Below are 141,922 nucleotides of genomic sequence, written 5' to 3'. Positions count from 1 at the left end.
TATACCCAAAAAAGAAAGGTAGGCTGGGGGCAGGTAGCAAAAGATTTTTTTAAAATGATAGAAAAGTTTGTTTTTTATCCTAGAAGATGAGAGTCCCAGAACTAGAACTAGAGACTAGGTTGGTTAGACTTGAGCTTTAGGAAGATGATTTTGGCATCTGTGTGGTAGATAGATTAGAAAAGGGAGAGAAGAGAAAGATGGAATTACAACTGGGAGACTTGCAGTAGTCCAGGCAGGTGGTGATGGGCCCTGTACTCATGGGAATAGCTGTGTGAGGGGAGAAAAGGCAATCAATGGAGGACTCTGTAGAGATAGAGGTGAGAGGACTTAGCAACTGACTGGATATAGAAGTCAAAGCTGAAGGAGAAGGCAGGGATGACAAATTCAAACTTCTGTATTTAGAAGGGTCATGGCGGCCCCAGAAATTTGAAGGAGAGATGAGTTGGTGGGGGGCCATGGGGAGGGGAAGAATTTTAGCATCCATGGTAGGATATTGTTGGTAGGAGGACCTTTTGGTGTCCATCCAATCATACACATATGTTCTCCCTTGCGACCTAGCTGGACCTAGGGGAAAGCCTGCAACACAATGTGACCTGCTATATATTGTGCTTTTCCCAAGGTTCTCTAGCCCAAAGCTTCTTAAATTCTGGATTGTGATCTCATAGGAGGTCTTATAAGAGGTTGCAAAATTATGGTTCATTATCAGTAAATCTTTTATTTGTATAGCTATTTTATGTACAACTCAGAGTCACATAAAAGTTTCTCAGGTGAAAAGGGAAAAAGGAAAAAGTTTATGAAGCCCTGATCTACCCTCTGGCCTCAAGGCCTTATCTGATCCCAGCCAGGTATGTGTAGGGTGGGAGAGACTGAGAAATGGCCTCATTATATCTGATGCATTATTGGCTGGAGGCCTCCTCAGCTAGGAAGAGTAGGTCAGGCTTTATGTAGGAGCTGAGCTTTGGAGGAAAGTAGGGTTTCTACGAGGCAGGGTGAGGAGGGAGCCCATTCCAGGTGGGAATTCAGCAAGACAGGACTCCAGGACAGCCTGGAGCTGAGAGAAGTCACCTCACGGGAGGAGCAGTGAGATCAGTTCTGCTGGACTGTGCGGGACAGGGACAGGTTTTCAGAGGGAACTTTAAATGTCAAGTAGGAATAAGTATTTGGTTCTCCAGCACCTGGACAGTCCCAGGAGTTTATTGAGTAAGAGGGAGCAGGAAAATCTTTTGGCAGCTCTGGGGGAAGGGGGAGATTAAAGGCAGGGAGACTGATTAGGAAGCTATTCCAATAATCCAAGGGAGAACTCAGTTTCCTTCTTTGTAAATTGGATTATATGATCCCTCAAGACCCCTTTAGCTCCTACTTTTAATGGCTGCTTCTCCTAAAGCCTCCCTTCCCACTTCTGTTGAGAGCAGTGACACGGGACTGGGGAAGGAGGAAAGGAGGGATTAGGTCAATTCTGTCCCTTGTTTTCTCTTTTTCTCCTGTCCCCTCATACTTTGTCTCCCCAAGTGGGGATCATTCAGAGGAAGGCAATCAGAGTGGTGAAGGGACTGGAATCTGGAGGATAGGAAGAAGAGACTAGGGGATGGAGAGATGGGATAGCTCCCGAGGGCAGGGCTCTCCTCCAGAAGGAGAATTAGCCTTTTTTTTTTTTCTGCCTGGCCTTTCTGGCTAGAACTGAGAGAGAAGCCTTAGTACCTGGAAGCAGCAGGTAGAGGCTTGATATCCATGAAAAAGGAAATCCTAGGGGAAAATGAAAAGACTTTCTACATTCAAAGTTTAGTCTCTGGGACAGGATAAATTGTATCTGTTATAATCATGATCATCATGAGCATGATCATTTTATTATTCTTCTTTTTCTTCATCTTCTTCATTTCCTCTTCTTTCTCCTCTTCTTCTTTTCCTCCTCTTTCCTGTTCTCCTCCTCCTCCTCCTCTTAGGTCTCCAGTGAAGCCATTTGGAGTAAAGCCTCCTGGGAGGCCTTCCGAAGACCGTCCAGCCCCCGGCCTCCCCACGGCCCCATCTCCTTCAGCTTCCTGCCCCCTGCCTCCCTCCCTGGCTGGGTCAGCCTCTGCCCAGCCCCTGAGCTCACAGCTTTCAGTGTGCGGACCTGGGATGGCTGGGATCCCAGTGAGTCACTCCCACAGAATAGCAGCATTGCTTCAGAGAGTTTGGATCTGGGCGCCAGGCAGGGCCCTGTTTGTGTTGGGCTGGTCCCTCTCAAAGGTGCCCTCAGAGGCCGGGCCGGGGCACACACAGGAGCTCTGTGTGAGGGAGGCAGCCTTTGGAGGGAACACAGGATGTCCAGGGTCGGGCTGTGGGCGGGGTGCAGAGGGAGCTCGGTAACGGGCAGCCGGGGACAAACATCTCCTGTGTCTGAGCAAGCAGGAAGCCTCCCAGGGCGGCCAGAAACGGAGCCTCACTAAGTAAATAAGCTTGAGGGCCCAGGAAAGGCAATCTGGGCTCAGGGATGGCGTGATCCTGGGCTGCTACACCCTGTCCCTCCAGTGGAGCCTCCCGACTCTCCCCATCCCTGCCTCCTGGCTGCCATCCTTCCAGGGCAGTCATTACCCCCTTCAGTGCTAAAATATCTTGGATGGGACAAACTTGGCTTCTTTTCTCAGACCCAGAAATGTTTGTTGTTGACTTACTGGCTTCCCCTTCTCTCCCCTCTGCATTTCCTCCTCATCAGCTACCACAGGAGGGTAACAAAGGCAGAGGATGTCCCAGGAAGGGCAGGGAAAGGGTGGCTGTCACCGTGTCCCTCCCAAGGGGAGGAACGAATGACTTCGCAAAGCTGAGTATTGATGCTCATGGCCCCATTCCATTTCGCCATCAATCAGTCGATCACCAAGCTTTGATTTTACAAAGAGGTCTTAGAGTCAGGGACTCAAAACCTGTGTATCTCTTCATCACTTCATAACCCTGCGGAGAAGATGCTGGCAAAGGGTGTCCCCTCACCAGGAGGTCCCATCTCTGAGAGGATTGTACAGTCCAAAAAACCATGCTTGGCCCTGGTTCAGCATAGGGAGCCATTTGTTGCTCCGTCCTCAATCTCTGCCCTTTCCTGCGAGACCTGACCTCTCGGTGCCCATCAGCGTAACTGACCTAAGGCATCTCTTTAGTAAAAATGAGCACACCGCCCAGGAATGTGCTCGAAGACTTGTGATGGTAGCGGTGATGTTATTCATTCTTTCATTCACTCATGCCGTCATTTATTATCTTTTATTTGTTTATGTGCCGGGCAATATGGAAGAAGCTGGGATTGCACAGACAGATAGGGCAGGCCCAGGCTATAAGGAGTTTGCCACATTCTTTTAGGGAGAAGAAAGGCAAGATGGATCCCCCTCAAAAAAAAAAAATGCAAAATTTTTGCAAAGCAGTTTTAAAGAGAGGGGCACAAGGAATCCGAGAGGTCGGTTTAGAGTGGTTGCTAGAAGAAGAACGCATTATTATTTGGCTTTGTCAGTTTGTTCGTCCTGGTCAGTTTAGCATGGCCATTATAAGTCAAACGTGTTTTTGTTTGTCCTGGTTGGTTTAAAATGGCCATTAGAAGTTAAACATGTCATTGTTCATTAGAATGGCCACCAGAAGTCGAATGTGTCATTGTTCATCCTGGTCAGCTTAGAATGGCCACCAGAAGTTGAACGTGTTATTGTTCAATCTGATCAGTTTAGAATGGTCACCAGAAGTTGAACATGTCATGGTTCATCCCAGTCGGTTTAGAATGGTCACTAGAAATTGAACGTGTCATTGTTTGTTCTGATCAGTTTAGAACGGCCATTGGATTATTGTTCTATCTGATCAGTTTAGAATGGCCACCAGAAGTTGAACATGTCATGGTTCATCCTGGTCAGTTTAGAACGGTCACCAGAAGTCGAACGTGTCATCGTTTGTCCTGATCAGTTTAGAATGGCCACTAGAAATAGAACGAGTTATTGTTTGTCCTTTGTTTTTGAAGTGACAAGTTGGGTGATGTCTTGACTTAGATTGAGCTGGATTTAAGAGAGGATGATTTCCGCCATCAGCCTCCCTCTGTCTTCCCGAGTCATCCAAGTCCAGTGGCAGAAGAAAAATCAGAATGGTCAGCGATGGCCCAGGATGCACTGGGTGTCTTCTATATCCAAGCAAGCACCTGTTTCAGCCGCCTTCATGGCTGTTGGAACAAGTTGTTCTCATCCTCCCATTCCATCAGGGGAAGTTTGGGGTAGACATCCCGCTCACTCCCTGCCTGTCAGATAGTCGCCTTGGCCTGCTCTAGGTCAGGGTATGCAGCTCCTTGGAGCCAGGGTGAGAGTTAGCACACAGGTAGAACATGAGCTCTCTCTAAGGCAGAAATGAGAAAGGAAATCTGCTTTCTCCACTTCAGGTAGGTGTGTACTCCTGTGCAAAGGCATGGGGGTGCCTTTATTGTTATATATTTGTTGTTATATATAGGAAAAAACAAACATCCTACTCCTAAAATAGAGTGTTTAAAGGGAAGCAGGTGCAGTCAACCCCAAAGAGGTAGGTTGGGAGCTAGATTTTAAAGGGCTTTACAAACTAAATATGGGTGGTTCTGGAGCATTGTAAAGAAACTCTGGGAAGGCAGGCACCCAGCCTGGACAGGAATGGAGGAAGTGACGCTTTCCCTAGAAATAGGGACATTAGGAAGAAAAGAAAAAATAACGAGTTCCGTTTCAGATGTGAACTTGAGGTGGTTGGTGATGGGAGACTAGAGTTCTGGGAGCTTGGGTCCAGGGCCAGTTATATAGAACAGAGAAGTGGCTGCACGTACAGGGGTAATCGCTGAATCCAGAAGTGATGAGAGGCCTCAGGGCAGAGTCTTAGATGAAGCACAGGACATTGGCGGGGACCTAATGATGTAGACCTTCAGAGGTGGAAGAGACTTTAGGATAGAGTACGTAGGTACTTAAGATGTGCTTACTGACGTGAATCGGAACTTCCCGGTCATCTTCCTCTGGGCTATTTATTGTTCAGTCATTTTTCAGTCATGGCTGACTTCTCATGAGTCCATCTGGAATGTTCATGGCAAAGATGCTGGAATGGTTTGCCATTTTTTTCTCTAGCTTATTTTACAGGTGAGGAAACTGAGGCAAACAGGATTAAATGATTTGCCTGGACTGACTCCAGGTCAGCTGATCACCATTCCTCTGTGTACTCTCCAGCCTTTCCTAAAAAGGTCCGCTCAGGGCAGATTACAGGAGGATTCTCACCTTCTTATTCCTGGATGTTGTCTCTCATCATCATGTCGCTTTGATTGGTGATCATGTCACACAGCTGGTCCAAAATGAGCTAGTGCCCTAAAAATCTTAGGGCTAGTTAGCTGCCATCTTGTACTTGTGAAGTTGATTTTTCAAATCCAAAGGTAAGACTTCATCTCTCTTTTGCATTTAATCTAATTAGATTCAGACCCTGTTCCAACTTGTCCTGATTTTTTAAGATTCTTATTCCCTCATCCAAGGAGTTGGCCATCCCTCCCAGTCTGGTGCCTTTGGTGCATTTAATCAGCATGCCGTCTGTGCTTTATCCAAGCCACAGAGAAATATGTTAAATAGCATAGTACCAAGCAGAAGTTCCTGAGGTACCATATAGGAGACTTCCTTCTTAGTCCGTTCATTCATTCATTCATCACCTATGATGGGCCAACCTCTTGGAATACAAAGACAGGAATGAAAACCGTGTTTGTGTTTGGCTGGGGGTGGGGCAATGTAAAAAATAACAAAATCCAAAGTAATTTCAATGTGTTGAGGAGAGTGCCAAAAACAGTCAGAGTGAGTCAGGAAAGGCAGTATTAGGAGCTGACACCCGAGTTGTGCCTTGAAAGAAGGATCAGAGAGAAGGAGGGAGAGCAGGCCGGCATGGGGTTAGCTGTCGAGGTGAGAGGTTGGAGTTCATGCACAGGGAACAGCAAATAGACCACTTTAGTTGGAATGTTTTTCACATAAGGGGAATGTTAATGTGAAATAAACCTGGAAAGTGGACTGGTTTTTGATTGTGGGGGGATTTAGGTGCCAAACAAAAAAATGTATTTTTTTCTTAGGGATAATAGGGAACCACTGAAGATTCTTGAGAAGGGGAATGATATGTGTGTGGTTGGACATATACCCTAGGAAACCTTGTATGGAAGTTGGAGTTGAGAGGGGAGGGAATGGAAGCAGGAAGACAAATAAGGCAAGACAGGACTGAATGAGTGGACCAGAGGGATCAGAATTGAGAGATATAAAGGCAGGGACATGTATATTAAACCTTCAAAGACTATTCTCTGCGTCTGACCCTTTCTCCAGTTCCATATTTACTTATTTATCCTATTGCTGAGCCCACATCTTTTCATGTTTTCCATGAGAAGTACATGAGAGACTTTCAAACACCGTGCTGAAATCCAGGTGAATGAGCTTTCTCCTGAAAGGTGGTTGTTGTTTAGTCTTTCATTCACAACTGGCCCTTTGTGTCCCCTTGGACCATAGCATGTCAATACTATCCAAGGGTTTTTGTTGGCAAAGATATTGGAGTGGCTTGCCATTTCCTTCTCCAATGCATTAAAATAAACCAAGATTAAATGACTTGTTCAGGGTCTCCTGGCTAGCAAGTATCTGAAACCGGATTTGAACTCAGTGCTTTCTAACTCCAGATCTCTCCACTGAACCATCTAGGCGCCCCTTCCCCTGACCTACCAGTCTCTTAATTCTCTCAAAAAAGGCAGTGAGTTTAGGCTCCCATAATCTATTACTTTAAAATTTAAAAACAGCAACCACGTTATTTCCAGGTACCAAATATTTATTTTCTTTCCTGTTCCGTTCTTCCTCCATGAGTTGGTCTTGACAATGCCATGCCGGATACTTAGGTTCTCGAGCATTGCTTCCCTTTTTGCATTTTCACTAACCATCCCTTTGATGTTACACTCGATCTGTTTTTCAGGAGTAAGAAGTCCAAATCACTGATCTATACTTTCTTCCTTTTTTGCAAAATCTTAGAAAATCTACAACTGGGAGGAACCTTATCCAATTTAGTGTCTCTATTTTACAAATGAGGAAACGAGCTCAGGGAAATTAAGTCATTCACTCATAAGCTCTTAGGGCTAAGGCTAGAAGGGACCCCAGAGGCTATCTAATTTAATGTCCCTCTTTTACAGAAGGGGGAATTAGGTCATTTTTGCGTCACACAGATGTGAGATTTCAGTCCAGTTCTGACTGGCACTGGAGCTCTTGCTGCCTCATTCAGGACCCCGTGACCTTTCTTCAGGGCTGCAACCTTAAAGTCCCATAATCTTTCAGAGATCACCTGGGCTAGATAGGAGCAGGTGTACTGCTCCCTTCTGGAGGGAGTCTTATCGCCCATCCCCTCATCAGTGGGCCCTGATTGGGCTGGAGAAATTTAGTGAGTCTGGCTCCTAGAGGAAGGGACCAGAGCTCCGGCATCCTCTCTTCAGGGACCTTTGGGCTCCAGGCTTGTCAGAACTTGTCCCTGATTTAAGGAGCTTTTCTCCATCACATCATCAGGAGAGAGGGATTTCGGAAATACTTGCCAACATTAGCATGAGATCCACAAAACCTGAGAGTTCTTTGTTGGGAGACACACTGCTTCTGCTTAGGCCAGAGTGGAGGAGGGGGAAGCAGCAGCATCCATCCCTTACCTTACATTGTGAAGAGCCTGGGACTGACAATAACAGGATCAATAATAATCACTCAACTTTTTCTAATTCCTTAAGGTTTGCAAAGTGCTTTACATAGGTTAGCTCATTTGATAGACCCGAAATGGAGGTTCTGTGATCCTCCTTTTAGAGATGAAGTGTCTGGCCCAGAGGGTAGCTGCAAGGCTCAATGGATAGAGCCATGGGGCTGGAGTCAGGAAGACCTGAGTTCAAATGCAACCTCAGACAGTTACTAACTGGGCACGGCACCTAATCCTGTTGGTCTGTTTTCTCCTCTAGAAAATGATCTGGAGAAGGAAATGGAAAATCCCTGCATCCTCTCACATTTCTGCTGCTCAGAATTAGCTCCCCAGCAGCCACTAGCAGGTGGCTCCCCTAACAAGGTTCCTCGTTCTAGACATGTTCTTCACGTGTTCTACACCAGGGCTTCTTAAACTTTTTTCTACATGTGACCCCTTGAGAAATTTTTACATGACCCTGGGTATATCGGTATATAAAATAGATGTACAAATCAAGCATTGACTGATAATAATCATAATTACATGACACCCACATTCAGTTACAGACTCCATATGGGGTTGAGAACCACAGTTTAAGAAACTTTGTTCTACACCACCAAGCTGCCTGATACTAAAAAGAATAAAGAAGATTATGGTAGGGATGGATAGTTTGCAAAGTAAATTTTACATTCCTGATCTCACTTCAGTCTTACAATTTCTTTGTGAGAGAGTACAAATACTATTATGGCCATTTGATAGATGGGAAGACTGAGGGATCGATGGCCATGTGGATAGAAGTGGCTGAGCCTGGAATGCAGGGACAGTGGGATGAAATGGAAAGAGACTTGAATTTGCTGTCAAAATATGGACTGTGAATCCTGCCTGTCTCTGACTTAATGAATGTCTCTAGGGTAACAGATTCTGAGGTTTCTATAGAATAAAAGGGTTGGACTAGATGGTCTCAAAGGTCCCATGTCGCTTGAAATGGATTTTCCGATGAATTGACCAAGATCACACAGGGATTCTTGATCTTCAAGATTCAATCTTGGATTCTCAATTTAGCCTTCCCTTCATTACACCATGTTGTGTCAAGTTTAGGCATTTATTAAGTGCCTACTGTATGCTAAGGACTGTGCTAAGTTCTAGGATACAAAGAAAAGCAAAAAGCACTTATCAACCGTTGGGCTTTCAAGCTCCAACTAAAGACACCTTTTGCAAAGAAGCCTTTCTTTTAAGGCTGGTTGTACCTAATGGAGATAATAAGGACACACTTCCTAGGTAGGATGATTGTGAGGAACAAATGAGATAATACATTGCAAATCTTAAAACCCTATGTAACATTAGTTATTAATATCAACATTAATATTATAATAATACAGTATAATGCATAATTATATATTATAGTTATATAATACAGTACAATTATACTATGTAATATATAATATAATAGTATGTGACATATACTATTATATTATAGCTATGTAATATTAAAATTATAGTTATATAACATTATATTAAACTTCTATGGATAATAATAATTATTATAGTTGTGACTTGAGGAAGACTTAACCTAAGCTGAGAAACAGAACCCTCTCCCTCTCTATCTCCAAAGACTTACCAGATGTTTGAGCCAGGATGGTTACAGCGGAAAAGCAGTCAGAGCTTCGCCAATAATTGTGCAGACTTGAGTGAACCATGTTACTTTCCTCCCTCAGTTTCCTCATTTGTAAAGTGAGTGGATGACCTTGAAGTTCCTTCTGGCTAGAAAGGTGTAGGACTCCCCAGCTCTGGGGTGAGGTGGAAAATGGAACAAATGATGTTATAAGTAGCCTTGAGGCTGGGGATCTCTCTTCCCTGATCCTGGTTTGCTCTCACAGGGACTGGTTAGGCTGGTTTCTGGATCTGGGGCGTAAGGAGACTTGGTGACCTGAGCTAGCAAGGAGTGGGATGGAACTACAGTCAGTCAAGGAAGTCAACAATCAGAGGAGTTGTTGGAAAAGTCAAAGACTCTTCCATGTGATCCCCAAAGGGGACTCCTTGGATCCCTCCCCATCTATTCTATCTCATCTCAGGACTCACAGTGACATAAACAGGAAGATGAGTCTTAACCTATTCCAAGCCAAGGAAATTGAGACTTAGGACAGCTGCAAGGGGGTGGGGTGGATAGTGCCTAGAGTGCTGGACTAGGAGTTAGGGAGACTCATCTTCCTGTGTTCAAATCCAGCTTCAGATGTTAGTTACCAGCTGTGTGACCCTGAGCAAGTCACATCACCGTGTTTGCCTCAGTTTCCCCATCTGTAAAATGGGCTGGAGAAGGAAATGACAAATCCCTCCATATCTTGCCAGAAAAACCCCACATGGGGTCACCAGAAGTCAGCCATGAGTGAAACAACCCCAATAACAACAAATTGAGACAGAGAGATTGAGTTTTGGTAAACACTATCGATTAAACTTCATAACATCCTTATGAGGTAGGAATTGTATCTCCATTTTACAGATGAAATTGTTGGGGCTCAGAGAATGACTTGCTTGTGAGCATGCAATCAGACTGATTATAGATATTATCCAGTCATTACTCCAACTCCTTCATTTTATGGATGAGAAAATGGCCCAAGAAAGAAAGAACTGCTGGTTCACAATGTTTATTGTGATCGGTGGGTAGCGGGATGGTCTTCCATGACTTCATCTGGAAAATGGCCCAAGAAAATGGATTGGGCTGGGAAGAAAAATTTCAGATGTGACTTAGAAAGATCTCCTAGAACTGGACGGGGAATGCTGGAGGGAGGTTCTAATGTCTACACTTTCTGCTGCATTAGCCTAGAACCAAGGGACTCTTATAAGAAGAATACTGTCCTTGACCCAACTATCCATCTAGATTGAGAACCCATCCTTCTAGATCTAGGAAGGGAAACATTTTTCTAGGTGCTAGGTTCATGTGAGCATGGTGAAAAATCACTTAATCACCTAGGTACGTTCCTTAGCAGAACGAGAGTGATAGATGACTAAATTGTTGGGAAGCTGTGTTATATCCCCAGCTAACAGTGAAAGACAGAGTTTGAACCCAGGTTCTTATTCTGAGAGTTTGTGTTCTATCCCTTCTAGCTCTGAGGTTCTGTAATAATGTCCCTTCTCCTTGTTAACTGCTGGATTCTCTGCCCACGTGTAAACACAAACATCCAGTTATTACACACACACACACACACACACACACTCACACGCACACCCATGCTAAGCTGTCATTTGACTCCAGCATAGAATGTCAAATTACATGGTTGGAAGGCTGGTTTGAACAAGAAATAAGCTGGTAGCCCATCACAGCTGACAGGGCTCCATTTGTAAGAGAAGGATCGTTTCAATGTACGATGAATGAGTCTCTTTCTTTACTGGTTTCCGCATCTATCAATCAATTCATGAATAGTGATTAAGCTCCTACTGTGTGCTGGGTACTGCCCTAAGTTCTGATGAGTCCTTTCCAAGACCAGTCAGTGCTAACAGTCCCCTGGATTTGACTCACCCAGCTCTCTTGGTGAATGGTGCAGATGGCACCAATGGGTGCCCTGGGTGCCAGCCAGCCACCACGGGGAGAGACAGCAATTTCTTTTTTTTTTAAAAATAATTGTTACTTTTTTCATGGTTATACATATAAATTAATTTTTTAAATATACATTTTTTATGAATCATGTTGGGAGAGAAAAATCAAAACAAAAGGGAAAAACCTCAGAAGAAAAGGAAAAAAAGTGAATGTAGCACGTGTTGATTTACATTCAATCTTCAGGTTCTTTTTCTGGATACTGGTGTTTTCTATCTAAAGTCAATTGGGATTACTTTGGATCATTGAACGACTGAGAAAAATCAAGTCTTTCGCAGTTGATCATCGCACAGTCTTATACAATGTATTCCTGGTTCTGCTTGTTTTGCTCAGTATCGATTCATGTAAATCTTAACAGGCCTTTCTAAAATCAGCCCGTTCATCATTTTTGTAGAACAATAATATTCCATTACTTTCATATACGACAACTTGTTCAGCCATTCCCCAGTTGATGGACATCTACTCATTTTCCAATTTAAAGAGCTGCTACAAACATTTTTGTCCACGTGGGTCCTTTTCCCTCCTTTGTGATTTCCTTGTGATTTCCTTGGGACACAGGCCCAGTAGAGACACTGCTGGGTCTGAGGGTGTGCACAGTTTGGTTGCCCTTTGGGCACAGTTCCAAACTGCTCTCCAGAAGGGTCGGAGGGACAGCAATTTCTCATCCTGGTGCCATTGTTACCCTCTGACTTGGACCAGTTGAATGCTTGTGGCATGAGTGTGGTTTTTCCCATCAGTCTTGGAAATAACAGGGGGAAGTGGGCAGAGTGATAGACTTGAAGATAGAAAAGAGCTGAGTTCCAACCTAACCTCCTATACTCACCAGTTATAATTGCTAGCATTTATAAAGCACCTACTATGCATCAGATACTGTGCTAAGCGCTTTACAAATATTATCTCATTTAATCCTCACATCGACTCTGAGAGGTAGACGCTGTTATTATTCCCATTTTACACTTGAGGAAACTGTGGCAGAAATTAAATGACTTGCTGAAGAGCACACATCTAGTCAGTATCTGAGTAAGATTTGACAAAACTCCAGGCCCAGTGCTCTGTCCACTATCCTGGCTGATAACCCCATAAGAAAGTCACTTATTCTGAGCCTCAGTTTCTACATCTGTAAGAGTGTGGCAAGATAGCTTTAGACCAGACTTCCCAGCCAGAAAGTTCTGTTTTTGCCTGTAACACATTTTGGCCCATGTGTTGCTGGGAAAGATCACATTGCCTGATTCTTGACCTTTGACTGAAGTTCGATGGTGCCTTTGCAGCCCTTCTCAGGATAATGCTTTTAGATGCTTAAAATAAAACACACAGGATTGTAAAGGCTGCTACTTCTATTGAGTTGCTTTTATCAAATTATTAAAAAACTGAGCCCATTTTATCAACCCCTGCTCTAAGACTAATTGTAGAGAAGGTGCTGACCTGCACTAGTGAAGGGAGGTCCCTCCCTGAGGAGATCCCCAAACCAATGAAATGGCTGGCTTTTCTTCTCTATTATAATATCTACAATATAGGGTGGCTGTGAGAATCGAATAAGAAAATCAACCAGACATTCTCTGGAAACATGAAATTATTATATACATTTTTGTTATTCAATCACGTTCAATTCTTTGTGACTCTATTTGGGGTTTTCTTAGCAAAGATTCCTGAGGGGTTTCCTTCTCCAACTCATTTTACGGATGAGTAAACTGAGGCAAGCAGGATGAATTGACTTGCCCAGATTCACAGTTAGTAAAAGTCAAGTGTCTGAGCTCACATTTGAACTCGGATCCTCCCGATTCCAGGGCCAGTGTTCTATCCACTATAGCGCCACCTAGCTGCCCTATATTAATTTCTTGAAGCACCATTATAGTCCATCTATTCGTGGATCACAACTTGTTTAGCCATTCCCCAATCAAGGAATACCTGCTGGTTTCCAATTGCCACACAAAAAACTGCTTTCCCAAATACTTTGGCGTAGACTTACCCCCTCTTTTTATCAATCAATTTATCCTTGTTCTCCTTAGAGTGCGTGTTTAGTCATATATTCTCTGGCTCTCAGGACCTGCACATTTTAGTCGCTTTCTGTGTAATTCAAGTTTGTTTTCCAGAGTGGGTGGAGGAGTCCACGGCTCCCCCAACCGTGCATTATGCATGATGGATTTTTATTATTGTTGGTTTTTTTTTCTTTATTTTTGTTTATTGTGAATTTCTGGGTGGCTACTATTTTTCCTTCGTTTTCCATGGCACCGACTGCGGCCTTCTTTCCTTGGATGGTGTGTCAACAATTTTCTTTACTTCTTTCTCAGTTTCAACTTCATTTGTTTAGCTTGGCTGAGCCAGGAGGATACGTTTATGAAAGCTCTTTTTAGGTGTAATTGAGTCTTAGCCAGAAGCTGATCGTCATTCCTATACTTTTAATCAGTGGAGACCTAAATCTTTTTCTGAAACAGCAGTTCTTTTTTTTTTTTTTTTAATGCTACCCCATATAAAATTTTTAATGCTTGTTTTTGAAATTTTGCGTTCCAAATTCTGCTCTTCCTTCCTTCCCTGAGATGGTAAGCAATTTGACACAGGTTGTACCTATGTAAACATATAAAATGCATTTCCATATTAGTCATTTTGTGGAAGAAAATTCAAACCAAAAAATAAAATAAAATGAAGAAAATGAAAAATAGTATGTTTTAGTCTGCATTCAGATTTATCAGTTCTTTCTTTGGAGGTAGATAGCAATTTTTATCATGAGTCCTTGAGTATTATCTTGGAGTATTTATGAGCCTGGAATATAAAGGGTAGTCATTGTGATCCAGGGGAAAGAGCATTGGTCCTGGTTTCAAATCTCACCCCTGCTCCTTATAATTACTTTTTTTGGACTCAGTTTCCCCATCTGTATAATGAGTTAGATGGACTCGTTGCCCTCCTCCCAAATCAGATCTAGGATTTGTGAACATAGATTTATAGCACAGGGATGAATTTGGTGTGTAAACCGGACAGTGAAGATGCCGTTTTGTTTGAAGCACACAGTTGGTATTTCACAGATTTGTGGGTAGATGGAGACCGACTGTGGCCATCGTGGAGAAGGCCTTAGGGACTAGTGTTTGAAGGACTTTAGATTCTAGGACAGATGTTAAAGAGGAGAACTAGGATTAGTAGGTAGAAATTGCAAGAAGGTCAAGGAAAGCTCCTGAGAGCTATCTCCCAGACTGCCTCAGGAGGGGGTGAGATATCTCCCTCACAGGAGATCTTCAGGTGAACCCTGTAGATGGACCTCCTTGTCCTACCGGATAGTTTCTGAGGTCTGTCCACCTCTCACATTCTGTGATTCTAGCCTGGCCAAATTACTGAGCCAAGACCCCACGTTTTCTGATGTCAGGTCCAATGGACTTTGTGTTCTGGCTGAGGACTTGGATCGTTACTCTCATAGAGGAGTCACCAGGGCCTTGGAGGTGTATCAGGACAGAAAGAGTAAAAACAAGAATTTTGGTCCCTGGATCGGAAGCAGTCAGAATGGCCAAGAGCTCATTCTTGGCTCGAGAATCAAATCAATCCAGATGTCTATTAAGTGACTATGTGATGGGTACTATCTTAGGTTCTGGGAAATACCAAGACAAGAATTAAATAGCACCTCCTCTCAAGAAGCTTCTGTCAAGGAGCTGATCAAGCAAGCCATCAATAAGTAAGAATTAATTAATTGCCATCTATGTACCAGGCATTTTGCTGAGAACTGGAAAACAAAATTAAAAAGAATTTAGTCCCTGCCCTCAAGAAGCTTACTTTCTATCAAGAATCTGATCAAGCAAGCCACCGATTAATTGCCACTTATGTACCAGTTACTGTGCTGAGAACTGGGACTCAAAATAAAACCAAAATTAGTCCCTGCCTATAACGAGTTTACATTTTATAAAGCATCAGTCAAGTGATCCATTAGTCAATAAGCATTTATCAACTACTCTTTAGGTACCAGACATTTTGCTAAACATGGGGTCACAAATAAAAAGCAAAATTGGCACTGCCCTCAAGAAGCTTACATTATTTTCTTTTTAAATAAATTTTTTTATTTTCAAAATATATGCAAAGATCGTTTTTAATATTCATCCTTCCAAAATCTTATGTTCCATATTTTTCTCCCTCCCCTTCCTTCACCCCCTCCCCAGACAGTAAGTCATCCAATTTAAATAAAATAAATCTGTGCAATTTAAGAAGCTAACATTCTAATGACATGTCCATAACTAGGGCTTTGCAAGATATGTACAGAGTAGACCCAAGGTATCATTGATAGGGAAGAGTTTCATGGCATGGATTATTAATACAATGATCATTATTGTTTTATAGCTTTTTATTTACAAAACATATGCATGGGTTATTTTTCAACATTGACACTTCCGTTCCAAATTTTCCCCTCCTTCCCCCCACCCCGTCCCCTAGATGGCAGGCAGTCCAATGCATGTTAAATATGTTGAAGTGTATGTTAAATATAATATTGAATATTGAAGTTTTTCCTGGTGAATGAGGGGCCCTGAGGACTTGGGCTTATATCTAGGGGGAAGGGTCGCACCCAGGAGTGGAGCCTTGCCCTGACTCAGAGCTCGGATATCTAAATTATACCGCTGGGGCAGTCTCTATATTAAACATCTCACTGCCCCTCTGGGCTTTCCTTGGCTGGCCAGGAAATGAAGAGACATGTAATTAGTATGTTATTCCTACTAATGACATGATTGACATCCCCATTTGCTTTTCCTGAAGGAGGAGGGTTGTGTATCAGAGAAGAACTGGCTTGTCCATTCCCAGAATGACTGGCCACCAGGTCTAGCGGTTCCTGGCCTGCTATTCTGGTGGCTGGGTGGTCCAGTGGGAGGCAAGATTCAAGAAGAACTGAATTCAGATCCAACCTCAGATACTTATTAGCTATGTGACCCTGGACAAATTTAACTATTTGCCTCAGTTTCCTCATCTGTAAAATGGGAATAATAATAATACCTATATCACAGGCTTGTTATGAAGATCAAATGATAATATTAGTAAAGCACTGAGCTCAGTACCTGGCACATAGTAGGTGCTTGATAAACGCTTGTTCTTTCCCCCCTTCCCTTTGTCTTTTTGTGGAAAAGTGCTTCCAGGTGAGGGAACATATTCTGATTTCCTCTCTAAAGGACTCCCGCCCTGACTCGGTCCTGGATGATTTTTCCTCTCTACTTCTGACCTGTAGGGTGAATATTGACTTTCTCCGACCCAGGGGCTCTGAGCAAGTTTTTGCCCTTGGCCGTCCACAGGGCAAACATGTCAAATTATTGATTTAAGACCGTGTGTATGTGTGTATATTTTTTTGGTGGGGAAGAGAGCGACACGGGGAATGCGTTTGTGCTGATGAAGAAAAACAAGCAAAGAATTTTCAAACGACCCAAGCAAGAGTGGGATGGTTCAAAGCTCCAGGAAATTTGCACCCAGCGCCAAGCTGCCTAGCCACGAGGAGGCCTTCTTTCCACAGAGGGCTGCTTGCCCTGACCTTGGCTTGGGCCCCCACAGGTGGGCCACGAGGGTGGCACTAATGGTCCAGGAAGGATGTGGGCAGGCCCATAGGATTGTGGGCTGGCCAGGTCCTTTGAAGTAATCCAGTCAAACGCTTCATTTCATTTCACAGAGGCCCACAGAAGTCAAGATTTGTCCAAGATTTTGTCGTCGGATTTCTGGGGGGTCTGGACCTGTGAATTTATTGGGGAGAGGGGAAGAGGATAGACTCCCAGTATGGAAATTCCCTTCCTTGGTGCAGATCAGCCATTCCACTGTAACTTGTAGTTCTAGAGACTGGTCCAGAGAACTGAGGGATCCAATGATTCACCAATGGCTGCACAAGCAAAATCTATCAGAAGAATTACTTGAACCCCCTCTGTGACCCAGAGGCTGGCCCTCTAAACCTCCTTTAAATCCATAATAAAAAAAAATCCATCAATAGCACTTTACACATTACCAGCATTCTACAAAGTATCACCTTTGATCCTTGTGACAACTCTATGACACAGGGACAACTGGCATTTATGACCCCCATTTTTCAGATATGGAAACTGAGGCTCAGGTGAAATGACTTGGATCAGAGATCGAGCACTGGAAGAAAACTCAGAAGTCATCTAGTTTCATGTTTTTATTTTAAAACACCCCCCCCAAAAAAAAACCCTTCATTTTTTCCAATTATATAGAAAATAATTAATATTCTTTTAGAAAAAATTTGAGTTCTAAATTCTTTCTTTCCATCCCTCCCTTCCTTCTTCCCCTTTCCTTTCCTTGAAAAGGCAAACAATTAGATATAGATTATACATGTGCAGAATGTACATGTTGTGAAAGATGATAGAGACTGAAACTCCCCCCATCCCCCCCACATAAGTGAAAAACGGTAGGCTGTGGTCTGTGTTCAGAACTGTTGGCTCTTTCCCTGGGTGTGGATACCATTTTCCATCGTGAGTCCTTTGGCCATGTCTTAGATTGTTGCCTTGCTGAGAATGACTGACATCATACATCATACAATGTTGCCGTTACTGGGTATAATGTTCTCCTCGCTTCACTTTGCAACAGTTCGTGTAAGTCTTCCCAGGTTTTTCTGAAACCATCCTGCTCATCATTTCTTAGAACTGTGTTCTATTTATTTATTTATTTTTATTAATATAACTTTTTATTTACGAAGCATATGCATGGGTAATTTTTCAAAAAGCATTGACCCTTGCAAAACCTTCTGTTCCAACTTTTCCCCTCCTTCCCCCATCCCCTCCCCCTGATGGTAGGTGGTCCCATACATGTTAAATATGTTAAAGTATATGTTAGATCCAACATATGTATACATATTCATACAGTTATCTTGTTGCACAAGAAAAATCAGATTTAGAAAGAAGATAAAAAATAACCTGAGAAGAAAAAACAAAAATGCAAGCAAACAGTAACAGAAAGAGTAGAAATGTTATTTTGTGGTCCACACTCATTTCCCAGAGTTCTCTCTCTGGGTGTAGCTGGTTCTGTTCATCATTGATCAACTGGAGCTGCTTTGGTTCATCTCATTGTTGAAGAGGGCCACGTCCATCAGAATTGATCATCATATAGTATTGTTGAAGTATCTAGTGATCTCCTGGCCCTGCTCATTTCACTCAGCATCGGTTCCTGTCAGTCTCTCCAGGCCCTTCTGAAATCCTCCTGCTGGTCGTTTCTTACCGAACAATAAAATTCATAAACCACAATTTACCCAGCTGTTCCCCAACTGATAGGCAGTCACTCAGTTTCCAGTTTCTGAGCTATGTTCTATTTAAAAAAAAAAAAAATCAACCCTCTCATTTTTACTGAGGAGTGAACAGATACCCAGGAAGATTTGGCCAGTCTCTCAGGTCGTAGGCAGCAGAGTCAGGATTTGAATCCAGGGCTTCTGACCCCAAATTAAGCTCTCAATATTGTCCTAGAAAGGATAGGAATGGGTGAGATAAGGCAATGGGTGAGTGTGGCTGGGGATCATGGGTGAGTGTGGCTGCAGTTTCCATACTGGAGTCTGTTTCCTTCCTCTTCCCCTCATCCCAATAAATTCACAGATCCAGATCCCCCCAAAAACCCCAAATCTTGGAACTTCTCTATGTCTCTTGTTTCTTCATCTGTGAAATGAAGAGTTTGGGTTATTTCAAAGGATCTGGCCAGTCCTAGATCCCATAGACCTGCCCCACTCACTCACTGGATTGTTTCCCCCATTCCTATACACTCTGACGCAGTCTCTCAGCTTCTGAGGGCTCAGGGTTTTTTTTTCCCCCCTGAGGCAATTGGAGTTAAGTGACTTGCCCAAGGTCACACAGCCAGGAAGTGTTAAGTGTCTGGTCCTCCTGACTTCAGGGCTGGGCTCTATCCACTGCCCCACCTAGCCGCCCCTGTTTTTTAAGACAAAATTCAAAGAATGTAAATAAGCATTTATTTAACACATGATATGTCGGCAGTGATACAATATTGCATCATGATAGGAGAGACAGATATTTCATTTGATCACGACAGCTTTAGGAAATAAATGCAATTTTTATCCCAGTTTTATAATTGAGGAAACTGAGGCAGAAAGTGGTTAAGTGACATGTCCAGGGCCACATGTCTTCCTGATTTGACCATAGGTCTTCCTGATTCCAGATCAAGCATTCTATTACTACATCACTTAGATACCTCCATTTCTCCCAAACCAGTTCGATGGATCCTTCTTCATTCTCTGAGGCTCAGTTTGAGGACCTGTCAGGAGACAAACTTCCTAGATTCATTGATTTAAATAATCCATCCTCTTGTTTTTACAGAGGGGGAAACTGAGGACCATAGAGGTTCACCCCAGGAAGTAACTTAGAGATGGAAAAGAGTACCTTGTCTAAACCCCCTCCCCCATCTTACAGATAGGAAAACTGAGGCTCAGAGAGCAAAGTGACTGTGACAGAGTTGGAATCTGGGTCTTCCCATTTCCAAGTTCAGCCCTCTGTGTTCTATGTCAAGATACCCCTCATGTAGTTTATCTACAACTGGGGAAACTGAGATTCGGAGAAATTTTAATTCGCCTCGGATTGGTTAGTAAAAATCAGTCTCTGAACCTGGACCGGGGGCGTGTTCCAGGGGCTTACCTGGGTTTTTTGACCCCAGATTTGACCCAGGTCTTCCCCATTTTGCCCACCCGTGCCCCGGCTGCCAGGTTTGTCCCCTCTCCCTTAGAGGCACTCTGCCCTCTTCTTGCCAAGTGTCCCTGTCTGGGGGCTTCAGTGGGCGCTGGGTGGGGCTCCAGCTCCTCCTCTAAATGCTGATGTTCCCTCGGTGGCTCCCGGGCTCCCTTCCCTGGTCCCTCGGTATTTATAGGCCCCGTGAAAGAGGGGCCTGTTCTGGGCCACTGGCCCTCGCAGGGCTGGGCCGGCACAACCACATCTGGAGAGGCCGCCCGCCCGTGGCTGGAGTCCCCTCTAATTACAAGGGCTCCTTTGAGACAACGGCAGGCCCCGGTCCCAGAGTCTGCAGACATGGGCCTCCTCCTGGGCAGAGGTCCGTTAGCTCAGGCTCCCTCTCTGGGGGGGGCTGGGTGGTCCCAGGCCCTGGCAGCCAGAGCCCTGGGTGGTCTTCGGTCTGGCCCTCCCTCAGCAGGAAAATCCGCCCCCACCCTCTGCCCCCCACCCCCACCTCCTCTCACCTTGCCTCTTTTTTCTTTTAGTGAGCCATCGGTGGGGAGAGAGTGGGTGCCAGACATGACGGACACTGAAGACCCCCCCAGAGCCAGCCCCGGGGAGGCGGGCGAGCCCCCCGGGGAGGAGAGCGGGCCTCCCGCGGAGACGTTCCCCCTCTCCTCCTTGGCCAACCTGTTTGAAGGGGAGGATGGCTCGCCCTCGGCAGGAGGAGAGCCGAGCCGCAGTCCCCCGGGCCAGGGGGACGCCCGGCAGAACCTGCGCATGAAGTTCCACGGGGCGTTCCGCAAGGGTATGCCCAACCCCATGGACCTGCTGGAGTCCACCATTTACGAGTCCTCCGTCGTGCCCGGCCCCAAGAAGGCCCCCATGGACTCCCTCTTTGACTACGGCACCTACCGGCACCACCCCAGTGACAACAACAAGCGGCGCCGCAAGAAGATCACGGAGTGAGTGTCCTCCTGCCCCAGGGCCTTCTGGGGGCTCCCTGCGGCCCCACTGCCCCGGCTTCAATGCCTTCCCTTGGATGATGAGGGACTTTGGCAAGACGGCCTCTGACCTCTGCAGTTTTAGATCGAGGCCATTTCCTGTGAGCCCCGGGGCCTTCGTTTCCCCTTTTGTCAAAGGAAAGGTCCCGACTCAGTCCCTGAGGTCCCTTCCAGAGCTAGATTTCTGAGCCTGGGATTTGGTGAGAGAGTAATGGTCTCCATAATTGCCCCCATGGGAGGGAGTCAGGGAGGGCAGGATCCTGGGCAGGGGGAGGGGCTCTGCTGCTGCTCTGTCTCCTGAGTGAAAATGCTGAGGGGCCATGTTGCATCCAGTGGGTGGTTCGACTGGGGATTACCACAATTCAGAACTGGAAAGTTCTTAGAGCTGATTGAGTCCAGCCATCTTCATTTGACAAAGAGGGATACCGAGGCCCAGAGAGAACAAATTTGGAATTTGCACTCAGGTCCTCCTGACTCCAAGCCTAACACTATCCCCTCCCGTCTTCCTTTCTTCCTTCCCCCCCTCCTTCCCCCTCTCTCTCCTTCCTTTCTTCCTTCCCTTCCTTCCTTCCTTCCTTCCTTCCTTCCTTCCTTCCTTCCTTCCTTCCTTCCTTCCTTCCTTCCTACTTACCTACAGTACTTGAGCTTGGTTGGTCTCTTTGTCTCAAGTCTTTCCTCACTGTCCTCACTCCCATCTTCTACTCAGCTACAAAGTGGTTTTCCTAAAGCTCAGATCTATCCACATCATCTCCTCCCACTCCCCTATTAAAGAAACTTCAGTAGCTCCCTATCTATTGCCTCCAGGATCAAATAGAAAAGCTCTGGTTTAGAGCTCCAAATCCTCCATAAACTCTCATACCAACTCCCATCCATATACACACCTTCTTGGGCTCTTCCCCAAGCCCCTCCCTCCTGGGGCTCCTCCCCCAAGCCCTATACTCCCCCATCTCTCCTGGGCCTTTTGCTCCACATCCCTCCCACCTGGACCACTTGCTTCCCCACCTCTGCCTGACTTCCTCCTTCTGCAGGAAGCTTTCCCAGCCCTCTTACTTCTAGCACCTCCTCTCTGTGAATTACCCTCCATCAATTGAGCCCCTGAGCCCAGGTAACTGGATTTTACCTCTCTTCTGTCCCTAGCACTTAGCATGCTGCCTGGCACACAGAAGGCGCTTAATAAGTAAATGTCTGGTGACTGTCTGTAAAGCAGTTTGTGTCCTTTAAAGAGCTCCCGGGCTGGTGGAGGTGACAAGGTTTCTGCATAGAAACAGATGGGAGACAGTCTTTGAGTCAACAAGCATTTATTAAGGGCCTGCTGTATACCAAGCTTTGTGCTAAATCTCACGTATACAAAGAGCTGCCTCAGGAAGGAGGCAACAAATAATAGGAGACATAAGGTGTACGCAGAGGCAGTTTGAGATGGGGTGGGCTTGGGCATCTGGAGACACTGGGGAAAGGCCGTGAAACGTTCTCAGGATTTCCCAAATGTCCTTTGGCTGGGGATTCCCTGACCTGGGGGACGGCCCAGCTGGTGACTCGAGGCAGGCATGCGTCCTTGCGGGATCAGGCCATGGCTCTCTGGGGGCCGAGCTTGGGAAGGAGCTGCTAGTGGGCTGAGGGGAAGCTGGGAGGTCAACTCCGGGGGAGGGGGCCGGAGCGTGTCCATGGGATGGGGCAGGGTGGGCTCGTTCTCTTGCCTCTCCCTGCCCCATGCCCCCTGACCACTGCCGTGTGGCTTTCGAGGTATGGTCCTCCCAGGGCCGAGAACAGACGGGGCTTTGTGAGCTCCCCTGGCACCTCTGGGAGGTGCCCACCCTGCCCAGGTCTGGCTCCAGCCTGAATGAGACCTGTGTGCTCCTGGGCCTGGAAGAGGCCCAACGGGTCCCAGCCTCCGCTCCTCTCTGAGGCTGGCAGCTTGCCAAAGGCTTCTGGGCCTGCAGAGCCAGAGGGGCCTTTAGGACATAGAATGGGGAGTATCAGGGTTGGGAGGGGGCTTAGAACAGGGGATGTCACGGCTGGGAGAGGCTTAGAACAGGGGGTATCAGGGCTGGGAGGGGCCTTAGAATAGGGGATGTGAGGGCTGGGAGGGGACTTAGAACAGGGGATGTCAGGGCTGGGAGGGGCCTTAGAACAGGGGGTGTCAGGGCTGGGAGGGGCCTTAGAACAGGGGATGTCAGGGCTGGGAGGGGCTTAGAACAGGGGGTGTCAGGGCTGGGAGGGGGCTTAGAACAGGGGGTGTCAGGGCTGGGAGGGGCCTTAGAACAGGGGGTGTCAGGGCTGGGAGGGGCCTTAGAATAGGGGATGTCAGGGCTGGGAAAGACTTCAGATCAGGTAAGTTTTAACTAAAGGAGTAAATCAGTGTGGACTTGTATTAGTCTAATCCTTTTATTTTAGAAATTAAAAATTTAAAAATGTGCAAGAAAAAACCTAAACTGAAAAGCTTAGTCTTGGAGAGGGGGCCTTGACCAAGGTTAAGTTGCAGGGCAGTCACAAAGCTGGCTCAGAGTCCAGGGGTCCTGACTCCCCAGTCTGGGATCTCTCCATCCCATGAGACTCATTTATGTTGACACAGAAATAATTGATGCAGTTCGGGGGCCCCACATTCTGCATGTATTTGCATACGGTTTGCATGTCATTTACATGGAGGCTTGCATGGCGCTTTGCATCCTGGGACCCTTCTCTCCCTCAGTGTCCTGGCTTCTCCTCCTTGGTAGGCTGGGGGCCGACTCGGTGCAGAAGGGCCGGCTTAGTGCTTAGGCTACCCCCCTTCCCCCCCTCCCACACACACACACTCAGGAGCTTGCTTCGCTGCTCTCCAGGAATGCTCCCTGGGCTAGGGGCCACTGGCTTCAGGCTGGGGGGGCCCCCGGGGAGGGGAGAAGTGGGGGCGGGGCAGACACTGGCTCCCGCTACTCTGGGGGTTGGGGAAGGAGGCAGCAAAGGGCTGCCTCTTAAAATGACCTCAGGACCCCAAGTCTGAGGTTTGGGGGCTGGGAGCAGGCCCGGCCTTCGCCACTGGGTCGGCAGCTGGGGGACACTTTGGGGAGTCAAGTTTCTCATTTGGAAGATGGGGAAACTGAGGCCCAGAGAGCCAGGTGGGAGTGAAGCTGAAGCTCGAGCCCCTCTCTTCTGGCTCCTAACGCGCTGGTCTTTGCTCCGGGGTCCAGTGGCCAGGCCAGCCTTGTGTCAGTTTGGGGCCGGCTCTGCCTGACCTCGTTCTGGGAACCAACCCCAGGTGGCTCAGGGCTGGTCCTGCTAGTTCCACTCTCAGCTTCAGTGGGGCGTGGGCTGGGGAGCGGGCGAGGGGCTGCATATGGGGGGGTCCCGTGTGGGAGAAGGACACCCCGTCTTCCCACTTGGGACCAGCTGCTGTTCCTCATTCTGGGAGGGTCTGTATGTGCGTATTGCTGAGTACAGACATGTTTTATGTATGTATGTGTGTTTACATGTATGTGGATATTCGCTTTGTAGAGATGCACTTATGTGTGCTTTCATGTGTGTGTGTTTACATGCATTGTCTTTATGTATTTATGTGTGCATTTGTATATATGTATCAATATGCATTATATGCATGTAGATTATCTGTGTTTGTATGTTTCTGTGCATGTGTGTAAGCATGTGGGTATGTGTGTCTCTGTGTGTAGGAGTAATGTCGGGCCCCCACAGCCAGCCTCGCTTGCTTTGTCCCTGAGGAGGCTGGGTAGTCATGGATGACTGCGCCTAGCCTTGGATCTAACATCTCTTCCTTCCTGGGCATTTCCTCACCTGTAAAAATGGAGGCAATAATGCTTGCAGCCTCTAACAGATCCAACCAAGCAATAAGCACTTATTAAGCACCTACTGCATATTGGCATGGTGAGACACAGAGACAAAAAGGAGGTCATCTCTGCCCTCACAGAGCTTACATTTTACCAAATGAGAAAATGGGCCATTTTTGCCATTATAACATAAAGTGTTATATACACTTCCATCATTATAACAATTATCTCTAGCTCTATTTCCCCTCTCTGTCCTCTGTTCTTTCTTACTGCAGGAACCAAGTTTTTTCCCTTCCTTCCTTTCTTCCTCCCTCCCTCCTTCTTTCCTTCCTTTCTTCCCTCTTTCCTTCCCACCCTCCCTCCTTCCTTCCCTCCTTCCTTTCCTTCCTCTCTCCCTCCTTCCTTCCTTCCTTCCTTCCTTCCTTCCTTCCTTCCTTCCTTCCCTCCCTCATTCCTTCCCTCCCTTCCCTCCCTCCTTCCTTCCCTTCTTCTTTCCCAGTTCTTAGTCTAGGTCTTCCTGTCTGATTCTCTTTTCTCTATCTTGTGCTTTCTATAAGATAATCATAATCCTACATTGGGAAGAGACTTCAGCAGACAATTAGTCCAAGAAAGAAGCTGAAGTGCAAAAAGGAAAGTGATTTGTCCAGGGTTCCACAGAGCTGGGATTTCTGAACTCAAACCTTGTGCCAGGTTCCCTGACTGTGTCTCCCTTCTTCCTTCCTTTCAGTGATACTGATCCTGGCTTGTGATAGTATGTGTATTTCTTTCCACTTTACAGATAAAGAAACTGAGGCTTAGAGAGGTACACTGCGTTGTCCCTGCTGCCACAGTTAACAAATAGTGGAAAAATCTGGGTTTCCTAACTCCATATGATGGCTGCTGACTTCCTTAGGTCTGTCTCTCTAGCTCTCTATCTCCTGTCTTTCAGTGCTGTTTCTTTCTCTCCCCCTCCCTCCTTCTCCCTCTTTTTCTCCCTCTCCCTTTCTCTTTTTCTTTTTATCTATCAGCCTTGGTCCATCTCTCCCTGCCTCCATCTTTGTCTCTCTCACCCCGCCCTGCCTTTCTCCCCCTTTCGATCTCCTGTTTTTCTCTCCTTCCCCGTTGTGTCTCCCATTCCTTCCCCTCTGGCTGTTCCCTTAGTCCATCCTGCACAGACCTCTTGATGTGGAAGCCAAAAACAGTGGAGTCTCTGTGTGTGGGAGCCGTGAGACCCGGCTGACGTCCTCCACGCGGCTCAGGAAATCCTCCATTTTTCCTTTGTAGGAAGGAGCCCCAGAACCCCAAAGCCCCAGCTCCTGATCCACCCCCCATCCTCAAAGTCTTCAACCGGCCCATTCTTTTTGACATCGTGTCCCGAGGCTCCACTGCCGACCTGGACGGACTTCTCTCCTTCCTGCTCACCCACAAGAAGCGCCTGACAGATGAGGAGTTTCGTGGTGAGCTGTGGGAAGGGGCTTCATGACGAGGACGGGGGTGATGCACCCGCAGCTCCGGGCTGCTGGTGCTCTTCCTTCTGTGATGCTAGCTGGGCTTTCCTGCTTTCCCAGGTTGCACCTTCACTTCTCTCTTCCCCTCTCTAACCTTTTTTTTTGGGGGGGGCTCCCTGTCCCCCACTTCCCCCAGTCTAATAATAACTGAGATTGCCCACACTCCTTAGAAACTGAGACTCAGCTTGACCCCCTGAGAGCAGAGCCAGGAACAACCAGTGAGTGCCATTGCAAAAAGGCAGATTTGGGTTTGCTGTCAGGACTCTGTGTGTATGTGTGTGTGTGTGTGTGTGTGTGTGTGTGTATGTGTATGACACACATACACACACATGTACACACACACAATCACACACACACACACATACATTCCCAGAATGAGTTGCCCCAAAGTAGACTGGGATGTCCCAGAAAGTGGTGGAGCTCCCTAGAGCTCTTATGCTGAAGTTGGATTTCCAATAGGATTTCTTATTTAGGTTGGGATTGTGGAGATCTCTTTGTATCGGTGAACTAGATCTCAGGGATCTCAACTTCCCAATTGGAGCTCTTTCCATGGCTCCCTGCTGATTAATACCCTGTATTTGCAAAACACGCGGCACCCCTTGATGAGGTTGCCTGGATGAGGCTCAGAGAGCTGGATTGTCCTGCTGAAGGACCTACAGCCGATGAGGGACAGAGCTAGACTCCGATTCCAGGTGCTCCCCCCTTTTCCCCTCCCCTTCCTCAGCAGGGTTTATTTTGTTCTACCACGCTGCTCCTCTCCCCGCTGGCTCTGGAACCTCCGGACACCGGCTCACGGCTTGCCTCGGTCCCGTCTGCCTTTGTAGAACCTTCCACGGGAAAGACGTGTCTGCCGAAGGCCCTGCTGAACCTGAGCGGTGGACGCAATGACACCATCCCGGTGCTCCTGGACATCGCAGAGCGCACCGGGAACATGAGGGAGTTCATTAACTCGCCCTTCCGAGACGTCTACTATCGAGGTAGGGAGCCTTGGGCCGGATAGGGAGGGAGGGCCCGGGACCAGCCCTCCACTTCTCTTGATCGTTTATCACCCCAGATTTTCTGGGCCACCGTGAAACTAAGCTCTCTGCCCTTAGTGGATTCCAAAGGAGGAGAAAGGAATAGGTTGAAAGAGCAGAGAAAGTGAATCCAATTCAAAGAGGCAGCAAGGATTTGTAGGAATGAATGAGGGCATGAATGCATGAATTAATTAAAAACATTAAAAATTCTTTAGTTAAGAAATTAAATACTTTGTGCCAAGTAGGATGCTAAGTGATGAAGACACAAATAGAAAAGCAGAGACAGAGCTTATCTCTGAGAAGGTTATATTTCAATAGCGGGAGACCATTTAGATATAAGGGAGTAGTGGTCCCTGGCCAGGGTGAATCCCAGGGTACTCGGGTCTAGAAAGTTACAGGTGTGTTTTGTGATCCAAAGGCCTTTGTTTCAATCCTGGATCAGCTGCTTACTCACCTTGGGGACTCGGTTTCCACATCTGTTAGCTGAGGGGTCTAGATGAGGAATACCTACTTCTAAGGTCCCATCTAGACCCAAATCTCTGCTGCTACAATGTGGGTGAAGGGAACTCATCCGGTACCACAGCCACTGGGCTGTCTTCAGGGCTTGTGCCTCGGGACCTTATGCCGAAGAGGTAGAGGCCAGGACCCTTCCCCAGCCTGCTCGTGGGATCCCCTTGCATCACATTAACCTGTAGGACCATGTTTCCAAGTGGTAAGAGTAGGGGATCTGGAAGAGAATGGGAAATATAGACCTCCCAGTACCCAGGACAGCGCCTGATGCATACTTAATGCTTGCTAGTGCTCAAATGAATAGGTGGATTAATGGTGCAGACAGGCAGACTGCAGTCCTATATATCGGACTTATTAAAAATGGCTGGTTTTTTGTCTATTATGTTATTATTTTTTTGCGTATATTTTCCACTCCTTTTCTTAATGAATCATACATTATAATAAAGACTGAAAAAAAAAGGGAAGAAGTGGTTCAGCAAAATTAACCAGTATGTTTAACCAGTATATACCTTATGCATGTATATATACACACCTGTAGACATACATACATACATACACATGTATGTATGTAGATAGATAGGTAGGTAGGTAGATAATTGGATGGATGGATGGATGGATAGAAACAGTCGGAGGTTTTTCAGAGTAATGAGTTTCCCATGAGCGGAGGGGTTCAGGCAAGGCTGGATGGCCACGTGCCACTGGGTTACTCTATTTTCCACTCCTTTTCCCAATGAATCATACAAGAACAGAGACTGAAAAAAAGGGGAAGAAGTAGTTCAGCAAAATTAACCAGTATGTTTATGGAGTCATATACCCACATACATACACAATGCATACACACACACACACACACACACACACACACACACACACACACACGTGAGTATAGATAGATAGATATAGATAAAACCAGTTGGAAGGTATTCAGGTTTCCCATGAGCGGAGGGATTCCGGCCAGGTCTGGGTGGCCATGTGCCCCTGGGTTACCCTGCGGAGGATTCCTGCATTGGGCGGGAGATTGAACTTGACCCATAGGGTCACTCCTGGGGTCTGTGGCCTCCTGCTGTGGGGGTGGGGACCGAGGGGAAGAAGAGAGGCTGCTGAATCTCAGGCTCTCAGTGACATCCCCCTTGCCCCCAGGTCAGACCGCCCTGCACATCGCCATTGAACGCCGCTGCAAACACTATGTGGAACTCCTGGTGGCCCAGGGGGCCGACGTCCACGCCCAAGCTCGTGGGCGCTTTTTCCAGCCCAAAGACGAGGGGGGCTACTTCTACTTTGGTAAGGCAGGGGTGCGGTTGGGGAAGAGTCGGGAGAGTGGAAGCGCAGGAGGGAAGCTCAGCCCTCCTCACACACACAAACCAGAGCGTCCCCCCACCCCCAGGTGAGCTGCCTTTGTCCCTGGCTGCCTGCACCAACCAGCCCCACATCGTGAACTACCTGACCGAGAACCCTCACAAGAAGGCGGACATGAGGCGCCAGGACTCTCGGGGCAACACGGTGCTGCATGCCCTGGTGGCCATCGCCGACAACACCCGGGAGAACACCAAGTTCGTCACCAAGATGTACGACCTCTTACTCATTAAGTGCGCCAAGCTCTTCTCCGAGAGCAACCTGGAGGCTGTGGCCAATAACGACGGCCTTTCGCCCCTGATGATGGCCGCCAAGACGGGCAAGATCGGGGTGAGTGGGCGCGGGGGCAGCTGCGGAAGGCTCTGAAGTTTGCAGAAGGGCTTACGGGCGTTGGCCCGGGGCCCCCTGCACAGTCACCCCCACATGTTCCCGACTTTCTTGGGTCGGCACCCACACAAACCCGGGGCAGAAGCCCTCCCCAGCACGCGGCTTTGACTCGCCGCTCAGAGCGCAGAGTAGGGCCAATTAAATGACAGTAATTTGTGCACATGGTACATATCTCGTCTGCAGGAATAGGGAGATACACATATACACACATGCATGTGTGCTCATATATGCAGTACAGATGTATATGTACATGTTCTTAGTCCTTGTCACAGAGGACGGCTCGTGGGTAAGGGGGGGAGGAAAACTCAGAAATGAGAGAGATGTGAGCATAAGATATAGAGAACCCAAAAGACCAGGTCACATAGTTGCTGGCTGGTGCAGTGGGGAGAGGACTGAGCCAGAAGTCAAGAAGACCTGAGTCCAAATGACATCCCCTGTTCTCAGCCCCCTCCCAGTCCTGACATCCCCTGTTCTCAGCCCCCTCCCTCTGACATCCTCTGTTCTAAGCCCCCTCCCAGCTCTGAAAATTCATGTGCTCCCCTCTCTCTGTAACTGAGTCTTACCCCAACTCTTTCAGCAGTTCATATGTGATGATACATTTATCTCTAGAATTAGCTTTATGTAGAATTATACTACTGTGTCTGTTCGATGCTGCCACCTGCTGGCTCTTCCTGGCATTCTGAGTTGTTCCCAAAAGTCAACCTGATGAACTTTACAAAAGGATGTAAATCTTTTCCCTTAAACTGCCAGCAATGGATGGAAGAGTGAATGAATGAATGAATGAATGAATGAAGCATTTATCACACACGACGTGTCCAACACTGCTAAATGTTGAGGATATAACACAAAAGTGAGACGAGTCCCTCCCCTTGGGGAACTTACTTTCTGATAGTGGAAAACAACACGTATGAGGGTGTGACGGCCAGGGAGGGGAATTTTAGCTTGGGAAATCACAGGGGTGTCCTATAGGATTGTAGGGTTAGAGCTGGAAGGGACTTCGAGGCCATTTTTACAGATAAGGAAACTGAGGCTCATAGTGAGGAAGTGAGCTGCTCATAAACCAGGAATCCCATCAGCCTCAGAGTTAGAATGTAGGGTCCATGAAATCTCAGTGGGAAGGTATATGTGTGCTGAGATCTTTTCTCCATCTGACATTTTATATATGTCTGTGTTCTGAGCCCCCTCCCAGCTCTGACATCCCCTGTTCTAAGACCCCTCCAAGTTCTGACATTCCATGATAATATTGGTATTATTTGAAGTATTTAAATGCTCTACCACTTTAAGCTAATATCAATAACACCAGGAGGCTCTGACAGCATTGAAATAACCTTGCCATAATAAGAACTAGAAGTGGTGCATGTGGGTGTCTTGTGTGGGGGATTGTGGGGGATCCGGTGACCCGTGGTAGCTGCACAATCCACCCAGCTCGTGCCCACACAGATGGCAGCATCTCCCCCCCCCCCTCCGTCCCCTCCCAGATTTTCCAGCACATCATCCGCCGGGAGGTGACGGACGAGGATGCGCGACATCTCTCCCGCAAGTTCAAGGACTGGGCGTACGGACCTGTATACTCATCTCTCTACGACCTGTCCTCGCTGGATACCTGTGGGGAGGAGTCGTCGGTTCTGGAGATCCTCGTATACAACAGCAAGATTGAGGTGAGGCTCTGCTGGCCCCGGGGGCTGAGGCTGGGGATGGAGGGCTATGGGGATCCAAGGTTCAAAGCCTGACCTAGCTCTGAGACATTAAGTCCTTTCTCCTGCCCATCCTCACACTGTAGCATAAGATGAGGGGTGAGAGAGTCCCTAAATTCTGAGGCCCAAACCCCCAGAAGGGCCCTCTGGCCTTCAGCTCTGATACCTGAAGCAAGGATCAGAAAGTGTCTTAGGCAGGACTTGGCTCGTTAGAAAGTAAACCCCTTTCCATAGCAATCCCAATAGACTTTGGATAGCAAATGCCATCTGCATCCAGGAAAAAATCTAGGGAAATTGAATGTAAATCAACACATGCTATGTTCACCTCTTTTTTTCTTCTCCCATGATTTTTTCCCTTTTGTTCTGATTTTTCTTTCCTAACATGATTCATAAAGCAATATGTGTTAAAAATAAACAAACAAATAAATAAAAAAAGGAGTAATTGTGTGGGGAGGAAATAGTAAACCCTTTGAAGGTAGAGATTGTTTTGCTTTTCCTTGTATCTCTAGCACTGAGAACAACATCTGGCATATAGGAGGAGCTTAATAGATGCTTCTTGATTAATTGAGGGAGGAGGTATTTCTGACTCATGGAAAAAGGGGAACTTTAGTTTGGTCTGGAAAGTATCAAGAGAGGGAAAAGAGAAGGAAAGTAGTGGATATTACAGAGTTGGGGGTTAGATTAGCACAGGAATGGAGATGGGAAGATCTGAAGTAGTGTAGTGTGCCATTGAGAAGACCAGTTTGGCTGGAGTGTCTGGTACGTGTAGGAGAGAGGACTCAAAGACCATTGAAGTGGGGCCTTGAAGGCCGGATGAGAGAGTGTAGAATTTTTTCTTGTCCCAAACTAGATCTCTGGAGAACTTTAGGGAAGGGGTCAGAAGAGCAGAAAGGGCCTATCAGGTCGGGAAGGTCCCTGGGTCTCAAGAAGCCCAAGAATGTTATACCCAGCCTCATTCCCATTCTGGGAAATGGGGATGGCTCAGGGCCTCAGCCTTTCCCTGATTCTCTTTCCATCCTCATCTCCCCAGAACCGCCACGAGATGCTGGCTGTGGAACCAATCAACGAGCTGCTTCGGGACAAATGGCGAAAGTTTGGAGCCGTTTCCTTCTACATCAGTGTTGTCTCTTATCTGTGTGCCATGATTATCTTTACCCTCACTGCTTACCATCAGCCCCTGGAGGGCACTGTGAGTTCAGAGGCTACCCCAGGGTAGGGCTGGGAACCTGTTGGCCAGCCAAGTCTTGTTGGCCAACCAAGTCCTATTGGCCAACTAGTCCTGTTAGTGAACCAAGTCCTATGGCCAACCAGTCCTGTTGATCAACCAGTCCTATTGGCCAACCAGTTCTGTTGGTCAACTAGTCCTGCTGACCAACTAGTCCTGTTAGATGCCATTGATATTGGAAGAGGCCACTGTCATTTGGATTAAACCTCTGGTCTTTTAAAACTAGCCTCGGTCCTGCCCAAAAAACCAGCCTGGGGTAGCCCAAACTATTAAGTAGCAAGGGAACAAGCAAAGGAGAATTGGAATAATGGAAGGAACTTCAGAGGCCATGGGAACATCAATACTTCTAGGGAAGGCTAGACTGCTGGGGCAGCTGTCTGATGATAGGTCTGCCTTTCTCCTGTTCTCCCCAGCCCCCATATCCATACCATACAACTGGGGACCACCTGCGGCTTGCCGGAGAGATCATCACCCTTTCCACCGGAGTCATATTCTTTCTCTCAAGTGTGAGTACAAAGTTCACTCTCCTCCTTCATCTTCTCTCCTCAACTCCTCCTTTCTCCATATTTCTTCTCCTCCTTTCATCTTCTCCCTATCCTGTTCCTTGTCCTCTTTCTCATCCTCCTTTATATTTTCTCTTTCATCTCCCACACTCCCTTTCCCTCTCCTTTCCTTTTCTTCTTTCTCTTTCCCTCCTCCTCCCCTTCTTTTCCTCTCTCCCTTCTATCCATTTCTTTTTTCTCCTATTTTCCTTCTTCTTTTCCTCATTCTTCTTTTTCTTAAGGGAGTAAGACTGTCACATTGAAGAAGGGCCAGCTTTGCTCTGCTTGACCCAAGAGCTAGTGAAAAGGCATATCTAGGCTGGATATAGGGAGAGTTGACTACTAACAAGAACTGTATGGAAGAATTGTCTGTCTCCAGAAATATAAGACCCCTTTAGAGGTCTTCTGACAAAAGCTAGATGATCTTTTGTTGGAATATTTTAGGGAGGAGGGACTATTTTTCAGGTATGGGTTAACCGTGAAGTTCTGTCCATTATGAGATTTTGCAAAATATAATGGGTTTCCCAACTATAAGTGGTCGACCAGTTGTCCAGAATGTTGCAGAGGAAATATTCAGGTATAGCGTGGACTAGATGGCCCTGAGATCCCTTCAGGTTCTGAAATTCTGTCATTTTCCTCTTTTCCAACTCTTTTACTTTTTCTTCTACCTTTTCCCCATCTATTATTGAACATGGTATAATTGATAAAACATTGGATTTACATTCAGAAAGATCTGGCTTCTAGTCCCACCTTAAATCCTCACTATGTGACTCTGGGAATCTCAACTGCTCTTAATCTTGGTGGGTTTCACTTATCTCATCTAAAAAAATGAGGAGGTTGGACTTTGTGGACCTGGAAGTTTCTTCTAAGACCCTGGCACTTAGCACAATGCCTGACACATTTGTTATTGTTCAATTATGTCTGACTCTTCATTACCCCATTTGGGCTTTTCTTGATGAAAGTACTGGAGTGGTTTGCCATTTCCTTCTCTGCATTTTACAGATGAGGAGACTGGGGCAAACAGGGTTAAGGGACTTACCCAAGGTCATACAACTAGTAAGTGTTTGTCACATGTTAATAAATCTTGTTATTGACTAACTGACTTTGATTCCCTTCCACAGATCAAAGACCTCTTCATGAAGAAGTGTCCAGGGGTGAATTCTTTATTCATTGATGGTTCCTTCCAGTTGCTCTAGTAAGTTTCAGGATGGACATCCTTGGGAGTATAATGATCTCTATTTTCCAACACAGATGGGGAACACTGCTTAATCCAATATTCTGGTTGGCAGAGAATCACCATGTCCAATTTCCAAAGAATTAGGATGAAGTACAGATAAAATACATTGTCCTCTGATCCAATTCAATCCAAATAATGCTACTTTTTGCAGGGAATCGGGGATATCAAGACAAAAAGAAACAGAAGCACAGAGGATGCTTTGTGTTGGATCTTGCAGGATCCTGAGACTCTCCTTCTGACTATCGGTTCCCCATACAGTGGTTATATTGACTTGTTGCCTCCACCAATAGAATGTAGAACTTTTGAGGGTCAGTTCTTTATTCACTATGGTACCACCTAGCTGCTCCCATAGGAATAGCAGCTGTTATGACTTCTGTAAAGTCATGGATGCCTCCTATTCAGGCTACCCTACTGTCTTCTGATTTCACGAGAAATTGGAAGCTAGATTTGCATTCTGGTGAACAAGAAGGGAACATTTGGGAGTATGGCTAATCCCTTAAAGGGAAGAAAGGAGCTGTAATCAGAGTTTCACTTGAGTTATAACTTGATCCTCCATTGCCCAGATAGCCACAGATATATATAGGTTGGTACCTTAGACTTGGGCAAAGGAGCTGAGTGCAAACTCCACCTTTGCCATTGGCTAGCTCTGCGACTCTAGGCAAGTAAATTCCCTTCTCTGAGCCTCAGTTTCCCCATAAGAGGAGTGATCTATTTCTTTGAATCGGAACATGTCCCAGGGACAAGCTCACAGTGGTCTTCATCCAGGTCCTTCTTATAATCCCCTTCCCTTCAATTTCCCCCCAGCTTTATTTATTCGGTGCTGGTGATTGTCTCCGCTGCATTGTACCTGGCAGGCATTGAAGCCTACCTGGCAGTGATGGTCTTCGCCCTGGTCCTGGGTTGGATGAATGCCCTCTACTTCACTCGGGGGTTGAAACTGACAGGGACCTATAGCATCATGATCCAGAAGGTGAGCTGGGACCTAGAGTAGCCATGTGGAGGTGATAATGGCAGATTAAAATATGAAGTAGATTCGGGAGAGCACGATTGTGAAAGAATATTATAAAAATAGTAACATAGAGTAATGAATGGTTCAATTCGATTTGAAGCAAGTTACAAGTTATAAAGGTTTGCTATTTAATACATGAAATATTCATGGACTTAAGTAAATATGACCAAGAGAAGCATATAAGCACAGTGGTTAAGCCACTTGCTTTTGAGAGGGAATGACTTTTAAAATCTCAGGGGAGGGATTTGGGGAATAAGGGGAGGAACCAGGGAAGAGTTTAATTATCTAAAGATATGCTAATCCAGACAGTCTCAGAGATTGGAGAACTCACTTTGGGGAATGATTGAGATCTCCAGCTCCACATCTTTCCATTTTAACTAGACAGACTAGGAAAACTGACCTGATTGTTAGTGATTATGAGAACTGGATGGGTTTGTTTTTAGCAATTCCTGAGAACAAGCTAGTTGAGAGTTCACAAACTCATTTAGAATTCACATCGATGGAGGAGAGGGGGAGTGCCTAGAACATTCATTGGGGAGCTTGGAAAGTGTGGGTTTGAATCCTTCCTCAGATAATCCATTCTCCTCCTATCTATGAGGCCCTGAACACATTAGCTTGCATGAGCCTCAGTTTCCCCAATCCTCAAGTGAGGCTGATAATAAGAAGTGTAGTTCTTATTAGCCATCACTGGTTAACTCATTGAATGGGGCAGTGTGAGAGAGAGCACAAGTGGGGGAGAGGGAGACAAATTTTAAGGCTTCTTTTTTTCTCTTCATATCCCGGCTCCAGATCCTGTTCAAAGACCTTTTCCGTTTCCTGCTGGTCTATCTCCTCTTCATGATTGGCTATGCTTCAGGTAAGGTCTGGGTTGCCAGCTGTGATTTGGAGGATGGGAACCACATGGAGTCCAAGGGAATTCTTTGTGGACTGGCTCATCTGCCAGTTGGTGTGGTGAATTTGGCGCTAAATTTAGAATCAGAGGACCTGTTTTCAAATCCTGGCTTTGCCCGTTTACTGTCTGTGTGACCCTGGGCAAATCATTTAACTCTGCTATGACTCAGTTTCCCCATCTGTAGAATGATTTTTAATCTGTAATCTGGATGTCATGGTATCATAAATTTAGAGATAAGGGACCTTGAGCCTTAATTTCTTCATTTTATTGATGGGGAAACTGAAATTCAGTGACTTGCTAAGATCACACGGCAAATGTCTCAGACTTCTTGATTCCAAGCCCTTTGTGCAATAATGTTGGGACTGAATGAAATGAACTCTAAGGGCCGTTCCAGTTCTAAATCTGTGCCCTTTAAGTCAGTGCTATCCAGTTATATGGGCTACCCAGTGAAATTATTCTCTTGACTGGCTCGAGAATTTTAGTTAGGAGCCCAGGGCTGAGGTCTCTCCATTCCCTTCTTGGGAATTGTGGGTATTTGGGAGCTCCAGAGACCCTTGGGAATGATCCAGAAGCTCTGATGGAGCCTTAGTCACTGATTCTTGCTCATTGTTCCCTCAGCTCTGGTCTCACTGCTGAATCCGTGCCCCAGCAGTGCCATCTGTGACGAGGCACAATCCAACTGCACGGTCCTCAGCTACCCGTCCTGCCGGGACAGTCACACCTTCAGCACCTTCCTCCTGGACCTCTTCAAGCTGACCATTGGCATGGGGGATCTGGAGATGCTGAGCAGCGCCAAGTACCCCGTGGTCTTCATCATCCTGCTGGTCACTTATATCATCCTTACCTTTGTGTTACTGCTGAACATGTTGATTGCGCTCATGGGGGAGACAGTGGGCCAGGTGTCCAAGGAGAGCAAGCACATCTGGAAGCTCCAGGTGGGGAGAACTAGTGGAGCTCAAGTCTTGGGATTTGGGGGGGTCAGGGGATTGGGGCCTGAAGAGTCTGAAGTTCTGGGCTTGAGGAGATCTGGAACCTGGGAGTTAGGAAAGATGGATCCTAAAAGTTTTGGGAGACAGGTTTTGGGTTATCTGAAGATCTGGATCTGGGGAGTGCCTGGGACACTGCCCTGAGCCCAGGAAAGGAAAGAGAGAAATATGATTTAGAGGTGGAAAGGATGTCTCTAAGGGGATGTTTCAGGGGAACCTAGGGTTCTGGAGAACTGGGCTCTGGAACCATCTCAGCCATTAAGGAGTTTTTAAGAGCTCTCTTATTCTGTGGTCTTTGTTTTAAGGAGTCTACAACTCTCATTCTCCATTCTATGTTTTAAGGAGTCTTCAGCTCTCTCACTTTCTGGTCTATATTCTAAGAAGTCTAAAACTCTCTCATTCTCTGTTCTGTTCTAAAGAGTCTTCACTCTCCCATTCTCTGGTGTATGTTCTAAGGAGGTTTCAGCTCTCCCATTCTCTGGTTTATATTGTAAGTCTTCTAGCTTTCCCATTTTATGGTTTACGTTCTAAGTAGTTTTCAGCTCTCCCATTCTCTGGTTTATGTTTTAAGGAATCTTTAACTAACATTTGGTGAGTCTTTAACTTTCCCATTCTCTGGTCAATGTTCTTTAGAACATTTCACCTCTCCCATTCTCTGGCCTATGTTCTATGGAAAGATCTTCCTCAGCTAGAAGCACTGTGGAAGATGGAAGTGTGGATTGTGATAGCTGTCATATCTTTTGCTCCCAGACAACCATCCTTCCCTCAATACTCTCTGCAAGTATCCTCTTCCAAACTGATCAGCTGGCCCAGTGTATTTAGGTGTTTCTCCTGTTAGATTAGGAACCCCTAACTCTTGACAAAACCCAATACCATTCTGTGAGTTCTAATGACTTCCATCCTGATGCTGTGGAAAGAGGCCTCTTATTTGAAGGCAGAAGACCTCACTGGGGTGACTCAATTTTCTCTAGGCTTCATTTTCCTAGTTTGTAAAATGAGAAGTTTGGACCAAATGGTCTCCAAGGTCTTTTTCAATTCTGACATCCTATCCTATGTTCTGAAGCCTTTTCTAGATCTGACTTATGTTCTAGGATCCCTTTCAGTTCTAACATTCAGTATCTGTAATCTAGGCCATCTGCTATTCTGTGTTTTAGAGTCTCTTTAAGCTCTAACTTTCTAAGCTCTTTATGCTAAGGTTCCCTCCAGCTCTTGCATTCTACATTCTATGTCCTAACGTTCTTTCCAAATGTATATTTCTGTGTTCTAAGGGCTTCACTGTTCTGTTTTCTGAGGCTCCTTCTAGCTCTGACATTCTGGTTCTGTACTAAAGGTCTTCTGAGGTCACCATTCTCTTGGTTAAAGGCTCATATAGCCATAAATCTTATGGTTCTTGCTCATTGGGACCAACCAGCGTGTGTGGATGGCTTATGGGACCTCACTTTCATTTCTTTCTGGCCTTGATTTGTTTCTTCCAAGTGGAGCTGACGGATGGAGGGCTGGTTTAACTACACATATTAAAGCCAGGACAATAAGGATGCTCCCATCCAGCAATGACCTGATGGTTCCTTTTGTTTCTTCTCCTTCCTCTTCACTTCAAAGTGGGCCACCACCATCTTGGACATTGAGCGTTCTTTCCCGGTGTTTGTGAGGAAGGCCTTCCGCTCTGGGGAGATGGTCACTGTGGGCAAGAGCTCGGATGGCACACCAGACCGGAGGTGGTGTTTCAGGTAACTGCTCTACTCCTCTGCTGCCAGGGCAGCCTAGGGGGAGCCTGGGAAAATCTGCATTGCACATCCGTGGGCTGAGTCACCATGATGCTCTGCCGTGATGCTTTCTATCCATTTCTGCTTCCTACTGGAGAGAAGAGTGAGCTTGCTCTCCTTCCTGCCCCTCTATCCCCAAGGATCTACCTTCCCTACAGCATAAAAAGTCTACATAACGGATGGAGTCCTTTCTTGTCAACCCAGCTAGTCTCCAAAAAAGGTCTGGAACTTCATAAATTTGTCCCTTCTGACTCTCAAAACTCATCCCATGTTAGACTGTGCAGCTCAAGTAACTTCCTCTGAATCAGTCGATGAATGTTTGTTAAGTGCCTACTATGCGCTTGGGCAGCCAGTTGTCTTTGACCCTTTTCTCTTATTCCTCTAGGAGAACATGCATACAGCAGGTACTTACTACATGCTTACTGAATTGTTGGATCTGTTGAATGACATAGGGAGACTTATACTATCTTGAGAATTGAGGGGATTTTTTTTGTTCAGTTGAATTGTATCATCCTTCAGGTATTCCTTTGGAGTTTTCTTGGCAGAGATACCGGTGTGGTTTGCCTTTGCCTTCTCTAGTTCATTTTATGAATGAGGAAACTGAGGCAAACAGAGTGAAATGACTTGTCTGAAGATCACTCAGCTAGTAAATGTTTGTGACTGAGGCTGGATTTGATCTCAGGACTTTCTGAGTCTATCCACTATGGTGCCACCTAGCAGGCCACACCTGATCGTTAGTGTAGTTTATTACAAATTACAACAATGTGTCAGTTATGTTTGACAACGTATGCTCCACTTCAAGAGAAGCCTTTCTTCCTCACTTGTATTTCCCCCTCAATTCCAGTGGCTGCCCTCGGACTGTCCCCAAATTAGCTACCGCATGGATCTGGTTTCCATATAATTGTTTGTATGTGGTCTCTCCCATTCCATTGAGACCTTCTTCAGTCAATCAATAAGCAATCAATAAACCTTCATTATTGGGGGCAGGTTGGTGGTGCAGTGGATAGAATATCCACCTGGAGTCAGAAAGGCCCGGATTCAAATACAGCTGTATAACTCTCAGCAAGTCATTTCACTGTTTGCCTTAGTTTCCTCCTCTGTAAAATGAAGCTGATAATAGCCCACCTTCCCTCCTATTGTGAGGATCAAATGAGATATTTTTTGTAAAGAGCTTTACTCACCTTGAAATGCTGTTTAATAGTGATGAGGTCAGACAAATCTTGACAAATCGAGTGGGACAAATTGACACAGACGTCAAAAGGTCCCTTTATTTAAGAGAAGAGGTTACAGGCAAAATGAAAAGGTAAAATTGGGAGGGATAAATAAGGAACAGATTCGGGAGAGTGATGGATTCGGGAGAGTTTCAGAATTCACTTCAATAGGATCTTTGGAAGAATCGTCGGCATTGGGTATTGGCCCCAGGGAGGGACCAAGTGGCTTTTGGATGGACACGAAGGGTGGGGAGACAAGCAGGTGCCCACTCTTTCATTCTGTTTTGTCCTCCTAGGGTTGATGAAGTGAACTGGTCTCATTGGAACCAAAATCTGGGAATTATTAATGAGGATCCAGGCAAGAATGAGACCTATCAGTACTATGGCTTCTCGCACACCATGGGCCGCCTCCGCCGGGGTGAGGAGAGGGGAATCAGGAGGAGATGGAGGGGAGACGAGGGTGGGGAGGGAGAGAAGGAGATGGGGGGGCTTCTTCTGCCTAAATGTTCTGCTCTCTGCAGTTCTGGTTTTCCCTCTTCCACTGACGAGGGATCAGATCTGGGGTTCTTAACCTGGGGTGCACAGACCTTCACCTGAGTAGTTCACGGATAGGCATTTCATCTCAGATCCATCCTCATTCCATCACCTCCAGTTTCTATTTCCTTTATCCTAGCTCCTCATCCCCATCCCACCCATGTGATCCTCCTTCCCAATCATCCCTACTACTATTATCCCAACCCCTGTATCGCCACCATCATCACCAACATTACCAACATCATAAACTAATATTTATTGAGTACCTGCTCCCATCCAAGTTGGATGGGAAGAAATTTACTGCATTATTTTCCCTGACTAATTCTCTGTAATCTGTTTTATACATTTATATTTTTATACATTTAAAAACATTATGCTGAGAAGAGGGACATAAGCTTCATCAGACTTGGCAAAAGGAGTCTGGGACAAAAATGGGGGGAACCCCCAGGATAGAGGATCACCAGGACCTATCATTCTTACTTCTCAGCTTCCTTCCAGCTCTGACATCTCCTGCTCTAAGGCCCCTCCCAGCCCTGACATTTTTTCACCTTCTCAATTCTAAGCCTTGACATTCTATGTTCTAAGGTACCATGTAGCTCTTATATTCTATGTCATATGCTCTAACACTTCATACTCTGAAGGCTTTTCTAGCTATTCGAACATTCTAAGCTTTAAGATTCCTCTAACTCTGATATTCCAAGTTCAGGATTCTCACATTCTGTGCTCTTAAATTTACATTCGGTGTCCTTCTAACATTCGGTGAGTCTGGGAGCCAATGACTGCTCCCTCTGGCATCTGGTCCAGCTTTTTCCCCCCTTCTTCCCTGATCCCCCAAGGGCAGATCCCTGCATTTTCCTTTTTGGAGAGATCTGTTCTTCTCCCCATTCCAGTGAGCCTTGTCTCTGTGTGTGTTCTTCCTTCAGATCGTTGGTCCACGGTGGTGCCCCGAGTTGTTGAGCTGAACAAGAATGCCCACTCGGAGGATGTGGTGGTGCCATTGGACCATCTGGGCACATCTGCTGCCCCTACTCAGAGACAGAGCTACCCTCATAACTGGAGGTCAGAAGATGCCCCAATCTAGTGGGGTCTGGGAGCCTCGGGGAGGGCCCAGCCAGGAACTCAAGCACTCGCTGTGGCCGGTTGGCATGGAAAGGACAGAGGGCTTCCTTGCCACAAGTCTGACCTGCTGGCTCCTGCCTGGCCCTAGCTCTTCCCTGGGTAATCTGCCTCTCGGCACCCTCTTGGTGCTGGCCCAAGGTTCACCAGCATTTCCAAGGGAATCTTCCACGAGGGCTTCTTAGTTTCCTGGCCCTGACTCCAGAGAGGTCTGGACAAAGAGAGGTCCAGCAATGTCATGCATTAGAGGGCACTGAGAGTGTCGAATGGTATCTCTGGCCGAACCGTGTGGAAGGTCAGACCACGTTGGTCTGGTACGATGGAGAGAGCCGGAACTGGAGAATCTGAGGTTGCCTCCTGGCTCTGGTACTTTCTGTGTGACATTGGCCAAATCACTTCCCATTCTCAGGTTAGAGGTGAACTGGATGATCTTGCAGCTGTTTAAACCCTCTGAGCCCATGACCCTTTCTTGTTCACTTATGAACCCTGACCCATATTCACATTAAGCACAACGGGGAAGGTCAGGCAAGGAAAAGAAGGCAAATGGTTTTCAGCAGAGGTCCCAGCCCCTTTGGCCCTGGAAGAGCCCATCCTCAGCCTCCTCTCACTCCCATGGAGTTCTACTGGTCAGTATGTTGTGGCCAATGGAGAAGGGGCACTCTGTCCCCGAGTCATCTACAGGGAGGCACTTCCCACCCCTGCCCTGACCTTGGTCAGACTCTCAAGTCTATTTATTTGCTCTTTTCTAGCTCAGGAAGGAAGTTTGTGGCTAGAGGGCAAAGGAGCTGTGACCTCCGTGGAGGTCTTGCCAGCTCCAGAGCCCAGCCTGGTCCTACTTTTACCAATCCCATGTCCCAATGTCCACTTGCCAACATGGTACGGACACAGCCGATGGCTTTGCTTAAGAGCCAGGGAACTTCAGGGGGCAAGGACTGTGTCCTCTGTATGTTCTGGTTGGTGGATGGACAATGTGAGCAGGTACTCAATAAATATTAGTTTATGATGTTGGTAATGGTGGTCATGATGGTGGTGATACAGGGGTTGGGGTAATAGTAGTAGGGATGATTGGTAAGGGGGATCATGTGGGTGGGATGGGGATGGGGAGCTAGGATAAAAGAAATGGAAACTGGAGGGGATGGAATGAGGATGGGAACTGAGATTAAAGGCAGAAGATGAGATAAAGTGATGGGGATGAAGATGATAACTGTGATGATGAAATGGAGATGGAAATATGATGGGGAGTAGTCTTGGGATGAGAACTGAGATAATGGGGATTGAAAATGGGATGATGGATGGTAGAAATGGGGATTACAACTGGAATGATTGTAATGGTGGTGATGGGAATAAGAATGGGAGTGGGAACTGGGATATGATGTTGGAGACTGACACGGGAATTTGGATAATGGTGACGTGGATGAGGATGGTAAATGAGACAATGGAAGGGGTGAATGGGAGCTGGCTGGTTGTGGTCCTTCGTTCTCGGAGAGGATCAAAATAATATCACTATGTTATTCGAGTCAAGTTACAGTGTGTCCCACTGGGGATGATCAAGCCAATACGAACTTAGAATGCTCAGGTCAGACCCAAATAGTCTGTGAGCTTTTAGGGTGGATTCTCTACATTTTCACCCTCTGTGTTTCTTTTGAGCTACTTCAGTTCTGCTTTGCTCATAGAACATAACACCTGTGAAGAAGGCACATCATGCTGGATGGTCCTGTGCCAATGTCTCCCATGTCCCATGATGTGGATTCCAGTGTTCTTTACAAAAAATTTTAAAAATTAAATTAAATTTTTTTATTTAATATTTTTCTTTTGTAACATCAAAACAATTTTTTCATTTGTTTTTAAGATTTATGAGTTCTGGGTTCTCTCCCTTATCCCCACCCACAATTAAGAAATTACATGTGGAAGTCACGTAAAATGTTTCCTTAAAAGTCAAGTTGTGAAAGAAAACATAGATCTCCCACCCTAATGAAAATAAAAACCCTCAAGAAAAACTAAGTCAAAAATAAAGAGAAAGATAGAGAAATGGAAAACCCTTTGATCTGTCTTCAAACTCGATCAGTTCCTTCTCTGGGTAGGGATAAGATTTTTCACCATTTAAATCCTTCAGAGTAGTTGTAAATGATTGTACTACTGAGAATAACAAAGTAATTTACGCTGTTCATTGTAGATCATTGGTATTACTTTGTATACAGTATGTTTCACTTTATTCATGGAGAACTTTCCAGGTTTTTCAATTCTAGTGTTTTGAGAGACCTTAAGAGTGTCTTTGTATCCTTGCTGTTACTTTGTATACATTTCATTTTATTCATGGAGAACTTTTCAGGTTTGAAACCTTGAGAGTGTCCTTGTATCATCTTTTTTGACCATCTTGTGAGTGGTTGCCCAGTGTCAGTTCTCTATAAACTCGTCTTTCAGGTAAGTTTACATGAACAACATGGCCAGCCCAGTGGAGTTGTGCTCCCTGCGGTAGTTTGAGTTCTTGGCAGTTTAGTCTGAGAAAGATCTCCATGTCTGGTGTCTTCTCCTGCTGGGTGATGTTCAGAATCTTCCTAAAACAGTTCAAAGGGAAGTCATTCAGTTTCTTGACATGGCACTGGTACACTGTCCAGGTTTCATAGGTATACAATAATGAAGTCCACACGACAGTTCTGTAGACCTTTGGTTTAATCGTCAGTCTATTACCTCTCCTCTCCCACACTTTCCTTTGGAGTCTCCCAAACACTGAGTGAGCTCTGGAAACGTGTCAACCGCATTATCTTGGGAAAGCGTACTGCCAAGGTGAGTGAACTTATCCATAGCATTCAGAACTCCTCCATTTGCCATAACTGATGGTTCCACAGATGCATGGTTGGTTCTAGCTGATGGAGAACCTAGGTTTTCTCAGTGTTAATAATTAGGCCAAAATTGATCCATATTTTGTTGCCTCTCAGCCTCGGAGGTTGCGTTGAGTGCACAATCATCTGCAAACAAAAAACCACTTTAGTTTTGGCTTGTAGCCTTTTCAAGCTGGAGAACTGGTCATTAGTGTGGTAGCTGACCCTGATGCCATGTCCGTCCCCATCAAAGTCATTTGACATGTTGACGAAAGTGTGCTAAAAAGCATGGGAGCGAGCACAGCCTTTGTTCACTCTGTTGGTGAATATCGTCTATGGTCCAGAACCTGGGCAAGCATGCCGTTGTGAAACTGATATGGATGAACTTTCCTGGGCAACGAAATTTTGACATAATTTTCCATAAATTCTCATGACTGACAGCATCAAAGGTCTTGGTCAGATTTACAAACATTGTATACAGACCTCTGTTCTCCTGGAATTTTTCTGGGAGTAGTCGAGCAGCAAACATCATATCTACAATTTCTTGGCCCCTTCTGAAGCCATACTGGCTTTCAGGTAGATGACCATCTTTCAGGTGAGGGATTGACCTATTAAGGAGGAACCTGGCTAGAATCTTGCCAGAAATCAATGAGACATCCCTCCTATGATTATCACGGGACGATCTATTCCCTTTACCTTTATAGAGATGGATAGCAAAGGTGTCCTTGAAATCTTAGGAGATCCTGATTCTTGTCTGGAACATTTCAGTCAGCTTTTATATGAACAACAGACCTCCCCACCTTGTTAGTCTCAGCTGGACTAGAATCAGCACCAGGTGCTTTGCCACAAAAAAGAAGCCTAATGGCATTCAAAATCTCATTGCATTGATTGATGGTCTATTGAGAAAACTATAGAAGTGTTCAGTCCATTTGTCTAGAATCATGTCCTTAACACTATATGATTCTATCAACACTGAGTACTTGAGATGCAGCCTATGTCTTTAACCCATAAATAGCATTCAGGGCATCATAAAAGCACTTTGGATTGTTACTATAAGCATAAAACTGAATCTCATCTGCTTTCTTACTGAGCCACGAATCTTGCATCTCTCTAAGCTTTGCTTATACTTTTCTTTTGATGGATTTTCCCCATCATTTTCATCAGTCTTGATGTTTATGAATGTTCTGGCCCAAATGAACAAATTATGGGACCGCACACTAAATCTCAGAAAGCTTCCCACTCCTCTTCTGCTCCAACTTCTTGCCAACTGTGTGTTGGCTCAACTTTCCCTTTAAGTTTGCAGCAGACTTCCCATTTGGAGAACCTCTATCTGAGGTTCTAACAATTCTTCTGGCAGTCATTTTGCCTTGGGGTTGCTGCTTTTGTTGAATGTGAATCTTTGACTTGGAGAGGATCAGTCTATGATCAGTCCAGCACTCTGCATTTGGAAGGACAAACCACAGAGCTTGTCTATCAGTGCCTGTATTAAGAACTGATAATGATGCAGATGGAGAATAAGCCAGGCTCAATGTAAACAGAAAAAAGATTGTTTGGGGAAGGCTCTAGTTGTTTTAATGACTCTTAGCTCCCCAAAGCCAATTAAGTTGTTGTTATCCTCAGTTTTTATATCACTTTCATTTACAAGTATATCCTGCCTCTGTCCCTTTAGCAAAGAAAACACAAGAAGAAAGAAAATTGGTTTGGTAAAACCCATTAACCAATAAACATTTATTAAGCACTTATTGTGTGCTGGACACTATGCTAATCTCTTGGGATAGAAAGAGGGGCAACCACAGCCCTCAAGAGGCTTCAAGTCTAATGGGAAAGAACATTTAGCTACAAACCACACATGGACATTGGGACAAAACAGAAAGAAGGCACTACATTAAGGGGGACCAGAAAAACCTGAACTGAGTTTGAAGGAAATCAGGAAGAACAATAGTCCAGCATAAGGAATAGCCAGTGAAAATGCCTGGATTTGGGAGGTGAGCGCCTTGTGTCAGGAACAAGAAAATGCCACGGACCATAGATTATGTGGAAGTAATAATGTGGAAGGGGAGAAAGGTGTAAAAAGACAGGAAAGGTAGGAAGGGGCTGGATTAGGAGGGGCTTTGAAAGGCTCTTAAAAGAATTACTATCTGAACCTGGAGGTAATGGAGCCAATGGGTTTATTTATTTATTTATTTTAATAGGGAGTGATGGGTGAGTTAAACAAGGAATGATGCTGGGTACTTTCCTCTTCAACATCTGTATATCAAGCCCTAACCTCTCTCCTGAGCACCAGTGATACAAATATCACCAATTGCTTCTTGACACCTCAAAATGGGTTTCCCACTGGTACTTCAAATTCAACATGCCCAATGTTGAACTCATTTTGATTTCCTTAAAACTTTTTCCTCAATTTTCCTATTTCTGTTGAAGGCTCCACCATTCCCTTCCAATTACACAGACTTGGGTATCATCCTTAATTCCTCTCTCTCACACTCTCGCTACCCCTACTCCTCCAGTCTGTTTATTAGCAAATCTTGTTTCTACAGTCATAGCATCTCTCATGGATGGTCCCTTGTCTCCACTCGTGTAGCCACCACCCTAAGGCAGGTCTATTGCAAAATAATCCCTTTGGACTAAATTATCTTTTTTCAGTTGGTCTGTCTGAAACCTCTCACTTCAGGTCATCTTTTCCCTTTCAGCTGCCAAGTTCAAAGTTTGTGTCTGACCGCATCACTCCAAGACTCGGAGAAGGTACATTGATAGAGGGAATTACCTTACCTGGAGTCCCCTAAATTGATGAAACTCTCAATCTTATAACAAAAAACCAAAACCTGGGAAGCGTGATACAACAGAGATGCAGCCATAAAATCAGGAAAACCTGATAAAATCAGGGTTCGGATACTGTCTGTGGTGACATGGAGAGCCATGTCAACTCTCCTCTCTTGCCCCAGGAACTCTCCATTTCTTTTCTGTATTGATAAAGTGAGTTTTCTCTCTGGGACTGCCCTTCAACCAATGAAATCACTGATATGCAGCACTTCCTGCCCCAAACTTGCTGAATCAGTGCTCGGCTCTATCTCTTTACTGAAAAAGGATGGACAACATTGTGCAATGGTGAGAGAGCATTGGCTCAGAGTTCTTGATTCTAACAATTAAGTTCTTGATTCTAACAATTACTCCTTGTTTGACCCTTGACATGTGACACTATCTCTGGGCCTCGTTTGTAAAATAAGTGTGGAGAGTGAGGGGGAGCTCGGATCATATGTCTCTTAGATCATAGGTCTCTCCTGGATCCTCCATCCAGGAAAATCCATCCTTTAAATAAATGTCAGTGCCCATAAGCAAAGCTCCATTGCCCTAACCTTAGTTCCAGCTCTGTCAGTAATTCTGAGCTGGCATCTAGCCAGTGACTCAAATGATTGAAAAGTGATTGCCGGGGGTCTTTGGAGGGGACCTGAGCCTGACCTTTTGGGGGGCGGACAGGTAGGGACCTGCAAAAAAGGAGAAGAAAGACAGTTTCTTTAGAAGGGGGCTGACTACCTCACCTGACACTTCTCCAGTTGAAGGGGGCAAACAGAGAGACTGGCAGCTTCCATTCACAGCCTTCCTGCTTTGATCATACCCTTACCTTGATTTAAACAGATTGTGTGTGTGTGTGTGTGTGTGTGTTTAATAATGATAAAGCTGTCGTGTGTCATATTTGACAGGGGGCCTTTTCTTCCCCTCTCCTTCAACTTTCAAGCACAAGAGGGGAGTAATTAGTGTTCCCCAAGTCAAAAAACAAAAGGAGTGCATCAGAAGAGACAGCCTTAAGAAACTCTCAGATCCTAATTGAACAATTGCCTCTTATGGCCGTGAATAACTCATTATTAGCACTCCTGTTATTATTAGCTGTTATTATTGTTTTAGATGAATGCCTGGAAATTTTTTTTGATCAAAAGCAATTTTAAACCAAGCTGCTAATCTCCCCCAAATGCTTCCCCCCCATTCAGAGAGCCATAATGTCTCTTCTCGTCTGAAAACCATTCTGTGCCTGTTGCCGGGATAATGAGTGGGATTCGAATCGTTTCTGTTGTTCTGTTCTTCGGGTTAAATGCCTCTGGTCTTCTTTCCTCTTTCATTTCATTCTTCTTTCCTGGATTATTATTATGATTATTTTTGACTTCCCGGTGTCACAAATTGCACTAAATAGACAAAATCTGGCTCCTTTCCTCCCCCTTCTTCCCGCCTCCTTAAAAAAAATATATAGCCGAGTCTTTGGGGCAAACAGAGAAAAAAAAAACTCCTTTGTTCAAGCAAGCTCTAAATCAGGGAAGACAAAAGAGGAATGGCAGAGCTGGAGGAGAAGAGGTGGGGTCTTGGGGTAGATGGAGAGCGGGGCTGCTCAGCTGGAAGGCAGTCTAGGAAGCAGAGATCGAATGAGGGGTCAGGGCTGGCAGGAGCCTTAGAACAAGGGATGTTGGGACTGGGAGGGGGCTTAAAACAGGGGATGTTGGGGCTGGGAGGGGGCTTACAACAAGGGATGTTGAGGCTGGGAGGGGGCTTAGAACAGGGGCTGGAAGGGGATTTAGAATAGGGGATGTCAGAGGTGTGAGGGGGCTTAGAACAGGGGATGTTGGGGCTAAGAGGGAGCTTAGAACAGAGAATATCAGGCCTGGACAGAGATTTAGAACAGGGATGTCAGAGTTGGGAGGAGTCTCAAAACAAGGGACGTCAGGGCTGGGAGGGGCCTTAGCATGTAAAATGCCAAAAGCAGGGTCAGTCTTAGAATGGAGGATCTTAGTGCTGGCTAAAACCTTCCAGATTCTCTCGTCGCGAGGTTCTCAATTTTGTCGTGTGTCATGGATCTCTTTGACAAAGGCTGGTGAAGTCCCTGGATCCTTTCTCAAAATAATAGTTTGTTTTTCTTTCACAGGAGAAGGAAATGCAAAATTTCAGTTAGAGATAAAAATAAAGATGTAAAGTTTTGTTTTTTTTTTTTTCTCTTCCAAGTTCATGGACTCCCTGAAATCGATCCACAGGCTCAGATACTTACTGTGGGACTCTGGGCAAGTTCTTTTAACTTTCACAGACTCAGTTTTCTCATCTGTAAAATGGGGATAATAGTATCTCCTTTCTAAGCTTATTGTAAAGATCAATTGGAATAATATTTATAAATCGCTTTGCAAACCTTAAAGCACTATATATGTATGCATATATATGTGCATACATATTTTTATGTTATTTATTATCATTATTATTTACATACACATGCGATTACTGTCACATAGGTAGTTTGGGGGGGGGGGTTGAACATGGGTCCCTTGACTTCAGAGCTAGTGCTCATTTTGCTATAATTTCTCACATTGGACACTTCCGAGACTCACTGACCTCGTGTTGTTCTATGGATAAGTGGATTATACCCATTTGCCAGGTGAAAAACCAGACCCGGAGAGCCTGAGTTCCCAACTCTGGGCTTTTCATGCCAAACCCCGTGGCTCTCTGGGAATTTAGAAAGAAGCCTTTGATCACCATATTAGAGACAATCAGTCCAGAGACCCCTTACTCAAGGATCCGGCCCCGGGGCCTTGGAGTTCAAGAGCAAAAGGCGAGATTCCAGAGACCCGGGAACTTCCCCCAAATTGACACCAGGTGTCGCTGTGGCCACACAAGCTATTGTCCCCAGAATTCAGGAACGATCGTTTTGTCTGGCCCAGTTACTTTACAGACAGGGAAACTGAGTCTCATAATTGCCCTAGGCCACTCAAGATGTTACAGGGCTTGGTCCCAGCGAAGGCCCTTCACAGACATAAGAGGAACCCAGGGAAAGAGGAAGGACAGAAGGCTCCTCTAGCTGAGGTGAGAGGACTTTTGGTCCCCTCCAGCTTTCAGGCTTTGGTCCTGTGACCTCTCTGGGCCTCAGCTTCAGCCTTCCTTTCGTCAGAGATTGTGAGCCAGGAGGGCCCTTGCCCGAGAGACCCAGCCTCGCTTTGGCAGCCCCTTCTTTTCAGGGGAAACTGAGATTTAAAGGCAGAAACCGATTTTCCCGAGATTCCCCAAGTGGAGTCAGAGCTGGAGACGGGACTGAGCACAGAGCCTTGGTCACTCTCTCTATAAAATGGGGGATCCCAGGGGAACGGATCTAAGGGACCTTAAGAAGCTGCAGAACTTCTCGAGGTGGTCCTTGCAGAGCCCCCAGAGGGCCCGGCAGAAATTTCAGGACTGGAGACAAGCGCTATAACCGCTGTAGCAATGGCAGCAGTGATGTTACACCGTCGGGTTTGTGCATCTCATTGGATTTCTTACAGTCGGCGGGCCGGGTGCCCAGGACACAGGCGCACAGTGTTTCCGGGTCAAGCCGGGGGTGCCCTTCAGAGGAATGGTCCCAGAGGCCCAGCAAGTGCCCTTTGGTATTAAGATAGGGATGCTGAAAGTTTCTGAATGCAGCCTGGCTGATGAGGAGGAGGCAAGAGAGCGGCCCGGAGGGACAGCGCAGTGGAAGCAGAGTTGGGGGGGACACTGAGAAGCACCCAGCTGGGAGGGTAGCAACTATCATCCCCATTTTTACATTTGGGGAAACTGAGGCAGGCAGGTGTCTCAGTTGGAAGGCCTGAGTTCCGATTCTGCTGGGGTCCCTTACTACCTGTGTGACCTTGGAAGAGTAACCTCCTCTCTGGGCCTCAGTAGGCTGACCCAGGGTCTCTGGAGCCAGAGGCTGAGGGTAGTTCCGGAGAAGAGGCTCAGTCTGGCAGGGCCTCTTGGCAAGGCCGGCCTGGGGACTTTTATCTAAAGGCAACCTTCTTCTATCCTCCAGCCTGTCTCCCCCTCCAGATCTCTTGTGTCATTTATAGTTAAAAGTAGACTTGTTACCCCCCCACCCTCTGCCATCAGTTGTAAGTTTCCCAAGGGCGGCCCCCTCCTTTTCAGCTTTGTCAACTGACTGATTGATTTGGAAGTGGATGAAACCTCAGAGCAACCCTGTCCTGATTCTACATTTTATAATGACATTATCCAGCCTTTCTATATTGCTTTCACACGGCTTTATAAGCATCTCATTGAATCCTCACAATGAATGGCGATTAGTGCTATTGCTATTAACCCCATTTTACAGAGGGGCAAACTGAGGCAGGCAGTTTAAGAAGTAACTTGCCCAGAATCCCATAGCTGGGAAGCATCTGAAGCTAAATTTGGATCGTCTCTAGTTTCAAGTGCTACATGGATGCTCACAACAATTGGGAGATTAGTGCTATTACTATTACATTTTACAGATGAGGAAACTGAGGCAGACAGCTGAAGTAATTTGCCCAGAATCCCACAGCTGAAGCTGAATTTGGATCGTCTCTAGTTTCGGGGCTGTAGCCACTTCAGCTCCTATTCTGAAGATGAGAAAATCGAGGGCTGGGGCTGGAAAGGGAGAGAGAAGTCTGGTCCAATGTCCCAAAGCAGCCGGCAGATACTAGGGCTAACTGCCACTGCAAAGGGAAGGGGGGAGGGGGCTCTGCTCCCCTAGCCCTCCTCCCTAGCTCCTCCAGGCTGCGATCTGGCAGAGGAGGGAAAGGGAGGGGGCGCCTGGCACGAGAGGGAGCGCCGGGAGAGGAGGAGCATTTATTTTTAGATAAATTTAAAGCCTAATTTGGGAGGCTAAGATCAATCAAAGTGAGCGATGGCGCGGCCTTCCAGCCCCCTCCCCTCCCGGGCCTGCTGCCTCTCGCTCTGGCTCCTCTCTCCCGAGTCTCTTCTCCCTCCGCGGTTCCTCCCTCAGGGCTGGGTGCTTCGCAGGGCCGTTCCCCCCCTCCCCCCCTCACTCCCACTGCCAGGCGCCCCCAGGCCGAAGGCGCTCAGCTCTCGGAATCAGGGGTGCTGCTCGATTTGCCGAACTGAGCCCGGGGCAAAGGGCAGGACACTCACGACTTTCTCAGTCACACTATGTACGAAGGGCTTCTGCAGTTCTCGTCTGGACTGTAACTCAGAGCTTCTGGGGCCTCAGCCTGCTCATCTGTCAAATGGGACCAACAGGATTCCCAGAAGTCATTAGTTACCTGGGGTGCAAAGGACTGGCTTCTTAATTCCCCAAATCCCTGCAGCAGCCGGACCCTCTGCGTTCCCTGATCATCCCGTGGGTCCCTTGGAGAACCAGCTCTTGAGGAAGTTTGTTTCCTCTTCTCACAAATCAGAGACTGGGTGTTTGTGTGAAGGATTGTGTTGCTTAGGGATGGGGAGAAGCCAGGGCTTACCAGGACCCAGTGGGACAGTGGGGGCTTCTAGGGGCAAAGGTGACAGAGGCGGTGCTTGGGAACAGTAACTAGAGAATCCTAGATTTAAATCTGGAAAGGACCTTAGAGACAGATCATTTTATGGAGGAAAAAACAAAAAAAAAGTTGAAAAGAAGTTAAATGACTTGACTAGGGTCACACAAGGAATAAATGGGGTTTAAATTCAGGTCGATCAACCGATAAACGTTTATTAAATGCCTACTATGTGCCAGGCACCGCTAGCACTGAGGATACAAAGAGGCAAAAGACAGCCCCTGCCCTCACAGAGCTTACAGGCTAATGGGGGAGAGGCCGTGCAGACAACCAAGGACAGACAAGTCCAGTACCAGAGAAATAGGAAGGTGCTGTTGTTTTTCCATCCTGGAAGAGGACGTGAAATTCAGGAGGTGTCTCCGTGACATGCAGGAGAGTTGGATTTTAGTGGGGGAGGGCAGGGCAGCACCACCTGCCTCACTTTCCCCTCCAGAGCCAGCTGGACCAGTGGCCAGAGGACCAAAGAGCAGGATGATTGGAAATGGCCCAGGATGCAATGTGGTAAGAGACCTTGGGCTTTTTAAGCTAAGATCTCAGTTTGGAGGGAACGGCCAGATTTAGGGGAAAGGCACGGAAATAAGAAGGGGTGGAAGAGGCTTCCTGAGGAAGGTGGGGTTTAGGTGGGTCTTAGAGGAAGCCAGGGGTCAGTAACTGGAATGGAAGAAGGAGGGTGTCCAGGCACGGGGTGGCCAGAGACAATGCCCAGAGGCAAGCGATAGCCTTGTTGGTGCGACTGTCTGGGGCCAGATCACTGGGAGTGAGGTGCGAGAGGACTGGAAGGCAGGAGGGGCCTTTGTTGTGAGGGACACTGAATGTCAAATAGAGGAGTTTGCGTTTGATCCTAGAAACAATAAGGAGCCATGGGAACTTTGTGAGAAGGGGAGGGACTTTAGGAAAGTCCCTCTGGTGGCTGAATGGAGGATGGATGGAAGGGGAGACAGCTGAGGCAGGTAGAGACCTCTTCCCCCAGCAGCCCTTGCAATAATCCAGAATGAGGACCTGAACTGGGGAGGGAACCTGTTGGAAGAGAGGAGAAGCTTGTGGGAGAGAAGTGACAAAGAGGAGATTATTGGGTGTGGGCGCCATATTGGATCTGCAGGGGGAAGGAGAGGGAGGAGTCCTGGCTGACTCCTAGGGGGCAGCCTGGGGGACCAGGAGCCATTGACAGCCATAGGGAAGAGGGGAGGGGAAGGTACTGAGTTCCATTTTGGACACGTTGAATTTAAGGTTCTGGGACATTTGGTTCGCGATTTCTGAAAGGCAATCCTGGAGGTCAGCAGGAAAGTTAAGGCAAGATCGGTAGATCTGAGAATCATCAGCATAGAGATGGTCATTAAACCCACGGGAGCCAAGGAGATCCCCAAGTTAATTCACAAAAGGGGAGAAGAGGATCCAGGACAAAACTCTCAAGGACATTTGTGATTGGAGGGTGTGATCTGGGGGAGGAGCCAGCAAAGGAGACCCCGAAGCCATCAGAGAGGCAGGAGGAGGAGCAGGAGAGGGGCGTGGTGGGAGCAGCCCGACAACCTCCAGAGAAGACAGTATTGAGCAGGAGAGAGTGATGGGCGTCCAAGGCCACAGGGAGGACAAGAAGAACAAGACAGTCCGGGCCCCACACCCTCCGCTTCTTTTCCGCCCTTCAGAAGGAAGGTTACGTCCTATGGCTGGGATCGTGCAGTATCACCATAGGGGGCTCAACTGAAAACGGGAAGGGACCTCTGAGACCATCTAGTCAATCAATCGATAAATGTTTATTAATCGCTTACTGTATATCAGGCAACCCCCTCCTTTTACAGTTGAAGAAAAAGGTCCAGACGGGTTAAGGGATTTGCCCAGGTACCCACGGGTAATAGATGTCTGGTGTGGGACTTGAACCCACAGAGTTTTTCCTACTGAACCTCAATATCCACTTGACTCCTTCTATTCCCTCGGACCTGCCAAGGAGTGACATTTCCCCACAGAGTGAGATCCTCTTTCCCTGTCCCAGCTCTCCTCCCCAGCTCTGACATTTTCCCCATCTGTAAAATGGGCTCAATAACGTGCCTCACAGGCCGAAATGAAAGAGAGCATTATAGACATCAGCTGGGATCCTCATCATCCGTGGCCGTGACCCACCAGGGATCCTCATCATCCGTGGTCGTGACCCACCAGCGGTCCCCGACCCTGTATCTCCTCCACCCACCATCCCAGATGTGACCGTTCCTGGCTCTTTCCCAGCCTCTTCCCTGCCCCGCCTCCCCGTCTCTCCCAAATGGCATTAACCTCGGTGAAATTTTTCTTTTGTCCTAATTTCTCTTTGTTGGTTTGATTGTCTGTCAGGCAGTAACCGAGTACAGAGACAGAGAGTTATTCTCCCGGCAAGCAATAAATATTCCCAGAAACAGACCGCCTGCAGGTTTTGTTGTTAAGGGTGGGGTGGCTGGGAAGGGGTAGGGGGTGGGGAGAGAGGAAGACAAATGGGCCTGTTGGACTGTGTGAAGAGAACTCTCGTTCCTGGGCCAGCATTGATGACAGAGCCGGAACTGGCATGGGGCGATTAGGGCTTTGCCCCAGGGTGCTGGCTCTTGGAGGGGTGCTTCCTCCTCATGGGTGATTACAGTAAAGGGGCCAACAGCCTCAGATTGATTTGTCTATGGGGGTAGTGTTTTAGGAAGCTGATTTAGGAGCTGAACCACTGCTTTATTACACAACCACAACAGCGAACAGTGCCGCGATCCCGTAGCCGCTGAGGTGTCTGCCAGATTTCTAGCTGTGATTCTCTGATCTCATTCGACTCTTTTGACAAGTTCCAAGGGAGGTGCTTGATTCTTCTCCCCATTTTACAGGAATGGAAAATGACGCTCAAAGCATCTTTTCCCAGGTCACATGGTCGGTACGTGAAATGTATCTGCCCCCGTGGAAGCCCAGAGCCCAGAGGGAGAATCTGAAGTGAAATAAATTACACCCACCCCATCAATCACTCAGCTCCACTTCCCAGGGTGACTTTGCTGGGTCCTTCAAAGGATCCTCCCTAGAACGTTCCGGCTGGGAGGGCTTTCTGAGATCCTCCCGTCCAGTTTCCATTTTATTTTTGAAAATACTTGATAGCTTGTCTTTGCATGGCAGCCACTTCTACACTCCCCACCTCCCTCGGGAGGAAAGGAAGGCTCGGAAAGTCACATGGTTAATGGCACGACTGAGACTGGAAGCCAGGACCCTCACCTTTCACTCTCCTGCCTTTTTTTTTTTTTTAAACTATCCCACTTTTTAAATATCCCTCTCGTTCCAGACCAATTGCAGTGCTTGGTCATGAGGACCTGGGCCAGAGGGAGTTGAGTGGGACAATCAGTGACCTCATTTCAAGGCCAAATATCCATTATTTGGGGATCCTCTCTAGTCCATCCCGGTGTTCTTTCCCTCCCTCCCTGTTCCCTTCAGGACTTTGGATGGATCAATAAAGGGGACCCTGGAAGGTGAATAGAGACCAGCCAGGTCAGCACCAGGATTAGCTCTGAGCAGCCCGGAAGGAGCCGGCCAATTCAATTTCCTGAGGCCTTCTTGGAATATCTTGGGTGTGATTTTCTGATTAAAGTGGGCAGAGGAGGGCTGGTCATCCTTGTCCTACAGATGGGAAATCAGGGGGCTCAGAGAGGGACTTGCTTAAGATCATCGAACAGAGTGCCGGGACCAGGGACGGTGAGAATGGAAGGATTAGATCCTGGGCAGGCAGTGATTTACCCAGAGTCACCTACACTGGAAGGGGCAGGAAGCTGTGTCCACCCTCCCCCGCCGTGCTATGCTACCTGCCCCACACAGGGTGCCTAACAAAGTGCTTGTTAAACCCTAAGTTGTGTAGAAAGGTGCATCAGGAGAGAAGGCCCCAGGTGACCTCTCACCAGTAGGGGGCTGTGCCCAGTGCTGACTCCCTCTCCAGCTGTTTGGAGGCCCGGAGCACTGGGGAAAGGGGAGATTCATAGACAGGAACATAGATGCAGGATTGGAAGGCAGCTCATTTTCAGATGGGAAAATAAGTCCTGGAGGACTTGTCCCGGGAGAAGGGGTTTGGACAATCCTGACCCAAGCCCCCTCCTCGTTTTTCTGCCCCGGAAGGGGGATCTGACAAGGGCCTAGAAGGATTCCCAGTTCTCACTTGAAGGAGGGCAGTGGGCCCACAAGAGCTTTGGCCAAAGAAAGGCCTCTCTGACCTGAGGGAGCTCTCCTTGGCTGTCCTGGCCACAGGCCCAGAATGGGCCAGCTAGCTCTGGGCGGGCACTGGGGACGGGTGCGTGTCCTCCAGAGGCTCCCGGCGGCAGGGCGGCTGGGCCCGGGGGTTAGCGGCTAGTCTCCTTCGGCAGGCTTCAGACGAGGCACTCTCTGAGCTCCCTTGCCCTCATCCCGCAGGTGCCCTTGGATTCCCGCTCCCGGGGCCACGCTGGGAGGGGTAGGCCGTCCATCCATCACCTCTCCCAATCGGGGATGAGTAGCTGCGGCTGCCCCAGCCCTCCACTCGGCAGCCTCCTCCAGACACGGTTTGGTTAAGCCCCCGGCCTCACAATAGTGCGCCATATGGCCGTGGCCCTGGGGAGCGGGCCAGGGCCCCTGAGGAATGCGAGGCCATTATTTGCTGCTCCCTCCCGCCTGGCCCAGCAGCATTGTCAGGGGCCAGGGGGAGCGGGGGCAGCCGGGAACGGGGAGAGGCTTATTCTGGATTAAGGGGCTGGAGACCAAGTGGGGGCAGCCAAGCGAGAGACAGACGCAGAGAAGGAGACAGAAAGGAGAGAGAGGACAGAGGTGGAGACCGAGAAGAAAGGAGAAGGGGAGAAAGGGGGACAGAAAGGGAGAGAGGGAGAGAGAAAGACAGGGAGAGAGAAGAGGGAGGCAACAGAGACAGAGGAGAGGAGGGGGCAGAGAGACAGACAGAGACATAGAGAGACAGACAGACATGCACATACACACACACACAGACAGAGAGACAGAGCCAGAAAGCGAGAGAGGAGAATGAAAGAGAGAGAGGGGCAGAGGGAGAGAGAGAGAGAAAGAGAGAGAGAGGGGGAGGGAGGGAAGTGAGAGACAAAGACAGAAAGAAAGATAATGAGAGAGAAAGGCAGAGGGAGAGAGACAGAGAGAGAAAGAGAATGAGAGGAGGCAGAGAGACAGAGACAGAGAGAAAGAAGGAGAAGGGAGGGAAGAGAGAGGGGGAGGGAGAGGAGAGAGAGAAAAGAGAGAGAGGGAAATGGGGCAGAGATGAGGAGAAAAAAGGGGCTAAATGGGGCATTCATAGAAAGAAGGGGAAGAAAGAAAGGAAAAGAGAAATGCGAGAATGAAAGAGGGGGAAGAGATGGAGAGAAGAGAGGGAAAGAATGAGAGAGGAGATAGAAAACAGGTAGAGAGAAAAGAAGGGGAGAGAAAGAGAGGGGATGAGAGAGAAAAAGGGGAGAAAAAGAGTGGGAAAGAGAAAAGGGAGAGAGAACAGAGACAGACAACAGAAGGTGAGAGAAACAGATGCAGAATCAGTGAGATGGGCGGGAGGCTGGTAGATAGACAGCCTTCCTCCCCTCCCTCACATCGTAGGAGGAGAAAGCCTGGCAGGTGAACCCGGGGGCTCCCTGCTCCCTGGCCTGGTGGTCCGGGCCACAAACTTCTGTCGGAGTGGGAGGGCACCAGGTGCTTCTGGTGTCAGTGGCAGGGAGGGGGGTGCAGTCTCCCAGGCTCCCTGCGTTCCGGCTATCCCAGCCCGGGGCAGGGCTGAGACCTTTCAGGTTTGGTGGAGGGGCGCAGGTGCTCTCCCTCCCAGTCCCGTTTTTGTTGGGACCGTGTCCCTCAGAAGCAGCCTAGAAATGTCCTTGATCTGCCAGCCTTGGAGAAGTGCCCTCCAGGTGGCTCCTCTAGCTGCCACTCAAACCTGCCAGAAGAGCTGATTTCAGACCCCTTTCTCCCTGACCATCCCAGCAGCAGAACCCGGACTCGGGCCTGGCCCTCACTCTCCCCTGTCCCAAATCCCTTGCTTTGCTGAGGTTCAGAGGCCTGGCCCTGGTTCTGGTGCCATATTCCCTTGTGGCGCCTATTACTAAAAAAAAAAAAAAAAACCCTGTATTTGGCAACTCCTGGTGTGCCCTGTACAATGAGGAGTGACTTGGAGACCCAGGACCCCCTTTAGGTGACAGAGAATGAAAGAGCAGCCTGGAAACGTGGGCGCCCCAAACAAACCTCCCGGGCCACACCTGGGCTTCGCCCCCCACTGCTGTACATTTTTAGTCAATCCTCCCAGCTAGAGTCGGAACTAGGGCCAGGCAACTGGAGCATTGATGCAGGCTGTGAAAATTTAGAAGGTGCTGGTAGTACTTATACTCCTTTAATGGGTAGAAACAACTGCATTTAACCTTTAGTTAGCAATAATTAGTACAGGGATAGGACTTCTAATTTCATTTGTATGTGGAACTCTTGGGTGAGAAGACTGCCTTGACTAATGATGGTCAGCATAGTTAGAATAATAGCTTAAAAGAAAGCTGTCCCTCCAGGGGAGCATCACTTTCTCTTCCTCTTTCCCTCCCTCCCTTCTTTCTTCCTTTATCCCTTCTTCTCTTCTTCCATCTTTCCCCTTCTCTATCTCTCTCCGTCCCTTCTTCTTTCCCTCCCTCCCTCCTTTCTCTTGATCTCTTCTTCTCTTTCTCCCTCCCTCCTTCTTTTCCTTCCTTCCTCCTTCTCTCTTCCTTTATCCCTTCTTCTTCCCTCCCTCCTTCTTTCTTCATCCCTCTCTCCCTTCTCTCTGCTCTTTCTTTCTCCTTTCTTCTCTTCCTCCTTCTCTCTCCCTCTCTCCCTCCCTCCCTCCCTCCCTCCTCTTTTCCTTTATCCCTTCTTCTCTTCCTTCTTTCCATCCCTTCCTCCCTCCTTCTCTCCCTCCCTCCCTCCCTCTCTCCCTCCCTCCCAGTTCTAGCCTGCTTTCTTGCAACTATTCACTTGGGCACCAGCCTCCAAAATGCCAAGGGGCAGTTTCCCGGGCCATGAAGTACTTACTGTTCAGATCTTTCTCCTCCAGACCAGCCGCTATTCTCTGTGCCCATCCTCGGGCCAGAATTGCTTCTGGGACTCAGTTTCCAGCCCTCCTTCCTTTCCTCACCCACCTCCTTGCGCGAGTCCGTCTCATCTGGCCCACTTGCTGCCCCCAACCCAGCAGGAGCCTGGGTGCAAAGCCCCATGGGCCTGAGAGATGATGCGAGGCAGAGCTGGCAGAGTGAGGGTGGGACTAAGGTAGATTGCCCAGAGGGGAGAAGGGGGAGCTTGAGGCGGCTCAAAAAGCCCTGATTGTACTTTGGGGGAGGTGGGGGAAGGAAAGAAAATCCAACATCAGAAATACATCCGCATTTTCTTTTTTTTTCCTCTCTTTTTAAAACAATATAGTGCAGACAGCACTTCTCACAGTAGAATATAATGGTCAATTTTAGTACAAAAAAACATTCTCAGAGATTTGTAAATGCACTTAGTGCTTGCACAGGCCTTGCAGAACGCTTTCTGTCTGAGCACGACCGGTGGGCGGGAGGGAAAGAAGAGCTTGGGGCCCGAGGGGAAGGAGGCAAGGGAAGCAGAGGGGCTTTCTAGAACGCAGACCTCCCCCCCACACACACACACACCTCGGGATTCTAAGCTCTTCACTCCACCAACAGACTGGGGAATGGCTGGGGGCGGGGAAGGACTTAGGAGGGGTCCCAAGAAAATATAAAATAAATACCCAAGGACCAGGAAATAAAGCCACTAACTTAGTTGGTGGCTATGGGCGGGGGAGGGGAGTGGGGATGACTCGTAGGGCGCTTTTTTTAATTTCAGAAAAACAAAATCTGAGGATGGAAATAAAGGAGATAATGGGGGGGGGGGGGAAAATCTAATGTTTCTCTAATTCCTACTAGGTTAGGGAAGGAGGGAGGAGAGTGGCCAGTGGGGGTCTGGGCTCCGACCAAAGGCCTTCCGTGACCCTGAAGACCACCTTGGATGGGGGGGGGGAGTGTTTCCTTCGGCCCCACCTGGGATGCCTCAGAAGGGAGACTGGGGGAGGAGGATGTGAATACTGCAGCGGAGCTGGCTTGCCCAGGGGAGAGGGGAGGGGGAGGGCAGGGTCGGGACAGTTGTGGGGCCTTCTCGGGTGGCTTTTACTTCTGGGCTCTTTCATTTCTGCCAAGGGGGCTGGGGGATTAGGGGGCTGCATCCAGAGCGGACCGGTGGGGAGGGGGAGGGATGTCACAGTCTGGCCCCTCCCCCAGCTTTCCTTCCCCCCCCCCCCCCCCCCCCCCCAATCTAGGACTTGATGAAGCCCCATCTCCAGACTAAGGGGGAAGGGCTCGGGCTGGGTAGCAGCCACAGGGAAGCGGGCAGGAGTAGCGAGAGACGGGACGGCAGGGTCTGGTGGTCGTGGACCCTCCCGCCGCCTCCCCTCCTCCAGGCAGCGCCCCCGCCCCCGTCCGCCAGAGGCAGCACTGAGCGATGCCCCCCCAGCCCCCACCCCCCCGCTTCGGATGCTCAGGAGGCCGAGCTGTCCCTCCCGCCCGGCCGGCCCGGGAGCTTCAGTCCAAAGCCTCTCCCGGAAGCAGCTTTCCGGCCCTTGGCCCCGCCCCTCGGGGGCTGCGGGGCCCGCTACGGGAGGGCGGCCCGCGGGCCCCCGCTGCCGGCCCGTTTCCCCGCACCCCGCCCCCGTCTGTCGGTCCGGACCAGAGCCCCCCCGGCCCTTATCTGTAGACGGGCAGGCGGATGTGGGCGTGCTGGTGGTCCAGGAGGCGGGGCACCGACACGGTCTCGTAGCCCTTGCCCAGCATCTGCTCCTTGATGCAGGGCGGGTGGATGTCGTTGATGAGGTACTCCAGCGACTGCAGGCTGCTGCTCAGGATGGACGTGTTGCAGACCGTCTTGCTGGGGAGGCCCGACAGCCCGTCGGCCGGGTGCACCGCCAGCTCGCGCGCGCCCGGGCCCAGCTCGGGCCCGGGGTTGTAACAGTCGCTGTTGGGGGTGACCAGGATGCTGTTCCACGGGGGGGCAAAGTAGGGCCCCACGGAGAAGTTGCCGTGCATGCCCACGCAGTTCAAGGGCGAGGAGCTCACCTTGTCCGCGGCCGCGCCGCTCAGGAGGTAGGGCCGGGCCCCCGCCCCCGGCCCGGCCCCGCACACCTCCGGGGACTTGCTCACCGCCCCGCCCCCGCCGCTGCCGCCGCTGTACAGCCGGAGCTGCTGCTGCTGCGGCTGCGGCTGCGGCTGCGGCTGCGGCGGCGGCGGCTTCTGCGGCCAGAGTAAGTAGTCCAGGCCGGCCCCGCCCGCCTCCGGGTAGCCGGCGGGCTTGAGGCCCCCCAGGGCCATGGCCGGCGTGGCCCCCACCACCAGCTCGGCCCCCTTGCGGCAGTCGGGCAGCACGGCGCTGGCGTAGGCCAGGGCGGAGCCGGCCATGGCCGAGAAGCCCGCGGGCGTGGCGGCCGCGGCGCGCTTGGCCGGGCTGGGGTGAGCGCCCGCCACCCCCTGGCAGGCCGGCTGCGAGCCCGGCGCCTGGCACTGCTGGTTGACCTGGTAGATGATGCTCTGGATGGAGGGCAGGTTGGAGGGCGGCAGCGCCAGCCCGCGCCCGGCCAGAGGGATGACCGAGGCCGCCACCGTGACGTTAGGGGGCGGGACGGGCCCCTCCAGGGCCTTCTGCCCTCCGTGGTAGCCCAAGGGCACGGCGCCGGGGCCTAAAGTGCTCGACACGGGGTAGGGCGCGATGCCCACCTGCACAGCCGCAGGCGACAGCTTCGTCCGCTTGCCCTCCACGCTCTTGACCACGCCTTTGCTGGAGGAGGAAGAGGAGGCGGCGGCGGCGGAGGCCGCGGCGGGAGCCGAGCCCGAGCCGGAGGAGGAGGACACCGCGGCCTTGACTATGGCCAGCAGGCCCTGGTAGCCGCCGGCGTGCAGCGGGTAGGGGCTGTAGCGCTGGCCCGTCGTGTCGTACCCATTGACGGTGCGGCTCAGGTGTTTGTGCTGCGGGACGCGGATGTTGGTGGGGAAGATCTTGATGCTGAGGGGGCTGTTGGCCACCTTCTGGGCGTAGGCGTCCAACTCGGCTGGGCTCGGGTACCGCGGGGAATGCATGGAGCTCACCGGCTCGCCTGGGGGACAGAGACACAAAGGCCCGGGTTAGAGCTCGAAACCCACTGCCCCAGCTCCCCCGGGCTGACGGCCCCCTCCCCCCGACAGCCGACCTACGGGACCCCGAGGCCCTCTAGGGCCTTTCCTCCTGGGTATTAGGGCCAGTCTCCTGTTCTGGCTTCCTCTGTTCCCCCCGGGCTGATGGGCCCCCTCCCCTGATAGCCAACCTACAGGACCCCGAGGCCCTCTGGGGCCTTTCCTCCTGAGAATTAGTGCCAGTGTTCTGCCCCCACTCCCCCAGGACTGCTGGGGCCCCTTCCTGTTTCCCGTCTTACCAGGGGATCCCCCACCCAGGACTTCTGCTCTATAGTGACCTGGGTCCTTTCCTCATGGCTATTATGCCAGTGTTCTGCCCTGCCCTCACGCTGGGTCTTGTAGGTTCCAATATCTCTGTTCCCTTCTAAACCTTGAATTCTAGAACCCCTTCAGCTCCTGTAAATCTGCAGCAGACCAACAAGTCCTTGTTTTCACGACCTCCCAGGTGCCTCCCGGCTCCCTCAGGCCCGGATGAGCATCTTCACGACTTACTTAACCTAAGACCCTCTGGGCCTTGGCATCCAAGGTGCCCCTGAGGACTCCCTGTCCTGCTGGGAAACTTTCTTTTCCAGCTGTCTGCCTCAATTAGAGAGAGAAGAGTGGGTGGGAACCTCCTTTTGTGGGCAGCCATTAGCACAGAGCTTGGGACAGGGGAAGCCTTGCACAAACGCCTTTCATTCCCTCATTTCTTCACTCATTCACTCATCATCTGTTCCCTCTCTCCCCAAAGCCAGCCAAAGGTGAATACACATTACTCTTAATTGGAAGCAAGGGCAGGCCAGGAGAAAGGGCCTTGGGGCCTGGGTTCAAATCCCAGCTCTGCCAGGTACCACCTATGAGTAGCAGATGACTCGTTGCAGATCCTTCCACTCACAGCTGGGGGAGCAGAGTCCGAGGACAGAGGGGCCTGGCCCAGGACTGGCCCCACTGGGCAGAGGGGAGCTGAGCTGGGGGCTGAAGGGAACCAGGGAGCCCAAAAGGCAGAGATTAGGGGTGAGGGCGCTTCAGGCGAGGGGTACAGTGCGTAAAAGCCTGGAGGTAGGATGTGGAGGTCAGGGAACAATAATAAAGCCAGTTTTGCTGGAACCTAAGAAGACATGAAGGGGGGGGGGGGGGGATGTGAAATGGGTCTGGAGAGGAGGACTGGAGCCGGGCCGGGAGGGTTTTAAACGCCAGGCAGAATATTTGTTATCAGGTTTAGGCTGATTAGGAAATTTTCACAGTGGAGGCAAGGGGGAAGCGAGAAGAAAAAATGGATTTTGGTTAATTAAAAATATATATATATATATCTCTAAACAAATGAAATATCTCTATCTCCCAGGCAGAGGAGCTTGTGTTTGCCCTGGGGAATCTCATGGACTTTCTGGCCACGTCTTGTCCCCCCAGGGAAACTAGAAGCTGCCTGAAATAGCTTGGGCTGTGGCTGGGTATACAGAGAGTGCTCAGTAAATGCCCCCTCACCTGCCTGACGTTGGTCCCTGTGAGCCCCCTCCCTCACCCTGGTTCCATAAGCTCCGTGACTGGCTCTGGCTCCCCCTTCCCCTTCCGTGGGAGGAGCAGAGGCGCAGGGCTGGCCAAGGAGGCTGGCTCCAGTGCTCGTCCCCCGAGAAGCCTCCTTGGGAGTCAGCGAGTCGCTGTGACTCCTTCCTGGGGTTAGACTTGGAGCTGGGGGGGAGGGTGGCGGCCCCCGCCCCACTTGGCTTCTCCCAAGGGCTCTGGGACCCTGCCTGCCCGCCCGCCCGCCTTCTTCCCTCACCCTGTCTCTGCCGCTGACAGCAGGATGAGCGGGCGGCCATGCCTTATTTATGAACTGTCAGTAATGGGGTTGAAGAGTGTAATTTACATGACACATTAAATGTCCGAGCTGTTAGCCAAAACAAACAGCCGTCAACACGGGCAGGACGCCCCGAGACCTTCCCGGGTGACTCCCCTCTCCCCTCCCTGGCCCTCTCCTGCCCCCAGCCCCCGCCAGTTCCCCCCAGGAAGAACCAAGAGCCTCCAAGGCTTGGGGGCCCTCACCTGGGAGGGGGGATCAAGCCATCTGCGCTGCCCACCTCTCGGGCCGGGAGTGACCCCACAGTGTCAAGGACAGTGATGCTCCCGGCACAACCGGAGCCCTCCCTGTGGTCTTAGACAGCTGCCCGAGGTTCGGGGCACTTAAGCAACTTGCCAGGGTCACCCAGTTGGCGGCAAGCATTTAGGTGCTGTCTGAATCTAACAATCTGTCTCTGTTGCCCTCCTCCTTTCTTTCTGTCTCCTTCTCTCTCTGTCTACCTCTTTCTCTCCCTTCCTTCCTTCCTTCCTTCTTTCCTTCCTCCCTCCCTCCTTTCTTTCTTTCTTTCCTTCTGTCTCTTTCTGTCTTTTTCTTTCTTTCCTTCCTTCCTTTCTTCTCTTTCTTTCTTTCTGTCTTTTTCTTTCTTTCCTTCCTTTCTTCTTTTCTTTCTTTCTGTCTGTCTTTCTCTTTCTTTCTTCCCTTCCTTTCTTCTTTTCTTTCTTTCTGTCTGTCTTTCTCTTTCTTTCTTCCTTTCCTTTCTTCTTTTCTTTCTTTCTGTCTGTCTCTTTTTTTCTTTCCTTCCTTTTTTCTTTCTTTCTTTCTCTTTCCCATCTTTCTTCCTTTTTCTTTTTCTGTCTCCCTTTCCCTCTCTCCCTTCCTCCCTCCCTCTATTTATCTTCCTTCTCTCTCTCTCTCTCTCTCTCTCTCTCTCTCTCTCTCTCTCTCTCTCTCTCCCCCTTCCTCCTTCCCCCTTTCTCTTTCTTTTTCTCTGTCTCTCCCTCCTTCCCCCTCTCTTTCTCTCACTCTTTCCATACATATAATTATACAAACACACAAATATATTTACATGAATATACATGTGCATGTATTTGTATGCATTTGCTCTGTATGTGTGCGAGTTGGAGCAGTCTGACAAAAGGAATAAGGTTTAGGGAACTCCCAAATGAAGGAAAGCCTCTCCACTGTTTGACACCTTTCCTTACAGCACAGAGAGGTTAAGCCACTAGCCTGAGGTCACACAGAAAGCATGGGAGGGATTGGAATCTGTGTTTTCTTGAATCCCTCCCTGTCCAATTCACTCTCTACTAAACTACGATGGCTCTTTGTAAAAGCCAATAGGGACAGAAGCTGGGCCCTGGATTTAACTGGTTGGCACAGGGGAGCTCTCAGATGGAGAAGACGCCTCCACCACTCAGTAGGGCAGCTTTTCAGAGTTTGAGGCTGGCTTAGGTTACCGAGAGGTCAGTGGTACATCCCATCTAAATAACGTCTGTCACTGGGGCTCTTGGCTGTCCTCTGTCCCTGCCCACAGGTGTGGGAATACCTCCTGGCCTGGCTTCTGCATCCAATTGGTACTCAATAAATGGGGGTATCTGATGGCTCTCTAGACCTGCCAGCAGGCAGAGGTTTTCTATTTGGGGATTCCTATTGGCCCTTCTTCAGCCTCCATCCCTCCTCTAGAACAGATATCTACCCCTAATGCAGCAGAGAGGGCATAGTTAGGCTCCCGGACCTGCCCCTTTTCTTTTACCATCCCTCTCTCCCTCAGCTAGCCCGGGCAGACCTGACGCCAGGAGCCTCGATGGCAGACACCAATGGGCCCCAAGCAAGCAGGGGCATTGATTTCCCATTTGGGCAGTTTTCGGTGCAATATTTATCAAGCACTTACTGCATACACTACTTGCCATTGAGGGTTCAAGGACCAAAGCAGCCTCCCTCTGTCCCCGTTCATGAGCCCCTGGTTTGGGGCAGCGGCTGAGGGGTCCCAGCAGCCTTTTTGTCTCCCCCTAACTTAAACTGGAATACTTTGCACCTCTCTGACCAGTGGGCACCTTCTGGGGCTTCCCATCCCATAAAGCATCCTCCCCTTCCCGGAATGATCTCTCCTCACCCCCATGCACAGAGCGCAGGCCGGGTGCCTTTCCTTTTCCTATGAAAACCCCAATTTTGTGTTTACTCTGTATAGACTTTGTACAAAGAGATAGTCTGATCGAAACACTCAGCAGATGCCGGCTGAATTGGATTCCTATATGTGGATGGTCGGGACTACATTTCTGGGCTTTTCTGACTCCCTCCTTACAGTCCAATTTGTCCCGTGCCTCGGTTTCCCCTCTACTCCACAGCCCTTCTGGGAAGGTTCCCACTCTGGCTTCGGGGCCTCCTCCTCCAAGCCCCAGGGAGGCAGCCATGGCCCCTGGGCCAGTTTTGCTCAGGCCCGCGTGGCGCTCAGGCCCGGGGTCCCTGGCCCGTCTTCAGCTCCGCCAGAAAAGGAGGTCATTGCTCCGACCTGCCCCTGGCTCCCGGATAAAGTTCTTCCTAAGTGGCCTAAAATAAAGTCAGTGTGGAGAATGGAAATGTCACTTGGGCCAAGGGGGGAATCTTTCTCTGAGATTGGATTTAAACTACATTATACAAGCAATTTCATGGGTGCTTAGCGCCACTCCAAGAGTCCCAGCAAAAGGAGGAAAGCTTTCCATTTACCCTCTATAAATCAGCCGCAGCTATAATGAGCACAAAAATGTCACTTTTATGCAATTTTACAGATGAACAAAACTGAGGAAATTAACTGTAGTAACCTACTGTAGTCAGCAAAAGTAGCTGCAGACAAAAAATTATATCTGTATATATTTTCGTGCCCCTCAAACCCTCTCCCAAGCAAGTTTCTGCCATTCTGGAGTGAAAACTCATTTGTCCTTCCCATTATAGTTTCATTTGGAGTTTATCTTGAGCATCCAATGAGCCACCAGCTGTGAAAATGATTAAATCTACAAAATCTATCTAATAGATGGAATAAATTAGGTGTTTAAAACCTCAAGGGGGGAAAACGGGGGAACGCCTGGCACAGAGTCGTCCGTAAAAGGGGGGCCCCTTGGGTCCCCCGGGGCTCGGTCGTGGCCTGGCTCTTCCCTTAGCCCTGGAGGCCGGCAGGGCCTTGGCCTCCCTCTCTCCCTTCCCAGAATTCTGAGTGTGGCCAGGGGCACGTGGGCAGTCGGGGTCAGAGGGCGTTGAAGGCGGGTGCCAGTGCAGGCTCTGCTGTGTCACCCCGGCCACATCATTAATATGGAAGAGTCTCCTTTTGGTTTTTTTTTTTTTTTTTTTTTGTCCACAAAATAAGTGTGATGGCTTTGGATCAGGGGTCTTCGACTTTGTGTTTTAAAAGAACCTATTTTGATAATTGTATTCCAATGTAATTGGTCTCCTGTAATCCTTGGTACTTTATTTTACTTATTTACAAATATGATTTTTAAAGGGGTCCAGAGGCTTTGGTAGATTGGGCTAAAAGGAGATTGACCCAGAAAAGGTTGGATCGGACAGGATCTCTAAGGCCTGATAATCGGAGGTTCTGATACCTTGAGAGAAGCAGGGGAGCCTGGGGGCAGGGCTGGTCCTTGGGGACCTGGGGTTCTCTGGGATTGGGGTGGATTGTACCCGCCCCCAGAACAGAGGCCTTCTAAGGACAGGCTCCATCTCCCTTTTGCCTCTGTAGTGTCAGAGCTTGGCAAGGTGCCTATAAATAGTAGATGCTTAATAAATGCTTATGGCATTGGAAAGGACTGACCTGAAGTTTCTGTCACAGGAAGTCCCTGGATGAAACTCCATCAGCTGCTGAGCATTGACCTCTTCCAAGCTGCTCAGTCCTGGAGGAACAGCCGGTGGCACCTCGGAGTGAAATGGCCAGACCTCCTCAGGGGCGCCTTCCAGTGCCACATCTATACCCTGTGACTCCCTGCCTCAGTTTCCCCCTTTGTAACAGCAGGCAGCCAGGCCTCTGGGGTTCCTTCCTCAGCATCCTCATCTCTTGTACAGACAGTTCTCAGGCCCCTGGAGGCAGCCCAGTTCACTCTGGGAGAGCTCTAACTCTCGGGCTTGCCATTTTCTCTTTTCTTTGCCAAAAAAGCAAAAATCGGCATCTTTGCCATTTCTCTCCAGCAGCTACCAGTCGGTTTGGGGTTCCTTTCCTGGCCAGCCCCCCCCCCCTTCCCAGCCCAGTCTAGCATCTAGGCCCCTCAGCTTCCCCAAGCTCTGGAGGGCAGCTTGTCAACAGCTCATCACTATGTTGAGGAAGCACCCGAGCCAGGCCCAGATGGCGAGGAGAACGACTCCATTAGAGCTCAGTCCTGGGGGAGAGGAGGGCCCCGCTTGGTGTCTGCGGTCCTGGAGATGCTCGCCGGGCCCCAGGCCTCCCTAATGGGTCCGGTGACCTCGGGGAAATGCGGGGGCCCTGACCGAACCCTGATGGCCGCCCCGTCCCCCCCAGCTGGCCTGCACTGCGGGAAGTCCTGGCTGTGGGGGCCAAATGCAATTGCACACACTCCATTCCAATAAGTAATGGCACGGAAAAAGACCTCAGATAAGCATTTCACACGTACTTTATGAAGACGGGCAAACGTTTCCGCATGAGTGGAATGAGCCTCCCTCCTCCCTGTCCCAGCCCCCTCCTCCTGCCCCAGCCCCCAGAAAAAGCTGCTCCGGGCCCAAGCCAAGCAGGTGAGCTTGAGCCCCCTCCCCCATCATCCTAATGGGCCCATTGCACAGATACTGAAAATACACATCACAGAACTGAGGCACCGGAGGGACATGAGTGGCTCCTAGTCCATGCCCTGGCCAAAGGAACTTCTGTCAGAACATAGAACAGCTGGCCACCAGTCTCTGCTTGAACACTCCCAGATGGGGAGCTCATTACCTCCCAAGGCAGCCCGGCTCTCTGCTGGACAGCTCTGACTGCTAGGAAGGCTTCCCCCTGATATCAAGCCCTAATTTACCTCTTCTGTTCCCATTTCCTCCTCCTCGTCCCCTCTCCTATCTTCTGGAACAAGACATTGCCTCTTGCCATACTGAAACCAGCCCCCAATCTCCTTTGGGCTAAATATTTCCTGTTCTTTCAAATGATCCTCCTAAGAAGCTCCTCTTGTTTTACAAATGGGGAAACTGAGGTTAAGAACTTTCCCTAAGGTAGGATCTGAACTCGTCTCTAAGCCCAAATCGGATCATTTTTCTATGGAGCCAGTCTTGCACCCAAAAATCTTACTTGACAGGGGAAGAAACTGAGTCTCACAGAGCCACCGCGACTTGCCGGCACAGTAGAGATTAGAAATCAGGACTGGTGACTCCATGCCAAGTTCAGGGTCCTTCCAGGGTGTCATTTTTATAGGAGAAGTCAGTAAGAAGTGGGAGCTAAGTGCCCTCAAGGAGATCACAGTCTGATGGGGGGGGCACCAGTTAGACAGCTGCAGGTGGGACACTCGGGGGGGATCTCAGAGGGAAGGCACCCCCTGCCTCAGTTTCCCTCTCCTGCTGGTGAGTTTCCTGGGAGAATGGGGATCATGCTGCAAACTCGACTCGCAGCCTCTTAACACTAACTCCCCTCCTTCTCTTCCATGTGTCGGCTTCCTGGCCATTCCCCCCACACACAGAGCCCCCGTTTCCACTCTCTCCCTCACACCCAGAATGCTCCAGCTTTCCCTTTTCCTCTCGGAATCCCGGATTCATTTGGATACATTCTGTATACTTTTATGTCACTCCCACTAAAGACTATCTTTGAGCAAAGGGCCAGTCCTCAGTGCTGTCATAGTTGGTGCTTAATAAATGCTTACTCACTGACTGACTGTTTGAAGGGTTAGGGGGAGGGAGACCTTTTGGACTCTCCAGTGGACACACATTCTGAGGCTCCTTCACCCCCAACTGTGAGGACAGAATCCTAAGGTTGAGAGGGGTGTTGGAAGTGATCTTGAGGGAGGAGGCCATCCTCCCAACAATCCCCGGGCAGAGAGCAGCTTCTGCCAAGCTCTAGAGCTCTTAGTAGCCCCCACTGAATGAAATCCAATTTGTAAATTATCTTGTAATGACTAATATATGTTTCATGTTTACTTAACGTGTATAGATTGATTTTCTCTTTGGAAACTGAGCTCCTTGATGGCAAGAACTATTTTATTTTTGTCTGCATCACCTAGCCCAAGAACTGGTATACAGTAAACGTATAATAGATGCTTGTTCATGAATGATTTCAACTTTATACTTCCCCTTGTGTCTAACAGAGGGTGCTGCATGCAGCAGGTGCTAATAAATGCTCACTGAGTTGAGCTGAATGGCTCCACTGGACACTGCAGAGGGTCATGCTCCAGCACTCTCACACTTTAGTCTAAAAAAGGAGAGAGCTAAGAGTTCTCGGTGGGTGGGGCTCCTGAGGGACTCCGCCTCCAGGCCCACTTGGACGAACAGACATGAAAAAATAGGATGTTGCAGCTCTATGATCATCTGTAACTCAAGACAGGACACTGAGGTCCATTAGGGTGTAGGCAGGGAGACACTGGAGGGTGTAGACATATACACACACTCCATACAAACCAGATACGTGGGAGACACAGATCCTGCCACTGTGGAAGGCTGGCCCCCAGAGCCTTCCTGAACCCTGAGGATGCACACAGACTCCTAAGTGAGGGATGCACAAGTGGGTGCCCCAGTGGGGTCCAGGAGCACAAGCAGGGGTCCCTGGCCTCCAGGAACATAAGCAGGGGGTCCCCGGCCTCCGGGAGCACAGGGAGGCTGTCCCTGGCCTCCAAGAGCTCACGCTCTGATGGGGAGATGTCCAAACAAAGCTGGTCAGCTTACAGTGGTCAGGCAGGAGCCGCTGCCCGTGGGACAGCTCACAAGTGGGCGCCCGTGCACACCCTCCCACTGCAGCTCCCTCCTCCTGCTCCCGGCTCCATTAAGGCTTGTAGAGGTAATTTCAAAGGCAGAATGAAGACGGGGTCAGCGGCCATTTCTGCTGTTAAGTGAGTGTTATGGGCTTTTTACAGGTGTCTTAAATAGACATTGTTATTAACGAGTATATTAAGTCAATTAAAACCAGAGCCTCAGAGTGGGGCTTAATGTAGCCGGCAGGAGCCGTGCAAGCCCCCTCCCATATTTCTGGCTCTCTCCCAAGGGCTGATTTCCAATGCGGGACCCATCACTGGTTACCCAGATGACCTTGGGGCCTGGGGCCCAGAATAGCTTAGAATGCTGGGCTGAGAATCAGGAGAGCTTGGGTTCAAATCCTGCCCTACCGACTAACTGGCACTGTGACCCCAGGCAAGCTCTTTCAGCCTCAGTTTCCCTATCTGTAAAATGGGACTATTGTGATGACATAAAGTGCTTTTAACCTTGCAATTTGGTAGAAATGTCAGGAAGATGGGTTAATTGTGAAGGGGATTCTTTGGGAGTCCCATAATGTAGGCTAGATGCTTCTGGGGTCCCTTCTAGATGCTCCCGGATCCCTTTTCTTTGTCTTAGCCTTTCAGGGCCTTGAAGATAATAAATAACTACTAGTTCTGCAAGGCTCTAAGGTTTGCTTTTGATGCACAAATCTTAACATGTATTTTAACATATTTAACATGTGTGGGTCTACCTGCCATCTAGGGATGGAGGGAAAGAAGGGATAATTTGGAACAGAAAAAGCTTTGCAAGGGTCAGTGTTGAAAAATTACCTATGGGTATGTTTGTAAAGAAAAAGCTTTAATAAAATAAAAAAAAATTCATAAATCTACTCAAGGAAGTAGGTGCCATTATTAACAGATTAGGAAACCGAGGCAAACAGAGGTTAAGTGCCTTGCCCAGGCTGTAAGTGTCTGAGGCAGGATCTGAATTAGGGTTTTCCTCACTCCAAGCTCAGTGTTCTATTCACTACTTCTAAATAAAAATGGAAATTTAGCCGCTCGCTCTGACAGCTTGTACCATGAGCCTCCCACAGGGTGTAAAGCTAGAAGAAATCTCAGGGACCACCTCATACAACCTTCTTGTAAGCCACCAAGAGATTTCCCCAAGATCAGTAGTTTGCTGGACCTAAAATTGAGTCCGAATCTTCGTAATCAAAATCTGCCGCTTTTTCCAATTCATCAATAATCATCCAGCACCTATTAAGCACCTGCTGTGTGCCAGGCTCTGAGGAGAAGCACTTGTCCAGCTGTCTGCCTGCTCTGTGGTCTCTGGGGAGAGAGAGGAGCCCCCTCAGCTTGCTCTTCTCCAAGGAGACAGAAGCTCCCTCTTGGCACCGGAGGGGTTAATCTGGGCTGCGTGGGGGTGGCAGAAGGGCACACAATGTGGCGAGGAGGCAGTGGGGAAGGCTTCCGACCTCTGCCCCGCCATGGCCAGCAGGCTGCCCCACAAACCTCTGGGGAGACGGAGACAATCTCCACTCTGTCCAAGCACTGGAGGAGCTGCTGGCTTCGGGCCTGCAACTATCTGCAAGGCCTAAACAAAGAGCCTCAGAGGAGCAAATAGAAGTAATCCGGAGGCTGGGCCGGGGGAGGGAGAGAAGGGCTGACCGAGGAGAAGCTGGACAAGACAGGGAGGGGCACCTCCGGGAGCACCCGGGGCCTGCTCTAGGGCTGAAAGCACAGGATTTGTGGGGAAAGAGTCTTGGGTTCGGATCTTGTCTCCACCTCATAACTGATTAAAAATGAAATAATGATCTTTGCAGATGTGTGTGCGTGTGTGAGCGCCCGTGAGTTTTACCAGTGACAGGAAGGCCCCTGGCCAGGGAGAGCTGGGAGTCTGTCCCCCCTACGGTGCCCGAGATCATTACTGAAACTGGGGAAACACGAGGGAAAGCAAGTGGTTATTGTTCACCTGCAAGCGCCTCGGCCCAAACGCTGACAAATCTAGGACTTGGCTTTGGAAGGAACCTCAGAGGTCAGAGACGAAAAGGGAGGCTCCGGATGGGTGGGGGCTGGGCCAAGAGCACACAGTGGAGCTATGGCTTGGATGCTGGTCTCCTGAGTCTAATCCAGGCTTCCCCCCATCACGTCCTGACCCTCCCGGCCCAGGGTTCAAAGGCAGATCCCCAGGCCTCCCAAGCCAGGGTCCTTGCTGGGAAGGGCAGGATGCAGAGGCTGGGCCCGGGAGGCGAGATGCACATCTGCATTCTCCTTCATCCTGACATCCCTACCCTTGGAGGTGGCAGCATCCTGAATACTCAATTAACATGACACTAATTAGCGGGTGACATGGGAGGAATGCCTAATGAAGCCACCAAAGGGTGAGCTCTGTGGGAGGGGGAGACGGCCACTGCCGCCGGCCTGGGGGCTCTGGGCCCGCGGGATGCAGGAGGGCAGGACGGGGGGGGGCTGCCTCTCTCTGGCACGGGGGGCTTCCTGGCTGCCCCGAGGGACTCTGCCCGCTCCTCACTGAGCCCACGGCCTCACACTGACACAGGCCCGGAGCGAGGGGGAGCAGAAGGCCCCGGGGCACCCACGGCCCTGCCCGGAGCTGAGGGGGAAGGCAGCCCCTTCCCTGAGATCCGTGGAGGGAGGGGGAGGAGCCATGGGGAGAGGAGAGAGCCCCCTCCCAGCAGCTGCCGATCCCCTGTGTTGTCACATGCCAGAATGACAGGCTTGAACCCCCGGGGGGGAAAATTACAGGCCTCCCAATTTCCTCCCAGCCCGTCTCTCCTGGCAGCCGCCAAGCAGCTCCCCAGCACTGTATTAATGACTGCTTTCTCCCGGTAATTACCGCCGGCTCCTGCCGTCACGGCCTGCCCGCCGGGGCCCCAGGAGCCTGGGCTGCCGTCACTACAGACCAAGGGCCTGCTCTCGGGACCCCAGCCCCTTTCTGGCGGGGGCCCGGCCCAAGGCTCTGGATAGGAGGGGCCTCCGGGGAGCAGCCGAGAGCCTCTCCCCAGGCAGGCCCCTAATTAGCCCCAAGGGCCATCTCGGATGCTCTGCACCCGGCCTTGTAGGTGCCAAGGGAGTTGTTGGGAGGCCCGAGTTCCAATCCCGCTCTGCTACTTAAGCTCTGTGAGATTTTAGGTGAGTCACTCCCTCCACTCTGTGAAGAAGTGAGCTGAGACTGGGCAGAAGTCTCCCGGAACAGAGGAAGAACTTCCCTGCCCAGTGACTGACACCCACAGGGCTCCTGGGGAAGCTGCCCATTTTCTCCCTCTCCCCATCTGGGCCTGAGTCTGTCACAGGGGCTCCATGAGAACCAGCCCGGCTCCAAGAGGCGCTGACAGTGACAGGTTTGCATCCAAGCCCGATTCCAAGAGCAAGCACTTATTAAACCCCGACTTGGAGCCAGGTCCCCGGCCAGGCACCCGAGGCACAAAGCCAGGAGGAAACAAGCTTGCCTTGGAGGAGCTTCCACCCTTCCGGGGGGAGAGACCACTTTTCCACAGTGAAGAAGGCAGACAAACGCGCAACAGGAGCACAAAGAGCCGAGGTCTGACAAGGGATGCTGGGAGGTTCTGGGGACAGGCAAATGGAGAACCCTTGGGAGCCAGGGGTACATCTCAGTGACCCAGCATGGCGAACAAAGGGGGTGGACTTGAGGAAATCGGAGACCCCTCCCAAGTATGGACAGGATAGGACAGCAGAGTGGGGAGAGTGTGAACTGGAGTCAGGGGCCATCCTTTCAAATTCTACTTTTGATGATGATTCTTCCAGCCCTGACATCCCCTGTTCTAAGACCCCTCCCAGCCCTGACATCCCCTGTTCTAAGGCCCTTCCCAGCCCTGACATCTCCTGTTCTCAGGTCCCTCCTAGCCCTGACATCCCCTGTTCTAAGGCCCTTCCCAGCCCTGACATCTCCTGTTCTCAGGTCCCTCCCAGCCCTGACATCCCCTGTTCTAAGACCCCTCCCAGCTCTGACATCCCCTATTCTAAGACCCCTCCCAGCCCTGACATCCCCTGTTCTAAGACCCCTCCCAGCCCTGACATCCCCTGTTCTAAGGCCCTTCCCGCCCCTGACATCTCCTGTTCTCAGGTCCCTCTAGCCCCTGACATCCCCTGTTCTAAGGCCCTTCCCAGCCCTGACATCCCCTGTTCTAAGACCCTCCAGCCCTGACATCCCCTGTTCTAAGACCCCTCCCAGCCCTGACATCCCTATTCTAGGCCCTTCAGCCCTGACATCTCCTGTTCTCAGGTCCCTCCTAGCCCCTGACATCCCCTGTTCTAAGGCCTTCCAGCCCTGACATCTCTGTTCTCAGGTCCCTCCCAGCCCTGACATCCCTGTTCTAAGACCCCTCCCAGCTCTGACATCCCCTATTCTAAGACCCCTCCCAGCCCTGACATCCCCTGTTCTAAGACCCCTCCCAGCCCTGACATCCCCTGTTCTAAGAGCCCTCCTAGCTCTGACATCCTCTGTTCTAAGACCCCTCCCAGCTCTGACATCCCCTGTTCTAAGACCCCTCCCAGCCCTGACATCCCCTGTTCTAAGACCCTCCCAGCTCTGACATCCCCTGTTCTAAGACCCCTCCCAGCCCTGACATCCCTGTTCTAAGAGCCCTCCTAGCTCACATCCTCTGTTCTAAGACCCTCCCAGCTCTGACATCCCCTGTTCTAAGACCCCTCCAGCCCTGACATCCCTGTTCTAAGAAGCCCTCTAAGCTCTGACATCCTCTGTTCTAAGACCCCTCCAACTCTGACATCCCTGTTCTAGACCCCTCCCAACCTGACATCCCTATTCTAAGACCCCTCCCAACTCATGCATCCCTATTCTAAGACCCCTCTAACTCCCACATCCCCTGATTCTAAGACCCCTCCAACCCCTAACATCCCTATTCTAAGAAGCCCTCCTAAGCTCTGACATCCTCTATTCTAAGACCCCTCCACTCTGACATCCCTGTTCTAAGACCCCTCCCAACCCCTGACATCCCTGTTCTAGACCCCTCCCAGCTCTGACATCCCCTGTTCTAAGACCCCTCCTAGCTCTGACATCCCTGTTCTAAGACCCCTCCCAGCTCTGACAACCCCTGTTCTAAGAGCCCTCCAGGCTTTCAGTCTCTGTTCTATGCTTTATGTCTGTGGGGACCCTGCCAGGTACACCAGAACATCTCCCTGGAGGCCATACTCTCTGACCAGGGCAAACAGTAATGGGGCAGCCCCATGCGTGGGGCCTGTGGGGCCAGGGCCATAATGTATGATTCTGACCTCTCTCCCAAGTCACTTTTCACTAATTTTGCAGATAACCATGAGGAAAGCAAGTACGATGAAGTAGCCAAGTCTAATCAGTCAAACCCCAACTGTACTTTGTTAGACCCCAACTTCCTCAAGTCTGTTTCTTTCCCTGTCAGATGCAGATCACATAAACTCCTAAGTCCCTTCAGGCTCTGAATCTGTGACTTAGAAGAGACCAATGCTAAGGCTCACTAAGAGCTGATCCAGTCCCCAGGCCTGCCAGGGCCAACTCTCAGTGGTGATGGCCTCCAGCTCTGTACCTTTTTCGGAGTTTGCTTCCTCCTGATCCCTAGCTCTGGATCTCTAGGTCTGGGTCTCTGTTCCCTCTCCTCTCCACCGAACTTTGCCTTATCTCTCTATCTCTGTCTTCTTCAAGCCCCCCATCTCCCTCTCAATATCTGCCCTCTCTTTTTATCCATCTCTCATTCTTCATTTCTCCCCATCTATCTTGTTCTCAGGCTCCAACTCTTTTCCCCCCAGCCTCTCTCTGTCTTCATCCATCTGTGTGGGATGCCTTCTTCATCCGTCTGGACTTTCTTAGTTCTCTCTCATAGGATTTCCATCCCTCTCTCCCTGCCTGCCTTTCTCCTTTTTCCCATCTATCCATCCATCTGTCCATCCATCCATTTATCCATCCATTCCCATCCATCCATCCATCTATTTATTCATCTCTCCATCCATCCTTCTATCCATCCATCCTTCCATCCATTCCATGTCTCTCTCTTCATCTGCCCGTTCTCCCTTCCCTGTGTTTCCTCCAGCTTTCTCTATGCCCGTATGTCTCTATATGTGGCTGTCTATCTCTCTGTCTCTCTCGGGCCCCTTTCTGGTGTCCTTCCCCCTCTTCCCTTCCTCCACCGTTATTGGGTGCTTGCAGGAGGATGACTCGGGCCTGGGCCTACCTTCCATTTCTCAGGCTGCCCTCAATAACAGCTCAATAATTGAATCTGCTCAGCAGGCAAAGATTTGTTTGAATTTTATTGGAATTGTAAATTGTTTTGTTTCTTCCGTATTTTATTAACAGAAATGGAAAAGCCATAGCCCGTGGCAATAACCCCCTAGCTTTCTCTAGTGGACTGACCCGAAGGAGTGGGAGCTCCTAAAAGGACTGGGAAGGGGGAGGCTTCCAGCTACTCTTGATTTAAGTGAGCGTTACCAAGAAAACCTATTTTATTGTAACATAGTTATCTAGATAATTAAAAAAACAAACAAACCCAAGTTCAGGGACCTCAGGCTGAGAACCTCAGATGCAACTCAAGTCATTCATTTTTCATATGGGGAAACTGAGGTTCACAGATGGGGTGGGATTTAACCACAGGTACACAGATACACTCACCCCAGGGTAAGGTAAGGGGCTTCTCTCCCTTACTCTCCTCTCCTTTTCTCTCCCCTCCCCTTTTTCTTTCTCCTATCCTCTCTTACCATCTGTTCTTTCTTTCCCTCTCCTCCCCTCCTCTTTCCCTTTTCTCTCCCCTCCTCTCCTTTCCTTTTCTCTCTCCTCCTCTCCTTTCCGTTTCTCTCCCCTCCCTTTCTCACTTCCCCTCTCTTTCCCCTCCCATCCCCTATTCCTCTTCCTTCCCCAGAACCCCTCCTTCTCCATTCTCCTCCCCTGCCCTCCCCTCAGCAGTCACTGGCGGAGCATCTGCTCGGGCAGGGGCCCCGTGCTAGGCACGGAGAGCCAATCCGTCTCCCATGAGCTTTGGTCTCTCTCCGCAGAGTGGGGCGGGATAATCCCTGCCCTGCCTCCCTCACAGGATCAAATGAGATAATCTCCTTGAAAGGGCTTTGTCACCTGCAAAGCGCTCCAGAAATGTCAGCTATTATTACTGCCATTACATGAAGACAGGGAAGGCTCCCTCAGACAATACAATAGAAGGGCTGAGACAGGGCCAGGGAAACACGGGAGAAAAGGAGCTACCTGGGGGAGCCTTTGGCCCCGCTCTAGCCTGTTCCCTTTCCTCCTGCCCCAGGCTGCATTGGGAGTCGGGTCCAATGGGATTCCAGTGCTCCAGCTTTATAGTAGTTGGAGCACGTAGCTCAAGTTTGTATGGAACTCTAAGGTTTGCAAAAGTTACCTCACTGCCTCCTCACCTGGGAGGTAGGAGAACAGGTATTTCCCACTTGTGAAATAGGAGCTATTATTATCCCATTTTATAGAGGAGGAAACTGAAGGTCTTCCTGATCCTGAGTGCAGCACCCTATCCATTGACACTAGCCACCTGTGTGATCTTGGACTTGTTACTTTCTCTTTCTGAATCCTGGTTTACTCAGCTGTAAAATGAATGGCCTCTCCTCAGCTGTAAAACCAGAGATCTTTTCTAGCTCTAATCTCCAAATAACCAAGGAGCAGAGTCCGGAGGACGGAACAAAGTGGGCATCTCTCCTTGTCCTAAAATACTCCCTTCTATTACTAGAGGGAAAAAGAGGAGGGGAGAGAAAAGGAAAGGAGAAGAGGGGAGAAGAAGGGAAAAGAAAGAAGAACAAATGATAGGAGAGGACAGGAGGAGAGAAAAAAGAGGAGGGGAGAGAAAAGGAAAGGAGAAGAGGGGAGAAGGGAAAAGAAAGAACAGATGATAGGAGAGAACAGGAAGAGAGGACAGGAGGAGACAAAAGTTTTTAAACTGGGGTCTCTTTGAACTTAACATTTTTTAGATAATCATATTTCAATATTCTTGGCTTTCATTTATTATGTGCATTTAAAAGAATTATTCTGAAGATAAGCTATTCTGGGCTTCACCAGACACTGTCCAAGAGGTTCAGGTCAAAGAAATGAAGAACTGTGGGCTACAAGTGAATTCTATCAAACACTCTATATAAACCATTTGGGAAAACAGGTAAAGAAGGAGATCTATACAAATTCCTTTTATGACACAAATGGTGGTTTTGACACCAAAACTAGGGTGAGCAAGAACAGAGGAAAAAAAAACACAAAAGATTTTCCTTATAATCCTTAATGATTATTAATACAAAAATTTTAAATAAAATCCAAGCAAAGAGATTGCTGCATTATATCACAAATTACTATTACTTCACAGCTAGGATTTACACTAGGAATTCAGGGCTAATTCAATATTAGGAAAAAACAATAAATATAAATGACCAAATCAATAACAAGACCAGCAAAAATCATGATTATCTCAATAGATTCAGAAAAAAAGATTTTTTTTTTACAAAATAGAATACCCATTTTTATGAAAAACTCTAGAAAATTTTGGAATAAATGGAGCTTTAAATGACAAATAGTATCTGTTTAAAACAAAAAGCAAGTATTATCTGAAATGGAGAGAAAGTAGAACTCTTCCCAGTAAGATCAGGGGTGAAACAAGGATATCCATTATCGCCATTATTATTAAATATTGTTCTAGAAATGTTAGATATAGTAATAAGAGAAGAAAAAAGAAATGGAAGGAATTAAAACAGGCAATGAGAAAACAAAACTATGACTTGGCAGATGATATGATAGTATATTTAGAAAATTCTAGAGTAGCAACTAAAAACTAGTTGAAACAATAACTTTAGCAAAGTTGCAGCATATAAAACAAATTCATATCCTCAGCATATTACCAAACACTCCCCCCAAAAAAAACTCAGCAGAAAGAGATAGAAAGATAAATTCCACTAGAAGTGATTGTAAATAATACAGAATACTTGGGAGTCTACCTGCCAAGACAAACCCAGGAACTATATGAACACAATTACAAAACATATATGTGTGAAGACACATATAAAGGCAAATCTAAGTAACTTGAGAAAAAGTAATTGCTCATGGATAGGCTGAGTCGATATAATAAAATGACAATTTAACCTAAATTAATTTGCTTATCCTGTATCATACCAATGAAATTACCAAAGAATTATTTTATAGATCTAGACAGAATAATAACAAAATCTGGAAGAACAAAAGGTCAAGAATAACATGAAGAAAAGTGGCTTAGTTGTGCCAGAATTCAAATTCAATTACAAAGTGGTAATCATAGAAACAACTGGAACTGGCTAAGAAATAAAGTAGTGGATCAGTGAAATAGATTAGATACACAATATACAGTGGTAAATGATCACAGTAATATAATGTTTTATAAACCTATAAGTCCAAGCTTTGGGGGCAAGAATTCACTATGTGACAAAGATTACTAGGAAAACTAGAAAGCAATTTGGCAGAAACTAGATATAGATCAACACCTCACATCATATACTAAAATAAGGTCAAAATGGAGAAATGATTTTTAGACATAAAAGGTGATATCATAAATAAATTAGGGGGGGGGCCTGGAAAAATTTGCCTGTCAGATCTATAAATAAGGGAAGAGTTTATGACCAAATAAGAGATTAAAAGGATCACATGAAGTATAATGGATAATTTTAAGAACGTGAAATTAAAAAGATTTTGCCCAAATAAAACCAAACGCATCTAAAATTAAAAGGAAATTTAAGCTAACTCTGTGTGTGTATGTATACGTATGTGTGTGTGTGCAGGTGATTTATAGTAGGTTTCTCTGATAAAGGCCTCTATTTCTCAAATATATAGGAAACTGAGTTAAATTTGCAAAAATAAGAGCCATTCTCTAACTTACAAATGGTAAAAGAATATGAACAAGCAGTTTTTAGAAGAAGAAATCAAAGCTATCTCTAAATCACTATTTGATTTGGAGAAATGCAAATGAAAATAATTGAGGTTCCCTCACGTCTATAAGACTGGCTAATGTGACAGAAAAGAAAAATGATGAATGTTGGAGGGGATATGGGGAAACTGAGACACTAAGTAGAGCTGATGGAGTTGTGAACTGGTCCAACCAGTCTGAAGAACGATTTGGAATTATGATCAAAGAGCTCTAAAACTGTGTATATTTTTTTTGATCCAGAAACACCACTGAATAGCAAAGAGAGCAAAGAAAAGAGGAAAAGACCTATTTGTACCCCCCAAAAATAATTTTTTTTGTGGTGGCAAAGGATTGGAAATTATGGGGATGTCTGTCAATTGGAAAATGGCTGAAAAAGTGGTATGAGGTTGTAATAGAATACTCTTGAGGGGGCTGTTTTCAGAAAAAACCAAGACTCATAGGAACTGACGCAAAGTGAAGTCAGCAGAACCAGGTGAACATTGTACACAGTCATGGCAACATTGTACCAAATGACCAACATTGTACACAGTTATGGCAACATTGTACCAAGTGACTAACATTGTACACAGTCATGGCAATATTGTAACAAATGACCAACAGAGAGAGACTTGACAATTTCCTTGTAGGTAAAAGGGCTTTTTTCCTGCCCCAGACATGCTCAGCTCTAGATCTAGGACCTTGGAGGCTCCCTCTGCCTTCTTGGTTGGGTGCAGGGGCTCCCAGGAGGGAGGGGTCGTCTCTTTCCTCTTCTGCTCAGTCTTTGTGGAACACCCACACCCCCCTGCTTCCCAGAGGGGCGTGTCCCTCTGGGATACTAGGCAAAGATGCTGTCACTCTTTGGGCTGGCTGGGAAACAGACCACGAGGGCAGAGTTTGGCCTTCATAGCAGGAGGCCCAGCTCCCCAGTGGTCCTTATTTTTAGCCGCAGATGACTCAAAGTTTGTATATCAATAGCATTACAATAAAGTCAAATATTTATGAGTGAGAAAGCCCCACACAGCTGAAATAAACAGGACCGTGTCCCAGGAAGGCCCAGAGGCGGGAGGAGGGCGCCAGGAGGCCAAAAGCCGGGGAGAGCTCCTTCCTCCTTGGGGGGGGGGGGCGGCTAGCGGAGCAGCGTGAGGGAGGAGAGCCCCCGGCAGCCATGTACCTCTGCCCAATGCCTCGGCTGGCTAGCTCTCCCTCCTTTACCCTCACCTGTCCCAGAGAACCAGGGCTGAGCCCGGGGCAGCAGGCGCTCTCCCAAGAGAAAGACGATGGGGGAGGGGAGGGCCCCGCAGATGGGAACTCCGCAGCTGGACCCGGCCTCCCCCTCCCACCCCCCCACTGGGTTCTTAGCCACAACGTCGCTCCCTTCGGGCTCCTCCTCCGCCCTCCCCCCCCCCAGTTTCTCAGCCCCAGGGCCGGGGTCCAAGGGCAGGTCTTGGCCAAGTGATCCCCACTGTGAGTCTCAATTTGGGAGGGAGGGGATGGCCCGGCTACCTCCCAGCTCAGAGCCCGCTGTGGGCTCTTCTCGTGCCTGTTCCCATCCGCCCCGGATCTCGGGGCCACCTGGGAAGGACTGGCCAAGGTCAGCTTTGGAGGAAAAGCAGACGTTCATCAGGGCAGAGGGGGAGGGGGCCCGGGAGGCGCCGAGTCACTTGAGGACGAGGCGGGGAGAGGGGAGGCTGCGCCCGGATCCCTCCCCGCCAGCGGCCTCTGGCAGGGAGTGAGTCACCTCACCTTTGGGTGAGATTCACCCCGAATTAATCAAAGGCCTGGCAGGCTAATGGGATTTACCAGACATGCCGGCTGGGCCTGACCTGGCCCCGCCCCGCCGGAGAACCTGGTACAGGCCCCCGGGGGCCGAGGCCTAGGACGTCAGGCTGCTCCGGAGTCTGGGGGGGAGGGGGCGTGGGGGGGAGGAGCTTGGCGGTGACCCCGTCCCGTCCGCCCAGCTCTGTCCCCCGCCAACCTCCCACCCCTGTGCTCAAAGGCAAAGGCAGAGGGCATAGGCCACACCCTTCTAAGGGATCCCAGCTCACTTCTCTCAGGGTCTCAGGCCTGCAGGGAATGGCCTAGAACCCAGAGGCTCCTTCTAATAATGCAAGATTCCGAGTCTGATGACTCAGAGCTGGAAGGAACCTCAAAAGCCCTCCAGTCTTGTCTCCTCATTTTTTACAGAAAGGGAAACTGAGGCTCAGAGGGGGAGGTGAATGGATGGAGGGATAAAGGGTAGACTAGAGCTCTGGGGTTGGGCCTCTGGTTCCTTCTACCAGTATTGCCTCTGTTGAGAGGTGGGCCAGGACATGAGGCGCCTCCCCCTTGGCCTCCAGGGTTTGACAGTGAGCTGAGAGGTGCCAGGCCCTCACTTGGCACCCCCTATCTGGACTTGGGGAGTAGGGGAGGATGCTGTCCCTGCCTGTGCCTCCCTGGGGGGGGGAGTCAACCTACAGTGAAGGGGGGGATGCTACTCCTGCTTGGAGGGGAGGAGACCTCTCTCACTCATTAGGCCGGACCAGGCCTGCTTGTTTAGGTCACCAGCTGAGCTGGGGCACTTGTGGGAAGGCCCGAGGCCGCCTATTTAATTTGCTTATCTCTCCATCCCTTCCTCCCTCCTCTCTTTTCCTGGTCTCTTTAATTACCTGGTAAGTCAATGTCACTTTCAATAAGTCTAGAAGAATCCAAGTTGCCCAGAGCTCTGGATCCAGCCTGGGGGGGAGGGTGTACCAGGGTGGCCACCAGCTGATTCTCCTCTGCAGGCAAAGGAAGCAGTTCTAGGACCAGCTGCCTCAGCCCCTCCCATCTCAGGGCCTCCTCGCTCTTCTTCCCCTTCCTGTCCTTCTTCATGTTCTCGTCCCTGTCTCCATCCCCCCTTCCCTCCTTTCTTCTCCCCCCCTTCCCCCTATCTCAGGCACTTTAGGGAGCTCCTCCCCAGAGGCACCTTGGGCAAGCTTCCAGAGTTTCTGCAAAATGAGGGGTATGGAGCAGGCCAGGGAAGGGCTTTTTATCCTCCTGAACTCCTGTAACCCATCAGCCTGGTGACGTCTGGGGACTCTTTCTCAGAAGGACAAAATTAAATATATCAAATAAAATTCAGGGGGTTGTGAAGGAAACCAGGGGGCAGAACAACATGATTTTCACTAGCAAATTCACAGAGCCCTGTGGACTCTAATTAAGAATTTCTAATCTGGGGAATCTTTTTAGGCCCCTCTAGCCCTGACATCCTCTCCTAGCTCTGACATTCCCTATTCTAAGGGCCTTCCCAGCTCTAACTTTGTCCTTTATTCCATCTCACAAAAAGTGACTATATACTTTTCAAAGGCTAAGCCTTCTATCTGATCAAGTGACTCCATCCCATCCTGTCTCCTCCAGCAAATTGCCTTCCTGGCATCCCACTCTCACTTATTTCAATCTCTCCCTACTCATTCCCTTCCGCCTACAAATATGCCCTGTCCCTCCCATCCTGAAAAATCCTGCACTGATCCTTCCATCCTCAATAACTATCACCTTATGGAATTCTTCCATCCTTTGTAGCTAAGCTCTTCCAAAGGCTGTTATTAAAGGCCTTTCCCTCTTCTCACTTTTCTTAACCCCCTATAATCTGGCTTCTGACCTCATCATTCCACCCAAGTTGCTCTCTCCAAAGTTACTTCTTAGCTGCCAAATCCAGTGGCCTTCTCTCAAACCTCATTTTCCTTGACTTCTCTGCCACCATCTTTGACACTGGTGATCACTCTCCCCCAATATTCTCTTCTCTTTAGGTTTTTAGGACCTGCCTCCTGGTTTTCTTCCTCTCTCTCTACCTGTTCCTTCTCGACCTTCTTAGCTGGACCCTCCTCCAGGTCAGACTATCCATAAGTCTTCCTCAGGGGTTTATCCTGGGCCCACCTCTTCTCCCACTATTTTACTTCACTTGATGAAGCTCCCATGGATACAGTGACCATCTCTACACAGATGATTCTCAAATCTACTTGTACTGCCTCAGTCTCTGCTGATCTCCAATCTTACATCTCCAGTGGCCTTTCAGGCATCTTGAATTTAATATGCAAGAGACATCTTAAAGTCTTCGTGAAGCTCACTCTCTTTCCCCCAAACTCTCTTTCCCTCTTATCTTCCCAATAGTAATAGGGAAGGCACTACCATCTCTAGCACCCCCAGTTCCCAGAGGAGGGAGTCTGAACTTCTCACTGTCTCTCACCCCCCAGATTCAATATGGTACCAAGGCTATCAGTTTCACTTCTGCAGCATCTCTCATCAGTTTCATCTCTGTAGCATCTCTGGTCAATTTCATCTCTGTAGCATCTCTGGTCAATTTCGCCTCTGCAGCATTTCTTATCAGTTTCACCTCTGCTGTATCTCTCATCAGTTTCATCTCTGTAGCATTTCTCATCAATTTCACCTCTGTAGCATCTTTCATCAGTTTCACCTCTGCTGTATCTCTCATTAGTTTCATCTCTGTAGCATCTCTCATCAATTTCACATCTGTAGCACTTCTCATTGTTTCATCTCTGTAGCATCTCTGGTCAATTTCACCTCTGCAGCATCTCTCATCTATTTCACCTCTGTAGCATATCTCATCAGTTTCACCTTTGCAGCATCTCTTATCACTTTCACCTCTACAGTACCTCCCATCAGTTTCACCTCTGCAGCATCTCTCATTAGTTTCACCTCTTCAGGATCTCACACCAGTTTCACCTCTGCAGCATCTCTCATTAGTTTCACCTCTGTAGCATCTCTCATCAGTTTCATCTCTGTAGCATCTCTGGTCAATTTCATCTCTGTAGCATCTCTGGTCAATTTCGCCTCTGCAGCATTTCTTATCAGTTTCACCTCTGCTGTATCTCTCATCAGTTTCATCTCTGTAGCATTTCTCATCAATTTCACCTCTGTAGCATCTTTCATCAGTTTCACCTCTGCTGTATCTCTCATTAGTTTCATCTCTGTAGCATCTCTCATCAATTTCACATCTGTAGCACTTCTCATTGTTTCATCTCTGTAGCATCTCTGGTCAATTTCACCTCTGCAGCATCTCTCATCTATTTCACCTCTGTAGCATATCTCATCAGTTTCACCTTTGCAGCATCTCTTATCACTTTCACCTCTACAGTACCTCCCATCAGTTTCACCTCTGCAGCATCTCTCATTAGTTTCACCTCTTCAGGATCTCACACCAGTTTCACCTCTGCAGCATCTCTCATTAGTTTCACCTCTGTAGCATCTCTCCTCAGTTTCACCTCTGTAGCATCTCTCACCAGTTTTACCTCTTGTGCAGCATCTCTTGTCAGTTTCTGCATCTTTCAGTCAGGCTGTCAGTCTGCAGCATCTTTCCAATGAACTCCCTTCTCTGCCCACCCTCTGATGCAGACCTTTATTATCTCTCACTGCTGTGAAGGTCTGTGAGAGATCCACTTGCCTTCAGTCTCTCCCCACTCCAATTCATCTTCCAAACACTATCAAGTGCAAGTTTCTTCCTGTTACTCTCCTTCTCAATAAACTGAGGTGGCTCCCTATCACATCCAGGAGCAAACATAGTTTTCTGTTTCACACCCAGTCCCCTCCACCTTTCCTGACTTCTTACACCACACTCCTCAACATGTCTCTTTGATTCAGTGGCACCGATCTCCTGGCAGGACCCTCTATCTCTCAGCTCCGGGCATTCTCTCTGGCTGTCTTCCTTCCCCAGAATGCTCTCTCTCCTCCTCTCTGCTTCCTGGCTTCCTTCAAATCCAAATAACTCCATTCTGCTGCCTTCACTCTATTTCCTCTTTATCCTGCATTTAGCTTTGCTTATTACCTTCCCTATTAGATTGTAAGGTCTCAGGGAGCAGGGCAGGTCTCTTTTTGTATCCCCAGTGCCTGGCATACAATAGGCCTTGTTAAGCGTTTACTGTCTGCCTGACTAAGCTCTGCTACTTGGGGCTCTATGATGTAAGATCCTTTGCCCATGTGACCCTCTGAGATTCCTCCTTTTATGATTCTAAGCTCTGTCTTTCCCCCAGATCTCAGCACAATTTAATTAAACTGAACAGAGCCTCCTGCTCAAAGCAGGAATCTTGGTCATCCAGCCTCTGTGGGCAGGGTTCAGTGGGTGGGAAACTCAGTGCCTCAATAAACTAGTCATGCCATGGGACACCAGGCACCTCCCATTGTTAACACATCCTTCCCTCTCCCCCCGGGTCATACTGGACTTCAGACAGAATCGATGATTTTAGGGCAGAAGGGACCTAAAAACCATGAGGCTCAGGCCCTGCCTGGGCAGGTGAGGTGTTACTATACCTTATCTGTTTCCATATACCATCTGTATACTATACATATATCTGTACATTGTACAGATGAAACAACGAAGGACTAGGATCAGATCCAGCAAGCAATGGGCTATATCGGACTAAACGGGGACAGATAAAAGAAGCTAAGACTGAGAGAGAAAAGGCTGAAAGCAGCCTTCGACATTATCTAATCCGGGTTCTTTCAGTTTCCCTTTCGCGGTTATGGGAAGCCTAGAGATAGACCCTTTCTCATCTTTTTCAATGCTTGAGATGAAATTCAGAAGATTACAAAAGGAACCAACTATGTTGAAATAAATTCTGCAAATATTAGAGAAGCAAGTTCTGGGATCTGAGTTAAGGAGACCAGCTCCTCCCCACCCCCACCTCCCCCATTTTACAGTCACTCTCTCCAGACCAGGAAAGCAGCAAGAGGCAGGTCCCCTTCATTTTAAGGCTCCTCCTGTTCTCCCTAAGAAGTTATCCAGACTAATCTCATTTTACCAAGGGTGAAGGTTAACCCCAGACATGGTCTGCTCCACATCAGCTGAAAGTGAAGGCACAGACAGAAGTTTGGCCCCCAGGGCTCTGAGCTATGGGCTGAGATCTCCTCCCAGAGGAGGCCCCTGGGGATGCCAGGATACTCTTTCTATCAAACATGAGCAGGTGTGAATCTGGCCTGAGGTCCAGGGGCTTCCCCTCCACCCCTTCCACTTACACTTTCGGAGCTCCAGGGTCTTGTTGGGGCAGGGGAGGTGCTGAGGGGGTGGGTTCTGGGTCCGCTGCAGACAGGCCAACATGGTGGAGACAGAGCTGGGGCCTGGGGCTCACGGAGTTCTGTCACACTGCAAGGTAAGAGAAAAGCTGGTTATTGAAGAGCTGCAGTTATAGGCCAGGGGAGCAGGGAGAGACATTTCTAGTTCAGCTCAAACACTAAGAATGGAAGACCTCAGAACTCAAGTCTAAGAAAGCTTTAATTTCACAGCCCAATCCTCCCATTTTATAGATGAGAAAACTGAGTCCCACGGACTAAGGCAGCTTGTCCAGGGTCACACAGATACAGTAAGTGTAGGCTTAGCATTTGAGCCCGGACCTTCTGACACTAAATCTAGTGTTTTTGTTTTATTTTTAAAATAACTATTTCATCGATGCTCTTGTTAGAACTCTCCTCACCCCTGCCAAGAAGAGAACCGTCCCTTGTAACAAATAAATGTGATTAAATAAAATACAGCATCCCATTATGATCTACCCCCCCCCCCCATTCGATAGCCAGAGTCCACCAGGCTTCTTCTGAGGGGGAGGTTTGCTTTTAGGCCAGAGGGCCTGGGTTCAAATGCTTCCCCCTCATGTGGACCATATCCTAAGTCCTTTTACCTTCATCTGTTAAAAAAGGAGAGGATTAAACCAGAAGATGTTTGTTGATGCTTCAAGGACCACCACCCTCTTGAATTACGAGTCAACCCCTCCTTCTCTGCTATTTGACAGATGGGGAAACCAAGGCTCAAAGATGTTTTGATTGTAGATAGAACAGAGCTGCCAACTCCCAGGCCTTCTCCCCCACTGTGTCACAGAAGAAGACGTGGGACTGACCTCCCAAAACATTGGGAGCCCCTTCTAGAGAAGGCTTTTTTCTTTTCTAAAAATGCTTTTCAGTTTACATAACTGATTCCTCTTTTAATGAGCAAAGTACAAGGTGTGTGGGAGGTTACCCTCGTTTTTCAGATGAAGAAACTGAATCTCGGAAATGTTGTGCCACGTGTACAGTCACAGACTGAGTGAGGGTTAGAGCTGGACAAAGACCCGGGACTTGCCCCCGGGCCCCATGCTGCGCCCTCCCCGGAGTCACCTCCCATCATCCCCACTCCACCTCGACTCCCTTTACAGGGTCTTCAGGGGCTGCTAAGTTTTTAACCCATCAGGTCCTGGGACAGTCCTGGACAGGAGGAGCCTGGGGAAGGAAACCAGGCTTGAAGCCCCCGACTTCCATCAGCTTAGAGTCTGATCTCCTGTGGGTGCTTTGTTTGTCTGTCACCGGTGTGGGACAATACAGGTACAGGTCTATACACACAGCTACGCCTTGTTTTCCCTGTTGGATCGGGGGCTTCCCCTTCCTTTGCCCCTCTAGCCCTTAGCATAATACCCAGCACACACTAGGCCCTCTGCAAATGCTTGATGACTGAGGGTGAATGGCTCGGGGAGTCTGCACTACTCTGAGTCCCTTAGAAAGGGGCAAACAACAGCAGCCCCTGCCTTGGACACAGTGGAGAAGACTGAACTCCAGTGCTGAGGTTTTGCAAACCCCAAACAGGGCTATCCATTTATTTAGGAGGGCCGGGGTAACAGAGAGCATGGCCAAGACAGGCTCACATTCAGGCCTTTCTGGCTCCAAGGCCTTTCGGGCCCTCCTGCCCTCACCCCACACTCCTCCTGCTTCCTCTCCTGCCCCAGGGATTGCCAGGGGATGGTGGGGCTCCAGAAAGGGATACAGTCCAAGCTTCCCACCTGGGAACAAGTGAGCACTGGGAAAACCACATGATGGGTGTATGTGTGTGTGTGTGTGTGTGTGTGTGTGTGTGTGTGAGAGAGAGAGAGAGAGAGAGAGAGACAGACAGACAGACAGACAGACAGACAAAGACAGAGTCACAGAGAGACAAAGAAGGGGGACAGACAGACAGAGAAAAAGAGAGAAAGCCAGAGTGCCTTTGATGCTCCGTGGTGACCAGGGAAGGGGTGACCTCTGCAATGGTGAAAGGGCTGGGGGAAGGATACAGGAGGGTTGTGGGCCCAGCACCCCCATCCTCAGGTCCCAGCCTGGGTCCCCTCCTTTGTCCACAAGTGGGTATTTGACTTTCACTCAATCTCACATCCCCCTCCACTACAACAGGCAATGTTTCTATGGTGTTTCAAGGCTGGCCAAGCCCTTTCCAGGCTTTATCACTTATCCCCACAACAATCACCCTAAGAGGCAGGTACTACTATCATCATACCCATTTCACAGTTATGGAAGCTGAGGACTGAGGCAGGATTTGCCCCCCGCTGCCATCTTTCCTTCTTTCTCTATACTCCATTTTCTTCAGTGTCTCTTCTCTCCCTTTCTTCTTCACCTCCTTTTGCATCTCCCTCCTGCCTCCACCAACAAAGATCTTGAGATCTGGAGTCAGAGGCTTGAGTTCAAATCCCAGCTTCCCATAGATTGCATGTATGATTGCAAAGCCCTTTTCCTGAGGGTTTCAATTTACAAGAGGGGGATCAGCTAAGAGCAGGGGGTCAGCCTCCCACAGAAGATGGGAGCTTCCAACACACTGATGTCCTTTCCAAACAGAATATGATCCGCATTACGTTATTTTTATTTATTTTCTAGTTATTTTTTTTAAATTTTACTTATTTTTTATTTTTTTCTGCAGTATTTCCCAATAACAGTTTCATCTGGTTTGGGCCCATCCGTGTGTGGCTGAGTGGGGGCCATCCCGGGCTGCCTCCAGCTCTTGGGGTTCCCTCCGCTCCATCCTCCCCCCACCGCCATTCTGTTCCCATGAGCCCCCTTGTGTCACCCCTGGGAGCACAGAGAACGAGCGGGTCTCTTCCTCTGGTCCCCCCTGAAGGCTCAGGATGTCCTCCGCTGAGCTGGAAGCAACATCAGGCCTTGGAGCTTTTTCCTTCCGAGATTCTCTTTTATTTTATTTTGAATTTCTCAATAGTTTCCTGTTTTCAGCATTCATTTTCGGAAGACTTTTTCTCCCTCCCTCTCTCCCCTTTCCCTCCCCAGGACAGCAGATTGAACATGTGTGATCCCCTTAAACATGTTTAGACATGTCATGTTGTACAAGAAAAATCAAACCAAAAGGGAAACAAAAAACCCCACGTGAGAGTGTCTGCTGTGGGTCGCAGCGCCCCCCTCCTGCGGTTCTCTGACATGGATGGTGCCCCCTGCCCCGGGTCTCCTGGAATCGTCGGCCCCGTCTGCTGGCCAGGCCGAGCCCCACTCCTCGTGGGGAGTTGGTGCGGTGCTGGACACAGGGTCATCTGAGAGACTGCAGTGATTGCCGTCCCAGCATTGGGACCTGGCCCACAGGCCCCCACCCAGGCCAGACTGAACCCCAGCCCCAGCCGCAGGCCGGGCTCTGGTCAGTGACTAAGCCTTCATCCGAGCCACAGACTGGGCCCTGGGCCGCTGGGCACCAGACAGTGGAGGCCCAGGATCATCCCCTCCGAGCCCACAGGCAAAGCCACGTACGAGTCCCCGCCATGGAAGCCCCAGTTGGGCCGGGGTCCTGGGGACAATGGATGCTGAATCCCGGTCAGAACCGACCTTAGCGGTCTCCTACCGACATCCTCCGCCTTCAGAGGGGTCTGCCTGGTGCTCGGAGGTAGGAAGGGCCAGACCCCTCTGACTTCCTTGTACAAGGGTCGAGAGAGTCCAGTCTGACTCTGTGGCAGAGACTCTGCAGGGCGTGGCCACTTCCTTCTCCGGCTCCTTTTACAGACGAGGAAACTGAGGCAGGCGGAGCTGAGCAACTCACCTAGAATCACCAGCTAGCAAAGGCTGGCCCTGATTCGGGCCCTCCTTCCTGTGCCAGCTGCTCCCTGGGGGGAAAGGAGGGGACGAAGGTCCAGTGCCTGGGGAAAGGAGGGGTGGGTACGAGAAAAAGGCCACGTGGCTCTGGAAGACTGAATCTCCCTCCAGCCCGAAGGTTCTTGGGGAGATCCGCTTTTGGTTTCCTCACCCATTAAAACAAGGGGCTGCGACTAGAGAGATCACAGATGAAGATGTGGAAGTGACTTTTACAGATGAGGAAACTGAGGCTGGAGAGTGTCCACAAGCGCTCCATAGGTGCTCCCCCCTGATGGGGGAGGCAAGGAGACCGGCGGCCTCCCCGACCCTCCTCTGGGCTCCCCCGGGTCCTGACTCACAGACAGCAGGGTGGGAAGGAAGCTGAGGGAAGCCAGACGGCCTCTCGGGCAAGTACCTGCTTGTGGCCGGGAGATCTGAGGTCTCCCCTGGGCTGAGGCTCTAATTAGACCTATGTGATGGCAGGCAAGTTGCAACATTCAGGGCCTCAGTGGCTTCATCTGTAAAGTGGGGCTAATAATACCCTGAGCTCCCTTCTCGCCAGGGTCAGATAAGGGCACAGGTCAGAGCCTCCCCCCACATGCCCAGGCTGTGATTACTGTTAATAAGAACAACACGAAATGCAAGAAGAGTCTTGTTTAATCCAAACTCGGCGCTGGAACAAAGCTACCCTCCGACCTAACAGACTAGGAGAGGGAACAATAAGGGTCCTGAGGATCCGAGATTTCCGGATTTCTTCATTCCCTTATTCAGGCTCCCATCGGGCCCCTCTTAGAGAAGCTCGAGAGAACGAGGGTTCGAATGCTGACTTCTGCCTGTCTGAACTGCCTAAGTTTGGGCACTTTCCTCATCTGTAAAATAAGAGCAGAGCTGAGGGTCTCCCTGGTCCCTGGAAAGTCTGACATCAATCAGCAGAGTCCGCTCTGGTGGAAAGAAAATTGGAGGGGAGGCAGAGATCCTGGATTCGAATCCTGAGTTTCCCCCTTGTGCAAGTCTCTCCCCCGCCCTGTGACTTAATTTCCCCACCCAGAAGCAGAGGGAGTGAACGAAGTGATGTCTGAGGTCCCTTTTTGGCCATTTTTGCACTGGAAGTTTTTCTGGCGGCCATACTGTAACTAGGGTGGGATGCGAGGGGCTTTGCCCTGGGTTCTGACATCTGGGGATGGCCCGCCCCTGGCCTCTTCCCTGACCCGAGTCCCTCATTCAGCCCTCCTGTCCCAGGGCTTGCCCGTGCAGGTCATTATCCGCCCCCTGCCCCCTTGAAAATTAACTTAATTTGGGGGCAACTAGGTGCTGCACCAGCCCTGCAGTCAGGAGGACCTGAATTCAAATCTGACCTCAGACACTTAATACTTCCTGCTGTGTGACCCTGGGTAAGTCACTTAACCCCAACAGCCTCAGCAAAATAAAAATAAAAAGAAAATGAACTCCATTTACCCTCGCTACTGGGATTCCCGGTGTTTTGAGTTCTGGAAGCCCCTTCCCCAACCCGCCCCCCACTCAGGACTCAGCCCGGCTTCTCTCCCCCACCCAAAGCCCCAACCCCTTTCTTGTGAGCAAGGAAACCAAAAACTTGGTCTTTCCAACGGCGGAGCCCGGGAACATAATCCTAGATTTGGGGGAAAAGAAGAATGGGGAGTGGGAGCTGGGGGGGGGGATGGGAAGAAAGGGAAGTTATTTAATACTAAACAGGTGTCTGCAGCCCGAGATTGCAAGGCCTCGGCTAATAATGAAGTATTCATGAGGAAAAGCCTTTTCCCCGCGACTTCCTTAAGATCCTAATTTCACAACAAGCTCCTTGTTACGAGGCAATTATGGCAATCTTGTATTTCCCGAGCCTGCGCCGAGCCGAGATGGACCGGCTGAGACTCCCATCTGTCCTGGCCCTGCTGCCTCGCTCGCCGGCAGCCAGAGACAATCACCGAGCTACCTTTCATTATCCCTATTCTACTTGCAGCAAAGGTGCCGGGAAAGAAATGATTTCCTCTGAAAGGGACTTTTATTCAGTTTCAAAACCAATTTTCTCCTATTACTGTCTCAAAAAAAAAAAATAAAAAAAAGGAGGGAGGGGGAGGGGAGGGGCTGTTTTTATTCCCCACATTACAGGCTGTGTTAATGCAGCTTGGGCTGGCAATAAAAGCCACGGTATCCATTTTCCGGCTTTGATTTCTGGTAATTTTAAAATATGCCATTACAATCAGGCAGAAATTATACAGTTTAAAAAAGGAATGAAGCGCTGCTTAGAGAAAGGATGAATGCACTTGACTGCTGAGAGCCGGGAGCCTGTCCTTGGGGGACTCCAGAGGGGAATCAAGCTTTGGTTTGGGCATGTCCCCTACACTCATGTCCGGGCAGCCCCCAGCTGCTGGGGAGCCCCCCACCCACACAGACTTGGACACCCAGCTGGAGGCGGGAGGGAACGGGGACTCGGAGCTATCTCTGATGTTTGTTAGGGGGTGGGAGAGAAAGGGGGTTCAGAGCCCCCTCTGATGTTTGTTAGGTGGGAGGGAACGGGGGCTCGGAGCTATCTCTGATGTTTGTTAGAAGCCAGGAGGGAACGGGGGCTCGGAGCTATCTCTGATATTTGTTAGGGGGTGGGAGAGAACAGGGTCTCGGAGCCCCCTCTGATGTTTGTTAGGTGGGAGGGAACGGGGGCTCAGAGCTATCTCTGATGTTTATTAGAAGGGGGCAGGGAAAAGGAGCTCGGAGCCCACATTTGCTAGCTGAACAATCCCAGGCAAGTCACAGCCTCTACAGGCCTCAATGTCCTCATACATAAAATGGGAATCCCTCACTCCATCCATCAGCATTTATTAGGAGGAGAAATGCAGAAGAGATGACAAGGATGACTTCGGTCTGGGACGCTCACCTTCTGGGACCATTATGAAGCTCACACGAGAGGCCAGAAAGTGATTTCTTTTTTTCCTTTGAATCCCCAGGCCTGACGCAGGGCCCAATGCGGAGCAGATGCTCAACCGAGGCTGGCTAAAGGGCCAGCAAAAACGAGGAACTTGGAAGGGCTATTATGTGGGGCTCCCACTGTCATGACTGCTGTCCCAGCTCTTCCCACAGACTCACCTGCCCTACACCCTGCCCCCACGCTTATACCCCAGAGTTCTGTTCCAAGATTCAGGATCCTAGCTGCCCATCCGTCCATCTGAGCTCTGACTCGGGAGAACCAGGTGGCAACCGTGTCCCAATTGGAGTCTTAAGAGACAGAACCTGCCTTTATGGGTCATCCCGCCTGACCACCCCCGAACCAGCGTGGACCACCCCTTGATAAGCCTCAGTTCCTTATCTGTAAAATGGGGGCACTATATCTCACAGGGTTACTGTGTGAGGAGTAAATGAGATTGATTTTCATATATTTGTACAGACAAATGTGAGCCCTAACAGACACACAGATGTCCACGTGTGCACGTGTGTGTGTGCTATATTTTGTCACTTTTTAAATATCATCTAAATGTCATCAGGTACCATTAAAACCTAATGATTACTGTAAAGATTAGGGCCTGCATCGAGAAACAGCATCAGTGCTTTCCCTCCCCGAGCCATCCTCAGAACCACGGAACATCAGAGTGGGCAGAGCCCTTAGAACAGGGGATGTCAGAGCTGGGAGGGGCCTTAGAACAGGGGATGTCGGAGCTGGGAGGGGCCTTAGAACAGGGGATGTCAGGGCTGGGATGACCTGGTCCACGTCTCCCATAAAGAGACTGGGGCCCAAGGTTGCCCCACCTCCCGGAGCCACCAGAGGCTCTGCCTTAGTGCCCTGGTCTCCTCTGGCCTCTTGCTCTGGTCCTGCCCTCTCTCCATCAGGGCCGGGTGGCTGCCCGGTGCTCCCTCCCCATGGCCTTGGGGAGGCCATCCCTTCCCATCAGCTGATGGCCCCAGCCTTTCCCGGCTTAGTCAGCTCCATCTGCACGGGCACTAATTCCAACCAGCGGGATCCGATTTAGCTCAGGCTATTCCAGTTCTTTCCTTGAGCAGGGAGGAGCTCAGCAGTTTTCTGGTCCGTCTCGGGAGCCCAGAGCCTCTCCTCCGGTCCTCCCCGGCTCCAACGGTCTCTGTGGCCAGCCCTGTCTCTGCCGTCATGGCAGCCTTTTTTTTCCAACGTCCCTGACCATCCTCCTGACTCAGTTCTGGAACCTGGGCCAGCCCTGAGACCTTCAACAGCAGCTCTCCCCCCAGAGCCTCAGGCTTCATGGGCTGTTAACGACAATCCTTGCATTAACTGTCCCAGGAAGAAGCGGTTTCATCTCACACTGTGGAAAAATGGGCCCTTGTTGTTGCCTGAATCTCTTTGCCTCCCTCACCTCCCCTGCCCCTAAGAAGGCCAGCAGCAGCAGCCAAGGGGGAAGGGCCGAGGGGAAAGGTCTGTGAAGGGTCTTTAGAACCCGTAATGTCCGGGCTGGCTCTCTGGAGGTCGCCCGGACAGGCCTCGGTCTCAGCAGGATAAACACGAGAATGGTCAGGAACAGAGTCCAGAGTCTTTATTCTGGCCCAGGCTTGAGCTTAGTGCAGGAGGCAGGAGGCAGGGGAGCCACCAGGAGGCTGGCCAAGGATGGAGTGTCTCATCTCCAGCCCCCTCAGCCCTTAAATACCCTATTACACTTACATCACTACAGCACACTGAGCATGTGCGAACTAGAGAACCATGACATCCCCATGCTAAGTATTAAGTATATGAACTAGAGAACCATCATCTCATCAGTCCCACTGAGTTAACACCTTGTTATAAGTATCCTTGTCTGGAGTTCCGGCCCTCTGCAAGAACATAGCACTGTCTTAACAATATTGGAGGGGGCTTAGAATGGGATGGGGGAGTCAGAAGTGGGGGACTTAGAATGGGGGGAGTCAGAGGTGAGGGGACTTAGAACGGGGGAGTCAGGTCTGGGAGGGGGCTTAGAACGGGGGGAGTCAGAGGTGTGGGGGGGGCTTTAGAAATCCTCCAGGCCAGGAATTTGAAAACTCTATTTCCAATTAATTGCTTTCTTTTGGATTCTTATACACCTTAATCAGAGAGAGACAGAGACAGAGACAGAGACACAGAGGGAGGGAAAGAGCAGCAGGCCAAGACAGCCCCTTGGGGGAGTGGACATAATACCCCTGATGAATCCGCAGAGGAGAATGGAAAGGACTGAGCAGATCCGTGGGCCCCCCAGGAGACAGCAGAGCCTGGAAGTGCCAAGGAGAAAGCTATTGGCCGTCCTTCCTTCTGGGACAGGAGCAAAGAGGGGGGCTCTTGACTTGGGTGTGAATCGGATTTAGAGGCTGCAGGGCTGAAGCCTCCCAGAGCAGAAGGTGGTCAGCAGGGCCCGGCACCCGAGGGCCTCAGGGAGCTGAGGGCAGCTTCTCACTGACTCGGGGGGCAGCTCCCGCCCATTGGATGAAGGGGTTCCTGCCCGGAGCTCGCCCTCTCGCCATGCAGCCTATGAGAGCACAGGGAGGTTGCCCCCTTGCAGGAGAGGCCCACGGGAGGGGAGAGAGCCGCCATTTTCTGGAATTCCCTCTGGCGTCCCCCCTTAAAGACCTTCCCGGGCTCTGATCCATACATGCACAGACCTTTCTCGGGTGTCTGCACTGGCTCTCGCTCCCCATCGGGCGGGTCACAGGTCAACAGAAGGGACAACTGAGACCCCAGAGGTCAAGGTCCAGGGATTTGCTAAGGAGGGTCAGCCTCCAGATCTGGAGGGGCCTCGGGAGCCATCTTGTCCAACCTCTTCATTATAGGAGGACGCAGAGGGACGGGGATTCTGAGTTAGGGGTCCCCCTGTGCATCCCCGTTCACTGTGAGTGAGGTAAAAGGGCTTAGGATGCTTGCAGCTAGGAGGGACCCTCTACTTCAATATTCCCCCATTTACTGGGGAGGAAACTGGGCTCAGCGGAAGGCACGACTGCTCAAGGTCATGGGGGTCACAAGGAGCTGGGGCACATGGGAACCCACATAACGGGTTTTCCCATCCTATATGGCTTCTCCAGCCCAAGGTCATGTGGCTACTTCAACAGCAAACCTGGGCTTGGCCTGAGAGGTACAGGCCGCCACTGCCCTCCCCAAGCCCACCCCAACACCCTCTGGGAAACCCAGCCCCCCTCAGATCACTCCCCCCAAACCCAGGGAAAGCCCCCATCGGGGCCTGCCCCTCCTTAATCCAGGGGAGAGGATTGCCCTGGGAAGCTGCTGCTAATTTTGAAACCCTATCTCCAAATCGGACTATTTATAAGCCCAAGGTCTTTGTGACTTTAATAAAAAGGGGGGGCCGTCGAAAGCCCCGGTGATAGAATGCTCTGGCACCTTCTCTGACACCGGGGCCGATAAGGCCCCTTATCTGAGGGCTGCGCCTCCGAGAAGGTCTCCTCTGCCAGATAACTCCTCCGCAGCTGTCGATAGACCCTTTCAGAGCCTGGGATTTAGATAAAGGAAAATGTGACAGGAGGGGGAAAGGAGAGAGAGAGAAAGAGAGAGAGAAAAGAAGGAACTTTCAAAGTCTGAGAATGAATTGAGTTTACCCGGCTTGCCTTGAGAGAACAATGAATAAAAGATGGATGGTGGAAGCCTGCAGCCTGTATTTTTTATTAAAAGACTGGGGGGAAATCTGCGGGTTAGCCCCAGCCTTCATTTGTCATCTTCTCCTGCCCCTGGTCAGCTCCAAGGCTGCTGGGAGGGGGTTCCCGGAGAGCGGGGCCCCCATCAAAGACGGGTCTGGCCAGAGACCAGCTTCCTGGCTTGGGGTTAATCTGGTCCCATGGGGAGGGGAACAAGCCAAAAAAAAAAAAAAACCAGGAAAAGAAACAGAAGCTTAAACCCATTCCAATTCTTGCCAGCACCTGCTGGACCCAGCCAAATCTGGGGGGTCTCTAATTTGGGGGCCTGGGGATGGGAAGAAAGATGGGAACAAGGAAAAAAAGAGAAGGGGGAATTCTCTCAGGAGATCATTCCAGGAGACTAGGAGTTCATGGCTGGAGGACAGGGATCCTTGACTGTGTGATCTTAGACCAGCAACTGCCTTCTTTGGGTCTCAGTTCTTCCCAGGAAAATGAAGAAGGGGTGGAGTGGCTGATACTGTTGGGTGTTCTGGACACCAGTCTCCTGGAGCTGGGAGGCCTTTGAGATCTCCCCCAATTCTAGCCCTATGGGTCTATAAATAAAGGGTCCCTCTCTCTCCTCATTCCAAAACAGACACAGCCAAGTCATGCCAGACACATGAGAAATGGGTCCACAAGGCCCCTTCTAATCAGGGGTCAAGCACACACTGTCCAAATCCCTTAAAAGCGAGGCTCCCCCAAATGATGGCTATGGGGTTATCCGGCTCACTGGCTCTGTCTCTGTCTCTCTTTCCCTCCCTCCCTCTTTCTCTGTCTTTCTGTCTCTCTCCCTTTCTCTTAGTCTCTCCTTCTCTCTCTTCCTCCCTTTCTCCTTCCTTCCTTCCCTCCCTTGCAAAATTATGATTTATCAGTAAATATAAATTGTGATTTATCAGAATTATAATTAAAAGATTTTATATACCTACATACCCAGGGTCAGTAAAAATTTTTCAGGCAAAAAGAGGTGATGAGTGGAAAAAGATTAAAGAGTATTCCCACAACCCTGTACAGGACCTAGCACACAGTAGGTGCTTAATAAGTACTTGGCTGAAATATGCAGCAAATATACACCAACTGAATCCAAGGTAGTTTGGTGAATCTTGCAAGCTGGAACACTCAGGAAAAGCTTTCTGCAGCTACTGTAGGGCTTATGCTGTGTTAAGAGATTTGGAGGTGGAAGAAGGCTGAACTCAGAGGTAATCTATTCCAACCCCCTCATTTTTATAGAAGAACAAACTAAATGATATGAGCCCCAGAAAAATAAAAATAGGCATCATGTGATCCACAGGATTACAGACCCAGAGCTAGCTAGCCCGAGGATCAGTAAAGTCCGACCCTCTCATTCTTCAGATGAGGAAACTGAGGCCCTAGTAAGGTGACAAGTCAATAAAAATTAATTTCGGGCCTACTGTGTGCTGGGCACTATGCTAAGTATTGGGGATGCCCTCAAGGAGCTTGCCGTTTAATGGGGGAGACCACATGAAAACAATTATGTAATACAAAATCTATAAGGTAAATTGGAGATAACTGACGGGGGAAGATGGTGGAAATAGTGGCAAGAGTTGGGATCTGAACTCAGTTCTTCTGACCCGGACTCCTGCCACTCACGAAACATGCATGGCCCATGGGCTTCCTAGGAGCCGGGCACTGTGAGCATCAGTGGGAACACATTTTAAAATGACCAATGTCTGACCTCAGGGACCTCATCCTAAAATTGTTCAAGGATGCTCGTCCCAGAATCATTCTGGGGAAGGGCTGGGAGACTGGCCGGCTTTGTGCTCTAGAGACAGAGCCCTGCCTGAGATCCCAGAAGGGCGACTCCCTTTACCTCCCCCAAACTCAGGTTCCCCATCTGTAAAATGGGGAGATTAATAGCACCCTCCCTCCCTCCAAGGTTGCTGCAGATGGGATGCCCAGATGGTATACACGTTAGCTCTTAGCCTATCAAGCTCTTAACCAAGATTTGTGAAATGGGAAAGAATCTAGCCTCCCTTATCCTCACAGCAGTTTAGCCCCAGTTCCTTCTTCCCAGTCCGAAATACTCTTATATGTATATACATATTTATATTAGTAGTAGTAATACTATATATTTATTTATATATTTTTAGTATTAAATACTAAAATCTACATACCACATCTTTGTGCCCTTTTTACAGATGAGGAAATCGAGGCAGACAGGTTGAGATTAGCTAGCCAGGGCCTGAGGTGGGATCGGAACTCAGACCGGAACCCCCTAGGAAAGATGCTGCAAACATCCCTGAGGTGCTCGAAGCAGCCGTGCAGGCCCAGCCCATAGCTCCCTCTCCTCCCTCCCCAAATCCAGAGGGCAAGTGAGTCAATTAGCGGAGGTGGCTGCCAGTGGCAGAATGAGTTAATACGGAACAGGAAAGGTCACTCCTCCTAAGTTACAAGAAAGCATAAAATCCAACCTGGAGCCTCACTTGGGCCGCCACCTTGCCGAGAGGCTCCCATAAAACTCGGGCCGGCCCTGCCCACCCCCTCCCCAGCTGGAGGCAGCGGCTTCTGTTCCCCCCGCCCCCCTCCTCTCCCACTCGTTCTCTTCCTCCTCCCCACGCTGAGCCCCAGGCCTTTCAGGGCACCCTGTTAATAATTAAATGTTAATCTAAAAAGCAATTTGAGCTGCGGGGCTCCGCAGATCTGGTTAGAGATTGCATTAGCATGGAAGCAGCAGGGGCAATTTCCCTTCACCCCTCTCCTCCGATCCTTAATGTCCACTCACCTCCGGGTGTCCGTGCTGCTGGGCCTGAGGAAGGTGGGGCTGGGGGGCCGGGGTGGAGGAGGAAGAGACGGTTCCCCAGCCCCACCTGCCACACAGGAGAGGGTCCAGGGACAGGGCAGGGGTCGTCCTTCCTGCCCTGCCCTCCTCCCTCACCAAGGGCCCCCCCCATTTAAAAAATAGGAACCTGAGGTGAGGGAGTCAGGAAGCCAGGGGCTGGATCACCATTCTGCACCTTGCTGGCTGAGCCCTGGGACAGGCCACAGAAGCGCCCCCAGGCCCATTTTTGGCTCCACATTGATGAGCATGGTCATAGATTCAGACTGAGGGACTCAAAGGGCAGATTTTAACCCAAGTCCCCGAGGACGAAGCCAGAGCCAGGAGGCCCTTGGGACAGAGAACATCCTGGGGGAGGGACCTCAAACAGAGGCTGAGAGAGAGAGCCCACTGGAAGTCCCATCCCTGACTGAGAGAAGAACACGTCTCTTCCCTTCTAGAAGACACTGCCTTCCCTCTAGCCCCTCAGCCTGCGCTGCAGAAGCCCTGGGTGACCCTGGCCTCCCTCCAGCCCCAGAGAGAGGTCAGGGGTCTCTCCATCCCCTCCTGGGCCCCCTCCCCCCTTCCCTTCTGAGATCTCAATTAACCAGGGAGCTGGCTGGGGCTTCTGGCTCCTTCCACTGTTTAATTACAGAGCCCATAACAAGCTCCCCAAGCCCAGGGGACTGACTTTGAAAACGCTTTTGAAGTCGACTTGACTTCCAGAGTCAAAGGGGAGGTCTTGCTGGAGAGGGTGGGGGAGGGGGAGGGAGGGAGATTTCCCCCCTCTCCCCCGTGGCCTCCTCCCCAGAGACCCCTGAGGCAGCCCCCCTTCCTCCCCCTCTCCCAGCCCCCTAGGGCCGACTCAGAAAGGTGAAGGCCGGCAATGATTCCTTCCCTGAATGCCCGTCCTGATAGGATGGGTCAGGGGACAGGTGATGGGACTGGGGGGGGGGCTCCTCCCCAGGGTGAGCTGGAGGGGCCAAGAAGCTCCGGGGAGATCATTCAGCCCATCCTCCATCCCATAATGGCCGCAGCAGGTAAACCGCTTCCATCTGCCCCCCCCCCCCGGGGGGAAGGCTGGTGGAAAACTCCAGATTTCTGCCTGCAAAGGTCATTCTGTCCAGCTCTCTGCCTCTCTGCAGGCAGGAACCAGAAGGTCGCTGCCACGTTTGGGCCACTGGGGATTAAATTCCCTGCTCTTTCTGGCAGCCCAGGGGAGGCTCCTGGGGAGTCTGGGGATGAGAACCCACCTGCCTCCCTGCTAGTTCCCGGCCACGCCCGGGGAGAGTCATCTTTTCCCATGATGCAGCTCTGTGAACCCGAGGACAATTCTGTTCCAAGGAAGGGGGCTGGAATCAGAACTGCAGGGGGCTGAAAGGCGGCCCTTGGGGCCAGCTGGAGTGCCCCAACTTGTACCAGAAAGCACCCCCTCCACATCCCTCACCAGCGGCTGGATGGGGAGCCTCCAGGCGGCGGTAACCATGGCCAAGTTTCCCTCCACCTCCAGCCCAAACTGGCCCTTTGCATTCTGACCCATAGTTCCGGGTCTGCCCCTTGAGGTCAGGCAGGACCTACCCAATCCCTGAGCCCCTAAGACAGTCCTTGGGACCCCCGGGGCCCAGATTCAGAGACCCCCGAATCCAGTTCCCTGGTATTGCATCGGGGCAGGATAGACTTTGCAGTTGAGGGAGCAGAGATTCAGAGAGTGGGTCCTGTTTGTGGCTGAGGTCACAGACAGCAGGGGGCAGAATTCGAACCCAGGTCTCTGACCTCATTTTGTTGAAGACATCTAGGGATGGTCAAGATCACGTTTAAGATCACGGCGGAGTAAGAGGCAGAAGGGAGCTAATCATTCCAAAGCCCACACTCTCCCCTACCCACATTTAAGGAAGATTCCCTCCTTTGTGTCCTTGAGCAAGAGCTTTCCCCTCATAAAGCCTCAGTTTCCTCACCTGTAAATAAAAATCATTTACCTTGATCAAATCAACAAAATATACATGTGTTAAGCATTCCTACGGGCCAGCATCAGGCCGCCAAGTTCCAGATTGTTTTAGGGGGAGGTTTCCATGATCACTGAGGTTATCTGAGTTATTCTCCAAACACCCTCATTAGATCCCATTTTCCAGGTGAGATACCCGAGTCTCCTGGAGCTGATGGTACCCAACTGTAAGTGACAGAGCGGGGACTTTAGGGATGTCTCTTCTGACTCCGACCTCCCGGGGATTTCCTAAAAAGGGGGGATCAACTCCTTTCCCACCTGTGGGGTGCTGGGGCTTCCCCGGAGTGGCCGGTGGGGGGGCAATGCCAGCCCTGCCAGGGGAAGAGGGGGCATCTCACAGCATGGGTGATATTCAGGGAGGTGCAGGTGAGGACATAAACTAGGGAGATGTAGCCAGTCCAGAGCTTGCCTCTGGGGGTCTGAGCGGGACCCGGAAGAGGGCACACCTTTAGGATCAACACTGAACAGAAAAAGCAGGAGGGACAGCACAAAGAAAATGGCATCAGAGACAGGTCTGAATCGCCTGGTGTCGGTTACAAATGACCTGATGTGGGAAATAAGGGATCAGATGTGTACCTAACATGGGGTGGCCACCCCCTCCCCAAGCCCCAAGCCAGGGGCTCCCTCCTCAGTGACTAGGTCTGGGGCCGAGCTCTGGAAATCTTGGGGCCTGGTGGGTGAGGAAGCCTTAGGTGATGTTCTGCTCAGGCCCGGCCTTGGCCTCATTCCCAGCATTCCCAGCAGGGAATTTTTCCAGGTAGCGAATGGGTCTTGACAACGGGTCCTTTAAGATAATTTGGACGGTTATTGGTGAGATAAATCCCAGGCTTTGAGTAGGATGGGGGTGTGGGAAGGGGAGAAGCTGCATAATTATGCATTATTCCAAATACAGGCCCCATCGCTTAAAATGAGGCCTTTTGGATAAGAAAAAAATATATATATATATAAAAAGATATATTATGAAAAATTCTGATATGGAGGAGAAGCACACATGTGTTCTCAACAAGCCAGATTCTGAGGAAGGCGACCCACTCCACAGGGAAGGATTGGGGCCAGCGTTCTAGGTGGGCCACGGGCCAATGGTAGCTCTCTGGGATGGCGAGGGGATTGTGGTTAGAACCGATTAACGGCGGGCGGAGATTCGCCCGCACAGAGAAACGGGAGAATCGGCTCATCGATGACCTCAGGGAGAGCAGAGAGAGGAGACACACACGTGAGAGGTCAGAAGGGGAGAGGGCAGGAAGGGCAGGGAGTTAAAATGGCTCAAACCTGAGCTCCCAAGAGCCAGCTGTGGTCAGCTGGGAGAAGGGAGAGGCGGGCAGTGGCTTTGAGACAGAGCTGGGGCTGGATCTGTGCGGGTCCTTCCTAGGGTCCCCAGGACAGGGACTGTCCCTTCCTGGGGTCTCCTGGCGCAGGGACTGTCCCTTCCTGGGGTCCTTGGGGACAGATACTGTCCCTTCCTGGGGTCCTCGGGGGCAGGGACTATCCCAAGTGGGAGCTCAGGACACAGGAAGCTTTAACAAAGGTCCCACCTATCCCAGACTGACTCAGGAGCACTTCCTCAGGCACTCAGCGCTAGGGGCTCCCACAGTCTTTCAGAGAGAAGAACCCCCCAGTCCTCCTATGGACAGTGTTGCACAAGCTCCAGAGGTGACCCCCCACCTCCCCTCAGCTTGTCCCTTCCCCCCTCCCCACTCCACCATGACACGGGCAGGCAGCGAATGTCAGATTGAGCTCGAGCTCACCACCAAGCACTTATTGCTGTTATTATGAAGGCACGAAGTTAAGTTCTGGGAACGAGGAGGAAGGGGGCCCGGCCTCTGCCCTCCCCGAGTGCCCGCTCCACCAAGGGGGCAAATACCTCCAAGGAGGCCTGAGAGGGAGGTTCTGGCAGTCGGGGGCCGGGTTGGGCGTCTTTTCCAGAGAGAAAGTCCCTCAGAGTGAGGGGTCCTCCGGGAAGGCCTTCTGGAAGGTGAGGGGCTTGCGGGGCTCGTGCCCTCTACCCCTGGGCCTGACCCAGGCTGTGCACCTGGCGCCCCGGCCCTGCCCTCTGCCGGACAAAGCATGGATCCCCCCACCCCCCACCCCCAGCCTGGCATAGCTGCCCCTGGCACTGAAGTGACCCTGAAAGGCCAGGCTCTGGGACGTCACCCAAAGGCCCTGCTGAAACCCGGAGACACGCGGCAGCTGCGGGGAGGGTCCCTGCCCAAGGCAGGCTGGGAGAACCACGGGGTGACTGACCCCGGGGGGCTGCAGTGGGACGCTGTGGCAAGACGGGCAGTGACCCAGACCAGCTCCGGATGCCGCAGGGCTCCCCCAAACCAAGGACCGGGGTCCTGGAGCCCGGCTCTCCTGCTTCATGGGGGTATCCCCAAGGATTCTGGGGTAATGGTCCCTGGAGACAGAAATGCTCTGGGGGGTGAGGGGGGTGGATCCTGCGGCCTTCCTGGGGGGGGGGAGGGGGACGGAGCATTACCCACGTGGCTGGACTCGGCCTGCCGTGCCCGCGGGCTGTGCCAAACTTATTTTGGCCGTTCTTGATTCTTTGTTATGAGTGATGGTTCTGGGCAGATTCTGGGAGATATTCGGAGGGATGCATTTGGGGAGGAAGGTGACACAAAAATAAAAGATAACGCCGAGGTCTCTAAAAAGACACAGCCCCAGCTTGGGGTGGGGGGCCCTGCCTCCGAGTCACCCTGGTCCGAAAAGGCTTTAGAACAGGGAGGAAGATTCGGGCTCTGTGTTACACTGGTCCCCAGGGAATGTCAGAGCCGGGAGGGAGCTTAGAGAATGGGGATGTCAGGGACTGGGAGGGGGCTTAGAACAGGGGATGTCAGGGGCTGGGAGGGGGCTTAGAACAGGGGATGTCAGGGCTGGGAGGGGGCTTAGAACAGGGAATGTCAGGGCTGGGAGGGGGCTTAGAACAGGGGATGTCAGGGCTGGGAGGGGGCTTAGAACAGGGGATGTCAGGGCTGGGAGGGGGCTTAGAATAGGGGATGTCAGGGGCTGGGAGGGGGCTTAGAACCCGGCTTACATCGCTGGGAAGATCCTAGGAACACAGATCTAGAACGCTCAGAAGGGCCCAGGAGTGAATGAAGTGACTCTCGCCTCATGAGCTGCCCGTAGAGGCCTGGTGAAAGGTTGCTGACCCTGCTGGCGGAGGTTTGGATCCTGACCCAGGGAAAGGCTTCTGATTGGGACACAGGTGCCTTCTCTGTAAATCAGCAGTGCAGCGGGAAGCAGAGCACTTTGCCTAGAAGGGTAGCGGCCAGAGCTCTGGGCTGGGTCAGGAGGGTCTGGGGGCAAATTTGACCTCAGACACTGCTTAGCCGTGGGATCACAAACCCCCTGACCTGTGCCTCTGTCTCCTCACCTGTCAAACCTTTCTCCGGGCTGGTGGGAGGGTCAGGGGAGGTTATGCAAGCAAAGTACTTTGGAAATCTTAAAAGCAGCTCACACCCCAGAGCCCCTGCACATTCTGGAGTTCTAAGGTCCTTCTCAACTATGGCAGTTTGTGTCTTTTATTTCAAGATCATTTTCTGCTCTGACACCCCCTGTTCTAAGCCCCCTCCCACCCTGACATCGCCTATTCTCAGCCCCTCCCAGCCCCTGTTCTCAGGCCTTTCTCAGCTCTGACATCCCCTGTTCTCAGCCCCCTCCCACCCTGGCATCCCCTGTTCTCAGGCCCCTCTCGCCCTCTCACCCCCTGCTCTGAGGCAGGGCCCTTGCACTATTGGCTAGCCAGCTCCCAGGGGCCGGGGGTTCTCCGTGGCCGGGCTGAGGGGAGTGGGCCAGGCCGGGCTCAGCACGTGGAATGCTGGGGGAGTCAGGCCCGAGAGGGTACGGGAGCACGTGTGTGTGTGTGTGTGTGTGTGTGTGTGTGTGTGTTACCACAGCAGCTCTATGCAAACATGTTAATTTGTTTTCATTTTTTTCCCCCTTCCAGGATAATTGGGTGAGTTTGAAGTCTCCGCGAAGCTGCTGATTATAGTTATTTGGGTGGTACACGCTCGCGCGGAGCTCCCTCCTTGGCGGCTCTGGAGATGCTCGGGGGCTGTAATTACAAGTGCAGGAATAGCTTCCAGGGGCCCCACGAGCCCCCGGCCTCAGGCCCGCAGGAAAGCCTCGGCCCAGACCCCGTGGGGCCGCTCCCGGGCCGGGTCCTCAGAGGGGTCCCGGGGCCCGTGTGGTCTCCTTCCTTTACAGAGGGGAAATCGAGGCCGGGGAGGTCACCCAGAGCCGGATCAAGGTCTTCTCGTTCCAAATCCCGCGTCCCTGACCTGCACCAGTCTGTCCCCCACAGCCCCGCGAGGGCCTGGGCTGCGGGCCCCTGGGGAGAAGCGGGGAGGAGGCCTAGGGAGGGACTCCCTGGGAGTCTCTGGGGGAGAGGGCTTCAGAATGTCTTCTCAGCTGCCCTCATTGTTCCACCCACATTCACAGACTCATGGGAAGGCAGAGTGGGAACTCAGAATGCCAGAAGTGGAAGAGTCCCTAGGGCACAGAACAGGGGATGTGGGGCTGGGAGGAGGCTTAGAACAGAGAATGTCAGGGCTGGGAGGGGTCATAAAAAAAACCATACATTCTACCCCCTCCCCGCATTTTGCAAAAGAGACTCCCAAAAGCCGGGAAGAGAAGTGATTTGCCACAGATAAGAACACAGCCAGTTAATGGGAATAAAAAAGTAGGATTCACACCCCAAACCTCTGTGTCTAAATCCCAGTTCTCACCAGTTCCCTCCTTTCAGGGCCGGGCATTTCTGCCCCTTATTCCTGCCAGAGAGTGGAGGGCCAGGTGCCTGGGGCAGGGGTCCCTCGCTGGGACAGGGGTCCCTCGCTGGGGCAGGGGCCATCCTGATCCCTCAGGCCAGCTTCACAAGACTTGCTGAGAAAAGGGAAAGTTTGGGAGGAGGAAGGAAAAGCCAAGGATGGGGGCTCGGAACACTGGGGTCTACCTGGGATGCTGTGATGGGGAAGGTCCAGAAAGGCTCCTGAGGACCAGGAGAAGAAATGAAGGAGGAGAAAGATGGTCGGTGAACTCCTGTGATGTTTGCCCATCACTGCCAGGGCTTCAGGTGGAAAGAGGGAAGAAGGGGAGGTGGCTGCGGGGACCGGGGGTCCAAGGGTCCCCTGGGGGGGAGGGTGAGACCCTTCCCTTCGTGCCCTCTGGTGAATGAATCTGGCTCCCAGTGGCGAACCCAAGTCCTGGCCCGGGCCCATCCTCAGTAACCCGCTGCCACCGTGGACCACCTGAGGGAAGGCGCAGGAGCCCCCGCTTTCCCCCGGGTGCCTTTGCGGCAGGCCCGGCCAGCCCTGCCTGGCTGGGCAGGGTCTCCCCCACCCTCCCTCGCCCGCAGCGGGACAAAGGCAGGCTCTGTTCTCCCCGAGGCCGGGCCCATTTGTCACCGGGACGGGATGCGGTCTGCCGGGGTCAGCCAGGCTCCCCAGCTCCCCTCCGCCCAGCCTGGGATGAGCAAATACAAAAGCCCCCGTGTCTCCCGACCTCCCTCCTCCCCACACTTGGCCTGTTGTCGTGGCCTCAGGAGACCCCGTTCTCCCGGGAAGATGGTTCTTTTCACAGGGTGGGGGATGGCCGGGTAACGGGGGGAGGGGACCGTGGGCAGCTGCTGAGGCTGCCACTCGGAAGCTCCCACCCCCGTCTGCCAGCCCCCCACCCGGCCTTCCCTTCCAGGAGATCCGGGGAGCGCGGCCTGGGGAGGTGCAGATTCTCCCCCGGTCCCTTCTGGGGGTGGGGGCTCAGGGTGGCGGGGGAGCTGGCCCGGGGGCCCGGCAGCTCCCATTCTGTAAGGCTTGCAGCTGCCACGGCACCATCCCCGGAACACGGTTCCTCTCTCCCTCTCTCTCATCTCTGTATCTCTCTATCTCATATATCTCTCTAACCTATATATCTCTATATTTATATCTCTTTTATTGCTATAATTATCTCTCCATATCTCTCTATCTCTCTATATTTCTCTTATCTCTATAACTATCCATATCCATATCTATATCTCTCTGTAGCTCTCTCTCTCCATATATTTTTATCTCTCTCCATCTATAGAAATACACACAAATATATACATATACATGCACATGTCTGCATTTTTAGACACAGATGTATATATTTATGGACACGTGTGCACACACATGCATGTATACACGTTATGTGTGTTTGTATGTGTATGTATGTAGTTAGTGTGTGCACACACATACCTCCCTAATAGCCAGCACTTATATACATAAATGAGCTCACCCTGGGGGTAAATGCTATTTCCCCCCAATTTACAGCTGGGGAAACCGAGGCAGACTTCAAGTGACTCCCACAGTGTTACCAGTGTTAGTGTGTGAGGAAGAATTTGAACGTGGGTCTTAGTGACTCCCGGTCTGATTATCCCTCCTGACCACCAGCCTCCCCTCTTTGACAAATGAGGCCCCCGAGTCCCGGGAACCAAAGCCGTTGGTCCAGTCACCGGGCTCCAAAGGCGAGACCTCCAGTCACAGCCTCCAAGAAGCAGGAGCGACCCCTGGGTGCCAGCAGAACCTCTGAGATCCCGGAGACGTCCCAGTTCTGGGTCACACAGACCGAGCGGCTTCCAGAGGGGAGTGAATGCCCAGACTTCTGGGAGCAGGAGGGTGTCCACACAGGGAGGAACATCCTGGGGTAGCAGATGCCGGCAATTAGTCACTTGTCTAACAGGTGCCGAGTGACCAATCTGGAGTTAAAACGAACCTCAGAGGCCAGCTACAGACAGCCGGTAGCCAAGTCCATAGAAGGCTGGGTCTGGAGTCGGGAAACCCCGAATTCAAATCCAGCCACACAGACACTTCCTATCTGGATGACCCTAGGTGGGTCACATCACGTCTGCCTCAGTTTCCTCAACTGTTAAATGGAGATCATAGCACTTAGGGTTGTTGTGAGGGTTCAATGAGATTTTTTAAAAGAGCACTTAGCTTTTTTTATTTTTTATGATCTATTATTTTAATTAATTTATTATTTTGCTCTAGGACCGAAGGGACTTCAGGGGAATCCAGCCCTTGGAACTTAGAGGGATGGAAAAGTCTTCAAGAGGGCCAATGGTGCTCGGTAGGGAGGAGTCAGTGGGGATGAGGCACAGAACTGAAGTCATTCCTCAGAAGTGGGGCAGGAGCTGGCCTCCTGGGACTCCTCCTACTCCTGCGCCTCCCCCCCAGTTCTCCCTTCTCTCCATCTGGAAGTTCCTTGGTTCGAATTTTCCAGGCTTCCAATCTAATCTGACAAGTGCTGCTAATCAGGTGCCAAGGAAAGTGAAAGGCCGGAGTTACAAGTAAAACTTTATGCAACTCTGCCTTCAGGGAGCTTCCATTAAGGGCTTCCAGCCCCTCCCAAGGAAGGTAGACTCTACTCTCACTTTTAGTCCCGGTATTCGTACCTCTCCAGGGCTTTCCTTAGAAATTTAATTACAATGTGGGAGAGGAGAGAAGGCACTTTCCTCTTCTTTGAAGAGGCGTGGGATTATAGGTATGAAGTACAGCATAAAATGTCCCAGGATCACACACAGCTCTGGAGGGCTGATGGAGAAGCCACTGGCCCAGGGGCAAACTTTTGCGAGGTGCTATAATACTTTGGGAGTTAGTCTTGCTAAACTTTCTCCCCTTCTCTTTTATTCTTTGTTATAAAGACTGGTTCTCTGGGAGGAGGAAGGAATTTGTTGGGAATCCAGGTCATTGTTTTGAAAAGTTATTCATTTCTTGTAAATAAAAAGCTATAATTAAAAATAAGTTATTCATTTCTTTTAAAGGGAGAGGTGAAGAACATGCTCTCCTCTGAGGTTAGTCTTCTCCCAGCCATCTCCACCCGCCTCCAATCTGTCACTCGCTGACCTGGTACATAACAGCTGACATGTCCAAGGCTTAGATTTCCTAGGGGACTCTCGAGAATCATATGCACAGATTATGTTTGAAAAGATAAATTCTTATTATATTCTTTGTTCTTTTATTACTAAAATTTCTTGTATTTGTCTTCCCAAACCCTCCCAGAAAAATAGCCCTTATAATGAAATATTAAAAAAAAAAGTTTAAAAAAGCTATATAAACCTAAGAAATGTATTTTAAAAGGTTTTGACTTTACATGCAGCACTCCCAGTCCCAAGTGAAAAGGGGATGGAGGGGAAAATGGTACCTTCTCATAGCCTTACTTTGGGTCTATGCAGAGATTATAAGAATTGAAAGAGAAGAGAGACTGTCTGAGCGGGAATGGTGTTAGAATATGGAATGGGAAAGCAGGGAGGGGCCTTAGAACAGGGGATGTCAGAGCTGGGAAGGAGCTTAGAACTGAGAATGTCAGGGCTGGGAGGGGCCTTAGAAAAGGGGATGTCAGGGCTGAGGGGGCCCTAGAACTGAGGATGTCAGAGCTGGGAGGGGGATTAGAATAGGGGATTAGAACAGGGGATGTCAGGGCTGGAAGGGGCTTTAGAACAGGGGATGTCAGAGTTGGGAGGGAGCTTAGAACAGGGGATGTCAGAGCCAGGAAATCCTTAAAGCAGAGAACGTTAGCCCAGAAGTGCCTTAGGGATCATAAGTGGTTCAGTGGATAGAACACAGGCCCGGAGTCAGGAATACTTAAATTCAGATAAGACCTCAGATTTTTCCTAGCTTGACTTGGGACTTAATTCTCTATTTACCTCAGTTTCCACATCTGTAAATCTCTATTTACCTCCAGGATTGTGAGGATCAGCAAAAGTAACTACAGCACCCAGCAGTGTCTGGGATATAGAAAATGCTGTATAAATGTTGACGGCGGGGGCACTTCCTAATGTTACAAAATTGCCCTCCCCCCCCCAGGGGAAGTCCCGAGGCTTCGAGCACCAGAACTGGACTAAGGAGAACCCCGGCCCGACTCCGGCCCTGCGCAGAGCCTCTGTCGGCCCGACAGGCAGTGGTGCTGCCCAGAACGGCCCCCGGCCTAGAGTAGGGATGTCCCGGGCGCCCAGAGGAGACGCAAGGCTTCGCCAAACTCTTTAGGTTTGGGGGCGTGTGTATGTATCTAACCTGAATTGACTTTGCTCTATTGGCGCGGCCCTGGCTTTAAAGTATTTTCCCCATCCCGTGCCTCGGTTTCCCCATCTGTAAAGCGATAGGGCTGGCCTTGGAGGCCTTCTAAGTCCTCCCTCCCCTCTTCCCCCGGTCAGGCTCAATGGTGGCTCGCTCTCCCCAACGTCAGAGGCCGGGGCGGCCTTTCCTCCCCTCGGGCGGACGGGGGCTCCGTCCCGGCGGGGTGACCGCGGCCTCTGCGAGGGGGACGGCCCCGTTCCAGCCGGAGAAGGGGCCCCAGCGTCAGCTGCCGGGCGGGGGGGGGGGCTCCCGCTCTCCCCCCGCGGGAGGGGGCCAGATGAGCAGCTGAATGCCGAGTAATTAAAGCGAGCGCAGAACAATGGCGGAGCTGGGAGAACGCGGAGTTTCTCCTTTATGTTTATAGCAATCGCACCAAAGTGTACAACACGGAGCGCGCAGCTGACAAATGAGATGAAACAGACAGGATTTCCAGTTGGCTTTTTCCCGGCGCTGATTGGCATTAATTGTAAGCGTTTGCAAAGCAGAGCGCACGGGCTGCCACTCGCTCGGAGCGCGCGCGCCGCTCCCGCTCCCGGGGCGTTAATGATCGCGCAGGAGGCCCCCCGAGCCCCGGCCGCGCCCGGACCCCGGCCCCGCCCACCGGGGAGCGCCGAGCAGCGCGATCCCGGGGCCGCCCGCCCGCGAACCGCCCGCTCCCACCCGCTCCCAGAACTCTGAGCCCGATCTAGACCCGGCTAGAGGGGAACCCGAGCGGAGCCTCGGGGAGGCCGGGACCCGGCTACAGAGCCCGGGATGCAGGATACAGAGGGACCTCTCGCAGGTCCCAGCCTCCAATCTCATTTTACAAATGGGGAGACCGAGGCACGGGACAAGGGACTTGTCCAAGGTCGCCCAGGCAGCAAAAGCGGCGGAGCTGGATTCGTCCTCGATCTCTCCAGAGGCCGAGGATTCCCATTCCTCTTCCACTGATGAGCCAAGAATTCCCCAAGACCACCCAGAGAAGGAAGCAGAGCAGCCCTGGGGCCAGAGCCAGGCGGGGTGTGGGCCGGGGAAGGGATTCTGGCACCCGGGAAGGAGCTGAGGACCCCGGTTTGAAGCCCACAGCTCTGCCCTCTTGGATATGTCTCTGTCCATTCCTTTAGAAAATGAGGGGTCTCTAAGGTCACTGCTGGGGGGGGGAGGGGTCCACCGATCAGGAATCAGGAAGACGCGAGTTCCAGTGTGGCTTGGGACAGAAAGTGGCTCCTCCAGGGGTCTGGGAAATGGGAATAATAGAGCCCCCGCCTCCCAGAGCCATCATCTTCTGTCCAGCGCCCGCAAACCTTATTCTAGAGCAGCTCTCTTTATCAGCCAGGCCTGTTCCGGCTCTGAAGCCGAGGACGAGGGCCCACCCCACCCGCCGGGCCTGTGTTGGCAGAAGCCGCTCACCCCGGGCCAGGGCGCTGGGGCCCTTGGCTCGGGGAGCTTGGCTCCGACCTGGCAGATCTTGGCTGGCTTTTCCTTTCAGAGATGAATTCGGTTTTTCTTGGGGGGGGGGGGGAGAGGAAGAGATTGGGATTTTTTTTTTTTTTTTGCATATGGTAGCACAGATGGAGGCGCGATCTATAAAAACTGTTTGCAATTAAATTCCCACTTTGCATGACTTGATTTGTCAGTTATCTGGAATTAGATCGTAGACTCGAGCGCTGACAAGGAGATGAACAGAAAACGGGGGCTGGGGGCGGCTGGGGAAAGGCCCCCTGGGCCGGGAGCCAGCTCTGGGCCCCAGAGGAGAGGGCCCCCGGGGGTGCAGAGGGCTCCTCCGCTCCCGCCAAGAGTCACCGGGTGGCGACGGAGCTGGGCATCCCCGGCCCGCTTGGCTGCCGGCCCTCGGGGTGATTTGGCCAGCGGCGGATGCCCTGTCAGAGACATGATCAAGTCCCTGGGGAGCTAATCACTCACCTCCCCGGCGGCAGCAGGCGTGGAAGGCCGGGGGATGGAGGCCAGGGGAAGTAGGAGCAGTGGCAGGCTGGCCTGGAGGATCCAGAGGGGCATGCAGAGGGGACGAGGTGGGCAGAGACTCAGGGCCTGCTCTGGGCACTACTTTCAGGCTTTCCCACCGACACCCTGGGAATCGGGGCCTAAGGCTCCATTCTACAGGTGGGGGGACTAAGGCCAGAAACACAATCACCTCAAGGGCGGACGCCACACAGCTCGCCAAGACTTTACCTCCCCAACCAGACAACATGGGGTGTGTGTGAGGGAGGACGGACACACGGGATGGGAGAAGACTCCAGCTCCAGCACCGATGCCTCCAGATTGAGGCCAGAGACTCCCCCACTGTGCAGGTGAAGACACAGAGAGAGGTCACACACTGAGAGACATTACCCGTGGGTTCCATCCTCGGTGCTCCACTGCCCTCCTCCCTTGTTTGGGATCAGAGCGGTGCCACAGCAAGCGCAAGGGACCCAAGGTGCAGGGGCCAGATTTGGAGCCTTTTTCAAGCCCTGACCAACTACTCCACAGCCACATAACTCTCAAAGGGAATTCTCCACAGAAGGGTCCACCCTTGCATCTACAGATCTGGAAGCCGAGGCTCAAGGCCTTCGGTGGCAAGGGCACACGGTGTGCTGACCTCCCTCTGGGTCAACACTTCCACCACCATGTGGTCTTAACCTCTCAGGACTTCACCTGTAAAATGGGTTCTTCACACCTACATCAGCCACGAGGTGGGGGCTGGGAAGCCACGAGGCCTGAATCAGAGGGCCGGCTGGGGAACCTGAGTCGTGCTCTTTCTAGGTCACAAAAAAGGTGCCAAATTGCACTGGCAGAAGTCACTGCCCCACCTGGCAGCTACTTTTCCCATCAGTGAAATCATAGGCCAGTCCCTATAACCTCGGCTGGGACGACATCACTTCGTGGATTCCTAACAAGATGGCAGATTTAAGGCTGGGAGGGACCTGAGAGCTTCTGGGCACTTCCTGCCTTCCCAATCTTCCCACTCGGCCTCCCTCCCACCCAGACACTTAAATCTCCCTACTCTGAGCAGTTGTGCCAGCTGCACCCCCAACGTGGAGCAGTCCTTGGTCATTTCTGCCTCATGGCTTCCCTGTCAGGTGCCAGCTAACATCTCACCTCCTCCAGGAAGCTTTCCCTGATTTTGCCTCCGTGCCCCATTTCCTGAGGATCATCCAAGTCTATAGCTCGTTTGCTTGTAGCTGTTTCCCATGGTCTCCCCCATTAAAGCAGGAGCTCCTTGAGGGCAGGGACTGTCCTGTTTTACTTAGTGTCCCTCATCCTCATCAATCCCTGGACCCGGTAGATTTGGGCTTTTCCCAGGATGGCGGGCCGGGAGATCCCAGGGCCCCCACCCCTTGCTCCTTCTGATCCCCTCCCCCCAGGAAGGGGCCCTCGCCTTAAGTCATCCTAAGCCTTCATTGTTTGGGTTAATAAATGTATCATTTGGCTTCAGAAAATTCTTAGATCACTAATAATTATTCCTCGATGAAAAGAAATAAAGACCTGATACCCGGCTCCTTCCCCCTAAGTCTGTAAAGAAAAGTCATAAAAATAGCTTGTTATCTCACCTATTGAGGCTCCGACTGTATGTTCCTGCTAATTGGGTATAACATCCTTGTCTTGTTCTCTCTGAAGCCGAATCGGGAAAGTACCACTGCTGGGAACTAATTATATCTCGGGACTGCAGACTACCGCTTGTCTTTGCCTTTATTGAGTTAAAAAATGGTCACTCACCTTAATCATTCATATCCCTGAGCACCAGGGCTGCAGGAAGCCAAGCGAGCCTGTTCTGGGGGAGAAAATGGAAGGCCGGGCTTGGGTGGCAAGGGGAGGGCTGACTCCCACTGGGGGAGGGGCACAAGCTAAGCAGCTTGGCCCCCAGGCCCCAAAGGGGAAGGTGAGGGGGGCAGAGATGGGAGCTCCTGGGAGGGCCCAGCTCCCTTCCTGCCTCTGTCTCGGAGCTCCATGCAGGCCATGACTCCGTTCCCCTTCCCCCTTTCCAAACTGGGGCCCATTCTCCCACCTGCCCTGCTTGACCAACTCTTCCAGGCAGTCCAGTGGCTCTAGAGTGAGAGGTCGCACGCTTGTGACCTTGGCCATCCCCACTCCCCTCCCTAAAAGAACTAAATCGTATGGCCTCTGAGCCCCTCCAAGTTCTGGAGCTGCCGGGCCCCTGTGGCCAGCCCTGCTTTCTCTTCCCGGGGAAGGCAAAGCTTCCGGACTCCCGGTCCCACGTCTGAGGTGTGGCCCCGGCCACAAGCCTGCGGAAGGCTCCCACTACACAATTTATATAACGCCCTTTGCAAAGCTTAAATCACTCCCTCTTCATAGAGGCCAGTTGTTGTTAGGAGGATGGAGGCTGCGTCCCTTTATTTCTTGATTTTCCGCCCCCCTCCAGTGGCCAGAAGGGCCTAGAGAGCAGGAGGGAAGGGCAGGAGGCCAAAGACATGAACTCTGCTCTGGGCTCTGACCTTCTCTGGGCCTCAATATCTTGGCCAAGTTTTATTAGGGGAGCAGACTGGAGAAGAGAAGCTGACATTTTCTCAATTCCCCCATTTTACAGATGGGGAAACAAGGCTTTGAGTAAAGGCAGGCTCAGAGGTCCCTCTGGAAACCAGTGTTACAGGCTCTCCAGAGCTCAGAGACTATCACAGTGGTTCTTGTCCCGGGCCTGGCACAAGCTCAGATTCCAGCTGCTTCTCAGGAGAGACGCGAGCTACCCTGCCTCGTTTATACCCCAAGAGGCTGGCACGGTGTCTGGCATACAGAAAGCGATTAATAAGTGCCCGTTTGTCAGCTGATTGGCCAAGGATACACCGCTCAGCCTGAGCCTCAATTTTTGTCACCTCTCTGCTCCCTAGAGCCAGTCATGGAGCTCAGAGTAGGCGCTAAAGGGTCTAGTGCTGGCTGAAGTGAAGCAAGGGAGACCCCCTGCCCTTGTTCTTTTACAAATAATGGGACTAGGAGCTGTTAGGACAAATAATGCTCTCGTTATTCCTCGTCAGCCATATTGTCAACCATGTTTTGGTGGGCTAGCCTCGGAAGCTGTCTACCGTTCTAATGAACATCTGAATGGGAAAACGCAAAGGTTCTGGGTTCCACCATAATGTGGAACAGTTCTTGGCTTGAAGATCTTCACAGTAATAAAATGCAGCATTTACTGAGCACCTACTATGGGCCAAACATTTGGAAGGGATTGAGAATATGGACAAAAAATGAAACGGTTCCTGCCCTCAAGGAGCTTCTTGATGGATTCAGCCCACAGAGTAAGGCGGGTGAGGAGCTAAGACAGCAGCCAGAATAAGGAATACTGAGAGGGAGGTCACAGGATGGGGCAGCTGCCTCCCCAGGTTTGAGGGCCAGTACAGCAAAGGAGGAAGACCCGAGCCGGGCCACTGGGCCCCGGGGGCCAGAACTGGAAGCAGTCAGGGGGGATTTACAAAGACTGAGGGTGGGGGCAGGAAAACCAGCCTGAGAGCTGAGATCCCCAAAGGGAGCGAGAGCACCTCACAGGCACAGAGTGGGATCCCTGCGTGAAGTCTTCCAACAAAGCCTGGATGACCCTGTCAGAGAGGATTCTTGTTCCCGTGTGAACCGAAGAGCTGGCCTTGGAGGGCCTTCTGCCGAGGGATTCTGAGCGGGCCTTTAGGGATGGATGGGAATTATCAGGCCAAGGGAGGGCAGTCAGGCTCGTGGAAATGCTGTGAAAGCAGGAGATCAAGCTGGGGGGAGGGGGCCGGGCACACTCCGGGGGGCTCTGCACTTAAGTACTGCCTGCCTCATGTGCTAGATTGATCTCACACAGATCCAGAATCTGACCCAGGAAGATTTCCTTCTGAGATCATCAGCACACACAGGACAAGGGCTCTCTCTCTCTCTCTCTCTCTCTTTCCCCTTCCCATTCCCCCCTTCCTCTGTCTCTTCTCTTTCTCTCTCCCCCTTCCCTCTTTTCCCCCTTTTCTCCCCCTCATTTCTCTTTTGCTCTCTCATTAGTCTCCCTCTTCTCTCATTTCTCTCATTCTCTTTTCAATTCCTTTCTTCCTTCTCTCTGTTCTGTTTGTCTCTTTCTGCCCTTCTCCCTTCTCCCTCTGCTTTGACAAATGCTTCAAACAGAAACTGGGGGAGAAGGCGCTTGCAGAGTCCACTTTGCCCCAGCTGGTCTAATTTACTTAAAACCAAAAACCGAGAGCCCCTTTCCTCCCTGAAGCCTCCCTGACTTCCTCGGCCCTTCACGGGCCTCCTCTGAAGAAGTCCAGTCTGAATAATGATCTCAATTAAAACAAGCACTCAACACTGTCTTGGAAGGCTGGCGGTTGAAAGTTGCTTGACAGCTGGGGACCAGGCCTTAGAATAATTTCAGAGACCTGCAGAGCACCCAGGGCCACAGGAGGAAATCCTTCACTCACTCAAAGCTATTTCCCGCGTTCTTGCGAGCCTCATGGAGTGTCAGAGCTGGAACCTCCTGGTTTGACAGAAGGAACTAATGGACATTTACAATGTGTGAATGCACGCCAAGGGACACAGAAATGAAGCAGTGCCCTGGGCCTGGGGGGAGCTGAGGCTTTAATGACTGGGATGGGAAGTGGGGAGGGGGAACTTTTATGATGTAAATGGGTACACTTCCGGCCCCCATCCCAGGCTCGGCGCGGGACACGTCCAGGCTGGGCTCGGGACACGTCCAGGCTCAGCGTGGGACACGTCTAAGCTCTAAGGGGCTCAGAGGACACGGAGGGGAAGGACTGGGAGGCAGGCAGCTGTTTAGGGATGGTGAGCCCCATCTGACAAGAGCTCCAGGAGAAGGGGCCGGCGGGTTCAGATCCCTGCTGTCATTACTTACCATCAGGGCTGCCTTGGATAAGGGTCCAGCTCCCTGGGCCTGTGGTAAGTGCTCTAAAAATGCCTGTAGGCTAATGGAAGCACTAGGAGGTTGTCTCTTCTGCTGTAAAGTAAGACAGAGGATCCCTTCCAGCTCCAGGAGAGAGGGGAAATGATTTCTTGATTAAGGGCTGGGGGTTTTCAGCTGGGGAGGGCCCAGGGAGAGGAGGGGGCTCTGGGGATGAGTTGGAAGCTGGGATTTGCGATGTAAGTGGGGAAGCCTGGGAGGAAAGAACAGCATGGGGGCTACTGGGCCGAATGGAGGAAGGAACAAGCGGGCTGCCCGGGCAAGCAGAGTGGGCTGTGCAGGGCCTTCTGTCCTGGAGGAATCACTGGTGCTCCTGGAGCCAGGGAGTGACTCCCACGTCTGACGAATCTGCATTCTCCCCGGCTGGATGGGAGGGAGCAGGAGGGATGCAGAGGATTCGGAGGCCGGAACCTGAGGGACAGGGGCGGAAATAGGAACGTGACAAGGACCAGCAGGTTTGGGGGGAAGCAAAGGATGGAGGCCTGGGAAGGGGGCACTTGTAGGGCCCTGAAGGCTGGGCCTACCTTCCCCTGCCCAAGGTGAGAGCAGACAGCGAGAGGGGCGGTCTTCAGAAGCACCCTCCTTAGCATTTGGGGTTCCTCCTTAGGGAGCCGGTTGGGGGTTGGGAGGGAATCTCTGGTCTGAGGAGCCAAGACAGGAACAGGATCTGCTTGTAACTCCTCTACGGAGTGGCAGAATGTGCTCCTTTGAGAGAGAGAGTGCCCTCTGTCCTGGCTGCTCGGCCCAGCCACGGGGAGGAGATCTTGGGGTGAGGGGGGTCAGCAGAAGCTGTTAAGGCTGGAAGGGGCACTGGGAACGACTTCCCATCCATCCCACTCACGGAGGAAAGCAAGACCCCCAGGACAGAGCTCCGAGGGGCTTCTGCCTCCAAAGCAGCGCTCCTTCCCAAGGGCCCAGCTTGGGGGGACTGGCCTGGGGCCCTGGGTAGCTTCTGGGGGATGCTGGGCCAGTCACTTAACCTTCTCTTAACCCCAGTCTTGTCATCTGTCCAACAACAGGGACATTCTCTTCTACAGGGTTTTGTTAGAAAAGTCGGTGCCGTGAGAACCTAGAAATGGGTGTGTGTGTGTGTCTGGGTATGTATGTATGTGTGTGTATACAAATACACTCATTATATAATATATATATATATATATATATATATATATATATACATACACATACAGTATACACAGCATAGTGTGTCATACATATATATGTATATATAGACACACAAACCATATACAGTATAAATACATTTGCTATACTATATATACACATACAGTATACACAGCATATGTGCCATAAATATACACAACGAATGAGCACACATGTGTGTATCTATGTATACACACATATATTATACACAGTACATGTATATTATATATCATATATAGTATATATACCACCCATATTCTCAATATATGCACTATATATACACATACATATAAACTGTGTATATCTGTGTATTGTATATGCACATACACTTTGTATAACAAATATACATACAGAGCCTGTGCAGTACACATACACACACATTACATGTAGCATAAGCACGGATACAAACTACACACAGCGCTTACACGGGTACACACTGTGTGCACAGGTGGGTGTATCTCCCGGCCCGGCGCTGCGCTGCGCATGAAAGAGCGGTTAGCGCGGCCCTAGGTCCCCGCGCCCCGGCTCACGCGGGACACTGGAGGGGCTGCCCAGTCCATTTTGCCAGGGGAGGAGAGTCCCCGAGGAGCGGCTACTTGGGCCCGACCCGACAGCGGGTGGGGACAGGGCTGGCATGAGAACAGGAGTCTCCCTCTCGGAGATAGAACGCTCAGAACCCAGAATCCGGCCCTGGGGGGCCCGCCCGCCTCGGGCTTAAAAGCGCCTACTGTGTGCCGCGCATGGTGCTGGGTAACAAGGCCACCGGTACAAAGCGAGAAAGTCCCCGCTCTCCAAGAGCCTTCGTCCTCCTGCCGGGACCCAACAGGTATCCTGCAAACACACACCCAAAGGCTGCGGGGAGGGACGCGAGGGGACTCCCGGGGGGGGGGGGGGGGGGGGAAGGCGAGCTCCCAGCGGGGCAGACGCTCCCTCCGAGTCCCGTCTGGCCCGAGGGCAGTGACGAGGGATCAGCCCCCCGCCCGGGGCTCCGGAGCCAAACAAAGAAGTTTGCACTTTCCCCTAACAGCCGCCGCCGGCTCCTCCTCCCAGCAGCTGTCCAAACCATCAGCCTCCAGCCTCCGGAGGCCACAGCAGCGCCCGCTCCCAGAAACCCCACCGGCTTCCTTCCTCCGGTTCCGGGATCAAATACAGCCGGGGCCATTTGTCCTCTAGAGCCCCTTCTCACCTGGCTCCCGCCCTCTTTTGTGGCCTCCTCCACACTGCTCCCGGCTCCCTTTCACTTAGGCTTCTCCAAATACTGCCGAGCCCCAGCCTCCCGTGCTTCCCCCCCGGCAGGGAGCGGGCCCTTCCCCAGCTGCCGCCCCGAACCGGTTCTCTTTCCCTTTGGATATTTGTGTCCTCTCCTGTGTCTCCGGCTAGTCTGCTCAATAATCCAGAACAGGGAGAGGGATACCTCTGAGAGCCATCTGGACAACCCCCCTCTGCCCCCCTTTTCCAGATGAGAACACTGAGGTCACAGGATTGTGGATCTAGAACAAGAAGGGACCTGGAAGGCCATGTAATCCAGCCCTTCTGCATGGAGGGTCATGGCCTGCCCGAGGTCACATAGGTAGGAAGCCTAAGAATTGATCCCAGAAGCAATGGGGAGCCACAGATTCTTCTTGAGTAGGAGAGTGGCCGTTCTTGCCAGGTTTAGGTTTAGGGATGAGTGTTAATGGCTCCCCGGCATTGCAGGGCCCTCCATAGTTAGGGAGACCAGGCAGAAGGGGGGGCAGTTTGTGGCCAGGCCGGGCCAAGGGTGGCCGGCCGCCCATTCACTGATCATAGCCCCCTCCCTCCCACAAAGCCCCCTCTCTCCCCCTCCCCTCCCCCCTACAAACTAAAACAGCCATTAGGCAGATTTCAAAAGATGTCAGTAGCTTATAATTATACAAGACATCCTTCTGAGATAAAAGTGATTACCCTGGAAGCAAATCACTTAGCAACCAATCAGGGGCCCAGAGAGCAGAGCGGTGACCAGCCATCCATTCTCGCCTCATCCCTTTTTCCCTTGCATCCAAATACAAACACAGATAAAGGGAAACACAATAGCTCTTGACACGCAAATAGGTTAACATAATAAAGCCAGCTTTAGCCGGCTCACTCGAGGGAGAAAAGCAATTCTCAGGCAGGCAGGAGGTAATAAAACAGGGCTTTTGTGTGGCTGCCTCCCCCCTCCCTCGCCCCAGCCAGCTCGGCTGCATTAGCTGATAGGAATCACAGTTTGATTGAATTACCTTTCATGAATATTAGCTTTTTTGAGGAATGCAAAGACAGGGAACAGGAAGCCGGCTTACCATTTCCATCCAGACTTTTCTCCCAGAGCTCCCGACACCTGGGGCTCCCGAGGAGCCCCACGCTCCGAGGCCTGGGGCTTTCTGGGAGATGGAGCCCGGTGGGGATTAGGAGAAGGGCCCAGCAAGCAGCAGCATGCAAATGGACGAGTGCTCACAGGCCCACAAGCACGCTGGGAAAACGGGCTTGGGGGGCGGAGGGGATGCTGGGTATGCACTTCTGGGGGGAGGGCTGGGGGGAGGACTAGGAAGACCCTTACTCTTGGGCCTTGGTTTGGAAATGGGCTTCGGTTTCCTTAGCTGGAAAAGGAAAGGGTTCATTTATTCGTCCTCATTCGTTCATTTATTAGGCTCCTATCATGGGCCAGGTACAGGGTTAAGTCCTGGGGGTACATGGACCCAAAAGTTGAAACAGTTTCTGCCATCAAGATGTGTGTGTGTGTGTGTGTGTGTGTGTGTAAAAGGGAGCGAACACATTGTTACATGTTAGATCAACAAAAGCTGATTTCCAAGGAGCCTCCCAGCTGGAACATTTTCTGTTCTCGGGCTCCTCCTGGTCCTGAGATTTCTCATTCTAAGGTCCCTTTGGGCTCTAAATTCCATTCAATTAAACTTTCATTTTAATGTCTATTGATTCTTTGTTCAGAGCTCTCCACTTTGCACCTGTGTCGAAGATGTGCATCTGAGCACAATACCCTGAAGAGCCAGTCACCCAAGGGACTAGAGCTGCACCCAACTGGCACAGAACGTACAAGTAAACAGCAAGCCGGAACGGTCGGGGCAAGTTGCGAGGGCTCCCCTCCCCCATCCCTCCCCTCTGCCCTCGCCAGACACCTGGTCCCCGGGAGCCCTGAAGTCTGGCCAAGAGTCCACATCAGCTCTCTCAGGATCTCCCTAACCCCTGCCTCGGGGCCGGCCACCCACACCCTGGGCAGGAGGAGGGGCTCCCGGGAGAGAAGCTCCGACGGCCCCCTTAGCAGGATAGCTCTGGGTGAAGCCCCAAGAAGGCAGGGATGGAGACCCTCCAAGGGCCCTTTGCCAGTTCCTGGGGCTAGTGGCCAATGGCAGTGCCCTGCTGCCCTTCCTGGTTGGAAGGAAGAGGGGAAGGAGGCTATCCACTTATTCCCTGAATTCCCAGGGTCCTCCGAACAGCTGGGCTCATATGGGAGCCACCCCTCCCCCAAATCCACAACCACCTCTAGGAATGACATAATAACAGCATCTTGTGTTCTATCCCAAGGGAAACAAGAGAGTTAGGAGCTGGAACGGACCCTGGATCCAATGGGCCCGATCCCCTCCCTTTTATAGAAGGCCCAAGGCCACAAAGGCAGTACCAGTGGAACATTCGAACCCATGTCTCAGTCTAATGGATTTTTTCAGTACAGCAACTAATAAAAGGTAAAGCCCCCCCCCCCCCCTTCTCTTGTAAAGGCAAAGTCAGTCATGAATCTCTCATACTGAATGGCTCTGTGGGTCTGTGTTGTATATGTACATACACATATATGGGGGAGAGAAACAGAGAGACAAAGGGAGACAGAGACAGAGACAAAGGGAGACAGAGAGAATCAACCGGTGGAAATCTCTTTGGGGGATCAAGAGAAGCCAGGATGCTCCTATCCTCCCCTCTCATTGCGCAGAGAATCTCCATGAAGGACTTCACAAGTGTCCTGGCCATGAACTATGCTTCCTGGCAGTGACTGCATTGTACAGCTGGAAAAGTACTGGTTCTGGAGGCAGGGAAGTGGGGTTCTAATCCTGCCTGTTCATTTCATGTGCCTATGACTGTAGATACTTCATGGGTCTACAACCTCCCTGACCTCAGTTTCCCTATTTGTAAAATGATCATTTAACAAAATAGCTTCTGGGATCCCTTTCGACTCACAACCTAGGATCCTATGGCCTTGGCCAAGGATGGCGAGGTTGGATGATATGAAAACGCAGATTTTAGATCCTGATGAATCATCAGGAAACTGAGGCTCACGACTACTAAGTTTCTGGGCAGGACTTCGAACCCAGGCCCTCAGACTCCCAGGGAGGTGATTTCTCCATTACTTCAGGGATGTCTTTGTGGGCCTGCGTTCCACACAGAAAGTATGAGCGGTAACCCTTTGTGCCCCCCCCCCCCCACACACACACGGTTGGTGAGAGGATCCAATGGGCAATGCATGTAAAGTGCTCTCTGATTACATGAGGGGCTCTGGGGGGTGCCAGTGGGCAGAGTATTCTTTCCATACCCCCCTTCCTGGCACAATTCTCCAAGTAACAAGAGAGCTGCAGAAACAGAAGGGAATGCCTGAAACTGCCAGCTTTTTCCCCCCTCCGACTTGGCTGGTGAAAATGTAAATATGCAACAGAGAGACTCCAACTGCTTTGCTCCTGTTTTTACATTTCTCTGAACAGCTCTGGGGGCTGCCTGCCTGCCTTGCCCGCCTGCCTGGCGAACGACGGCAAGTTTGTTTCAAAACTCAGCAAAGCTGCCAGGAAGAAGGGGAATCCAAACAGTGGCCTGGGTGGGGCCTGAGGGAGCTGGCTGGCCTGGCTCTCCTGGGGCCTGGGAGCTTCCAGCCTTAGCTCCCACTGCCTTCCGTGGGAAGATGCAATAGCTAGCCCCAGCCACGCTTTGGACTCCTTAAATTAGGAGGATTTTCTGGGGGGAAATGCAAGTTCTTCTAGACCGGAGCTGTTTTCTTTTTAATCTTGATTCCCTCTTTTCCTAACGCTGCTGCTGTTCCACAGATTTCTAATCTTTTCCTAGAAATGTGCAAGCTAGTTTCACGGAGCTTGGGTGGTTTGGGATCACTAGGAAAGGGGAACTAGCTTGGGGCTCTCTGCTCTGAAAGCTACTTGGGGAGCTGGGGGCAGGAAAAGTCCCCTTTTCAAGATCTCAGCCCCTTTCTAGCAGTCACACCTTCTGCAGAGACCCAATTCTTAAGAGATCACGGAGCCCCCTTTCTTCGTGGGCACTACACTGTGCTTTAAGGAAAATCCTTTTTTAAACAGCAAATGTGGCTCCGGAGCTGTCAGCAAAATGAGGGAAAGAGGAGACACGTGGGTCTGGCCACTGCTTTCTGACACGAAACCTTGGGATTCTTGAAGGAACTGGCTGACAAAGAGGCAACTTCAGGTCCCCTCTCTCTCTCCCTCCATCTGGATCCATGGTCACCTATAGAATAAAACCCCCTGGGATCCATAGTCAACTATATAATAAAAACCCCTGGGATCCATAATAAAAACCCCTGGGATCCATGGTCAACTATAGAATAGAAACCCCCTGTCCTTAAATGCCCCTTGGTGAGAAAGGAAGGCTGACCCTGTCTTCACTAAAAATTCAAGGAACATCAAGGTCCCCAGTTTTCCCAGCCTTGATTGAGAAATCTCCAAGGACAGAGGCTCCCCAAGTTATCATGGCTGCCAATCCTAAAGCACTCCGACTGCTCCATGTAATTATGAGGGCTGGAGAGAGTCCGACACTTAGCACCGAGCCCAGAACTCAGTAAGTGCTTAATAAATGCTTGTCGGTTGACAACAGTAGAAGAGCTTGGTTCACTCTCCCATTTGATGCTTGTTTATCTTGGTATAAGTACCAAGCTGTGGGCTACTCCAACTTTGCTGTGGATTCTGCCCATTTTCTCCCCCACTAATATTTTCAATCACAGAACCAGAAAGAGCCCCCAAATCACGGCTTCTGACGTCCCCTCCGGGTCTCCTCAATGAACCTGCTGGAGCCTGACGTGACAAGTTTCTGAGGCAGGATTCAAACTCAAACCTCTCCAGAATCCAAACCTGCCACTGGGTCTGCTCCACAGAGCAGCAGCAGATCGGGCACCTGGGATTCTTGCTGTGACCTTGGGTTAGAATCCCTTCCGGGGTTCCATTCTCATCAGAAAGGGGGCAGGTAGGAGCGGATGGCCGCCAGGGCCCCCACCACAGCTCGGAATCCAGATGCCAGCAAGGAACCCCGGCCTAGAGCTGCAAGCCTTCCCGCTGCCTCGGGTTCTAAAGCGAGTGCTGGGGTGGGAAAAGCTCACTCCTGGTTCTGCCTCGGACTGAGTTGTGTGACGGTGGGCAAGTCATTTCCCCAGAACTGGGCTGGGGGCTGCCTGGCAGGAGATGACCTCTCAGAAGCCTCGCAGAGCTACCATTCTGAGAGGAAGGACTCCCCGGCCCCCGCCCGGGAAGAACAGATCCGGAACAAGGCAGAGCCCTCGGCCCGCCGCTAGTGAGAGGTTCTCTCTGGGGCGAAGTCCAGCCTGGCAGAAGGCCACAGCACTCACTGCCCGCGGAGGCAATCCGGGCTGATCCCCTCTGCCCGCCCCCCGAGCAAAGCCCCGAGCTTAACGTGCCGCGGTGGGGGCTGAGAGATCAGCTAAGAGACTGGGGCGCCTGCCCCTCTCCCTGCCAAAGCTCTCGGCAGATTTAGGTCAGCTCAGCCTACTGAGCCCCGTGCGGTCCCCCTCGCAGGCGCGGAAGGTCTTTCTCTCCCACCCCCGGTGTCCAGCCGGAGCCCGGCTCTCAAGCCTGCCTCCCTGCCCCCTCCAGGTCGGATCTGTCAAGCTGCGTCGCCCAGGCAACATTCCGTGACGTCACAACCGCTGCCTGTGACGTCACACCGCAGCGGAAACCTCAGGATCCTGGATCCAATTAGATAAAAGTCTAGCCGGGTCAAGAGGACGAACTTTAATTAAAAGGAAAAAAAAAAAAAAAAAAAAAGGAAAAAAGAACCCCCCCCCCCAATTGGCGCGAGGGGGGAGGGGGAGACTGGTAGAATCGGCATGGTAGAAGCAGCGCTGGAGCCTGAGACACTGGGGGTGGTGCATAAAGCCACCTCTCGCCCCCTCCCGCCCTGGGGCTCCTCCCCCCTCCTTCCCCCACCAGATGTCAACCACCTACCCCAGCGCTGCACCTGTGCTGCCTCCCACCTGCATTCCCTCTCTCCCCACGCCCCATTCTGCTTTCACAAGAGCCGGAGCCCCTGCTTAACATCAGCTTGGATGCTGGGGGGGGGAGGGGGCTGAATCACCCCGAGCTCCCCGGCTCGCATCTCCACCCCGCCACACAGACTTTGGAGGAGGTGATGTTCTAGCCTGCAAGGTTCCAGGATTCCCTCGGACCGGGGACCTTTGTTTGATGGCTGGGGTTGGGGGGCGGTGTGCGCTGAGAAATGCAGCCTCAGCACCTCTCTCTCTCGCTTCCAGAATCCCCTAATTCTATCGGCTCTTAACGCCCCTTGCCTTTCATTTCCCCAAAAGGCGCGTCGGGGCCCCAGTTCGGGGCTGAACGGAACGATCTCTCCTCCCCCTCGGGCGGAACAGGGAGAACGGAGGGGTCGCCCGGCCCTGCTGGAGGCCGACAGGGTCACAACGCAACCCTTCCATTCAGCCGCAGCTGGCGTCCCCCTCCATTACACGAAAGATCAGGCTCGGGGAGAGGTGTCTGCCCCGTCCCGGCAAGTTCCCCGGACTCTGAAGGCAAAAGGAGGGCAGCAAGTCCTCCTGTCCTCCGGCTGGGGCAGCGCCCGGAGCTCACCCCCAGGCTGGTGCCCCCCATACGCTCATGCCCAAGGCTGGCAGCACCCCGAGAGGAGGCTCATTCTTTTGCCCTGCCCGTCCCCCCTTCAAGGGGGCTCAGAAAGAGGGGGCGCCCCACCTGGCTGGTTCCCGTTAGTCCCCTCGCCGGCCCCTCCCTCCATCTCCCCGGATTTACCGTGTCTGCCCGAGGCGTCGTCGCCGGATGGAGCCGGGCTCAGCGGGGACTGGCTGCTGTCCGGGGCCGAGCCATGAGCCGCGAACGGCCGCACGAGGCAATCCGGGCGGAGGCTTCGGAGCAGCGGCCGCCACGTCGGAAGCGGCCGACCGCGGGGCTCGGAGCGCACGCACGCCCGGGGCCGGCCGGCCGGGGGCTCCGGCTCAGCGGGGGGTGCGGGGGCCCGGGGAGCCCCTCCTGCTGCTGCTGCTGCTGCTGCGGTGGGCCGGCTGCTTGCGGACTCGCGGCTGCATCCCGGCCCGGCCGGCCGGGCAGAGGGGCCGCCGCTCTGCCCGCTTCTTCCTCGGGCGCTGCCGGGCCCCGGGCCCAGTCCAGCCGGCGGGGCGGACTTAGTTAGCTCCGCGCCTCCGGGCGGCCGCCGGGGGCTCCCGTCTCCGCAGCGGCGCAGCCGGGCCGGCTCATCGGCGCGGCCCCGGCGCCCGGCTCTTTGTTGCTTCCTCCAGGGCCCCGCGGGGGCCGCTGCGGCGGGGCCCGCTCGGGTCTGGGGCGGCTCCGGCAGGCACCGAGGGGCGCGCGGGCGATGGCCGCGGCGGCGGAGGCTCCGGTTCGGCCGGCGCCCCTCCTCTCTCTCTCTCTCCCTCTGGGCCCCGGAGGATGCGGGTGGGGGAGGGGAGGGACGGAGGGAGGAGCAGCGAGCGGCGGCTCCGAGGCTGCCTCGGGGCTGAGGGTCCCCGCGAGCTGCTCCCTGGCTTCCCCGGCTGCTGCGGCTCCTTTGCTCTTCGCTCCGCGCAGCGGCAGACGCGGCGGCGTGCGCCGGGATCTCAGGAGCCCATGGCCCCGGGTGGCGCGCGGGGCTCCCGGCGGGCTCCGCAGCCTCTCACCGCCGGCTCCACGGTCCTCGCGGGCGGTCGAGGATCAGGTCTTCCCGGTCCGGCCCGGTCCGGCTCCGCCTGAGAAGCTGCGAGAGCGCGAGCCAGCCGGCCGGCCGGCCCGCCCACCCTTCCCCCAGTCTCCGACCGAGCCGCCGCGGCGCTTGCAGCCGGCCGGCCTCCGCTCCGCAGCTCCGCTCCCGCCCGACTGACAAGCGCCAGCCCCAGCCGCGGTCGCCGAGGCTCGCCCCCCACCCTCCTCCTCGGGGACGGCCAATCGGCTGCGGCCGAGAGGCGGTTACCAGGGTGACGCGCCGCCGCGTCCCGGGAGGGGCGGGGCCAGGGGCCGCCACGCGTTCTTTTCGCGGCAAAATTCAAAGACCGGTAGGGCGGCTCTCCAGCTCGGACCTCCACACCTCAAGCAAGCCGACGCCACGAGGACTACCACTCCCAAGGTGCACTGCGGCCACGCCGGGTCGAGAATGACCAGCACGACGGAGCGAGGCGTCCTGGTACTTGTATTCCCTCTCTTTGGGCCAGTCTTACCAACCCTCAGAGGATGCTCAGGATCCCACCGCTGGGGCCTGGCGGGTTCTCCGGTGCAGCCCGCTCCGCCGCAGCCACCGGGCTGCCTCTATTTCCCGGCTTCTCGTCTCGCTCCTACGACCTGCCTCAGTTTTTCCCGGCTGCAAATTCTCTTTCATTTTGTAAAACGGACTGAACAGGGGCTGCTGGTGACTCTCGAGGCGGTGCAAACCTTAAAGCGTCTTATAAATAAACGTGAGTAGATCTATTGCAGCTGTTAACTGAAACGAAGCGCTCGGAGAAAAGGCCGCGAGCGCAAAGCCTTGCTCTTGGCTCTGGGGGCTTGGAGAGACTCTTCCCTTTCCTGATGGACAAGGAGCAGCTGGGAAACTGACTCAGTCCTCTTCGGGGCCCAGATGTCACCTTGGAGTTCTGCCGCCGAGAGCTCTTCCTACGCATGAGCTCATTCCTTTCACCTCTCTGATGTAATCCTGTCCTAGTCTCCTTATCCAAGGAGGAACCTCTTCCCAGCCCCAGCCGTTAAAGTTACTTATCCTGGCATCGTCCCCTCCGACCTCCCAAACAAGGTAGTAATGATAACAATGTACAATCAACATAAACATAAAAGCAACATATTTTTTAAAATTAAAAATAAAATGAAATAAAATAGGTTGTGTTTAATAAACAGTCCTTAGGTGGCAAGAGCACATATATACACACATAGATACCCATATATGTGGGCTTATATATTTACATACTCATGACACCTACAAGCTCTGTGTGCATACACACATTTGTATGTATGAATGTATACACACATATATTTGATCTACCATCTGAACCCCCTTTATAGATAGTAGGGCGGCAGTCCATGCTAGCACTGCAGATAGATTGGCTGGAGGAGGGGCTGGCAGGATCCAGGACTGAAGTAGGCCATTTTTTTTCCTATTTCCAAGAAGGGTATTGACCTAGAATGATTTCTTTTTACCACTTTCAGATGGCTCTAGGAAACTAGGAGTCTAGTTCAGAACGAAAACTGCTTCCTTGATTGTCCTAAAGGGAGATGGGAACCCTTAGCTTTTGGGCCAGTTTAGCACATTGTCATCAAGCACTAGTCATACTAGTAGCTGGTAAACTACTTTATTCATGAAAGCAGCAAACAGAAATCAGAGATTATATCATTATAATGTATTAGAGAATACACAATAGTATATGAGCTTTTCAGAAGGGAGCAAGAGGAGCTCTCACCTCAAATGAGGAGAATGATTTCATCAAGGGACAATCTATTCAGCATTTTCAAGAATTGCAGGTGTTGGAAGTCAAAGGCTCATAAGTGGGGCTGTTTTTCTCCTAAACATATTCAACCTCAATCTACTTTTCAAAGGTCTCTGCTCTCTCTCTCTCTCTCTCTCTCTCTCTCTCTCTCTCTCTCTCTCTTTCTCTCTCTCTCTCTCTTGACCCATCTCATTCAAGGTCTTAAAGTATTTGTCTCACAAACTGAAGTGAAGTTACCGTCCTACTCCCTACCTTGTGCTATGTAGCAGCTCAGCATTCTCTCATCCAAATGGGAGTCATGTCACAAATGCACATCATGGGTCAAGGCAATGCACCTCAGGCTTTGTCACAAGCATGGATATTATAAAAAAAAAAGATAGTAGGCACTGTAATTTCACCAGCTTGGAGAATTCTAAGTGGAAAGTCTTCTAAGTAAACAAGAACTGGTCTACTACTTAGACCTAGGATTTGTAGGAAGGGACCCAGCTAGCCTATTGGCTCCCTTGTTTGACAGATGTAGACACACCTGAGACCCAGATCCATGAGAGGCATTGCCCAAGTTCACATCCGTAATAACTAAATACTAGCAAATTCTTTGGTCAGGCCATTCAGCTAGTAAGTTTCTTTGTGACTGATAAAAAGAAATCAGGAAGATCACGGTCCAAATCCTGTCTCTGATACTTAATTCTATTCTATACTTCAAAGCCTACTCTGATATTTGTCCACTGATCCTATGATCAACTCTTAGACTTATCAGTTTCCTCATCTGTAAAATGGGGTTAATAATCCCAGTACTCCCTCACAGGATTGGTTTGAAACTCATATCAGCTAATGTATGTAAAACATGCCAAATTGTCAAGTACCTTGGGATTACTTACTCCACTGAGCTGCAACAATGGGTGATGTTTCTATAGGGTTTTAGGGTCATGAAGCACTTTATAGACATTATCTCATCAGTTTATCCCTGCAACACCCCAGTGAAAAAGGGAGGTATAACTCGTATGAGAGATGAGCAAACAGCTTTAAAAAGACAAGTGGCTGGCCTAAGATCTTCTGACTTCTCTGGTTGGCCTGTAGTTATCTGTATTTCTCTCCTGGCTCCCCTCCCCTTCTCACCCCATAGCTCTGTGAAATTGGTGAACAGCTCAGGTGCTGTCCATGGTCTCAAAACCGAGCTAAGCTATTTTGCCATTTTAGGAGTCCAAAGAGTCTCTCTGGTCTCTTTACTTCTTGTGCTTTAACTAACTGGGCTCAGGGATCCATAAACTCCAGCCCAGGAAGTAGATCAGGAGCAAAGATGATTCTTTCCACTTTAAAGAGAGGATACAGAGACACAGAGAGATTAGCTGATACTATGGGTCACCCAGCAAATCAATAGTGAAGCTGGGATAAAAACTATTTTCTCAATGCTGGTAGAAGTCCTAGTCTTTGATATCGAAGGCTATGGTTTTATCTTCATTTTCAAGTTTTTCCTTGAAATAGCTACCTCACAGGGTTGTTATGAAGATCAAATGAGCTGACATGTGTAAAGTGCTTTGCAAACTTCAAAGTGCTTTTGAATGATAGCTATTATTTATTGAAAGCTGAAACTTACACTCACTGTCTATCAATAGGGCTAAGACTGGGGATGTAATGGTAAATGTTTAATAATTAGCTATCAAAAATCTGGAACCGCACGTTTTTATCTGCATTAACATTTTCTCCATTTTCTTAAGACTAGACAATCAACAAAACAATATTACAGATTTTCAAGGGGGTAAATGGTCTCACCCAAAAATGTACTAATTGGTTCCTGTTAGAGCTGATTCCAGCACCTCCCTGGGTAGCGGAGAGATATAGGGACAAACAAGAAAGAAAAGACTGTGGGTGTGTTGAGAGAAGCAAAAGGAGAAAGTAGCAAGACGAGGGAGGAGGTAAAGATTGAAAGAAAATGGACAGAATTGGGACTTGGGCTAGGTAGGGCAAGCAGTGACTTAGAGACAGTTGAAGTGTTTGTGTTTAATGCAACTTCTTAGAAATGCACATTTTAAGTACCAGAAAATTCTACTCTCCATGACCTGAAGGTATTTATTTTGGGATGTCAACCTACATATGACTTAAAGACTCAAAGTCTTTGATGGATGGTATACAAGGTGCAGTGGAAATTTCCAATCCTGACTCCCTGAGGGTACATAGATGACTTGTCCTGACCCTGAAACTGAGATTTGGGCAGGGCTCTGGTTTTTAGGTCTGAAGCTGACAGGATCATAGATCATAGAATGTCAGAATTGAAGGAAAGGGATCTTACAGATCAGAGGATTTAGAGCTGAAAGAGACTTTTGAGACCATCTAGTCCAAACCTTTTATTTATAGAGGGAAACAGATTCAGTGAAAAGCAGAACTTGTCAATTGAAAAACAAAGTGGAGAGTCCAGGTTTCCAGAATCCCACGACAGTGCCCTTTTTCTTGCACCAAATCTGAATAATAATGCTACTTGCTTATTATAGAACTGCTTTCAGAATGTTTGCATGTCTATTTCATTTAATTGGCCTATCGGGGTGGGTAGAGCGGGGGTTAGTGTGCAGTGATGAGAGAGCCTTGAAGCCAGGAGTCCGGAAGTGTCCCGGCTCTGATGTTTACCAATTGATGGCCTTGAGCAAATCATGGAATCCTCTCTGTGTCACACATTCTCACTGAGCATTTATTAGGCACCAACTATATGCTTAAACACTGGGGCAACAAAGACAAAAAAAGATTGCTGTCCTCAAGGAGCTCATATTATAATAGAGACTACATGCAAAAAAAAAAATATGTTCCGAATGTATACAGTGTAAATGTTAGATAATACCAGAGAGAAGGCACTGGGAAGGGATTGAGGAGATCAGGGAAAGATGGTCCTTAAGGAGGAGGAGGAATTTAGGTCTTGAAGGAAGGCAGGGAAGGGGGGGCAAAGTGAGGTGGGAAGAGCATCCCAGGTCTACGGGACAGCCAGTAAAAATATGAAAAGAACAGTAAACGAGTTAGTGTAACTGGATTGTAGAGTATATAAAGAGAAGTAAAGTCTAAGTAAGAAAACTAGGAAGGTAGGAAGATGCTAGGTTGTGAAGGGCTTTAATTTCATCCTGGAGGTCATAGGGAGGTAATAATAAACACTGAAGTTTAATGGATAGAGTAATGATAAAGTTAAATCTTTAGAGAACTTACCCAGGAAGATAAATAGAGGATGAATTGGGATGGGAAAAGAATGGAACGCCATTTAGAAAATTATTGCAATAGTCCAGAAGAAGAAGAAGTAGGATTATAACTTTGTGAGTGGGCAGAAGAGGTGTATTCAAGGGCCAGGGTAAAAGAGGAGGCAGAAATAGGACCTGACAACAAATTAGAAATATGGGGTGAGTGCAAGAGTTGAATTGAGGATGACACGGAGACTGGGAGCCTCTGGGTGACTACAAGGATGGTGGTGGCCTTAACAGTAATAAGGAAATCTGGAACAAATGGGGATTAGGAGGAAGGATGAAATAAGTTCAGTTTTGAATATGTGGAAAGCTTGAGATGCCTATGGGACATCACCAGTCAGATACTGGACATCATTAGTCCAATAGGCAGTTGAAGCTCCAAGATTGGAGGTCAGAAGAGAGGTTAGAGCTAGATAAGTAGATTGGAGAATCAGGAGCATAGAGATAATAATTAAACCCATGGGAACTGGCTTCCCTGGATTTCTTCAAGTCTCAGCTAAAATCCCACCTTCTGCAGAAAGCCTTTCCCAATTCCCTTTAACTCTGGTGCTTTCCCCTCTATTAATTATCCCTAATTTATTCTGGCTACATCTTGTTTGTCTGCCCTGTTAGATTATAGCTCCTTGAAGACAGGGACCTTATTTTTGCCTTTGAAAAAAAAATCTCCAGCACTTAGTACAGTGCCTCAAAAATAATAGCTATTAATAAATGCTTGCTGACTCGAATTCCCCCACAGAGAAAATTTAGAAGAAAACAAGAAAAAGGAGGGGCTACTCAGGAGTGAGTCGGAGTGAGTGCTTCTGAGAGCCGCTTGTTCCATTTTCAGGGTGAGCGCTTGTACCTTGGAAATCAGCAAATTCTCTAAATCAGGGCTAGGTTTATTGTTTTGTTGTTTATCTAGATTTAAGAAAGTGATGGAGAAACATTTTTAAAGTGTGATGTTTATGTATTTTTTTCTGGAGAATTAGTACTTAAATATTTAACAGCATGCTCCTAAGACCCTACAATTAATGACTTTGAGCTGGATAAAGATCCATCAAATGAGACTGAGGAAGGGAGAGCAGAGAGGATTCAGGAGAAGGAAATAATCTATAATGTGGGAGTCTTCAGGGATCTCATGGATAAGAACCGAGATAAAGTCATTAGATGGGACACCATCATGTTGGAATATTTTTTGTTTCAGACATGGGCTTTCATCCTTGTAAGGAGCTCCTCATAAGAAAGTCCCTTCCCGTTCCCAATCGAGGCAGAAATGCTGTCTGTGCCTTAGAGAGGAGCCTGGAACTTTAAGAAGTTGTGACCCACCCAAGGAGGATCTTACTCCCAATAGATGTCAAAAGTGGGATTTGAACTCAGATCTTGGTGGCTCAGTCTGGCTCTCTTTTTTACCAGGATGTACTATGTATACCAGGCACTGTGTTGGGTATGGGGAGGGGGAAGGAAGATGCTTTCTTCACTCCACTCAAGGAGTTTACATTCTCTCTCCTCTTAAAGGAAGGGGTTCATTTGATTGGGATGGTTAAAAATGAGGTCCAGTGTAAAGAACGTTGGTCCTGGATCACAGGGGTCTCTTCTTGAATATATAGGCCATATAGTCCAACTCCTCCCCTTATTTTACAGAGGGGTAAACTGAGGCCCCGGGAAATGAAACGCCTTGCTCCATCACCCAGAGAGAGCAGCCTTGCCATCACACAACAGTGACTCCCAGGCTTCCTTGCTTGCAGCTCCTATTCTTTGGATGGGGATCTGTTTGGAGATGGTGTGGGTTATTTCCCCCATGATCCTCCAGTAGCTTTAGGAGCCGGTCTTGCGGGGGAGGGGTCCTGCGGCTGAAAAATCCATCTACCTGGTGTTAAGCCTCCCATGTAAGACACATCTGCCTTTATTTAGGGCAGAAACTGCCCTTGTTTCAGGTCAGTGCTGAGATGGTTGAGCCTTCCCTCCCGGGGAAAGTGCTGAGCTGAGATTCCCTAGGACCTCGTCGTTTCTCTTCCTTCCTTTCCTTGCTCTATTTCCCCCTCTCCAGCCCCTTGGGGGATATTTACCTGGAAACAGGATCTGTCTCTGCCTCGGGAGCTCAGCTCCTCCAGCTGCCTGCTCTGCCCCCTCCCCTGCAGCCTCTGCATGTGACATCACAAGTGGTTGCTGTGGAGATGAGTGTGATGTGGAACGTGGGGGATTCTGACAGGTGGGGAGTAAGCAGCAGCAGGTGAGCATGTGACCTGAGCTCAGGCAAGGGCGGGGAGGGAGGGCAGGCGCTCGGGCTGCCCAGATGGCCCTGGCAGAAGGGAAAGGAGAGGGATGGTGTCTAGAGAGGTCACGGGCAGCTTTCCCAAAGGAACCTGGGAAACCTACAGCTGGGCAGCTCTGGGATTTCTGGGCAGGTCAGCGCTTCGGGTCCTGCTGAAAGCAGAGACAGAATGTCTGATCTGCAAGGGACCTTAGAGGGCAGGATGTCGCAGCCGGGGGGGCCTTGGAACAGAGGATGTCAGAGCTAAAGAAGATCACGGAGCCCAGGATGTCAGAACTAGGAGGCCCTGAGAGCGTGATTGTGGAACCGGAATGAACTCGGCTCGGAGAAGGGTCAGAGCTGGCAGGATCTCCAAGTAGGGGATGCCAGAAGTGGACGGGTCCTCGGGCAAGAGCTAGAGAGACCTTGGGGCGAAGGAGGTCAGAGCTGGGAAGGACCCAGCGGAGAAGTCTCCGACTCATCAGGGACAGTTTATCTGACCTGGAGGAGGAATCCTTCTTTCTGGAATCCTAATGGATATGGAGGGGAAAATCACAATTATATCGCACTTTAACCTTCCCAAGTCGAATATCAAAAATTATCCATGGAGGGCCATTTAATCAGGTCCTGCACTGGGGACCGCTGGCTCAGAGAGGGACCCCCAGGGCTGGGGACACACAGCATCCTGGCATTTGGGCTTTGCTCCTCCGGGCCCAGGACGGGGCTGCTTCTGATCTCAGCATCTCCATGGCAGAGAGCAGGAATCTGCACCCAGTGGGGGCGGAGAGCAGGCCTCGGTGGAACTAGGTTAAATCCATCCAGAGACACACCCATGTGCAAATCTGCCCACAGACATGCACACACACACACAGAGTCACACAGACAGACACACTCACATTCACACACTCACACTCACATACACACACACACTCACTCTTACGCACACACTCACACAGACTCACAATAACTCACACTCACATTCACACACACCTCCATAACATTCTCACACTCACACACACTCACTCATACAGTTACACACTCATACACACTCACACACTCACTCTTACGCACACACTCACACAGATTCACAATAACTCACACTCACTCACATTCACACACACCCCCATAACATTCTCACACTCACACACATTCACTCACACAGTTACACACTCACTCACTCACACACACATGCTCACACACTCACAGACTCAAAATAACTCACACTCACTCACATTCACACACAGACACACACACCCATAACATTCTCACACACACACTCACACACACTCTCACATACATTCTCTCACATAATCACACACACACACACTCACTCATACAGTCACGCACTCATACACACACTCAGTCACACATACACTCATGCACAAACATACTCACACACAGACTCAAAATCACACTTACACAGAAACACACTCACAGATATTCATACAGTCACAGACACATACACAGACTCACAATGACACTCACACAGACACACACACATTCTCACACACACACATACACATACTCATACATTCACACACTCATACACACACTTACACATACACTCATTCACAGTCACACCATCACACTCAGACTCACACACGCTCAGTCACACACACACGCTCAGTCACACACACACACACACTCTCTTACACAAGTCACACATTTACACCCTCTTAAACACTCACACACTCACTCTTACACACACAATCACATACTTTCCTACACAATCACACACTCACTCTTACACACACTCAGAACAGATCCTTGAGGTCACTGCTAGAGACAGGAAGCAGGTCACCGGCCGATCCCAAGGCCGAAGGCTCCTCTGGTTTCCTGCCAATGTCTTCCTCCCTTTCTCTCCCCAGTCCCCCCCTTTTCCCCCCCTCCCTCCTGTGCCTGCCCCAGGCTCTAAGCTAGCGGGCTGCTCCATCTCCCCAGCCTATAACTCAGCATTAGGAGGGAGATGTGTCAAGATGGATTTGCTACGGTTGATCAGGGGGAACTTCCAGCCTGGGAGGGAAGGAGCTGTCCTGTGTGCTGGGGGTGGGGGCCAGGGGATCCAAGTGGGGCTGGGGGTGGGGTGGTCCCCAAGAGGAGCTTTGGGGGGAGAGCGGAGGGCAGGGGACCTCTTCTATAAAATGAGCCTTGGACTCAATAGCCCTGAGACGCTTCCAGCTTTAAAGCTTCTCCCTGGGAATCATTAAAGATCAGGACCCAAAGACCCCCAGTGAGAGGTTCCAGCACTGTGTGAAATGAGAACGGAACCCAGTGACCCTTGAGTCCTTCCAGCTTGAAGGCCATTTTGAGAATCATTAAAGATTAGGACCCAAAGACTCCTGACAAAAGGTTGCAGCAGCGTGTGATCCAGAAGCCCTGGATGTCCTCGATGGTTATTGCACTCTCTGGGATCTCAGTTTCTCCATTTGCAAAAATGAAGGGTTTAGACTGGCCGGCCTCGTGGGTCCCTCGCGGTCCTAGATTTATGATTTTAATATCCCTGATGGAGTGAGAGGAGAGAGAACATTTCCTGGAAAGCTGAGGGTTGGGGAGGGAGACAGGGGCTGGGTCTCTATTCTTGGGGGATGTTCCTTCTAGAGTCCACGGGGCAATCGGACATTTGGCCAGGATCTGGAGGGGTGGGGCCGGGGGCCCGAGGGTAGGTGGGACAAGAACTAGGATCTGCCCTTTTCCTGCTGCCCACTTCATTAGGAATGCTGAGGCACCCTCCGGGCCCTTCCCCTAGTGGCCCCAGGAGAACTTCGGCAAGTTCTGGGCCACTCAGTCCCCATGTCCTCTTGCTCATCTCCCTGCCCACGTTGGAAGGCCGAGAGACTGCTTCCCCTGCCCTCCTTGCCACAATCTAGGCCAGAGATGAGAAGACATTTCCCATTGGTGAGCAGCACTTAGATTTTTCAGAGATAATTTAATCAGGGCTATTAATAAGCAGGAAAGAAAGAGCTCTTTATATTCCTCGGGAAACACACACACACACACACACACACACACACACACACACACACACACATAACATCATTATTCACCAAGGGAAGCCCCCACCTGTGCTACCTTGAAATGCTCCTGGGGCCTTTGATGGGGGAAGGAAGAGAGCTGAGGAGGAGGAGGAGGAGGAGCTCGGAGTGGGGGAAGGGAGTGACCGAAGTGCAGCTGGTGAGCTATGGGTAGAGGGATGGCATTAAGGGAAATGGGAAGGACTCAGAAAGGGAAAATTGATCCAACCTCACCACAGAAACAAATGAGAGAGAGAGAGAGAGAGAGAGAGAGAGAGAGAGAGAGAGAGAGAGAGAGAAGGAAGAGAGACAGAGACGACAGAGAGAGACAAAGAGGAGAGAGAGGACAGAGACAGAGACACAGAGAGAGACAGAGAGAGAGAAAGACAGAAAAGGAGAAAGAGACAGAGACAGAGACAGAGACACAGAGAGAGAAAGAGAGACAGAAAAGGAGAAAGAGACAGAGACAGAGACACAGAGAGAAAGAGAGAAAGAGAAAAGGAGAGACAGAGACAGAGAGACAGAGACAGAGAAAGAAACAGAAACAGAGAGACAGAGACAGAGACAGAGACACAGAGACAGAGAAAGAGACAGACAGAGACAGAGACAGACAGAGATAGACAGATAGAAAGAGACAGACAGGGAGAGAGAGAGAGACATAGAGAGAATCAAAGAGAAGTGCTAGAATCATAAATCCTCTAAGACAGAAGAGATCCTGGAGATCAACATCTTCAATTTGTCACCAGGGAAAACTGAGTCCTCTAAAGGGAAGAATAGTTTTGAAGAATATGGAAGACCTCCCCACCTCCTTGACCCATTTCCCAAGCTCAGCACTCACGGTTGAATGCATTATAGTGAAATAAGTGCCCACAAAGGAGCTCAGGATCTGGATTTGAATTCTGCCCCTGCTCAGGAAGAAGGAACAAGTCACTTTTCCTTGGATTTTCTACAAACCCAGGATCCAAGTCCATTCCTAATACTTGCACTGCACTGGGCAGCTCCCTTCACTTCGCTTTTCTCAGTTTCCTCAGCTATCACGTGAGATCTCTAAGAGGTTCTGACTTTGGGTCTCTGACACTACTTCAGTCTTTCCAGCTCCAGAGCATGAGTCTAGGCTGTATTTATAGCCCTGCCTGAAGGCAGGGGGATAGCTCCCATGACCTCTGGCTGGTTTCTTTCCTGAGATTCTCTTTGGGGTTATTTTGATAAGGGGCCCAGCCTGCTGCAATAGGGAGGAATAAGCTTTGCAGGGATTCAGGTGGTTGGAAAGACAGACAGCCCCCCCCTCCAATCCTAGCTCCCCCTTCCCTGGACTGGCCGCCCCAGGTCTCCCTTTATAGGAAAAGTTATTGACTTATCAAGGTTAGAATATATTCAGCCAGGGATAGAGCCACACTCCAGCTTGTCATTTGTAGGGTTGTTTTCATGGCAACAGGGCCCCCTCCTGCACATTAAATGGTTCAGTTGTGCAAAGTTCAGGCATTACATAAACAGAGTTAACAAACAACAGAAGAAATCAATGGCTGCCCAAGCGTGGCCCAGAGAGATAGCATTGATTGGCCCCTGCTATCGATAGGCTGGATCACAGCTTCCTGCCTCCCTTCCCATCCTGCCCTGAGCCCAGCTGCCACTCAGACCCCGAGCCCTTCCACATGGAGGATGTCTGCCGGAAGGATGGGGCTGCCCGCCGGGCTTGGCCACCGCCCCAGAAAGCACCTTTCCAAGTGCCGTGGGCAGGGGCAGCCCAGGCTGGGGCTTAGCCACTGTCCAGAACATACCTCCCCTCGGAGTGCACTGGGCAGGGACACCCAGTCCTATATATTCCAACAGGGACCATAGAAATTGAGTCACATTTAGGTAGGGGTCCTTTTTATAAATACCCAGAGGCCCTAAGAGGTTTTTCCTTAGGGAAGGGGTGAGCTAATAAGTCAAGATTACTTTCTAAAAGGATTAGGCAGACCTCTTATGCAGAATGAATGAGGTGGACCAGAGCCAGGGGGATGGATGAGATGGGTTGGAAGCAGGGGGATGGATGAGATGGATTGGAAGCAGGGGGATGGATGAGATGGGTTGGAAGCAGGGGGATGGAGAAAATGGATTGGTGACAAAGGAACACAGAAATGAGATGACTACAGGGAGGC

General features: G+C 50.5%; 2 protein-coding genes across 3 annotated transcripts in view; one reads left to right on the top strand and one right to left on the bottom strand.

The window, feature by feature from the left end:
* The window catches only part of TRPV4 (transient receptor potential cation channel subfamily V member 4), a 53,031-nt gene extending 10,444 nt beyond the window's left edge, over nt 1–42,587 (top strand). For both annotated transcript variants that reach the window (XM_031948788.1, XM_031948787.1), the window contains 15 exons: nt 20,400–20,819; nt 25,877–26,049; nt 26,925–27,077; nt 28,767–28,907; nt 29,011–29,309; nt 30,845–31,024; nt 32,091–32,249; nt 32,699–32,791; nt 33,949–34,022; nt 34,869–35,034; nt 35,863–35,929; nt 36,584–36,900; nt 38,551–38,678; nt 40,222–40,343; nt 41,383–42,587. In XM_031948788.1, the coding sequence (XP_031804648.1) occupies nt 20,434–20,819; nt 25,877–26,049; nt 26,925–27,077; nt 28,767–28,907; nt 29,011–29,309; nt 30,845–31,024; nt 32,091–32,249; nt 32,699–32,791; nt 33,949–34,022; nt 34,869–35,034; nt 35,863–35,929; nt 36,584–36,900; nt 38,551–38,678; nt 40,222–40,343; nt 41,383–41,540 (2,616 nt within the window). In that variant the 5' untranslated portion in view covers nt 20,400–20,433 and the 3' untranslated portion in view covers nt 41,541–42,587. The remainder of the gene's footprint in view (nt 1–20,399; nt 20,820–25,876; nt 26,050–26,924; nt 27,078–28,766; nt 28,908–29,010; nt 29,310–30,844; nt 31,025–32,090; nt 32,250–32,698; nt 32,792–33,948; nt 34,023–34,868; nt 35,035–35,862; nt 35,930–36,583; nt 36,901–38,550; nt 38,679–40,221; nt 40,344–41,382) is intronic.
* An 18,349-nt stretch (nt 42,588–60,936) lies between these two features.
* Nucleotides 60,937–129,734, bottom strand: FAM222A (family with sequence similarity 222 member A). Its single transcript, XM_031948786.1, has 3 exons — nt 128,657–129,734; nt 88,345–88,471; nt 60,937–62,763 (listed from the first exon to the last, which is right to left on the bottom strand). Exons 2-3 carry the CDS (start codon nt 88,424–88,426, stop codon nt 61,364–61,366), a joined length of 1,482 nt encoding a protein of 493 aa, XP_031804646.1. The 5' UTR covers nt 88,427–88,471; nt 128,657–129,734; the 3' UTR covers nt 60,937–61,363.
* Nucleotides 129,735–141,922: the final 12,188 nt, after the last annotated feature.

This window comes from Sarcophilus harrisii, chromosome 1 (genome assembly GCF_902635505.1).
Source record: "Sarcophilus harrisii chromosome 1, mSarHar1.11, whole genome shotgun sequence".
Taxonomy (NCBI): domain Eukaryota; kingdom Metazoa; phylum Chordata; class Mammalia; order Dasyuromorphia; family Dasyuridae; genus Sarcophilus; species Sarcophilus harrisii.
This window is presented reverse-complemented; position numbering and strand designations above follow the sequence as displayed.

Coding starts and splice junctions, on each gene's coding strand:
- FAM222A (XM_031948786.1), bottom strand. CDS start 88,426: ATGTTGGCCTGTCTGCAGCGGACCCAGAACCCACCCCCTCAGCACCTC. Junction 62,764..88,344: donor GACCCTGGAGCTCCGAAAGT/GTAAGTGGAAGG, acceptor TCTGTCCCCCAG/GCGAGCCGGTGAGCTCCATG.